The following is a 123468-nucleotide window of genomic DNA, read 5'->3' on the forward strand; positions in this document are numbered from 1 at the left end:
CAGCGATCAGTTGAAGATAATGCATTTAGTTTTACTTGTATTTAAGAGCAGTTGGAGGCCACGGAAGGAGAGTTGTATGGCATTGAAGCTTGTCTGGAGGGTTGTTAACACAGTGTCCAAAGAAGGGCCAGATGTATACAGAATGGTGTCGTCTGCATAGAGGTGGATCAGAAACTCACGATCAGCAAGAGCGACATCATTAATATATACAGAGAAGAGAGTCAGCCCAAGAATTGAACCCTGTGGCACCCCCATAAAGACTGCCAGTGGCCCAGACAACAGGCACTCAGATTCGACACACTGAACTGTGTCGGAGAAGTAGTTGGTGAACCAGGCAAGGCAGTCAATTGAGAAACCAAGGCTGTTGAGTCTGTTGATGAGGATGTGGTGATTGACAGAGTCGAAAGTCTTGGCCAGGTCAATGAATACAACTGCACAGTATTGTTTCTAATCGATGGCGGTTAAGATATCGTTTAGGACCTTGAGCGTGGCTGAGGTACACCCATGACCAGCTCTGAAACCAGATTGCATAGTGGAGAAGGTACGGTGGGATTCGAAATGGTCGGTGATCTGTTTGTTAACTTGACCTTCGAAGACCTTAGAAAGGCAGGGTAGGATAGATATCGGTCTGTAGCAGTTTGGGTTATCCCAGAAACATTATCCCAGAAACCCTAGACCCACTCCAAATTGCATACTGCCCAAACAGATCCACAGGAGATGCAATCTCTATCGCACACCACACTGCCCTTTCCCACCTGGATAAAAGGAACACCTATGTGAGAATGCTGTTCATTGGCTACAGCTCAGCGTTCAACACCATAGTACCCTCAAAGCTCATCACTAAGCTAAGGATCCTGGGACTAAACACCTCCCTCTGCAACTGGATCCTGGACTTCCTGACAGGCCGCCCCCAGGTGGTGAGGGTAGGTAGCAACACATCTGACACGCTGATCCTCAACACTGGAGCTCCCCAGGGGTGCGTGCTCAGTCCCCTCCTGTACTCCCTGTTCACCCAGGACTGCATGGCCAGGCACGACTCCAACACCATCATTAAGTTTGCTGACGACACAACAGTGGTAGGCCTGATCACCGACAACGAAGAGACAGCCTATAGGGAGGAGGTCAGAGACCTGGCCTGGGTGTGCCAGAATAACAACCTATCCCTCACTGTAACAAAGACTAAGGAGATGATTGTGGACTACAGGAAAAGGAGCACCGAGCACGTCCCCATAACCATCGACTCGGCTGTAGTGGAGCAGGTTGAGAGCTTCAAATTCCTTGGTGTCCACATCAACAACAAACTAGATTGGTCCAAACACACCAAGACAGTCGTGAAGAGGGCACGACAATGCCTATTCCCCCTCAGGAAACTAAAGAGGTTTGGCATGGGTCCTGAGATCCTCAAAAGGTTCTACAGCTGCAAGATCGAGAGCATTCTGACTGGTTGCATCACTGCCTGGTACAGCAATTGCTCGGCCTCCGACCGCAAGGCACTTCAGAGGGTAGTGCGTACGGCCCAGTACATCACTGAGGCAAAGCTGCCTGCCATCCAGGACCTCTACACCAGGCGTGTCAGAGGAACGCCCTAAAAATGGTCAAAGACCCCAGCCAACCCAGTCATAGACTGTTCTCTCTACTACCGCATGGCAAGCAGTACCGGAGTGCCAAGTCTAGGACAAAAAGGCTTCTCAACAGTTTTTACCCCGAAGCCATAAGACTCCTGAACAAGTAACCAATGGACTATTTGCATTGTCTGCCCCCCCCCCCAAAAAAAACTCTTTGACGCTGCTGCTACTCTTTGTTTATCTTATATGCATAGTCACTTTAACTATACATTCATGTACATACTACCTCAATTGGCCCAACCAACCAGTGCTCCCGCACATTGACTAACCGGGCTATCTGCATTGTGTCCCACCACCCGCCAACCCCTCTTTTTACGCTTCTGCTACTCTCTGTACATCATATATGCACAGTCACTTTAACGATACCTACATGTACATACTACCCCAATAAACCTGACTAACAGGTGTCTGTATATAGCCTTGCTACTCTTTTTTCAAATGTCTTTCTATTGTTGTTTTATTTCCTCACTTACCTACACACACACACCTTTTTTTTGGCACCATTGGTTAGACCCTGTAAGTAAGCATTTCACTGTAAGGTTTACACCTGTTGTATTCGGCGCACGTGACAAATAAACTTTGATTCGATTTTGATTTGAAAAGGGTCTTGGACAGGGAGGTGACCAAGAACTCAGTGGTCACTGACAGAGATCTAAAGTTCCTCTGTGGAAATGGGAGAACCATCTCTGCAGCACTCCACCAATCAGCACATTATTATAGAGTGGCAAGACGGAAGCCACTCCTCAGTTAAAGGCTCATGACAGCCCGTTGGAGTTTGTCAAAAGGCACCTAAAGACTCTCAGACCATGAGAAACAAGACTCTCTGGTCTGATGAAACCAAGATTGAACTCTTTGGCCTAAATGCCAAGTGTCACGTCTGGAGGAAACCTTGCACTATCCGTACGGTGAAGCATTGTGGTGGCAGCATCATGCTGTGGGGATTGTTGGATCGAGGGATAGATGAACAGTGCAGAGAGATCCTTGATGAAAACCTGCTCCAGAGCGCTTAGGGCCTCAAACTACGGCAAATTTTCATCTTCCCACAGGACAACAACCGTAAGCACACAGCCAAGACAATGCAGGAGTGGCTTCGGGACAAGTCTCTGAATGTCCTTGAGTGTCCCAGCCAGAGCCTGGACTTGAACCCGATCGAACATCTCTAGAGAGACCTGAAAATATCTGTGCAGCGACAATCCCCATCCAACCTAAAAGAGCTTGAGAGGTTCTGCACAGAAGAATGTGAGGAACAAGCTTGACGCGTCAAACCTCAAAAGACTTGAGGCTGTAATTGCTTCCAGAGGTGCTTCAACAAAGTACTGAGTAAAGCGTCTGAACACTTATGTAAATGTGATATCAGTAAAAAAATATATACATTTCAAAACATTTCTAAAAACCTGTTTTTGCTTTGTCATTATGGGGTATTGTGTGTAGATTGGTGAGGGGGGAAAAAACAATTAAATCCATTTTAGAATAAGGCTGTAATGTAACAAAATGTGGAGAAAGTCAAGGGGTCTGAATATTTTCCAAATGCAATGTAACTTGTGATCTCACAGTATATGCTACAGCCTGTATTCAGAGCCATATTTCTAATATGTCTCTGCATATATTGTCAATTTTTAACAGGTTAAAGAAATTGGCCTAACATGGCAAGCTCATTGAGGGTCTTGGTGAGTTAGAGAAAGATAATATACAGTGCCTTGCGAAAGTATTCGGCCCCCTTGAACTTTGCGACCCTTTGCCACATTTCAGGCTTCAAACATAAAGATATGAAACTGTATTTTTTTGTGAAGAATCAACAACAAGTGGGACACAATCATGAAGTGGAACGACATTTATTGGATATTTCAAACTTTTTTAACAAATCAAAAACTGAAAAATTGGGCGTACAAAATTATTCAGCCCCCTTAAGTTAATACTTTGTATTAACCCTGACATTTTCCGACAAGATAGAACTGCCAAAGGGGGCGGAGTTGCAATCTACTGCAGAGATAGCCTGCAGCGTTCTGTCTTACTATCCAGGTCTGTGCCCATACAATTTGAGCTTCTGCTTTTAAAAATCCACCTTTCCAGAAACAAGTCTCTCACTGTTGCCGCGTGCTATAGACCACCTTCTGCCCCCAGCTGTGCCCTTGACACCATATGTGAATTGATTTTCCCCCGTCTAACTTCAGAGCTCGTGCTGTTAGGTGACCTAACTGGGACATGCTTAACACCCCGGCCATTCTACAATCTAAGCTTGATGCCCTCAACCTCACACAAATTATCAATGAACCTACCAGGTTCAACCCCAAATCTGTGAACACGGGCACCCTCATAGATATCAGCCTAACACACCTGCCCTCCAAATACACCTCTGCTGTCTTCAATCAGGATCTCAGCAATCACTGCCTCATTGCCTGCGTCCTTAATGGGTCTGCGGTAAAACAACCACCGCTCATCACTGTAAAACACTTCAGCGAGCAGGCCTTTCTAATCGCCCTGGCCAGGGGTTCCTGGAAGGATATTGACCTCATTCCATCAGTAGAGTATGCCTGGTTATTCTTTAAAAGTGCTTTCCTCGCCATCTTAAATAAGCATTCCCCATTCAAAAAACGTAGAACCAGGAACAGATATAGCCCTTGGTTAACTCCAGACCTGACTGCCCTTGACCAGCACAAAAACATCCTGCGGCGTACTACATTAGCATCGAATAGCCCCCTGTTAAGGGATTTTTTTATCTATAATGACTAATTATGTATACATTTCAAACAGGATGTACTAATCAGAATACTATTATGCTACTGTACATGTATGAATTTTCTCTCTTGATCCCAGTATTGAATATAATGTAGTGAATGTAGTCAAGAGTTTAGAACAATGATGGTCTGTTCCTTGGTACAAATGAATGAACCATATCTCCAGACTGTCTAGAATGCTTATCTACACTGACTGACCTTGGCTCTAGGCGAGGAGGGAAGGCTTGAGAGCTATAGGGCCTTTCTACCAGTGTCAAGAAGAGACGGAACATTTAGAAAACGCTGACGTCATTTTCAGTTTATAACCTGTGGTAAAATGTGTATTTACTCAGTACTCTCTTGAATAAAGGCTGTTACTTGACTTTTAAGATCGGGCTTATTCTTATGAATTGACAGAGTGTTTAATTTTAATTGGGAATTAAAACAGAGGAATTAAATTCCTTCAACACCCCCGTGGCATGAAACTTTTCAGGGAAGTTAGGAACCAATATACACAGGCAATTAGGAAAGCAAAGGCTAGCTTTTTCAAACGTACATTTGCTGCCTTTAGCACAAACTCCAAAAAGTTCTGGGACACTGTATATTCCACGGAGAATAATAGCACCTCCTCCCAGCTGCCCACTGCACTGAGGCTAGGAAACACTCACCGCCAATATATCCACGATAATTGAGAATATCAATAGGCATTTTTCTATGGCAGGCCATGCTTTCCACTTGGCTACCCCTACCCCGGTCAACAGCCCTGCACCCCCCACATCAATGTGCAGAAGCCTCCCCCATTTCTCCCAAATCCAGATAGCTGATGTTCTGAAAGAGCTGCAAAATCTGGACTCCTACAAAATCAGCTGGGATAGACAATCTGGACCCTCTCTTTCTAAAATTATCTGCCGAAATTATTGCAACCCCTATTACTAGCCTGTTCAACCTCTTTCATGTCGTCTGAGATTCCCAAAGATTGGAAATCTGCCGCGGTCATCCCCCTCTTCAAAGGGGGAGACACTCTAGACCCAAACTGCTACAGACCTATATCTATCCTACCCTTCTAAGGTCTTCGAAAGCCAAGTTAACAAACAGATCACTGAACATTTCGAATCCCACCGTACCGTCTCCGCTATGCAATCTGGTTTCCAAGTTGGTCATGGGTGTACCTCAGCCACGTTCAAGGTCCTAAATGATATCATAAACACCATCAATAAAAGACAATACTGTGCAGCTGTATTCCTCGACCTGGCCAAGGCATTCGACTCTGTCAATCACCACATCCTTATCGGGCAGACTCATCAGCCTTGGTTTCTCAAATGACTGCCTCGCCTGGATCACCAACTACTTCTCAGACAGAGTTCAGTGTGTCAAATCGAAGGGCCTGTTGTCTTGACCTCTGGCAGTCTCTATGGGGGTGCCATAGGATTCAATTCTTGGGCCGACTCTCTTCTCTGAATACATCAATGATGTCGCTCTTGCTGCTGGTGATTCACTGATCCACCTCTATGCAGACGACAACCATTCTGTATACTCTTGGCCCTTCTTTGGACACTGTGTTAACTAACCTCCAGACGAGCTTCAATGCCATACAACTCTCCTTCTGTGGCCACCAACTGCTCTTAAATGCATGTAAAACTAAACGCATGCTCTTCAACCGATCGCTGCCCACACATGCCCCCATCAGTACTCTGGACGGTTCTGACTTAGAATATGTGGACAACCACAAATACCTATGTGTCTGGTTAGACTATAAACTCACTGGTCACCCCCAAAGCCAATTCCTCAATTGGCCGCCTTTCCTTACAGTTCTCTGCTGCCAATGACTGGAACAAACTGCAAAAATCACTGAAGCTGAAGACTCATATCTCCCTCACTAACTTTAAGCACCAGCTATCAGAGCAGCTCACAGATCACTGCAAATAGCATATGTAAATAGCCCATCCAACTACCTCATCCCCATACTGTTATTTATATGATTTATTTTGCTCCTTTGCGCCCCAGTATCTCTACTTGCACACTCATCTTCTGCACATCTATCACTCCAGTGTTTAATTGCTTTATTGTAATTATTTCATCATTATGGCCTATTTATTGCCTTACCTCCCTTATCCTTCCTCATTTGCACACACTGTATAGACTTTTTCTATTGTATTATTGACTGTATGTTTGTTTATTCCATGTGTAACTGTGTTGTTGTGTCACACTGCTATGCTTTATCTTGGCCAGGTCGCAGTTGTAAATGACAACTTGTTCTCAACTAGCCTACCTGGTTAAATAAAGGTGAAATAAAAAATATAAAATAACGTAGCAAGTTAGGATAATTAGGTTAAGTTTAGGAAAAGATTTAGGGTTAGCTAAAATGCAAAAACATTTTCGAATAGTTCGATAATTAGGAACCCTTCAAGCCATGAAAGTGGGACAGCCTCTGTCGCGGGGGATGATAACGTCGGTGAATAAAAATCCTAAATCCCTTTCACTTTCGAAATCAACTGTTTTTTACGTCTGACTGCATTTCGTCATATATACGTAGAACATAACGTCACCTTTACACATGGTCAGCTCAAATTGTCGTGAATTCTCATATGATTTTTAAAATCGTATGAATTTTTATGAATATATCACGATTTCACACTATTAATTTGTTTGTAATTATTTGTTTATTTATTTAAAAGAACAATGCAATTCAGCGTTTAGCTGCCAATGTTGTACATCATGACAAGAAACTAAACCTTACTTTATTGGCTTTAGGCCCCGAAATAAAAACTGTCTAACGCTGCATTATAATCTACAATACTTGCTATTCTCTAAGATTTTAGCCTGTCACATTTCAGTAAGATTGTAATCTGATTGAGACAACCCCATGATCAAAGAAATGTTCTGTTCTGCTTGAAGTGATGTCGACAGGCCAGCAGGGGGCAATCTTCCCCCTTAGGTGCTGTTGTGAGGACAACGGTTAGAGTGGATGGAAGCTTAAACTTCATGTATGTGGACATACGCTACAGTAGTTAGAGCTAGACAAGAGAAGATATGGATGCTTAGAATTCCTAAATTGCTGTATCAATCACTTGAAAGCCATTCTCAACTACGTGCGTTAAAATTCAAGTTGAATACATTGGGAGATAAAATCAAATCAAATTGTATTTGTCACATACAGTGAACAGCATGTATAAAAGGTGCAGTGAAATGCTTGCTAGGCTAGCTCACTCAACATTATTATTACATGCCTGTTGCATGTATAAGCAATATGTAATGATATACTCATCTGTTGGCTAGGTCATCTCTCTTCAATCACCTTGTTAAATAGTACAAAACTGTATGCTTTTGGTCAAATAGGGCAGATACACACCTGGTTTCAGTTCGGTTTGCTTTCCGGGCAGCACACGTAACCCAATACAATGTGATTGGTCAGGCTTTTCTGGAACCTCGTCCCCCATCCACTTCTCTTTGGACTCATTGACATGAAGGATTTAGCCAATTGCCCTGACATTGGCAGATGTTTTTATACATTGAAGTGCATCCTCCATTTTGACTTAAAAAGGAACCTGTTTGGATAAGTGTGACTCATGTCACAATGTCCTACATCCGTCTATTATGAATCATTCCAATAACTTTTTATTCATGTGTGATTAATTCAGCTCATCTCATCTTCTTAAATTAAAAAAAGATATACATACACTGTCCTCACCATATGAATTTGGACGTATTGGGTGGATAAATGGGTCCCCCAGAGGTGCCAGTCCTACATTGCAGATACATCCTCCTCCTCCAGTCCGGTGTTGCTCCTTAGCTAGTCCAAGTATGTGTTCTCTGTCCTTCCCGTTTCTACTGACACTGTGCTGTGGTTGCAAGATGATTAGTTCACTAAAGCTGTTGTTTTTAGTTAGGCTATGGAATACATTTCATCTCCCTGTATTTCATGTACCCTAACCATCCACCAGAAAGAAGCACTATTTATCATGTGTGAATCCCACTAAAGTATAAAGCTTTAAATCAAAACATCACTTTGGACCTTGGTTAAATAAGAAGTAGTGACACAACAAACATAATGGAATATGGTAAAACATTTATTTCAAGAAAATAACATAATACTATTATTATTGTTATTACTATTATTGTAACTATTGTTACATTTTTTGCATATTTCTTTGTTCCCTCACAGTAATCAACATGCAAAATAGATAGAATACAGAATGAAATAAGTTAAAATGAACAATAGTGACCCTGGCCCGTGACCCCACTCTCAGAAGTTGTGATATATTTTCTTCTCCTGGTCTAATAGCCACTACCTATTTTTATACATTGGGACGAACATCAGCATAGTTTTTAATGACCCCTGAGAAGCGAATTACTTTGACCTCTTTGGTTTTGGCCTTGAAGTCCTGCCACAGGTACTCTGGAGACAACACCTTGCTTGGCTTGTTGTAGAGCAGGTACCTGTTGAGGTGGCTCTCCTCCTGCCAGGCAGCCTCAATGGAATTCCCCGCATCCTCCTCAAACCGGGTCTGACATACCTTTGTTAGTGTGTACACATCCTCCACGAACCCTCCGATCATAGCCCCGCCATAGTAGTAGTCTCCCTCATCCATGGGGATGTAGGCCGTCGAGGCTGGACGCCGTTCGTACGGGAAGCGGTCACGGGTCTGCTCGTAGTAGCCTGGGTGTATCACAGCAACCAGCCTTCCAAGAGACTCGGGCCCCCAGCGAGCGTGGAACTTGCTGTCTACGTCCAGACAGAAGATGTAGTCGGCTTCCCTTCTGATCTGACGTTCGATGGTGGTCTGGATGATCTCCATCCTCCGGGCTGATATCTCCTGCCAGCGGTTTGAACCCGGGACCTGGATCACACTCAAATGTCTCCCCCGAGTCAGGTTCACTGAAGGAACATCGTGGGGACGATCAGTGAAAACATAGTAGCGCATGTTGAAGCCGACCATAAAGTGCTTCTCTGCTGTGTCCAGAAAATCTTGGAGAAATCTGACGTATCTGTCAGTATTTAAAGGCATACATAACACAAGGATTAATAAGTGCCTTGCTCAAGGACACAACGGCAGTAGGTCACACCTGAGATTATGATACCAGCAACCATCTGTAACTGATAGGGCGGCAGGTAGCCTACTGGTTAAGAGCTTTGGGCTAGTAACCGAAAGGTCACTGGTTCGAGTCGCTGAGACATGCCAAGGTGGAAACATCTGTGGTTCTGCCCTTGAGCATGTCAATTAACTCCCAACAACAACTTCTCCCTGTGCGCCGATGATGTCATTAAGGCAGCATCTCCGATTCAGAGGGGTTGGGTTAAATGCGGGAGACACACTTGAATGCATTCAGTTGTGTAACTGACTTGGTATCCCCTTAACTGCATCATTCTCATAATACATTATACCACTTTCTGACCCGTATACAGTCTAGCAGATAATACAGTACAAGAAGTAGTACAATTATTCACTTGTTCCAAGGCATCATGAAATTTTATTACATCAGGGACTTATGTCCTTATAGTTGCAGTGTTGCAAAAGTATTGATAGTTCAATTCCCCTTTTGAATATTTGGCAAAAGTTGTACTCACTTTCCAATGGCAAACACTGTGGTTGCTATTGTGAGGTTCATGGGCTTGTAGATATTGTCGACAAGCACAGGGTCAAAGGTGCCTTCCCAGACGATGGGTGCCAACCATGGGGTCACTGACACCACATCAGTACGTCTAGAGGAACAGAACAGGGTCCTGCCTGACTGTGTTGTACTGACCAGAGCCATCTTATGATCTCAATACTTCACTATAGTACTGGCATTTAAACATGGTGTGGTATTTTAGGCTACACCTCCCCACACTGATGTGTCAGACACTTACAGTATAGTTTTTCAGCTTATATGTCTTTAACATAAGAATAAAATGCTACTTACCCCACCAAGACACTGGGCTGCTTGTACAATAGCCTGGGAGAACAAAATGTCAATAATTACTTAATTGTAATGAAGAGATGGGCTGATATTGGTAGTATTAGATAGACCGAAATGTAATAGTTGTACTACTACAGAAAATAGACATTGATAGAACTACTTCCCTAACCATCGTGTTATAAACTCAACACATACAGCATCCCATCACCAATTCATGCAGTGAATAAAACATGACACTGATGTACAATGCTATGACATAGAATTACCACTATTCTGATTGTAAGTGCTTTTTGGAAGATGTTTGTAGGATGGATGTGATAGCATGACACCATACTGCTATGGTGAAAGATGGTAGGGTAAAATGCAGATGTATACTTTTCAGGAGAGACCATGTTCCGTACTCTGCTCCTGAACAAGAGTCGACTCAGGCTGTAGGAAAAGAAAAACATAGTAGGAAGAAAAACACAATAAAGATAAAAAAAACTAGAAAGGGTACTTTTACATGAAAAAATAAGTGTGTGACTTGCTTCAATTGCCCAGAAATATTTTTATATTAGTGGAAGGAGTTAATAAGTTTAAATTGTTAGAGGCTAGTGCAGTAGGGAATGTATTACAAATAGTAGTGGGATAGTTGCAATTAGTGTAGGGGGTTCCAAAACCTTCTAGGTCCATGACCCCACGTGAAAAGAATTATGTAATTAACTGCCATTGTTTGGGGGGGGATGGGGGGGGGGGGGGGGGGTCAGTCAATTGAAAAACATTCTAGCATTATTTCTGATTGTCTACTCAACTCGCCATCACATACTTTTAATGTGGGGCTATGACACTCAATTGCAAACTAGTCTGGCCATAATGTCTCTTATCTCACCACCATTAATGAGACGAGTCACCACCACTAATGAGGCATGGCGCGTCGGAGCTTCTCAAAAACATGGGGCGTGGTCGACAGTTCGTAACCTCATCAATGCTGTCACATCCAGGAGTACTGTCAAACAGATTGGGAAGTAGGTCCAAAAGTGCTCTTCCAAGCGTTGGAGATGAGCCATCATCACTCGTGTGGGACACTTACTGGTGCTGTTTTCTGTTAGGAATATGCACAATTGAGTCATGCTCTGATCCCATATGTCCACAGGCGTGCGCGCAGTGGATGTGGTTTGATGTAAGTTACCTGCTGCAGTACACTATGCATACAAAAGTATTTGGAAACCCCTTCCAATTAGTGTATTTTGCTATTTCAGCCACACCCATTGCTGGCAGGTGCATAAAATCCAGTACAAAGCCATGCAATCTCCATAGACGAACATTGGCAGTAGAATGGCCTTACTAAAGAGCTCAGTCACTTGCAACATGGCACCGTCATAGGATGCCACCTTTCCAACAAGTCAGTTGGTAAAAGTCCTGCGCTGCTAGAGCTGCCCCGGTCAACTGAAAGTGCTGTTATTGTGAAGTGGAAAAGTCTAGGAGCAACAATGGCTCAGCTGCGAAGTGGTAGGGCACACAAGCTCACAGAATGGGACTGTCAAGTGCTGAAGCGTGTCTGTCCTCGGTTGCAGCACTCACTATTGAGTTCCAAGCTGCCTCGAAGCAACGTCAGCACAAGACCTGTTCATCTGGAGCTTCATGAAATGGGCTTGGGATGAATTGGAATGCCGACTGTGAGCCAGGCCCAATCGCCCAACACCAGTGCCCGACCTCCCTAATGCTCTTGTGGCTGAATGGAAGCAAGTCCCCACAGCTTTGTTGCAGCAACTAGTGGATGTTATAGCAGCAAATGGGGGACGAACTCCATTTTAATGCCCATGATATTGAAATTATCATGGGAATGTTGATAATTGTTGAAATGTTTGATGAGCATGTGTTTAGTGAGTTCTCCAGATCAAAGGCAGTGGGGATGACCAGGGATGTTCTCTTGATAAGTGCATGAATTTGACCATTTTCCTGTCCTGTTAAGCCTAAAACATGAAACTTGTGTGTGTGTCAAGGAAAATGTATGGAGTAACAAGTACATTATTTTCTTAAGTAAAAGTAGAAGTAAAATAGTAAAGTACAGACACCCCAAAACACGAGTTAGGTAGTACTTTAAAGTATTTTTACTTTTGTCTGAGTTTGGTGACAAAACAGACCATATGACGACTTTTCGCACAGAGATGTTTTTGGTCCACGGCGGATCTGTGAAAACTATGTGATTATTTTGGAGACAGCTTTTTATCAGTGAATGTAATCTATTAATTTACTGGTATAGTATTTCTAATGAGCAGTCAATGCAGCCAGTGCAGCCAATATAAAACAGCGGATTGTTGTGATCTGGCTGTCAATGAACAGCAGGCAGCAGCTAGAAGGTACTTGGGCAATATTTCAAAATATCATGACGGTAAAAATCTGTTTGAATTGGTAAGTGCCACCGGAAGGTTGGTGGATTATAATTTCCTCCTCATATTATAGGCCTAAAATCTGTGTATCCACTATTTTCATTGGCCTATGCTATTGGTTGCATTTCAGATATGAGTTGTTTGTTTTATTGATCTCAAATATATAATTGTCATAGTAGCTTGTCATTTTGGTCATTTGTGTGATATAAAAAAAATATTTTCATGTCTCCAAGTCATGTAGAATTGCAGGAAATTATTTTTTAGAAAAGGCCCTTCCTTTCCCCCTTCAGCACACAAACCCATGAGCCCTTCAGGACTGAGCCCCTAATGTTACGAAACTCTGAACGCCCTGGCAGCCATATCATATCAGCCTGAATTGTTAGGATTTTCTTGTGATCACAACAAAACTGCTGGAATATGGCACAGTTTACCTCAATTTTATGGATTATCTTGTGACAGAACAAAACTACAAAAATCCTTACATTTTATATGTACCATCCTACCATTAAAATGACCAAGTACCACAATATGTTGGGGGAATTTCTCAGTTTCTCTCAACTTACCTGGTGCTCTTCTGGTCCTCATCAATTGGGATCTCTCTGTTGGAAACAATGAAACCATAATATAAATGTTCCCTTAAAGTCAAGCCTCAAACCACACCCTGTTAGTAAGAATCAGAACACTGTGACTTTCATTTTACACTGTTGCGACATTAGGCGGTAATAGATTAACAGAACTAGATCTTACCTGTTGAGTCTTTCAGAGAAGAAGTTGAAGTAGACATACCTTTGGAGAGGCAGAAGAGAATCAGTTCAAGTCTGTCATGAAAAAATGTATTTTTAACACTAACAAAATGGTTTTGCCGGCGCAGCCTTTCTTCGACATCAGTTGTTACTTTTATTTTAAATATAACTCATACTCTTACGCCAGTACACGACAAAAGGACACAATTAGCTTCACAAGATGGCAATCCTACGCATTTTCGTGGAGTTACAAAATACTGGGAAGCACACACTTGCGTTTCTTATTGTATTGAGTAAGGTGTAAATTAGGCTTTACACTATCCTTATATTACCTTGGATGTGGTGTTGCCAAAGCCACATTCATGCTGCATGTCTGTGCAGCTATTAACATACCGTGAATACCATAGTAACCTCAAACTCAAATCTGGACCTCGAAGGCAGTTCCACTGCATTTTTTTCATTCTTCCCCTCTAATCAGGGACTAATTTAGACCTGTGACACCAGGTGTGTGTAATTAATTATAAGGTAGAACAGAAAACCAGCATGCTCCGGACCTCGTAAGGTAAGAGTTGAGTACCCCTGCTATCTAGTAGTATATAAAAGTAGGCAAGATATTTAAAGTATACAGGAGCTTTTCAGTTAAACCATATTGCACATAATGTTGCACACTTGAAAAATGCAACGGTTCACAAGTGTGCAGACATTTTTAAAGGGTTACATTTTTTTTGCTTTTAACAAAAATGCTGTACTGATATTAATTGCATGTGGCTTCAGAGAGCCATTGTCTTTATTCAATGCCCATCAGAGAGGGGTATGTGGTATAGAAGATCTCAATATACCTAGTTAATATATTGAATAGTTTGATTAAATCTTGAGAAGTTCAATGACTGTTTAGTTAGTGCTTCCCTCAACCATGCAACAAAACCTGTTGGTTAAATCATTGTGTAAACTTTGTTTTCCTTTTTGACCAGGCTGAAAAGAAAGCCTCAGTCATTCAGTTTGCATTGACTATTGTGGAGGAACGGGAATTCAATATGTTGCCACTAACTAAGAACCTGTTTGTGATGTGTTAGGCAGGGCTCCCCATGCTCTTGTTTCCATAGCGTAGTATGCCCTTTAGACACTGCTGCGAGTAGCAGCAGATTACGGGGGGGGGGGGGTTGTTAATGTAATAGTCCAGGTGGGTGTTTGATTAACTGTTCAGCAGTCTTATGGCTTGGGGGTAGAAGCTGTTAAGGAGCCTTTTGAACCTAGAATTGGCACTCCAGGACCACTTGCCATGCAGTAGCAGAGAGAACAGTCTATGACTTGGGAGACTGGAGTCTTTGACACATTTTTTTGGCCTTCCTCTGAAACCGCCTAGTATATAGGTCCTGTATGGCAGGAAGCTTGGCTCCATTGACGTACTGGGCCGTACGCACTACCCTCTGTAGCGCCTTATGGTCAGATGCCGAGCAGTTGCCATACCAGGCGGTGATGCAACTGGTCAGGATGCTCTCGATGGTGCAGCTGTAGAACTTTTGAGGATCTTGAGACCCATGCCAAATCTTTTCAATCTCCTGAGAGGCAAAAGGTGTTGATGTGCCCTCTTCACAACTGTCGTTGGGGATGTGGACACCAAGGAACTTGAAACTCTCGACCCGCTCCACTCCAGCCCCGTCAATGTTAATGGAGGCCTGTTTAGCCCTCCTTTTCCTATAGTCCACGATCAGCTCCTTTGTTTTGCTAACACTGAGGGAGAGGTTGTTGTCCTGGCACCACACTACCAGGTCTCTGACCTCCTCCCTATATGCTGTCTCATCGTTGTCTGTGATTAGGCCTACCACTTTTGGGTCGTCAGCAAACTTAATGATGGGGTTGGAGTTGTGCTTGGCCACACAGTTGTGGGTGAACAGGAAGTACAGGAGGGGACTAAGCACGCACCCCTGAGGAGCTCCAGTGCTGAGGATCAGCGTAGCAGATGCGTTGTTGCCTACCATTACCACCTGGGGGAGGCCCTTCAGGAAGTCCAGGATCCAGTTGCAGAGGGAGGTGTTTAGTCCCAGGGTCCTTAGCTTTGTGATGAGCTTTGTGGGCACTATGGTTTTAAACACTGAGCTGTAGTCAATGAACAGCATTCTCACATAGGTATTCCTTTTGTCAAGGTGGGAAAGGGCAGTGTGGATTGAGATTGTGTCATCTGTGGCTCTGTTGGGGCGATATGAAAAATGGAGTGGGTCTAGGGTTTCCAGCATAATGATGTTGATGTGAGCTTTGACCAGCCTTTCAGACCACTTCATGGCTACTGACGTGAGTGCTACGGGGTGATAATCATTTAGGCAGGTTACCTTTGCTTTCTTGGGCATAGGGACTATGTTGGTCTGTTTGAAAAATGTAGGTATTACAGACTCGGTCAGGGAAAGGTAAAACATGTCAGTGAAGAGTGAAGACATTTGCCAGTTTTTCCGCGCATGCTTTGAGTACACATCCTGCTAATCCGTCTGGCCCTGCGGCCTTGTGAATGTTGACCTCTTTGAAGGTCTTGCTCACATCGGCTACGGAGAGCGTAATCACATAGTTGTCCGGAACAGCTGCTGCTCTGATGCATGCTTCAGTGTTTCTTGCCTCGAAGCAAGCATAACAGGCATTTATCTCATCTGGGAGGCTCACGTCACTGGGCAGCTCGTGGCTGGGTTTCACTTTGTAGCACACAAGTCTGCAAGCCCTGCCACATCCGACGCGCATCAGAGCCGGTGTAGTAGCATTCAATCTTAGTCCTGTATTGATGCTTTTCCTGTTTGATAGTTCGTCTGAGGGCATAGCGGGATTTCTTATAAGCATCCTGATTAGTGTCCCGCTCCTTGAAAATGGCAGCTCTAGCCCCAGCTCGGTGTGGATATTGCCTGTAATCCATCAAAAACAATGTAAAAAATGCATTTTAACATGGAAATGGCTCCTCTATCATTCAGCCTACAGTAGCAGCCAATGTGTTGTGTTCAATGTGTTGTGTTCAATGGCCATAAGACATTTGGGGAAAAAATGCAGGGCTTGACATTAACCTGTTAAGTTTCAATAAGGATGCAAGGTTAACTCAATCTGTGTAGCTTAATAAATGTTATATAGGGATGCACAATTTCAACATGTGATACCATGAAACTAAACCTATGACATTTCACATCCGCCTCCCGGGCATTAGCTAGGTGACCTGTTCAAAGTCAACGGCTTCTGTGAAAACACAGGATTGCTGATAAACGCTTTATCTGCCATCCCAAGTAAAACTAATTTGAAAATTCGAATATATATTTTATAGAGAAGAGATATGGCATGTTTCTGGAAGATGCACCATGTTGACAACGTGTCAGAGCGGCGCAGATTACTGATCGATTTGAGATGGACGTTCCTCCCTGTCATGGGCCATAGCCGAGGGCACCGCGGGCGGGTGTTTTCACCACCCATATGGCTGTCTTTTTAAGGTCTAAATACTATTTACTTTTTGACAGTAAACTGTAGTATATTCTGAACATTAACAATGTAAGTTACTTGAACATTAAATATTTGTTATATTGAACATAAACATTTAGGGTCCGTTCAACTTAAATTATCAACCTTCATTACACAGTAGCCTAGTGGTTCGATCATTGGACTAGTAACCGAAAGGTTGCAAGTTCAAATCCCCGAGCTGACAAGGTACAAAATCTGTCGTTCTGCCCCTGAACAGGCAGTTAACCCACTCTTCCTAGGCTGTCATTGAAAATAAGAATTTGTTCTTAACTGACTTGTCTAGTAAAATAACGGTAAAATAAATAAATAAAATGGCTTAATGTTTAGCATTGTTTTATGAATTTGGCAATTTTACATTTGAACCCACCTTAGCAGGCATTGTTGAGCACGTGTTCATTCCACTGAGCTGTAAGCCTCTGTCAGTGGTGCACATGATCTTGTTGGTGGTGGGAATGGATTGTATTATTGAACGTCAACTTGTTTGAGGTTTTGATACATGTTCATCCTGATCAATTACACCTCATAGCACAACAAACTGCTTAATACTATTTTTGAAATATGCATTGTCGGAACTAGAAGCACAAGCATTTCGCTACACTCGCATTAACATCTGCTAACCATGTGTATGTGACAAATAAAATTTGATTTGATTTGAAATATATTTTCTTTCTTCAAAAAAGGAATACAACATTGGGGAAAAATACACTGTATATGCAAATGTATGTGGACACCCACTCATTTAAAGGGATTCGTCAATTTCAGCCACACCCGTTGCTGACAGGCGCATAAAATTGAGCACACACCACCATGCAATCTCCATAGACAAACATTCAGTGTAGAATGGATTTACTGAAGAGATCAGGGACTTTCAATGTGGCACCGTCATAGGCAGTCCGACTAACGAATATCGGTTTGGCACATGCCAGGAGAACGCTACCTTCTACCTACCTCATTACCTTAACCTTGTTCTGAATACCTCCAAAACAAAGGCCATGTGGTTTGGTAAGAATAATGCCCCTCTCCCCACAGGTGTGATTACTGCCTCTGTGGGTTTGGAGCTTGAGGTAGTCACCTCATACAAGTACTTGGGAGTATGGCTAGATGGTACACTGTCCTTCTCTCAGCACATATCAAAGTTGCAGGCTAAAGTTAAATCTAGACTTGGTTTCCCCTATTGTAATCACTCCTCTATCACCCCAGCTGCCAAACAAACCCTGATTCAGATGACCATCCTACTCATGCTAGATTACGGAGATGTAATTTATAGATCGGTAGGTAAAGTCATCTCTGGTTGATGATTATTTATAAAACCCTCTTAGGCTTCACTCCCTCCTATCTGATATATCTGCTGCAGCCCTCATCCTCCACATATAACACCTGTTCTGCCAGTCACATTCTGTTAAAGGTCCCCAAAGCGCACATATCCCTGGGTCGCTCCTCTTTTCAGTTCGAGACAGCTAGCGACTGGAACTAGCTGCAACAAACACTCAAACTGAGGATAGTTTTATCTCAATCTCTTCATTTAAAGACTCAATCATGGACACTCTTACTGACAGTTGTGGCTGCTTTGCGTGATGTATTGTTGTCTCTACCTTCTTGTCCGTTGTGCTGTTGTCTGTGCCTAATAATGTTTGTACCCTGTTTTGTGCTGTTAGAATGTTGTTTTGTGACCATGTTGTTGTCATGGTGTGTTGCTATCATGCTGTGTTGTTGTCTTTAGGTCTCTCTTAATGTAGTGTTGTGGTGTCTCTCTTGTCGTGATGTGTATTTTGTCCTATATTTTAATTTAATTGTATTTTTAATCCAAGCCCCCGTCTTCACAGGAGACCTTTTGCCTTATGGTAGTCCGTCATTGTAAACAAGAATGTGTTCTTAACTGGCTTGCCTAGTTAAATAAAGGTAAAAGCATTCTGATTGGTTGAGACGCGTTCTAAGCAATGTTCCCTATTTTGTCACTGAGCTAATTTCAGGTCTGCTGAGCGCAAACTTTAAACGTTGTTTAAATTATGTGCAACTTCCTGTTCTCGTTTACTGTGAACTCTGAGGCTGTACACGCATTAAGTTACAGTTTTAACAGTGGCCAAGAAGTCTAATGTGGCTATTTGATCATAATGTAGAACTACCAGAGTGGCCTACCATCAAAAACAATGGAGAAAATGCATTTTAACATGGAAATGGCTCCTCTATCATTCAGCCTACAGTAGCAGCCAATGTGTTGTGTTCAATGTGTTGTGTTCAATGTGTTGTGTTCAATAGCCATGCCTACATTCCATAAGACTTTTGGGGAAAAAATGCAGGGCTTGACATTAACCTGTTTATCCACTTGACCTTCAGACAAGTGCACATGTTTTTGTGTTGTTTGATGCAAGTCACCAATTTACAAAATAAAATGCATTATTGCCATACCATTATTACAGAGAATCAGAGAAATGATGCTCCCCTCTGCCTATTGGCTACTTAGCTTATTCAAGCCTGTCCCAATATACAACATTGCCCCTTGAAAACAAAAAGAAGCTCTTTACCTGACTCGCTTTTAAAATATGTCTAGAAATGTACATGTTTTGTGGTCTTCTAGGAGGCAATCACTCCCTTATTGCTGACTACATCTAGGTTGCTAGATCAAATCCCCGAGGTGACAAGGTAAAAGTCTGTCGTTGTGCCCCTGAACAAGGCAGTTAACCCACTGTTCCTAGGCCGTCATTGTACATTAGAATTTGTTCTTAACTGACTAGTTAAAATTATTTCCCCTTGCTTCTAGCCTAACATTTGGTTTTCAACAACAGGGGTTTGTATGTGACAGGTTAAAGGAAATAGTCATAGCCTGTTATACATTAAAAAGTATTAGTAAGTTCATAGTATGTGAGGATCTTAAAACATCTAAGGTTAAAAAGATGCATTCAGTATCAGTTGATAAAGATTGATAACATTCATATAATTGTGTTAAAGTTCAAATCTGTCAAAGGGTACGAATTGTGAGAGTAATGTGTAAATGTTATATTGATTACTTGATTTTGTAGTGCCTAAAAGTGTTAATCTGTGATCTACGAAATGCTCTTAATCTATGAGCCGGAGATCGATTGCTCTGGTCTCCACCCATATTCCTGGGGAAAATCGCGGTCTTTTTCTCATTCAACTAAACGTTAAATTGAGAATACAACACCGTATCACTCTCGTGATTATTTCTCCCCTGTTTTCAGGTACTTTATTGATGATAAAAATAGTAATTAAAATGTTATAACTCACTAACATGTCAAGAGTGTTTAAGGTGTGTCTTAGTAACGTTTTGAGGAAGTTAGAGTTAAGTTTGAAGAGAGTAATATTAGCCCTGCTCGGTTGAAGTGAAGAATAGCATCGTACTGAGAGTAGCTGCCATTTTATGTCGATTGTGAATGAACATGTACGTTGTTAATAAGATATTTTGCTGTGTTATTTGTATAATGGTTTTTCTGTTGTTTTGTAATGTGTTACTTTTGTGAAATTGATTCAACTAAACGTTAAATTGAGAATACAACACCGTATCACTCGTGATTATTTCTCCCCTGTTTTCAGGGGCGTAACATGTACACTCTAAAAAGAAAAGGTTCCTGGAGGATCCTTTAGGGTTTCTTCTAATTGGAACTATGGAGGAACCCCTATAAGTTCTTCAAATAACCCACATAAATTTTTCCCCAAAGAACCCTGTGGGGTCCATTTTTGAACCCCGTCCCCCTTATTAATATAATTATCTCAAATTCATATTGAAATATTTCAGCTGGGCAGTTAGATTCCTGCAAGAACCCCCCAAGAACTAAAGCGGTTCCTCGATGAACCCCAACTCCTATGGGGTTCATGGAATAAACTTTTGGGGTAATTTTTCAGTGCCAAAAACCCTAATGTACTTTTTTTGAGGATCTTATTGAACCCCTAATTTTTGTGCAAATGTTGCTGTTTCTCAACTTTTGCAACAGTTTCAATATTGATAGTTGATCTCCACTGTCCTATTGTGAATTAACGTGTCAGGACGAGACGGACATCTTTACTTAGCCAGTCGAAATTATGAATCAGCATAATTTTATTAATATATTATACAAAGAAATGTCAATAGAAAACAGGTAAAATTAAATGAAACACAGCTACTTTGCTGTTGTGGTTGCACGGTTTGACGTGACTGTGTTAGCTGTAGTTTGCTAGCTAGCAAAAATGGGATTACAGCGCTTCGAGCCAGGATGGCAATATAACTTTTAGAACAAAAAACTGGGTCGCATAGATATAGAACAAAAAAGCTTCACGATTGGGTCGCATTTCTGGCAACCTAACCGATAGAATGAACTCACAACCAGCTTGGGACAAGACCCATATTTTTTTCTGAGGAATGAAGTAGTAGCTTATGAATACATTTTCCAAAATAAAGCTTTTTTATTTAATTGGTAACCAGTTTTAGAAAAACAACTGTACACTCAAGGTTTTGCTAAATTACTTTTTCAGCACGGCTGTGCTGATCTACCGCAGCACAGCCATGCTAAATAAAGTAGTTTAGCACACCCTCTCGTGTACAATTGTTTTATTATACCATGACATTGTTGAATACTTGTTTCTGATTGGCTTGAAGGGCATTCTAGAGCATGCATTATTTCCTTATAACGCACAGTATATCAGCACGGTAGAATTCAATGGCTATATGTCATTCTTACATGTTCTATGTTTGAGCTGCTTTTGAAAGCAAAATTTGAATTACTATTATTGGCTTTGTCAAATTTGATGTTCATAATAGCAAGCTAGGACTGATGGTTTGGTTAGCTAAACTAGCAAGTCTGTTTGGTTACCAAGGCAAATCCTGTAGCTATCTAGTAAACTTGATAGCTTCTTCAGTGGATGTTGAACACATTTCTAGCGCCAAATTTGGGCTCTCTGCGTTTTCTGGGAAATGATGCAACTCCTTGGAAGGTTAGTTCCACTCCACTAACTCCTTCATAGAACACACCATCCACGGAGTTAATTAATATTCCGTAGAACGCATAGCCCCTCGTTGATTATCCCTTACATAAACCATAATTTCAGTTTTCAAGAGGTATGTTATACATTTACACCTGATTAAATCTAATTTCTTAAATCCATCCAACCCTTAACAGATTAGAACATAGTCACATTCAAGAAATGTATCTAAAAAAAACAACATATCAGAGCTCTTAGATTTTCATGTTAGTTTCTATCTCAAAAGCTCCTGATTTAATACCAGACAAAGGAATAAACTGGAAGTAATGTCAAAATGGTTTACATACCCCAGAAGCAAGATCGTTCCAACAATGAGAAGCAGAACATATGGCTTGACATTTGAACTAAAACGCATTGTTCATCCAATAGTGTCGCCAAAATATTTAGTTGATCCTATTAATACTGGTCTCAAGTAAGATAGAGTTATCTACTATCACCAGTACTGTAAATCAACCCTGGATTTAGGGTCGAGTAAAATAGGTTTGATATCGGTTTAAACTAGTGTGACAGGAAAAATGTGTATGTATGTATTTTGTGTAGCCTATAATAACAGAGGTTCCTTCCTGGGCCTCTTCCTGTTTCTTTCTCTTTGACTGATTAACAAACCACCCCCCAAGGGGCTAATTTGACCCTCCAATAGCCAGTTTGAGTCAGCTACACTACAGGCTTCAGAGCGAATTGGTAAAGATGCAGTAAAGAGGTAAATGGAACTGAACAAAGGAAATGCCATGGATACATGGCATACAAGATCCTGAATCTCATTGCCCCCCAGCAAAATTGGCTTATATTTAGGCTATTGCTTACATGTGTTTTTCACAATATGTTGAGGTAAAAATCGAAGTATAATGATGGTATGGATGTCAACCCCAATAAATGTTCATTTCATCGTCAGCAATCAACTGCATTACAGTTAAAAACAACTTAGACTTCCACCACCATTTCTCTATGCTAGTTATGCTACCAGTTTATATTAACAGGAGTTAGCATTTGGCAGCCACTTCTTCTGAACCTGAAAAGGGACTACTTCTAAATGTTATGCAGCGAAAACAGCCAAATATATCCAAATCGGACCAATCATGACGGATTTTACGAATATTCAATTTGTTAGATCAGATTTGTTGAATGTGCACCAATCCGGAATCCTTCTTCTATCTCCCACAATCTACCTTCCATTGCCCTCTTTACCGCATCTATTCCATAAGACACCAAGTTATTTTGGAGTTAGCACAATTTCAAACAAGAATTGAGAAGCGTGCCGATTTATCAGCCACCTGCATTTGTTTGTCTGATTTTGAGACTTGACACATGTAACATTTGCAATACCTCGACAATGTAATGTTTAACTGTTACTGAGGTTTATACAGTGCCTTGCAAAAGTATTCGGCCCCCTTGAACTTTGCGACCTTTTGCCACATTTCAGGCTTCAAACATAAAGATATAAAACTGTATTTTTTTTGTGAAGAATCAACAACAAGTGGGACACAATCATGAAGTGGAACGACATTTATTGGATATTTCAAACTTTTTTAACAAATCAAAAACTGAAAAATTGGGCGTGCAAAATTATTCAGCCCCTTTACTTTCAGTGCAGCAAACTCTCTCCAGAAGTTCAGTGAGGATCTCTGAATGATCCAATGTTGACCTAAATGACTAATGATGATAAATACAATCCACCTGTGTGTAATCAAGTCTCCGTATAAATGCACCTGCACTGTAATAGTCTCAGAGGTCCGTTAAAAGCGCAGAGAGCATCATGAAGAACAAGGAACACACCAGGCAGGTCCGAGATACTGTTGTGAAGAAGTTTAATGCCGGATTTGGATACAAAAAGATTTCCCAAGATTAACATCCCAAGGAGCACTGTGCAAGCGATAATATTGAAATGGAAGGAGTATCAGACCACTGCAAATCTACCAAGACCTGGCCGTCCCTCTAAACTTTCAGCTCATACAAGGAGAAGACTGATCAGAGATGCAGCCAAGAGGCCCATGATCACTCTGGATGAACTGCAGAGATCTACAGCTGAGATGGGAGACTCTGTCCATAGGACAACAATCAGTCGTATATTGCACAAATCTGGCCTTTATGGAAGAGTGGCAAGAAGAAAGCCATTTCTTAAAGATATCCATAAAAGTGTCACAAGCCACCTGGGAGACACACCAAACATGTGGAAGAAGGTGCTCTGGTCAGATGAAACCAAAATTGAACTTTTTGGCAACAATGCAAAACGTTGTCGTAAAAGCAACACAGCTCATCACCCTGAACACACCATCCCCACTGTCAAACATGGTGGTGGCAGCATCATGGTTTGGGCCTGCTTTTCTTCAGCAGGGACAGAGAAGATGGTTCAAATTGATGGGAAGGTCGATGGAGCCAAATACAAGACCATTCTGGAAGAAAACCTGATGGAGTCTGCAAAAGACCTGAATTCACACAGACTGTGGATTGCAGGGAGGGGTTCATGACATCAGTGTAAACTCAGAAACACGGAGGGATGAATAAACCGGTGGCCTATTATTCCTCCCGTCTCGATGAGGTGGCGCAAGCAATACCCCTGTGTTTACAGTCAGTGGTGGCTGCAGCACGGGCTGTGGAGGACTCAGCCTCTGTAGTACTTTACCATGATTTGACATTGATGGAACCACATGACGTCTCAATCTTATTATTAGAACACAAGATGGCGTACATGTCACCGGCTAGACATTTGTCTTGTATGATAATTTAGTTAAATATGCCAAATCTAACAATTGTTGCGATGTACTACCTTGAACCTCTCCACTCTAATCTCTATAGCCACCGATGGGTGTCCCCGTGACTGTGTAGCGGAGACGGAGAAAGTAGTTCTCCCTAGACCAGATCTGACTGATTTGCCTTTGCCAGATGCTGAAATAACTATGTTTGTTGATGGGTCTTCCAGGAAAAAAAACAGATGGCTCAAATGCCACTGGTTCTGCGGTAGTGCCTCTCACTGAGGTGTTGGAAGCTGAAGCTTTACCAAAGAATTACTCTGCTCAACAAGCTGAAATTGTTGCCCTTACCAGGGCTTGTGAGTTGGGGAAGGGTAAATGCATTACGATACATACTGATCGCGCTTATGCTTTTAACACAGTCCATGTATTTGCAGCTCAGTTGAGAAACAGGGGCACGGTTACCACAGCGGATAAACCCATTACCCATGCGCAGCTAATCTTGAATTTACTAGGGGCAGTTTTATTACCAAAAAAAGTAGCAATTTGGAAATGCGAAGCACATACTAAAGGCATGGACAGCGTCAGCATTGGTAATAGACGGGCAGATGAGGAAGCTAAGAGAGCGGGTGGAAAACCACACTCACACACATACTCACACTTAAGCTGCTCTAGAAAATAATATACATGAACAAGGTAGCTGGGTACATCAACAACATTATAGGAAAGTGAAAAACAAGGTGCAACTTAAGTCATGAGCTATCCGTTCAAAAGGTACTGTATGTCATGAGAAACTGGATTGTATTTTCAGTATAACAGTCATGGGGCTATGGGTACTAAGCACAACTAAATAAGACATTTAGCACTATTCCTAATGCAAAGTGGAGTGTGACCCTGGTTATCCATAAATAAAATACATGTAAAAAAAATTGTGCTTTGCTTAATATGAGGAATTTGTAATTATTATACTCTTACTTTCAATACTTAAGTATATTTACGTTTGATACTTAATTATATTTATTTTTTACTCAAGTGCTATTTTACTGGCAGACTTTCACTTTTACTTGAGTAACATTCTATTAAGGTATTTATACTTTTACTCAAATATTATAATTGTGTAATTGTTCCACCACTGATTAGTCATGACATAGATGGCTTTGAAAATGCTCTCTAATGGAGTAAATGAGTCGTTTCAACTTTTCTCCACCAGATGTCCCCATGGTCAAGTCAAACATTTGCTGTGAACATTACGGTTGAGGTTAATTCAGTTGTCAATTCAGGAAGTAAATCAAAATTACACTAATACATTGGCAAATATTTATTGAAAATAATTTAAAAAAAAATTGGAATTCATTTCATTGGTAGCTTCCTCTTTAATTTGCACCCCTGTGTTTACTGCCTCCTGAAAATAACCTCTGAACTTGTGTGTGTGTGTGTGTGTGTGTGTGCGTGCGTGTGTGTGTGCAGGTGGTGATTTTAAGAAGCAGACTGACAGGGGGAGTGTGAAGATGTGCCACCACAACAGTACCAAGGAGACCACCTTGAGTTCAGCCATGCTGTCTCTACTACCACCAAGGTTAAATAAAAACAGCACATCAATCCGTGCCTAATCACCCGTTGCCATGCAGAAGGACATTGGAGGAGAAGCGTGTCTGTGTGCGACTATTTGCGTGTGTGCGTGCATGTTGTTTTTAATGATGAGCGTGGAGACGAGGCGCTGGGGTCACCTTGTCATTTGGAGAGTCCCGGGAGGACGCTGCTGTCATTTTAACAAGTGTCGTTCCTCCCGTCCCCCCAACAACATAAACATATTTTGTCCTGTGATTAGAGAGAAGAGTAGAAACAATGTGAGGAAGGTAAAAAAAATTAGGCTAGGAGTTATGGGAGGACACAGGATACATCAGAGGACATCAGAGCATCTAGGATGGCAAGAAATGGGTTTGCATTTAAAATGTCCTCTAATTTACAGTGACACATACTGTGTGTGTTATGACTGTGTGTCATGCTGCAGTGTCTGGATTCACAAGCCAACGAAACAGAATTATACTCACTTGTTATTTGACAAGCCAATAAATATGACTGACATGCATGTTAAACTAATATGTTGAGCTTGTTCATTCATATAACAGCCAGCCCTTAGGGGTGTTCACTAGACTAGAGAATTCCCATGTCATCTACTACTACTGGCACAGAGGATGCCACTCCATTGGTTTTAGTGATTCAGCAGACACTCTCAACCAGAGTGACTTGCAGGAGCCTTAGTTTTAAGTACCTTGCTCAAGGGCACATCAACAGATTGTTCACCTATTCGGCTCTGGTATTCAAACCAGCAACCTTTCAGTTACTGGCCCAACCGTCTGAACCACTAGGCTACCTGCTGCCCTCTAACAGAGGCTTTGGCTTTACCCTCACATATATCTATCTCTGTCTGTTAACGATGGCACACAGATTCATAAAAAGCCATCCCTGCTTTAATGGCCTGATCACAGAATGGTGAAGTCTGGTGAAATTGTGTCTGCTCTATCTTAGTGGCGGTAAATCACCCATTGAGCCTTACTGAGACAGCTTAATGGACGGACATGAATGGATGGGCCTGTCTTTGGGCCAAGTACTGTATATCTCTGGCATGGAAATCAACTGTATTCTGGGCCTGACATTGTGTGGAGACTGAACCTGTACATTGTGCTGTGATGGCAATGGATCTTTTACAATGTAATGTGTTAATATAGACCTGTCTGTAACACAGACCTATGATAAACCAAGGGCTATTGTAAATGAAGGGACATACATTTTTACATTTGAATAATTTAACCAGTGCTCTTATCCAGAGTAACTTACCATCAGTGCATTCAACTAAGGTAGGTAAAACACCCACATTTCACAGTCATCTGCTAGACATCTGCTATTAAATACATTTTAGCATGGCTAAGGCAGAACTGATGGGCAGCATCCATACTGTTCCTGCTGCATCTGAGAGAGATAAGAGAGACCAACACTGTATTGATCCATGTTAGCATTCTGGGGAAATGATCTGTAATGTTTACAGATGACCTGAAGCCTGAAGGGACTGACAAACTGAATAAACCGTGCAATAAATAAGAACCTAATATGTATAAATATTGAACCACTACACATCGATAAAACATTTATTACACATCTTCCATTGCATTCTGTGTGCAGATTTGAACAAAGCTCTCAGGCAGCAGCTCCCTTGTCAGGGGCACAGATTAGATAAGTATAAGCTAATTCATCATACTAATGGCATGGTTAGAGGAGCGAACTGTGGAGATGCATCATCTTTGTAGCTCTGGACAGACTCGATACTTGATACATTGGGGGTGGCAGGGTAGCCTAGTGGTTAGAGCTTTGGGCTAGTGACTGAAAGGTTGTAAGTTCGAATCCCTGAGCTGACAAGGTACAAATCTGTTGTTCTGCCCCCGAACAAGGCAGTTAACCCAAATCTGTCGTTGAAAATAAGAATTTGTTCTTAACTGACTCGCCTAGTTAAATAAAGGTGAAATAGATTATATACTTGACCCCTGAATCCAATGTTAAAATAAACACTCTGACTTGATACCTCTGAAACACTGCTAACAAGAAGGGAATCGGTAGGCAGAGGCATTTTCAGAGATATCCTTGGTCAGACAGGACGTGGCAGCATTAAGACTGACAGGGGATAAACATATGTCACGTAGTTTCAGAGCTATTCAATGAATTCCTACTCAGTCTGATAGTCTTGAACAACCTCCACATGAATCCATTTGGCTTAAAGTCAAACCGTCATCAATGCCTCTTTGATGAGTTTGAATGTTTAATATACAGTTAGCCCAATTCTAAAATAGTGTGGATATGATATTTTTCCTCACCACCTTAATAGTAACTGATGATATTTCAACTCCACAAGCCATTATCCAATATTCTGTACACTAAGGAAAGAGACTTGTTGTGACAGTCTGATTAGGAGAGACTTGCACATTTTCTGCTGCTTGTCAGCAGACCTGGTTTCAAATAGTATTTGACATGTTTTGCTCTAGTCTGCCTGGAGTGCCAGATGGGATTATATGGGCTATTCTACCGCTCAATTAAGCCAGACAAGCTCAGATAAAGTATTTGCAATGATTTGAAATAGTGTTTGAACCCAGATCTGTTTGCCAGGCAAGGGGATGTATTGTATCTGTATGCTGACCTGCGTCTGACCGGGAAGCCATTTATCTGAGGATTGGGAGAGAGGAGGAAGGGGGTGTAATGGTTTAGGCTCTCCTTGTTAGAATGGCCTGCAGATAAACTACTAGAGCGACAGCTGTTCCTGTTTCTTCATGGCTCCACACAAACACGCGCGCACACACACACAGCTAATTAGGACCTTCCTGCGTGACCCATCCCCTGTCACTGCCAAAAACTTCCTGTCATGTCTAATCAGTGCAGGAAATGCTTCTGATGACAACTTGTGTGAAATATATCTAATCACAAAGACCAATTATTTGATGGTGTGTCTCTAACTTTGTTGTTAGCAATGTCTACAGGATACACACAGTATACACAAGCTGTGTTGAAAAAAACCCCCACAAAGCTTCCCCTTGAAATACAGTGCCTTGCGAAAGTATTCGCCCCCCTTGAACTTTGCGACCTTTTGCCACATTTCAGGCTTCAAACATAAAGATATAAAACTGTATTTTTTTGTGAAGAATCAACAACAAGTGGGACACAATCATGAAGTGGAACGACATTTATTGGATATTTCCAAGTTTTTTAACAAATCAAAAACTGAAAAATTGGGCGTGCAAAATTATTCAGCCCCCTTAAATTAATACTTTGTAGCGCCACCTTTTGCTGCGATTACAGCTGTAAGTCGCTTGGGGTATGTCTCTATCAGTTTTGCACATCGAGAGACTGACATTTTTTTCCATTCCTCCTTGCAAAACAGCTCGAGCTCAGTGAGATTGGATGGAGAGCATTTGTGAACAGCAGTTTTCAGTTCTTTCCACAGATTCTTGATTGGATTCAGGTCTGGACTTTGACTTGGTCATTCTAACACCTGGATATGTTTATTTTTGAACCATTCCATTGTAGATTTTGCTTTATGTTTTGGATCATTGTCTTGTTGGAAGACAAATCTCCGTCCCAGTCTCAGGTCTTTTGCAGACTCCATCAGGTTTTCTTCCAGAATGGTCCTGTATTTGGCTCCATCCATCTTCCCATCAATTTTAACCATCTTCCCTGTCCCTGCTGAAGAAAAGCAGGCCCAAACCATGATGCTGCCACCACCATGTTTGACAGTGGGGATGGTGTGTTCAGGGTGATGAGCTGTGTTGCTTTTACGCCAAACATAACATTTTGCATTGTTGCCAAAAAGTTCAATTTTGGTTTCATCTGACCAGAGCACCTTCTTCCACATGTTTGGTGTGTCTCCCAGGTGGCTTGTGGCAAACTTTAAACAACACTTTTTATGGATATCTTTAAGAAATGTCTTTCTTCTTGCCACTCTTCCATAAAGGCCAGATTTGTGCAATATACGACTGATTGTTGTCCTATGGACAGAGTCTCCCACCTCAGCTGTAGATCTCTGCAGTTCATCCAGAGTGATCATGGGCCTCTTGGCTGCATCTCTGATCAGTCTTCTCCTTGTATGAGCTGAAAGTTTAGAGGGACGGCCAGGTCTTGGTAGATTTGCAGTGGTCTGATACTCCTTCCATTTCAATATTATCGCTTGCACAGTGCTCCTTGGGATGTTTAAAGCTTGGGAAATCTTTTGTATCCAAATCCGTCTTTAAACTTCTTCACAACAGTATCTCGGACCTGCCTGGTGTGTTCCTTGTTCTTCATGATGCTCTCTGCGCTTTTAACAGACCTCTGAGACTATCACAGTGCAGGTGCATTTATACGGAGACTTGATTACACACAGGTGGATTATATTTATCATCATTAGTCATTTAGGTCAACATTGGATCATTCAGAGATCCTCACTGAACTTCTGGAGAGAGTTTGCTGCACTGAAAGTAAAGGGGCTGAATAATTTTGCACGCCCAATTTTTCAGTTTTTGATTTGTTAAAAAAGTTTGAAATATCCAATAAATGTCGTTCCACTTCATGATTGTGTCCCACTTGTTGTTGATTCTTCACAAAAAAATTGAGTTTGATCTCTTTATGTTTGAAGCCTGAAATGTGGCAAAAGGTCGCAAAGTTCAAGGGGGCCGAATACTTTTGCAAGGCACTGTAAGTGATTTCCTTGCCGACCATGTGTTCAGACATGAAATGTGCAATGTTGTTTAGTATGTATCATATTTCATACTGATTTGTGTGTTAACAGCAAGCATTGTGTGTGTGTGTGTGGGGGGGGGGGGATGTGTAGTGTACTGTATGTACTTCATATCTGAATTCCTCTAGATAGTGTATCACTGGGTGGGAGAAAGAGGGGAACAGAGAGAAGCGGCCTGTCTTTTCAATGATGTCGTCATTACATTATCAACGAGGAAGAATCCTGATTCCTTCGAATGTTAATCAAAGCTTTGGCTCTTGTGTAGTTAACTATGTCGGTGGCCCAAATGGCTCCCTATACCCTATATAGTCCCCATAGGGTTTTAGTCAAAAGTATTGCACTATGTAGGGAATAGGGTGTCATTTGTTTGGGATGTAGCCTAGTTCTTCTCTGTATACAGTATGGAGTGGTTGTCTGTCTGTGAGTGCTCAGACTCTGTCCATCTCTCCTCTGCCTGGCTGGGACCGTGGGAAACAGACAGTCTATGGTGGAAAGATAGATCTGTTGGTTCTGCTATGTGACCGCCATGGTGTGAAACCTCTACTGTGGGAGAAACCGTGTGGCATTTATTGAGCGGAAAGTGCATCTTTGTGCTTTCTCAAGACTTCCTGTACATGCAAACAGTTTTAGCTTGTTACTACTAAGTGTGATTCAATATTAAGAGGTCTTATCATGTGATACACTTACTATGAACCACATATACTTCCTACCATCATCAACACATCTCCTGATATTCATCCCATGATCGTGTCAATATAACACCAATGACTTGACACCAATGACTTGACACCAATGACTGTCAAGAGGAATTCAGTATCATATTACCAAATTCTGCATCCAAATCTTAGGAAGGCCTGGGTTTGAATACAGTATATTCCAACCATAGAATTAGGAATTAGTATGACTGGAATGTGTTCTATACTGTAAACTAAGATGCATGACGTGCCAATATATCCTCCAAACACCAGCTTCAAGGGTATTAAGAAGATATTCAAATTGTAATTGACATATTTTCATTAAAAACGTTATTTTGATGAATTTATTCATACTATTTCATCCTTCCAGAAGATATAGTCCCCACACAAATCTAGGGTTGCTACCCAAGCCGACTGGTCATTTGTTCTATCGGTTCGGTTGCTAGACACAGTTGTTCAGTCTTTTTGTGCTGTATCTATGGACACGACCCTGTCGTTCGTTCTATATGTTCCATTGCCATACTGGCGGGCAACGTTCTTATCCCTTGCTTGCTAGTGTTTATAATAGCAATAAGCTACCTCAGGGTTTATCATATATGGGCAATATACCACAGCTAAGGGCTGTATCCAGGCACTCTGCGTTGCGTCATGCTAAGAAAAGCCCTTAGCCATAGTATATTGGCCTTATTGCTTAAACATATCTACGGATCTCAGGGGGTTTCACATAAATTCACCTGCTCTATGACTGTCATGTTCCGTCTATTCAAACTCAATGTGACAAGATCTGACCATCTAGGATTCCCTGCCAGGTTTGTGTTTGGAGTGTATTCAGTGCAAGTTGTCCATGTGTTACCCTGACTGTATGAAGTCTGACAGAGTAAGTGTGATATCTCCACCTGTCCAAACAAGATGTTGCTTTGATCACGCAGGCAATCCTTCCTTAAGAAATCGTACAAGTGCATCCTCGAAAAGATAAGGCGTGTAAGTAAGCAAACATTGTTGGAACATAACAAGCAGTGATTTGGTTGTGAGGTACATGTGATTGCCTGTTGTAAGCGTTGAAACATGAAAATAACATGAGGCTACAGTTTGTATACTGCATTTTTGTGGACATTAGGTCGAGACATTGTCCTCTACTTAGAGACAGTCATAATGGTTATAACCTGATGATGTTGCATCATTGGAATACCTATTTGTAATTGGATCAATCAATTACAGAATTTGAATTGAACTGACACCAAAGAGCAGTGATCCTCACCCTTTTCATTATGTACTTCAAAGTTCAAACCATTTCAAGTTCCAAAGAAGAATTGTCACTGACTCAGGACTGATGTATGGGGAATTCTCCGGCAACCACAACCCTTCCCTCAGTCTGCAGTAGTGAAAGGCTAAGAGCTTACAACTGCCAAGTTGCAAATGCTGGTACTGTATAATGTACGGAATAAGATCTTTGTTGCCCTTTTGGGAAAATTCCCCATTGATTATCAACATGACACCCTGGCTCTGTCCCAAAAAGCACCCTATTTGCTATGCACTACTTTTGTGCATTATGTATGGAATAGGGTGCCATTTGGGACATACCACAATGCGCAATGTGGCACTGTCTACACTTCCTGTTTCCTGTCCGTCCCCTATTAGGGCCCCTGGGTGGGATGGAGAGTGTGGGAGGAACTGATAAGAGTGCCCGGATGTAATAGGAACAATCACTGCAGTACAGGACAGAGGACAGAGTTTCATTGCATAGGCCTACTACAGTACTTGCATAAGAAGGGTTTGGTTGGGATTTTATTTTAAGAAACTCCTCCCTCAAATCATGATTTTGTTTGAGTCTGGTGCCACTGATATGTTACTTAGAAGGGAAGTGAGTTGGTAGAGTTAGTCAGAGAGGAAGAAATCGTTTTTTTTATGATCACAGGGATGAACATTGTTTGGAAGTTTAATCTTGATTAGCGCTTACTTCTTCTTCTTCTTCATTGGGGTTATATAACCGACTTCTTCTTCTTCATTGGGGTTTTATAACCTTGTGCATACGAGTATTTCGTACACTACCGCCAACTACTGGGCTTGGGTGTGATGATACTATGGAGGTGTTCTAGACTCTGCACTCAAGTCTACATGAATGGAGGAAGGACTATTTTGCTAAATGAATTACAGTTTTTTTCTAGACAGCTTTTGAGTAAGTTGGAGAGGGTGAAGCTTATTCCCCAGGGATGTGATCGTTCTTCTAAGCATTTGCCTTTGATGTTCATAGGTTTGACAGTGAAGGAGGATTTGATCTGTAGTTTCTGCTGCAGGACTTTTGAGAGAGTGATTGAGGCCATTGTGTCCTATTTGTAGATGGGTGATTATGGTTTCTGATCGTCTTGAGAGTCCTTTGTGGTTATTGCTGATTGAAACCAGTCCGTGGATGTTGTATTTATATTCCTTCCTGTTCCCCCTTCTGTCCATTCTTTTTGCCATTTGTCTGTTATTTTGATTCTGATGAGTGACTTCATTTCCTGATTTTAACTTTGGAACTATGATGTTGGTGTCGTCATGTAGGGCTCCTTCATCTGCCATCTCGTTCCCAGGCACCCCCACGTGAGCTGGGACCCAAGGCAAGTTGACTGTTATGGCTTGGTGTAGAATTTGTTTCTGGGTGAACTGTATATCTGGGATAGAGTTTCTGAGATGTGTCTTGTCACCGGGTCCTTGGAGCCGTCTGTGTAAATGTGTGTTTGCGACCTGGTATTGTGACCTTACATGCCCTGCTGTCAGCAGTCCTACCACCCCTTTATCCTCTCCTTCCAGAATCATCTCCAGTAGGCTAAAGGGTACTTATCGGTGTGTAAAAAACAAACAAGACATTTGTGGTGTCTGGTTTGCTTAATATAAGGAATTTGATGTATAGCATTTACTTTTTAATTTTACTCAAGTTAGTATTTTTTTTACGCCACTGTACTTACAGTAAGTACATTTTAAACCAGATACTTTTAGAATTTTACTCAAGTAGTATTTTGCTGGGTGACTTTCACTTTTAATGTGGGAAACATTTGACAATTGCACTGGTTTAACACCTGCCAAACATAGAGCCCAGAATCAGTTTGGTGAAAAGGTGACATTCAATATCGGGCAGAAAGATGATTCATTCATCCTGATTTTTTTAGGTTGTTACGCACTCATAACCATTTCACAAATGCTACTCTGAAGTAAGAGGTGCGTTCAAGTCAAATCAACGTTTTTTTTTTCAGCCAGCAATAACTGTCACAGCAGCTGCTGCCTGGTGTGCCTGCTCAGAAGAAGGCTTGCTCAGAACAAGGCTGTGGGAAACTTCTACAATGGTTGAGAGATAGAAGGGATAGAGAGGAGAAGAAGTGAGGGATAATGTGAATTATTGAAGGAAAAAAACAAGAGGAAGGACAACGATAACCTGGCTTTGTGATTCTGAAACTAATTCTGAACCCGTAACTCAGTCAGACATCATCATCAAAAGCATTCCTATGGGAAACCTCACAGAGAGAGAGAGATGTGCCTTGGGGGCATACACTGTCTACTACAAGCATTATTATGTGGAAATTACATGGCATTCTTCTAAGAAAGATCAACATAATTAAGTCATATGGGAGTATTCCTTAATGACATCACAGAACTCTGCTCATACACTTTTCAACTACTATAGACAGTGAGAACAGTGTGTGTTGTTATAACAGTTGTTCAGCGTTATTCAAAGGTTATCATACACTCCGTGTATCCAACTGCAAATGAACTGTATTGCAGAAGAGCAAGGTTAAGGTTAAAGCACATGTTTACTTTTTTATTTTGCAATTTGTCTACCATCCATGATTATTCCAATCACCACTTTCTCCTTGGGGGACTATAGACACATTTACATATCATATTCTAAACTCCCACACTACTTGGAGATACACTGTCTAGACTAGAGAATAGGCCACTCTATGCTGTCTGGCAAGGATTCTCACAATGCATAATTGCAATTGCTCTATTGGTAGTCTGGAGCTGTCCAACCTGTACCGTAACACAGTATATGTAAACGTGAGACACTCCAATTAATATGATACATTACGTTTCGTAGGGTGTGTATTCATTTGTGGATGTCCATCCTCCATTATGTATGATATGTTACGATGTTGCAATTCGTACAATATGTTACGTTACGAATTTGCTAAATGTATGATGTGTTGTGAATGATGTGTTATGTCTTATGTAACCATACCAAACGTAACATATTATAATTATTTGAGTGTCCGGATTTAAATTGACTTTGTAATGTCTAGTGTATGAGACCAGGCTGAGCTGTCGTGCAGACAAGGTGCCTGCGCGCGCTCAATTTAATCTCGGTACAACCTCCCAATGATTTCATTTATGATGACCGCACTACACCCCGGAAGAATGACTAATGAGTGCACTGTACAGTGAGCACGTTTGAGGTTCAATCGGCCGTATGTGGTTGTATGTATTTGACGACAGAAGGGAAAGGGAACGGAGCGGAGAGAGGGAGGTAGGGTAGAGTTCGTTGAGGGCTGCTCAGTGCGCACGGTTATTTGACTTGAGAGAAAGATTCGAAAGTCATAAAAAAAAAATACAACATAGTCTGCATTTGAACAACGGATGTTCGAGAAGAAAATATAATAAGGAATTCCACATGGCAATCTTTCAACTACTCCGGTTTTCTACGAATACCTACTATCTCCTGTTGCTTGTCCTGTTGTGCACAGTACATATTCTTCAGGGGTTCAACCTGGATGTGCGGTTCCCTGTTGTCAAGGAAGGAAAGACCCCGGGAAGTCTCTTTGGGTTCTCGGTGGCACTTCACAAACAGATGGTGGGAGAGAAAAGATACCTGTAAGTGTTGTCAAATGTTAGATTTGATCAATCTTGCTATTCTAGAATGTGCACAGGCAAGATAAAGGGAAATAATATGGCTTTGCATCTGTGGATGTCAAACTACCTTTCAGTACTGTAACGGAAAACTGTAAATTATAGATGATTTTGGGTATTATCAACAGTAAAAGCAGCACACTGTAAATTATGGTGCATTGTGGGAAAATAATTGCTTTATTTTGAATGGTACTGTAATTCCAGCCCACAGAAAACAGTACCATACATTATGCTGTGTAAACACTTTACCTAGCAGCCACCCTGCTTGCACATATTCCTTGTGATTACAGTAAAATACTGTGATTACGGTAGAATTTACATTTTTTACAGTATAATACAGTCAATTTTATGCCATTGTACTGTGTTGTTACACAGTACTTTATTTGATACTATATTTATATTCCAGTAGGTGTACTGTAATATGAAACACATACATGTACTTGCCACTGAGCTGCCTGTAAGTTACTGTCCAATTCCTGGCTGTCGCTTCTCCGTGATTTAAGTTCAGCAACAAACACTTCAATCTGTCTAGCTCTGGAAAACTCTTAAAATGCAGGCTAAATGTCACATTAGGATCGCAAATGTCTACTGGAGTTTTACCAGGCTACAAACATTTTGAGGTTTGTACATTCATGCAATTTATAACATAACCATGGTACCATCATAAACACATTTGCACACACAGGCCTAAGCATGCACATGCAACATGAACAGTAAAAACATGGTGCTGGGGATATAGTTTATCCCCACATGCAAGGTGTGGATAAGGTTCATTCTGTTCAGTAAATGATTAATCTCCATGTCTCAACTACACAATAATCATGACTCAGGGTCTGACAGAGTAGGCTAGGCTCAACCAGCTCATGGAGGTGGGTGACCATTCATGATGGTACTTGTCTTGAGCAAGGAACAACAAATGTTTGCCAGTATTGGTCAGGCTTGGTGATAGTGTAGCTGGGGGCCATGCAAACTGATAGAAGTACACAGAGAACAAACATTTGTAACTAAGATATCTTTTTTGATGTTTTATTGAGGGTATTTGATATACATCTCCTTTGGGTGCCACCTGTCTTAAATGCCCTGGATCAGCGTGACAGACGTGTGATGCCTACCCTTACCACCTGGGGGCGGACCGTCAGGAATTCCAGGATCCAGTTGCAGAAGGAGGCGTTTAGTCCCAGGGTCCTTAGCTTAGTGATGAGCTTCGTGGGCCATATGATGTTGAATGCTGAGCTGTAGTCAATGAACAGCATTCTCACATAGGTGTTCCTTTTGTCCACGTGGGAAAGGGCAGTGTGGAGTGCGATTGAGATTGTGTCATCTGTGGATCTGTTGGGGCGGTATGCGAATTGTAGTGGGTCTAAGGTATCCGGGAGGATGCTGTGGATGTGAGCCATTACCAGGCTTTCAAAGCACAGCATGGCTTCCAACGTGAGTGCTACAGGGCGGTAATCATTTAGGCAGGTTACCTTCGCTTCCTTGGGCATGGGGACTATGGTGGTCTGCTTGAAACATGTAGGTATTGCAGACACGGTCAGGGAGAGGTTGAAAATATCAGTGAAGACACTTCTTTCTGCACATGCTTTGAGATCACATCATGGTAATCCGTCTGGCCCTGCAGATTTGGCTACCGAGAGCGTTATCACAAAGTCATCCAGAACAGCTGATGCTCTCGTGCATGCTTCAGTGTTGCTTGCCTCGATGCAAGCCTAAAATGTGTTTAGCTGGTAGGCTTGCATCACTGGGCACCTCGCGTCTGGGTTTCCCTTTGCAGTCCGTAATAGTTTTCAAGCCATGCCCCATCCAACAAGCGTCAAAGCCGGTAAGTAGGATTCAATCTTAATCCTGTATTGACGCTTTGCTTGTTTGATGGTTGGCATAACAGGATTTCTTATAAGAGTCCAGATTAGTGTCCTGCTCATTGAAGCGGCAGCTCTAGCTTTTAGCTCGATGAGGATGTTGCCAGTAATCTATAACTTCTGGTTGGGATATGTACGTACGTACATACGGTCACTGTGGGGACAACGTTGTCAATACACTTATTGATGTGTGAATCAGGAGGATAGAATTATGGTCAGATTTGCCAAATGGAGGGTGGGGGAGAGCTTTGTATGCATGTCTGTGTGTGGAGTAAAGGTGGTCTAGAGTTTTTTTTCCTCTGGTTGCACATGTGACATGCTGGTAAAAATTTGGTAAAACTGATTTAAGTTTGCCTGCATTAAAGTCCCCGGCCACTAGGAGCGCCGCTTCTGGATGAGCATTTTCTTGTTTGCTTATGGCCTTATAGAGATAGTTGAGTGTGGTCTTAGTGCCAGCATCGGTGGTGGTAAATAGACAGCTACAAATAATTTAGATGAGAACTCTCTTGGTAGATAGTGTGGTCTACAGCTTATCATAAGATACTCTACCTCAGGCGAGCAATACCTTGAGACTTCTTTAATATTAGGTATCGCGACACCAGCCATTATTGACAAAAAGACACACACCCACCCCTCATTTTACCAACCTTACCAGATTTTTCTCTGTTCTGCCGATGCATGGAAAATCCCGCCAGCTCAATATTATTTGTGTTGTCCTTCAGCCATGACTCAGTAAAACACAAGATATGACAGTTTTTATTGTCCCGTTGGTAGGATAATCGTAATCGTAGGTCATCAATTATATTTTCCAATGATTGCAAGTAGAACGGATGACAGTGGGAGTGTACTCGCTTGCCTCCGGATTCTCAGAAGGCAGCCCGATCTGCGCCCTCTAATCCTCCATCTTTTCTTCACCCAAATTACGGGGATTTGGGCTTGTTCCCAAGAAAGCAGTATATCCTTCTCGTCGGACTCGTTAAAGGAGAAAGCTTCTTCCAGTCCGTGGTAAGTAATCGCTGTTCTGATGTCCAGAAGTTATTTTCAGTCATAAGAGACGGTAGCAGCAACATTATGTACAAAATTTGTTTAAAAAATAAAAATGACAAAGAAAAAAACTAACAAAATAGCACAGTTGGTTAGGAGCATGTAAAACGTCAGCCATCCGCTTCGGTGCCATCTTATCAAAGAGGTTTTCAGCCAAATATAATGGAGTGGCACCACAAGACTCTGTTAGCCTGCTGAGCTAAAGCCTGGACGTCTTCAGGCCTCAGCCACAGGCAAGGTCACGAATCACGTGATTCGTGACCTATTCCACCGGACCATCTCCGTTACACACATAGTGGGCTATGCCCTATCCTGGTCATGGGCAGCTACTCCCCAAGTGTGTCACCTCATCATCCAATAGTCCAGTATTGAATTGTATTTCTTCCTTCCGACCCATTAACCAGCTCTCCCAGTCCTTCCAGCTCTGATTTAGCTGGGCATTGAATTGGAGAGTCCCTCCAGAGCTGGAGAGCAGCTCTCTTAAGGACCTAGGTGGAAGATGACAAAGGTTAAGAGAACGGAATTGTAATATCCCATAACTGTTTGCGAAAATGAATTTGTTTGTTTTCTAAGGCTGCCACATGGAATTATTACATTGTCTTAACCTTGTCATCTTCAACCTAGTTAAGGACGAGTAATTATAGGCTTCCTGGGAGTTTGTCCCCCGTCCTCCACAAGCCACCAATCACCTTTAATGGCCCACAAAGTTCCGCTGAGACCTGAGAGTGGACAAGGCGATGTGTCATGTATTTTTTATATCAATTTCTTTGCTGTTTCTGTGGAATCAATGGGCTGGTACAAACCGGATGCCCTTGTAGTGACATCACTACATGTTAAACGTACCTTGATTTATTTGACCAGTGTTTGAGTGGCCAGAGTGTGGTCAAGGAGAGAGTTGAAGTGAGAGTGCCACACCTGTGCACGCAGACACACACACACACATACACACACACTCTCTCTCTCTTTTACTCACTTGCATACTTACTTTATTTCACACATTTAGAAAACCCTACACAGACTTGCCCACAACATGAGCCTACTGAGTCACACAAATAAGCACATTTACTTAAAATGCAGACACTGTTACTGTTCAAATGCATATCCAAATTGCTCCCAGCACTCAGACAATTGCCTCTTGTATAATTCCCCTGGAAAGATGCCTGGTCTTGGCTTTAGCAATCCTCCACTTTGTCCTCTGGCTGGTTGCAGTAGTAGTGGCAGGAGGAGATGCTTAGCTAAGGCTGTTCTGCTGTAGGCCTGGTGGTTGGCTCATAATGCCAGCCCCTCCCTCCCTCAGGGCGGATGGCATGCCACGGATTACACAATAGGGGCATGTCATGCAACAGGCCTGCAGGTATTACATACAGGCTGTTTTCTTTTTATTACAATGGGATCTCATGCTGGGCATAACACAATCCTGTTTTGATTGAAAGGCCCGACATCAGCGCTGTAGGGAAAATGTGGTGAGTCCCAAGATTGAACATCTCTAGCTCTGTGTAGTACGTCCAATATGAGGTCAAACATAATGGGAAAGGGCAGGTAGTTTTACCTAACATCATCCGCAGGATTTTGTTGTGCGCTTGAATCGAGGTAGAATCACATGTAGGACTCTATCTTTTATTGTGTCTATCTGTATGTGTGTTTTATGTGTGTAATGTCTTGTTACGATGACTTAACTAAACTGTAAAGCAGTGCACAACTACGTAACCACTCTGTATAGTATACTGTAGGCCTGTGTATGTGAACACTACCCACACAATCCTGACCATTTGACTTAGAATCTCCCATTTGACACAGACACAAAGCATGTCCCAAAATGTGGGCAAACTATTTAATTATAGGCCGCACGCACGTATCTTCCTCAAAATTACTCATAAAAGGTGGATAGTTGTGGATAGTTTTCAGTCAAGTAGGAGCTTTGTTAAAGGGACATTTTCAAAATGTTTCAACTTCATGTTCATCATCTCCAGCACCACCCCAACATCAACATATGTGGAAATGCCACGTTTCTATGTTTTGTAGTAAAAAAAAGAGAGAGGACGATTTGTGTTTCCAATGACTTCATCAACCAGTTAGTAGACAATTAGTTGGCAATGCTTTACTCATAATTGGTTAAAATCACGATGCACACAGAGGATGTCATTGGAAACACTTATATTCCCCCCCCCCCCCACAAACATAGGAACCAGCCATTTTCACACATGTTGTAGCTGGAGATTATAAATATGAAGTTGAAAAATTGTGAAGTAAGTCAACCCACTATTTGTTTGATGTGTTTCTTCAGTTGTGGGTTGTCTTCAGCAAAGCCTCAGTGGGTGATGAGACTGTGCCAAGTTAAGTCATTTGGAAAAACATCTCAGCCATATTAACATGAATTATGGTGTCGGGCTGAACCAGTAAACACAATGCACGGGCCGGGCCGTATACAATTCATTATGATTTCGTAGAATATGATGTTAGCTCATGACCCTAACACGCACCCCCCTCAAAATGTTGCATTTATGCCGGTATTCATCTTAGGTTGAACTTGTCAGTGATTTATTTTATTGCTCTCATTCTGTCATTTTAGTTGTTACCTCTGACTCTCAGAGTATTTCACGAGTTCATAGCAGCAACATCCTTATTGTTAACCAGATGTGATGAGCTGTTTTTGTAGTTTAGGTCTTGTCCCCAACGAAACCACTAAAGGACACCAATAAGAAGACTTGCTTGGGGCAAGAAACTCAAGCAATGGACATTAGACCGGTGGAAATTTGTCCTTTTGGTCTGAGTCCAAAATCACACATTCTTGTGTAGTTGCCCACGCCATCTGTGGAAGACACCGGAAGGTGGTTTCATACACGACGTAACAAAATGACCGTAGTCGAGTACCCCTTTAAAGAGAAGTGTCTTATGATATTGAGACGAGATATGGGGAACGGAAAATGTGCAGCTCTTCATGTGATAGGCCATCTAAGGGCAAGAGTCTGTCCTGGTCAGGTCATGTTGTCAGGAAGATGACCCTAGCCTTAATGGTGTCCTCCCTGTATTGTGTGACTGTGGCTGGGGGTTATGATGGTATTATGTGGCCTGGATGGATGGGTCTGTCTGAAGGCTTCCTGGTTGCTGGTCCGGGAAGGAGGAAGAGTCTTGACTGGGTTCCTGTTGTATGGTCCCCTAGGAAAAGGCTGTTCAGTGTCTGCAGAAAAGACATGAGAACACATGGCCTGGGGGGGCCGGGCTATTATTGTTTGGGCCAGGAGGTTTTTCCTGACCATATGACCTCACCGAGAAAAACTACTGTCCAGTTTCCTGGTCTGGAAAACCAGTTTCCTGGTCGGTTTCCTGGTCTGGTTGCTTTGTGTAACCCCGGCCAAAACACAGATCTGAGTTCGACTTTTGGCAACACAATGGTTCTGAGGCAGCATTTGCGGGTTATTTCTTCGTAGAGCTGCTGTTGCATAGCCCTATGGTTTTGGTGTGGGTGATTTGGGGAGTTTGGGTGGGGTTCAGAGGGTTTTGTTGGGGATGTGCAGGGTATGTCCTCAGAGACAAGGCACAACACAGCCTGGAGAAGCTTGTATAAAGCACAGAAATCTGGATCTTACTGCAGTAGATGGGAATGAAATCGTGAGTGCACTGAGAAGCAAGGCTTGCTTTCAATTTGACCGGTCTAGCAAAGCCGGGGTCTGCCAAGTACTTCTTAATAGAGAGAACTGAGGCAATACATTGGTAACCCAATTATTTATCTTACAAAGGTCACTTACTGTACAGGGAAATTACAGTTATACCCCTACACTTCATCGTTTGTATATATTTGTGTTCAAATGTGTGTGTGTGTGTGTGTGTCCTGTCCGTGTTATCAATTGTCATATGATCTGTAGGCCCAAGTGACTGAAGAAGTGTTATACTTCATGCACAAACTATTTCCCAAATCTCTCTTTGAGTACCCTCAGCCGCTCCATGTATTTGATGTATTCCAGACCACCTAGCACACCTGATTCAACTGATGAAAGGCTTGGTGATTAGTTGTGGATTAGATCAGGTGTGCTAGTAATGGATTTCATCAAATAAGTGGAATGGCTGGGAGTACTCAGCGAGATTTCCTCATTAGGCGATCTGTCAGACAGCTCCAGGAGCTAGTTGGTTCTCTGAATCAATAGGCTGATCGATAGTGTCGTCCCCCAACACAGGCTCCGACTGGAATGCAGCTCTAATTAGAGAAGATCAGTTCTGACGACTGACAAGCCGGTCTCAGATCCGTGTTGGATTCAAGTCAAGTGACACACAACAAGTCTTGTCTTACAAGAGGGTTACAGTATTAGCGGTTTCTCCAATATTATTTACTCAGTCACCAGGTAATGGACTTACTCTCTTACGCCAGGATACTGGTATGTCCCCTTCCCTCTTTCTTCCAATATCATAGTGATTCAATTGGATATCCAACAAAAATCTGAGAGATTTGCAGAAATTGCTCCACCATTTCCCGGTTGCTAAAATTAGAATAGTTAGCCTATTTTCAGTTTATTTGACAGAACAAGCAAGTATAGTGTAGAGAATAAAAAACAAACAGCTGTGAAATATATTTTCCATAACCCAAAATACAGTATGTTCAGCTGTTTGAAGCTGGTGTTCAAAACTGAAAGTAAAATATGCAAAAATAAACTTAAGAACGGGAAGCATAGAAATAGCGCACCTAGTCTAAGAAGCGGTAGAGCTGTTCTTTCTTTTAATGAGAATGACAGACCTATAGCACACATTTCTACGTGAATTTGGTCGGTTGCCCAAAAAGTGACATATTGCAGCTTTAAAGACTGGCTAAGAGAGAAGTAAGACACCATAGAGCTGGTTCTTCCCTTCAAGGAAAGCTGCTGGTGTCTGGCCCCTTTTTATGGCGGGTTAAGCTGACCTGAAGTACTGTAGGAATTCGAGCAGTCAAATCAACCCTCAGATGAATGTGTCGAGGCATTAATAATGTGTTTAGAATACCTCATGATGCAACAGGGAACCATCAGAGCAAAGGGTAATACTGTGCTTGGCTCAGATCCAGCTGCTTCAACATCTCTATCCCTGTAAAGAGATGATGAACTTAAATGGTTCAAACCATTCAATAGAAAGAGGCTACAGCAGCTATTGCGTCAGCTTTTGTAATTTATTCATACTATTTAATCCTTCCACAGGATATAGTGCTGACACAAATCTAGGGTTGCTATCCAAGCCGGCTGGTCGTTCGTTATATCGGTTCGGTTGCTAGAGACGCAACCCAGTTGTTCAGTCTTTTTGTTCTGTATCTATGGATGTGACCCAGTCTTTCATTCTAAATGTTCCATTGCCATACTGGCTGGCAACGTTCGTATCCCTTGCTTGCTAGCTAGCCAATTACGGCTAACTTACAGTCACGTCAAACAGCTGCCAGACTAACAACAAAGTAGCAGCATTTGCATTTAAGTGTTTTCTGTTGACATTTATTTCGATACATCCATAACAATGAGCTAATGAAGTGTGATTTCTCCTGGCATAGAAAATGTGCTCTCTCATCAGGACACTGTTGTTCAGAGGAGATAGCCAACAACACAGCTAACACAATCACTTCAAACTGAAGCTGGAAAGACTGCGAAATAGCTTCGGTTCTATTGACCTTTTTTCAATTTACATTTCTTTGTATATATCCATAAAAATTATGCGAGCTGACTCATGATTTCTACTGGCTGAGAAACACTGCCTGCCTCTGTCTCTCGTCCCGACTCATGACATGTTCATTACTATGGGACAGACAGACAATGTCTAAAAGAAATGTGAAATAATGTCTAGATGCTTTTCATAGTGGAGATCAAGTTTATAAATTGCTTGGCTGGGCTGATGAGACAGTGGATTGCGCAGTCAGGTGGAACAGAGTAAATAGACATTTTAACATCATAGATTTAGCCGGTGGTAACTTGTGGAATAGACACCGGCTGGAATGCGGTTTTAACCAATCAGCATTCAGGATTACACCTACCCGTTGTATAACATAGCATATACCGTAAGTGCACCATTTGTCTTAGCGCTTCGTGTCTTGAAGTTCAACTCCCTTGTACTGATACTGAACTGTACATAAGCCTGCTTCATCTGTACTTCAGTCGTGATAAAGCTTTATAATTCAGTGACCATTGAGACCCTCATCTGAACTGGACAAGAGTTGACATGCAGGTCAATGGAGGGTCTTTGAGAACCTTAAACACATTATGGCAGCTGAGCCTCTCTCTCTCTCTCTCTCTCTCTCTCTCCTCGCCTTTATTCCACCTAATTGAATGAGCTTTTAATGGAAATCCATACGTAAACCCCCACGCCATATCAATTAACTGCACCGTCTGACCCAGATGAAAAGTACATGTGTTGTGGTCCATCCCTCCAATAATCTGCTGTAAAATTGGCAGAGTGAATTTGGCTGACGGAATACGGTCTGTTGTAATTCAGGACTGGGAAGTAGCTTATACATCCTGTGCGTAGGCTGGTAGACTGCTGTGTTTTTGGTTTAACAATGTCACTGCTCTCCCACAAGTCTATCGCCAATGGACTACTGAATGTCAAATATTCTTGCCTGTATACATTTGTGTTAGGACCAGTTGGACTCAAATTACAGATTTCTCAAGTCAGTGTAACCCACAAATCTCTAATATTTCTTTAAGGACATGTTTTATACATATAGGATTATAAGAATTATCATCACTAGATTCAAAGACATAAAAAAATGAACGCATAGACCAATACCAATTTAAAAAAAAACTTTTGCCATCTAAAATGATGTCCAGGTTAAAGTTGTGGTGGTTTAAGTCAGGGACATACCATTATGCTTATGTCACCAGTGCTGTCATGTCAGGAAGTGCAGAGGAGGAAATCCCTTGGGTCCTTGACCCCAGGGGATGTGAATGGGAGTGATTTACTCACAGAATGAAAGGGTTCCCTGTAGCCTGATTACGATTGGGTGATTGAAATACTTGTCCTTCAACGACTTCCTTTTCAATGGTTGATATTACTAATGCTAGCGTCAGCAGACCTGTTCTCCGTTTCACTTAATTGGTTGGTCTCAATGTGGAGCGATTTGACAACTCTTTTGTTCATGCTTATCTATACATTTGAGACAAAACCAAATCCATACTTGCATGCTGTTGAATCCTACCCATATGTGTCTTGTGTTTTAAGGTACCAGATCATTTCTCTAAAGTATAACATAGTAATTACAGCAACGAACATTTAAAACGGCTGACAGTGTTGACATCAATTAACGGGCTAATGATCCCAAGTGGTGTGGTACTACACTTGAACCTGCTTTGGTCAGGCTGAGTCGGGTTGAGGTGGGCTGTTTGTAACATCGCTGTGTCAGGTGCTAATGAGAGGCAGATGCATGTTAAAGGGACAGTTCACCTGTTTTTAAAATTCACATTTATTATTTCCAGCACCATACCAGTGTCTACCTTCCAATATGGGGTTAAAAAGTGAAGTGCCCGTTTAATGCTCTGTGGGGGAACTGGAGAGATTCGAAACATCACTCCAACAGGAAGCACCTGTCAAGTTAGGCTTCCGGTCCAAACTGCACCCTGGTCAAAAGTAGTGCACTATATATAGGGAATAGGGTACCATTTGGGAGGTATAATAGTAACTCAAGAGGATGGACAGGGCTCCGGCTCTGAGTGTTATAGGAAGCAGACCTTTCGTGGTCGGTTTTGTTGTATCAACCAGAACAGACAGAAAGGTGACATAACTCATTGAAATGTCTGACCTTGTTTGACTGTCTGCTGTGGGAGTAAAGATTCTTCACGTTCTCCCTGTTTCAAAGGCTCCTTTTTCATGGCCTCGGTGGTCGCGTTCACTGTATCAACCGCAACAGAGAGAACAGGAGATAGTAAGTCATACAGTTGGCTGATGTTGCTTGACTAGTAGGCAATATGTCCACTGTCCGGGTAAATATCCCAGGTTGCCTTTACAAAAAGGGATTTCTAACCTCATGGGTCTTTTAAAAATAATGGTTAAATAAAAAGATTCTTGACATTCTCCCTTTACAGAGAGGCTCCCGAGTCCTCCAGTTTGTCGGTTCCTAAATTTAAAGGGAAATTGGATCTGGCGAGTCCTCCCGAGCTTTCTTTCCAACATGACATAACTGAACGTGAGAGACACACCGTCCCTTATTACGAACCCCAGGTGGGGAGTTCAAAGGTTGTATTTGGCATGCCACGTTTTATTCCAGACTTCCACAGCAGTCAAAACGTTAACACACTCCCTTCCACTTCCACCACTGTCGGTGTCGCGGACATAAAAAGGTTCCGGTGGAGGAGTAATGTGACCCCCGGAAACTTTTTAAGTCAATGAAAGCTTTATACCCACACTCTCAGCCCTCTTGTCCTGCAGACAAATCACCCATTTCCTTCATAGTAACCCATTCTTTCCGGTCTTGGCTGTACTCTGTAACAGACCTGGGTACTATTTGAAATCATTTAAAATACTTTAGCTGTACTTGATTGAGCTTTGCCATGGAAACAATAGAAAAGTCCCTAAATTGCAAACCCCTTCCATATACCTCTCCAGGAAGACTTACGTAAAAGCACTCTTAAGTAATCAATAGATTTCAAATAGTATTTGAACCCAGTTCTGGACTGTAATAGGGTATCCTGTCCTGTCCCACAGCACCATGACGATGACTTCCCCATATGGTGGTTGAAAGAATTTAAAACGTTGTTTTTTTTAGCTCATGTTACTTTGGTGGACTGCTAATCAGATACCGGGATGTGGTTTTTGTAGTGGTCTCATTGTGCTCCTACATCACACCTGTTCTGTACTTCTGTGCTCGCTGTTATTGTCTACTCATTATTAGGCCTATTCATTGTATTCGCGTATGGTGTGATGATCGTTTCATTGATTCATCCGTTCAAACGTAGCCTACAGTATGTTAAGATTTAAATCATTATTTATTTCTGAGCATCGGACAATTCATCGTGTCCTGTCTTGGCGTGAAGTCTAGTCTTGACAGTCTACTCCAGTGTTTCTCTGTTTCTCTGGACAATAGCCAAGTCCAGGGTCGGGTTAGCTGACACTTTGATGTGATAAATTCCAGACTGTCAACACAAGGGGCAGAGTTAGCGGGGTTACTTCCATGAACACTGCTGTACCTGCTGTTGATTTGACAGCTCTGTGAGAGACCTGAGCTACTTCACACCATGTGATTTAGTCACCATGTGGCTTGTTGATTTTGTGCACTCAAGATACCTAGCTATGACATTTGAAATCTACCGTCATCTGAGGAGAGACTGATTTCATAATTGTTTTAATACTATGAATTACAGGATAATACAATGATAACACAACAAGTATGTTTTATTATTTAGTCTCCCCCCCCCCCCCCCAAATTCTGTCTCCTTCCGTGCCTTGGGGTAAAACAGCCAACTAGTGATTCATCATGTTTACAGGTTCATCAGACACCACCTATAGATCTGACAGACTAAACATGCTTATTTTAAAAGTCGCTTAAAACAACAAGGTAAGGGGTCAGCTCATTAATGGTCTTTATCGGTAGATAGTATTTAAAATGACCTTAGGGCTAAAACATCCTTGGCATCTACATTTCCAGGGATTTCTCTTTGTGTGTGAGTGTGTGCATCACGACAGACAGACAGACAGACAGAGGCATATAGTCAGGTTAATGGTTCTGACCGGGAGTAGTATTTGTTTTCAAGAGAGTCGATTCCGACACCAGGTAATTCCACATAATGAATGAGATATACACTTCTGGCTTGTGTTTCACTCTGGACTCCAGCCGCGTCTGCTGTCCGACTTGATTTAGTCTGTCTATTAGTTAACACACGGGTTCTGAAGACGGCTGGTTAGGCCTCTGCTTCCCGTGGCTGCTCGATACTGTAACCTAATCACGCGTCTTGTCTCTTTTTCCTCCATGTTTTGTTTTTTGTACCCGTGCATGCAAAGTCGCTGAATAAACAGACAAAGGAGGATTGCATGAAATGTGAATGATTACTGTTTTAAATGTTTTAATAAACGGAGACTTAGAAAGTATACTTCTTTCTTATTTATTTTTTTGTGCGTGTGAAAAATGTACTGTTGTTTCTTTGTATGAATCAAGTAAGTTTTCATTTTTTTGGGGGGGGGGGGGGGGGGGCACGGATTCTCTCTCTGTATTGCCTCAAAATATCAACATGTCCGTCTTCAAAGCATACCCTGTTCATCCAACATCATTTGGACGAGGCTTGATTTGCTTGATGGCAAACGGGCAGAAGACCTCGTCTTGTCCTTGAAGGCTGTGCGACACCCTGTGTTGCTGGAAACACTGCTGTGTGCTTCCTGTGTACGTGAGGTCTGCGAAAGCTACAGCATCATCTCTCTGAAGTTCGGACTGATGTCATTTTCACTGCCACTTAACTTTCCATTCCCCCCCCCCCCCCCCCCGTGATGTGATGGGTGTGTGGTATCTCTGTTCTGTTTGCGGAGACCAAACTGGACATGACATGTCATCGTGTTTTCCGTTGGGGCGTATGCTACTTCAATGTTTGCGACTGCAGCACTCTGTGTTCCTTTTGGTATATCCCTAATAAAAATTCAATGTGCATTTTTGATTACTTTCTAATACGTACATTTACATTCTTTTAGAATCTCTGTGAGGGTCAAGAGGTCAAGATATAATTCTTTATTCATGTGGGAAGCCATGTAAACCAGTTGCTGTTTTAGATGTTTTTTTCTCCTTCTGTGAAACAGATTGATCTTGATCTCGTGTCTTCAATCGTGTTGCTCTGTGCAGGAAACACTGAATACACTGGAATGCCTAAAGAAGCCAATCCTGTTGATTGTGCTGAATGTCTTTAGATGTGGCCCTACACGTTGACAGAAAGGTGCTATGTTTAGTCTCATGTGGATGCATTCGTGCCAGGGGACAATATGGTGATCAGCCGTCCGTGTTGTCTCTCTCTACGGGCAGTTTCACTTCCTTCTCTCTGTCAGGCCTAGCTGTCGCCGACGACCGTGCAGCAGGTTCCCGGAGCTTATCGCCATGGCGATCTTATATTGCATTGTGTATTCAGGCCACCCTCATGTTGCCAGTTGTTTAGCTACACTTTCAAAGCCAGGCCTCAGTTTTCTCCCTCACAGGAAATATATATAACCCATGCCTTTTTCCCCAAAAGCCATGTTTGAAAAGACAAGGCCACATAAGTTAGCGAATGCTAGTGCTAACATTTTGTTGACAACTATTAGTTATCGGACTACTCTGTGAGAGAGGTGACACAACAGCCATGTTGATGATACAGTACATTACCATCCATCAATTTTGGACATTCACTATTTCACAGCAAACTGACCAAGCGTTAAATCGTCAAGTCCATTCTAAATACTTCATCCACCTGGCTATAGTCCTGGTATTCACCACAGAGTAAAACAAGTTCCAGTATGTCCTAGGAGGTCATCGGTCACATCCTGTCTCAGGTGTCGTGGTCTGTTGTACTGTGTGTGCCAGGGCACTGGGCCAGTATGGGAGAGGAAATGATTCAGTCTACCAGCCAGCTACATCGGTCCTTTTTGCAATGCTTCCTCTGTTCTCTCTATTACTTATTAAACCACTAGTTCTCTTGATTTCCAAGAAGTGGGTTGCTCAATTTTAGGAGCAGCTTTGGAAAGGTGTGGTGGAATTTTCAGTGGACTACTCACCAAGATGGCCTGCCAAGCCACTAAGAGGTCTAACCCATAAGAGGTCTAACCCCTGTCTCAGTCCTTTGGATTTAGGGGTTTTGTGAGAGGATTATTCAAAATTGAGATTCCAGTGTAAAATCACTTATTGGGAAGATGGCAGAAGTTCTTCATCACCCTGTGACCTTTACAGGTAGACTTTGCTTCCAGTCACACAACATTGAGAGTTCATTGAAGTGAGTCTTGCGCTACAAAGTGAAGTGCATTCAGCCCCAGCAGAGACTTATGCCTTAAGAAACACCACCCCTAAAAAAAGCTAACTTCTTATTACCGGGCATGCCTTTTCACGATATCTCGTGTTCATGTAGATATCTTAGTCATTTATTTACTCTACTTTGCCAACTCTTCCCCACTGAGTATTGTCATTGGTGACCTTTGTACAGTATGGGATGGTTAGGACTAGGAGGTGTGTGTGTGTGTGTGTGCACAGTGGGTCTACAGTACGTGTGTTTACACATAGCCTGACTATGAACTGTGCCATATCTTCCCCTTTATCCCTGACTTCCCACCTCATCGCTGAAGGATTTGGCTTGAGATTCAGAGATAAAGTGAATAAGTGATTGTGACGTGTCTTAGCACGAGTTCCCATGCAGCCGATGCAACTCAATCGGAGACCTTTATGCTTCTCTCGTTTCAGTCGCCCACAGCATTGCCTGCGGTAGCACAAGTGAATCGCTGTTTCTATTGCACGAATGAGTGTGTTTGCTTAAGGGGTTTGGTAATGTGTCTTTTGTTAACTGCTCATGACAATGGCATCGTTAAAACGGTTAGGCTGTGCGAATGAAAGGACTTGAGCACCTTTGGCTTTCAGTCTTTTCAAACAAGACTCGTGTTGTTGTTTTTACCCAACCCACAAAGGCTCAATCATTCCCATGATAACAGCCACTGACTTGAGTAGGTTTAAATCCGGTGTACTCAAATAGTAGAATGTTGATAAGAGTTCTACTTAAACAATTGTAAATTGTTTTGAACCAGAGAATTCAGATTAACCCCTATACTGTGTATCACAGGGCATTTGCTCAGAGCTCATCAGCAAAGGTGAGAAACATAAATCAAATACTTGGAAGTGAAGACAAACATCCCAAACACGGATGATATCCTAACAATCCAAGCAAGCAAAGCAGCCTGTCCAAGCGTGTAATATCATATAGCAGGGAAGAAGGCAGGCTTGCCTGCCTATGTAATTGCGTACAAGGTATGTTCAGTGGGCAATTGGGCATAACCCTTTTACGGGAAGAAACACATGATTTCACATGTGAAACCATTTGGTTTTGGAACACTTCACATATGATGATATGTCACATAACCTTTCACATGTGGATTTAAACCCATACCCTGCAAACAAGAAGGTGCTGGGATGTCCCAAAGTAGCCACAGTGTTTTCCACTTACATATGGCTACATTATGTATGTTTATTTATACAGTAATTATTACTCAACATGTCCTCACCTGGGATTTGAACTCTCAACTTCTTGCTTCACAGCATTCTGATCTTCCTGCTGTGCCACTATTTCTGTGTCAGTGACTGATTGCTCCTGTATTCATACACTTTGGACTTTGTATAATACACCCAAGAAAAGCTATTATATTTATCATAGTGATTCAGGAGTAATGCGCCCCTAGACAACTATACAGAATACCCTTGAAATGCTAAGATAAGTGAATGAAATCAATGATGAGAGAATACTAAGATTAACTGATAACTAAAATAACAGTGCAGATGACACTCTTTCTCCAAGTGCAAAGATATGTTATAAGTAATGAATGTGTACTAGCAGCAGAAAGATCACTGTAATCCAGAGGTTGTGAGTTCAAATCCCACATGAGGTCATATTGAAAGGTCAGTACTAGGTGATCATGTAAAAATGCAATCATATTGACACTGATTAAAGATTTGTACATCCTTTTTTATAACACATTTAACTCAACAGCGTATCACCTACCTTAAAACACCGATACCATTTCATAACTTCCCTTACACAAAAAAAGGGACATTTCACATGCGAAATAACTGTTTTCACATATTGAGCTGAAATGTTCAACAAGAGACACGTGAGTTCAGCTGTTCGCATGTGAAACTATATGTTCACATGTATTCAATATACATTGAGAGAAAAACACATTCCTAATATTGAGTTTGACCTCCTTTTGCCCTTAGAACTGCCTCAATTTGTTGGGGCATGGACTCTACAAGGTGTCGAAAGCGTTCCACAGGGTTGCTGGCCCAAGTTGACTCCAATGCTTCCTACAGTTGTGTCAAGTTGGCTGGATGTCCTTTGGGTGGTGGACCATTCTTGATACACATGGGAAACTGTTGAAACTGTGAAAAACCCAGCAGTGTTGCAGTTCTTGACACAATCCTGGCACATACTACCATACCCTGTTTAAAGGCACTTAAATCTTTTGTCTTGCCAATTCACCCTCGGAAGGACACACATACACAATCCATGTCTCAACTGTCCCCATGGCTTAAAAATCCTTCTTTAACCTGTCTCCTCCCCTTCATCTACACTGATACACGTGGATTTAACAAGTGCCATCAATAAAGGATCATTGCTTTCAGCTGGATTCACCTTCTGTTCCTAATGTTTAATGCACTCAGTGTAGAGTTCACATGTTAAATGTTAACACCACCTTTTCATCTGTGAGGAGAATAACAGGTTTTCACCATACATGTGAATTGTAGATTCACATGTGGAATTAGCATTCACACACAAAAAACTTTCACAGGTGAAAATCAAACTTGCACTTTCATTTCGTAAAAAATGTTCACGAGAAAATCTAACTCTCACATGTGGAATTGCATTTTGATGTGAAAAACGTTCAAATGTTGTCACAAGTAGATTCACGGTATCACATGTTGAAATGTTGCATCCCAGTGATGTCACATTTGTTTAAAATGAGATCATGTTTTCACATGTTGCTCAAATGTTTTCACATGTTGCTTTTACATGTTGCCACGTCATCACATTAACTTCACATAAGATGACATGAGAAATTCATGTTGTTTTTTTCCATAGAGAAGACACATAAGGGCTTGATTAGCTCTAATATCATGTGCTCTTTTCAGGGCTGGGTTCAAATAGTATTTGAAATCCTTTCAAATACTTTATCTGTGCTCGATTGTGCTTGCCTGGCTCAATAAACCAATAGATTATAAAAATAAATAAAAAACAGCCCATCAGGCACTCAATGCAGGCTCAAGCAAACGCTCAAAGTATTTGAAGGACACTTTCTTCTGTTATGTCTTACAGTACAGTGAGAATGCAGAGCACGCCGGCATGGGCACCATTAGCCTGTGTGCTGGTAGTGTTGCATTCCTTCCTAGTAACCCATGCTACCTGTATGACATACCCCAGCTGCCAGTACTGGAGCTCCTCTTGCTAAAGGAGCGGGAGAGCACTCCCAGGCCAGATGTCAGATGAGTGGAACAATTACCTTGTGTTTGTTACACAAGTAGGCACGTAAGCGCACACGTATGCACATAAAACACACACAAACACACAAACACACACACACACTGATCAGTAGTGATCCTCCTCTACTCTCTGGTATGTGTATATCTGCTCCTTCTCTCCAGTGGGCTAGTGGCATTTGTGATAACATTATCGGTGTAACTAGACAGCCTGATTGGTGGAAGTCAGTAAATGTCCTCCCTATTATCTCTGTCATCGCCTTGGTGACGACTGGCATTTATTCCACTTGACTGATGAGCTCTGAACATTTATGTCTGCCAGGGTCTAGATACTGCAGTCAAAGCTGAAATATCTGTCTCTGTAGCTACAAATGCACCGATCTTCTTAACCCAGAGGAGCTCTCACTTGACACTTTTCCCTTTTCTGGATTCCTTATAGAATCATTGTGTGCCACAGTCGTGTCTTTACTATAATGCATTCTTGTTATGAATGAATATTCTGTGGAATTGCTTGATGTTTCTTTCTCCAATGTCCCATCCACATCCCAAGCGACTTATGAATGAGACGTGTTGGAGAGAAAGAGAGGGAGAGAGAAAGAAAGGAATGATGAATTAAAGGAGAATAGACTGATTGACTCGGGTTGTTTGGATGCTGTCTTGTCCTTGTATGCCACAGCTCACTCACCCTTTACGTGACATGCTCATTTCCTCGTTCCTGGTCGGGCAAACCTGATTTAGTCACATGACACAACCCAACCCGCGTCCTGGGTGAGGGGAGGGGGGGCGACAAAATTAAATTAGACCCCCCAAACTGGATGAGACCGCTCGGAGGGACGGATGGGAGGAGAAAGGTGCCCTTCAGTTCAGAACTCCTCACTGGTCCTCCCTGTCTTCCGTCTGTCATTGTCTGGCTGTCGCCTCTCATTGCTCTCTCCCTCCTCGGCCCTCCTCCCCAGTCTCTCCTCTGTTTACTCGTTCTACCTCTCTCCAGTCTGACTTCTTTGTGTCTGACCTCTCCCCGACTCGTCCTCATCAGTACTCACCTCATTGCAGTGTGTACAGCATATCAACGAGAAAGAGGGCGAGATAGGGGAAAATATACACATCCTGGCTTGGCTGCCTGCCTCTCTATTTCACTTGGGCTGTGTTACATCTGTGTTACATCTATTATCTTTTATTGAAGCAAGGGAGGACAGCTCAAATTCTTTGGTTATTACACCTTTTAATCCAAATACATACATTTGACTCTCTGTCTAAAGGAAACAAGACATGTTGAATTACTACTCTCTGTATGGTGAAATAACTCTGAACAGATTGCCAATTAGGTGGCAGTTATCAATGGATCAGTGGATACGCATTGTTAACGTGGTATCATCAATGGTGTAGTGGATATACTCTAATTTTGCTAACATTTTCCCGAACGACCCGCCCGGCGAAGTAAAGTCGCCCTCTGAGAAACAGTGACATATACTCCGAATGACCTAAAATGATGAATTCCATATTGGTCTTTCACAGTCAGGACAAGCCAAGATGTACTGTGCAAGTAGTCTAATAGTAGGCCTACTATTGAAATCGATAAACGAGGATGTCAACTGAGTCAGAAATTCACAGGTTTCTGATTTTTCCTCATTTCTTTCAGGTTTTTAGCTCTCAAAGTTAAAATTTTTTTTTATTGAAAAAAAAATACATAATAATAATTGGAAGTTCTAAGTCAACACCAATGCTTAAACCACATCAGGAGACCACTTTTGAGTTTGTAGTTTCCCTTTAATTCAAGTGTACAGGCACTTAGCACTGTTATTTGGTTAGCAGTGTTTCTGTAGCGGACACGAGGTGGAGTTTGCTAAACAAATGGCCACAGGATTGATTTGATGCAAATGATCATGATTTCATTCTGCCAGGTAGGCAGAGGCTACTTTTAGCATTTCATTGAGAAGGTTTTTTGGGAAAGCCTTTCCATCTACCAGAAGACAGTTAGGCCTATCATTAGCATCTCTATGTTTCATGTTCCTTCTTCATTTGAAACCTGGATGTTTTACTTCATATTATGAGGTGAGGCATGTCTTACCTTGCTTCAAAGTAGCCAAGCCAAAATATGACCATAGAAATGCAGAGGGGAATATTTTAGAAACCTCGTATGCGCTCTCCTGTTCTATAGGCCTATTTTTCAAATCAACTTTCCTTCATTGTTTAGCAGCCAAAGGCATTATCCTAGTCATAGTAGCAACCCATAATAGTTGTTGTATCTTTAGATCTCTAATGGTGTGCACATTGCTTTGCTTAACATTTGGAGAAATAATAGTTAATCAACATTTTAACCACAATATTCTGTTCTGTTAAATCAGCCTTATTCATTGATACCTCGAGTAAACTACTTGTGGGGATTAATTAAGAAGGGAGGTTACACAATGCCCACTGAAAAAACGGTGTATACGGCGTATACCTGCCACTACACCACTGGGTATCATCTGATCTCCTGCAGACATGCATGTGGTGCCCTGTTGTCAGTGAGTTTAACATACTGTACTATAGATGGCTAATCTTGGGGTTGAAATGTAAACGCAGATTTGTTTTGTCTTGTTTGGATCCACAGACTCCTTGTTGGAGCACCCAAGGAGAAGGCAGAGTCTGGCGTGAAGGCCAATGAAACAGGAGATGTGTATACCTGCCCTGTAAACGTTGCCCAATCAGATTGCACCAGGATGAACCTGATTGGCTCAGGTAGACATTGTGTTTTTGCTGTTGTTGCTCAGAGTTGCTAATTCTGCTTTAAAAAATTTAAGGAAATATTATAGTACATTTGGACTAAGAATAGATACTGATTGTTCCACAAAGGTACTATCCATTTAGAACGCCACAGAGGAAATGTTAATATCAAATCAACTGAAATAAGGGATTTGAAGAGGAACATAAGGAAGTAATTTGTTCTGATTCCTAAAACAAATGCCTAATTGTTGTATTGTTATGAAACCCAAAGCACAGTGATGGTGAGTGGTGTGATATACTGTGACCTTTCAGACCCTGACCTCATTGAGGGTGAGGACAGGGTGGAGGATATGTGGCTGGGGGTAACCGTGGCCAGCCAAAGACAGCCAGGGGGGCGAATTCTGGTGAGTAACTTCTTGTCTGCTTATTAAAGCTTCATTGGTTCAAGAGGCCATCAGTCAATCCTCTGGTGAGCCTCCAGACCAGCAACTCTCCTTTCTGAGTTTACTGAACAGATTAGTGTAAATTACAGCAAAAATGCATTCAATATTGATATGAATGATTATCTCTGGCAACTTACTGTATCATACTACTTGATTAAATGGCCAAGTATTGAATGACCAAGACAAAGAGGATCACCTCTGATTCTCTCTCTCTCTCTCTCTCTCTCTCAGACCTGTGGCCATCGCTTTGTGAAGTTACATGGCGTATTGAAGCTGCGTCAGATGATTGGGAAGTGTTATATCCGTGGTAACGACCTGAACTATAATGAAACAGACATGCACTGGCAGAACCCTGATCAGGTGTGCAGCCACACTAAAGACATCACAGGTGAAGTCATGTGCAACATGGGCATCTCTGCTGCCATCACTGACACAGAGGTCATCGTGGGCGCCCCTGGCAGCTTTGAGTGGCAAGGTAGGCATAGATTTGTTTGAGACGGTAAGGTTAAGTACAGTCATGACCAAAATGATTGTCAACCTTGATAAAGACGAGCAAAAAGAAAACGGTATAAAAATACTTTATCAAGGGTGACAATAATTATGGTCATGACTGTATGTTAGCCTGGTCTGTGTGTGCGGTATGTCAACACATATGGTCATTGTCATGCTAATCGTGTCAGTTTTTGTGGTTGTTTCATATTTTGTTCTAAAATGTCCAGTGTGTTGTTCTGCTTCTATTTCAGGCAATGTTCATGTCTCTTGGATGAATCCAAATGTCATCTATGACACCAAGAGAAGCAGCTTCCCCAACTTTGGTAATCGACGGCACATTTACATAGGTACATTTATTTATCTTGCTTTACCCAGGAAACGTCTATATACAGATTTGAATTGAACGGGTTTTTAAAGTTAACAGTGAACATGATGTGTGCGTTTTCTGTTGTCAGTTAACCTATGTTGTTAGTACGTCAGTATGTAGTAGTTAGAACAGAGTGGCTGCATGGCCAGATTTTCTAGTTGCCTCTTCCCGATAGCTAAACAGCCATAACTTCTGCGCATGTGCAAGATTCTCTACTTTACGAACAATTTCTTAAGATTAACATCAGATCACGTAAGTGAGACATAGTATTTTTTTTTAAGTTAGTAATAGTATGTTGTTTGTTGTTGTTCTTTTCCAGGCTACTCGGTGGCAGAGGGCCGAGGCCTCCTCAGCCAGAGCCAGGACACAGTGGTGACAGGGGCTCCTAAGGATAACAAGGATGACGCCAAAGGCTCGGTCATTCTGACTGTGAAGAAGTCGTCGACGTCAGGGGACGGGGACCAGCTGAAACCCTACCTCACCCTGAGAGGCGAGCAGATGGGCTCATACTTTGGGAACTCCCTAGCCGTGGCAGACCTCAACAATGATGGGTACAATATGGATTATAACTTTGTCTTACTTACTCCTCTTAATCCCCATGGGACATAAGTAACTTGTTTTAAATCATTGATCTATCTTATTTTGGAATTAATTTAACTGCAATATCAATTTTTCCTGAATTGATTTAATTGAAATACTATTGGCTGAACCCTGTCAATGAAACAACACTCTTTGTTTGCACATTTTCGTAGTTGGATGGATCTGATCGTCGGAGCCCCGTTCTATTTTGATCGGAAGAAGGAGCTTGGTGGAGCGGTGTACGTCTATATGAACGAGAACGGCTCCTTCCGGCAGAACTCCAGCATCATACTCCGAGGCCCTAGAGACTCTGCGTTTGGAATGGCTGTGGCTGCCATTGGAGATGTCAACCAAGATGGCTTTCAAGGTAAAACATTTTAATAAACCAACATTTTCTCACACTTATAAAGAACCTAGGATAGAAAGTAATTAAAGGCCCAGTACAGTCAAAAATGGGATTTATATATACTTCCTCTCTGAGGTTGGAATAAAATAGTGACATTTATGATAATGCACTTTTAGTGTAAGAGCTGTTTGGAAAAACTGACTGAAATTTTAGCCTGTTTTGGTGGAATGGAGTTTTGAACTGCCTCGTGACATCAACCGGCTATAAATGTCCTAATAGACCATTATACCACAGCGTTGGTTAGAAGGGCATTCTAGAATGGACATTAAAACCAGATAGCGGGACAGTTGGAAAAGATATCTGGAAAGTTGAAATTATATCGGACACCTTGTACTAATGATGCAATTATACGCCTACATATGCAGACCTTACTTGCTACAAAGTTACAGAAAGCTAAACCAACAACCACACAAACTGAAATTGGATAGATTGTAAATGCAGGCCCAACGAGGAAGAACTTAGTTAGCTAGCTAGCATTGTTTGGATTTTTCAGAGGCATATTGATGAACATGAATTTCTTCAGTCCATATGTTGCAGTCACAAAGCAAGTGGCGCTATGCTGTCAAATCCTTCCACGTTTCTAGTTTGACAAACTGTTTTCAGCAATGGTATTTTTCAATTCAGTTGTCATATTGGCAGATTTGCTAGCAACTAACTATTTAGCTAGCTTCTAGCCTAGTGTTTGATAAGCAATGCGATCTCCTCGTAATGAACTGGCAAAATCGGGCATCATCAGCTCAACGTTATGGATGTATCCAAATGAATGTCAATAGAAAACAGCTTGAACAGAAACAAATGCAGCTATTTCGCTGTTATTCTGGCTACGGAGGTTGTGACTGTGTTAGCCATCGCTAGTTGGCTATAGTAACTAGCAAACAAGGTACAATGACGTTGCCAGCGAGCATGGCTACAACGGAACTAACCAAAATATGAGAAATTATGAATCCTCTTATAAAAATGGAAATATCAACGGGAAATTGTTTATTTCTACCGGTAAATGTGTGCTTTAGTATTGTTTTTTTTTGGCAGCTGTGGTGTAAGCAGGATAAACACCTCCGTTCTGTACATTAACTTGGAAAAATGAACTTCGCTGCGTCATCCACATTTCCAAGGTAAAAGGCACAGAACTTTGGCGTTTATCCCCTTACATAAGAAAGAGAGTTCCAAACCTCACTGCCAATAACAGCTAGTTTTCAGTTTCCCCCTCCCCACTCAGGCCACACCTAGACAGTCCCTAGCAACATGAAAAACAATCACAGTAAGGTACCCAGTAAAGAATTTGATATTGAGATAAAAACGGCTGCATTGGACCTTTAATCTCTCAGAAAATAGAGTACAGTATTTAAGAATAAGCTACATGTATCATTTTACAGCATTGCTGTCCTGAACACTATACAGTAGATCACCATAATGTCTATGACACTGGTATTATAAATCTATCATGTGCCTTTCTGACATGAATCAAGGCTGTTTGAATGGGATTTTGACAACATTTCACTCTCACCAAGTATTGGTTCAGTGCTGATATTAAATGAAATGGATAGAACATTCCTGACCCTCAGTGACGGAACAAGGCTTTTGAAGACCTTTGTTGGAGACACAAGAGTCTATAATTTCTATCTCTTTCTCTCTCTCCCCCTCCCTCTCTTCACAGATTTTGCGGTGGGTGCTCCGTTCCATGGAACAGGCAGGGTGTTCATCTGGACAGGCAGTGCTGAGGGCATCTCTCAGGAGCCCAGTCAGGTATGGAAACACACCCTTAGAAACAGGATCTAGGATCCTCCCTGACTCCTAACCTTAGCCGTAAGGGTATTACATGTAAAACTGACCTCAGATCAGCATCTACGGGTAAATTCATCCTATGGGGCTCGTGGTGAGGAGAGCTGCAGAACTAAACAGATGAGGAGCGATTTCTGTTGCAACATCTGGTTGATGTATTGACCTCCCTCTCCTCAGGTGATTGAGGGGGAGGATATAGCTGGAGGTGGGTTCAAGACGTTTGGCTACTCCATCAACGGGGGGCTGGATGTGGATGAGAACCGCTACCCCGACATGGTGGTCGGCTCACTGGACGACCGCGTAGCCTTACTGAGGTAGCTAATCACAACAAGGATCTGTTGTTGCATTTAGATGTATATTGTGTTTTCGTCCATCTCAGTTCTCATCCTTCGAACCAGACATATTGTTTAATGCACAGCAAATCTATTGTATCAACCATAAATCCCTAATGTATGGTATATGTTCATGTTGTTATCTATTTGATCAGGGCCCGCCCAGTCATTCACCTCATTAAAACTCTTGAAGTGACGCCAGGGATTGTGGACCCTAAAGACTGTGACAACTGGTAAGATTTTGTTTGGTATAATTGTATTTGGACATAATGATCTCTTTTCAATGCTTGAGGATACTCAATGTTTCAGCAATAGTGATTAAACCCATGTTATGACCCTGAATAGGGAATCCCTGACCATTTTAGTATGTTTTTCTGTGTTTGCAGTGTGGAGGTGGAGGTCTGTTTCAACTACAAACTGAGCACTGGGGACAAGGACTTCAGGAAGAACGTCAGTGAGTGTGGTTACAACATTGTTATTAGATGACCACTGCTCTAACACTAACACTGCTATTTTAGTGTTGATCAGTCATTCAAGTGACCTCATGACAAGATTGCCAACATGTATGAATGCCATTTCCGGAGCTAATGGAATTCAATTTAGCCCATTTAATTAAATTTGGTTCAATTGATTTCAATTCAATACAGTTTATTTATCCCCAAGGTACAATTGCAAGCCGAGGATGCATCGCGTTAACATGAACCCTAAAGGGCCATTGTGACTGTTGGTTTCATTTGTGCCTAGCTATTAACTAATTGGTGAAAGTGATTGATTGGCAAGACAGTCCAGCCAATTAGTGCAGGTTGTTCATCAAAAGGGGGAGGGTGTAAATTAGCAAGACGTTGTTGGAGTTCGCCTGGCATTTTCCCGTACCCCATGTGGGCGGAGTTGGCTCCTTTTAGACCATTCTCCACCCACCCGGGACACCGGGCCATGCAAAACAAACTCCACCATTGTTACCCTTGAACCTATGAGCTTGTCAAGAAACACACACATAACATCTCTAAAAATAATTTTTTTATGACATCACTGGCTTTGTCCCCTTTCCTTTGTAACCAAAATCATAAATCAAATGACAGATACCTAATATAATTATCTAAATCAATCTTATGTCTGGCATACTGTATGTACGCAAACACAACTGTTGGTTTCATGTGATTTCAAATGTACACAAAGCCTACTTGCTCTTATTGTTTTTATTCATTGAAGACACTTTTTTATACAAACAATGGGGTTAAAAGCTGCTAAATGAATGAATAAATAATTGTTATGAAATTCCCTGTAGTATGTATTCTAGCATTTTGTCCCGTGTCCTCTCAGCGGTGAAGTACACTGTGGAAGCCGACCTAACACGGCACAACCACCGGGTCCGTTTCCAAGACAATGGCCTGGACAGCTACACTGGTTTCTTATCAATGCCATCTGCCAAATGCAAAACGCTGAGGCTCGGACTAGTGGTAAGGAACTGTCACCGACATAACCTATTGTGACCATGGACTGGCTTTGGTTTTGAATTAATCTCCTCCTCCAGGGTCAAAGCCCTGTATCATTACTGATGATCTGCTTCTTGAGATTTGTTGGATAAATGCTTGAAAATAGCAAAGGGAGTTACCCTAACCATGTCTCGCTGTCTGTCCTGTAGAGTCCCATCCGAGACAAGGTGGAGCCCGTAGTCTTCTCCCTGAACGTATCCCTCCATGAGGGGCATCCCAAAGCCCGGCAGTCCCTGCAGAACCTGGATGCCTTCCCTGTGCTCAGTGAGGGAAAGGCCAGCCATGTCAAAAAGGAGGTTAGACCTAATGTTTACTCAGTTAATGTTTGATACCAAGGTGCGACTACTCATAATACTGTTTTGAATGTTCCCCTTTACACAGAATCTCCACTATACTATTTGTGTGTGTGCCTCTTCAGTTACTGCCCACGCTTTGTACACTGGGGTTTGTTGATAGTGTGTTGATGAAAATAATATTAGTTCCATAGAGAATAATTATACTTGCTTTCAACTTCTCTCTCTCCCTCCCCTCTTTCTCTATCCCACTCCCTCCCTCACTCCCACAGATTCACTTCCAGAAAGCCTGTGGGCCGGACAATACGTGCCAGAGTAACCTGCAGATGAAGGCAGAGTTTGCCAATGAAGAGCAGACACCTTTTCCCAGGTACAGTCATCAGAGGTCAGGGATCAAAGGTCATGACTAGAGTTATAGGAGGGATAGTTCAAAGTGTCATTAGCTATATGATTGGTGGCTTGAGAGGAATGTAACCATAGAGGTTGACTTTGAATAATGTAAGTTGTTTTTAGACTGACCAAGACATCAAATCAAAGAGAAAATGTAATCTTTGTTAACTCTGTTTGTTGTGAATGTCCCTGTACAGCCATGATGGTCACCAGATCCTCCAGTACAGCGCCAGTGTCAAGAAGGTCATGTTGGTCGTGGACGTGAACAACTTCCAGTCGCCAGGGAAACCGGCGGAGGACGCTCACAATGCCATGCTCAACGTCACCATTCCCCCGTCGCTGATCTACTCAGCCTTTCGCTCAAAGGTAAGCCTGCTATGCTGTGCTACTCTGGTGTCTCTCTATTGCGTAATAGGGTGAAATTGCCCCTAGGTGCTGATCTTGAGTCATTTTAGCATATTCTCTACTATTGGTTAACGTTAGGATTGAGGGTAGGGAAGCTGATCCTAGACCTGTGCCTAGGGGAAACTTCACCTCGGAGCCTCTATTATGGTGCGTAACAGAGTTAATTAGCTAGAAGGCTAACAGTTCTATCACTCCCATTGTTTTGCACACAACGATGCTAATGCTAAGCTATGGGTAAGTAAACAACCACATCTTTTTGCTTCTCTGATTGGTGATTTATAGATACGATTACTTGCTAGTTGTCCCAAAAATGACTAGTTCCTCTCTCCTCATGAAATGGTTGCCTATGTTCCACAGAGCAACAGCCCAGCCATCAAGTGTTCAGCAGAGGATATGGTTGTACTGTGTGAGCTGGGGAACCCATTCACCAGCAACCAGGTGGTAGGTTCTAGTTTAAACTAGTACTCTCCACTACTTCGTCTGGGCCACAAGTGAGATAGAAACATGGTACCATATATAGGGTTTTAAATGTGGATTTCTACCACATTCTGTTTTCCAGGATCAGATCCAGATCATCTTTCAGACGTCTGAGATCAGTCTGGACACCAGAGAGATTCGCTCTACGCTGCAGCTTTCCACGTAAATGTCCCTCTCTTCTATGTACACTTCCTACTGTCATTACCTACGTACATCATCCCTCATCACAGCATTGCTTCTGGACTGACCCAGCTACAATCATCTGTAACATTTAATTGCTTCTCAACCTTTGTCCTCTCTCAGATTGAGTAAACAGAGCAATCTACAACCGCTGCCTCTTGTCATGGTGGTGGAGTATACACTGGATGCGTCTTTTGCACTGTAAGTTATTGGTTTTGAGTCATTTTAAGGGCATGTTTTGATTATAGGCATTAGGTAGCACCATACTGTATAGCACAGGGATCTGATTCAGTGTTACTGCCTCTATTCTAGTGCCCAGTACACAGGTCACACTCACTTCAGTGGGGAGATCATGGGAGAATCGGGCATGAAGACTGCCAGCGACGTCGGAAGTCCTGTGGAGTTCACATTCAAGGTTTTTTTTATTTTTTACCTAGAAAACAATCCTTGCTAGCATCTCTGAAGATCCTAAATTCACCTATGATGCCTCTCCTCATAGGTGAATGTTTTTGGAAAGCCACTGGTTAACCTTGGAAACCTGGAGGTGGAGTTTGATTGGCCCTGGGAGGTAGCCAATGGCAAGTGGCTGCTGTACCTGACGGAGATCCAGACCAAAGGGACGTCAGACTCTCACTGTGTGCCTCCTGGAGCCATCGTCAACCCACTCAAACTCATGGTAAACCTGTTGGGAGTATTACCAGGGCTATTTCAGTTGTGTTTTGTTTATTCAGAATCCCAGTAGCTGGTATATTAACGTTAATGTGTCCCAATTTTATGGTTTCAGATGGAAATCTCAACTTCAGGTGCACAGTTGATCATGTTGTTGTCAATATGACACCTAAAAAACAGCTACTTTTAAGTTCCAAAATTATAACACTGAGTTATGAGGTCTGTGCCTTTTTGTCTGTTTTCCTTTTCCTCATAGTTACCAGAGAGCAAAGCCAGGAGGAGAAGGAAGCGAGAGGAGGACTCCACAGAGGAGGTGCACCCTAGAGAACTCCAGGCCTCCCTCAATCTGAAGGGAATTCGCAAAAAGTCCTTTAAACTGGTGAGGCCCGTCCCCACCATCTTATACATAAGCCTATGACCTGAAGCATTGAATTGTCTCCCTGAGCCAATACCTAGGCTTTGGCTTAGTGGGCTAATGCTCTCCTCTGGTGAGCAGGAGACCTGGGTTTGAACCCCGCCAGTCACATTATGCACTCAACTGAAATGTGTATGCCCAAATAGTGTACTGGTGCTAACTCCCTTTCAACTGCTGTTGTCTGTAGGACTGTGTCACGGGCACTGCTCACTGTGTGAAATTCATCTGCCCTCTCCGCAACATGAACAACACTGCGACAATCATTGTCAGGGCCAGAGTGTGGAACAGCACCATGCTGGAGGTAAAGTCACCAAAGGACAGTGGTCTAGTCTTAATGTGAACTTTCTCCTCAGCTTCATTAGAGTGACTGGAATGGGTGTACCAATAAAGTCCTGTTTATGTGTTGTGTTTCCATAGGACTACAGGGAAGCGTGGCGGGTGACAGTGAATGGCAAGGCCACACTGAAACTGGTCACAGACAAACCCACCATCAGGATGAACACTGAGAGCACAGAGGTAATGACGCCATACTAGTCATACTGTAACAAAAGCTAGGCTACATCCATACTCATTTAAAGGTCATTTCCATGAGTATTACTGTATGATGATGATGAGGATAGTTGATACATGATAGAGGAGGAATATACAGAATAATAATTGAGGATACACTTTTACATATAGCCTAAATGCAGACATAGTTAATGTCCTCTGTTTGATATCCCCCTGTGTAGTTCACCCTGAATATAGACCCAGAGCTGGGGGAGGAGGCTACGTACCAGGTCCCCCTGTGGATCATCATCGTGTCTGCTGTCGCTGGCATCCTCCTTCTGGCCTTCATCATCCTCCTTATGTGGAAGGTAACGATCCAGTATATTAGTTATTACAATGGTCTGCCAGTTAGGTCCAATTGAACAAATATCCTGCACTGACATTAGCAGCATTAGGAGAATGGAGATTCAATTTCGCCTCCGACAACAAATCCAAACAAACTGTTAGATGGTACGCGTACCGCGAGACTTCTACTGTCCACTGGTTCAAAAGGTCCACCTTTTTGGATCCACAATGGATCCTGTTTGACTTGTTATTCTGACCGCCTTCCCCTCCTCAGTGTGGCTTCTTCAGGAGGGCCAGCACCAGGGAGATGTACGAGGCCAAGGCCCAGAAAGCTGAGATGAAGACCCAGCCGTCGGAGGTGGAGAGGCTGACTGAGGAGTAGTGAGGCCCCCCTGTGGGCCTCTGGAACAATGCACTGGGTTTCCTCGGTAAAATAATAGTCCTTCCGTCTGTCACTCCTTTCAGCTTCCCAACGGCTTTTTGCAGCTTGCAGTGGCTTTCCTTAACTTCAGTCCTCCTCTCTTGCTGTCAAATTATAAATGATTTAATGGTTTCTCTTAATCGAGAGGTTCTATCCACAGGGGAAACAGCATTTCAGAGGCTGTGACTTGTCTGATTGACTTGTATATGTTTATTTAACTCCTTTTCTAACCCTTTCTCCATTGCTAACTATTTAGTCTCTTCTCCTACCTAACCAGCTTTGCCGAGCTTGAGTCTATTGGTTGTGTGGTGATTTGATCATATATTTCACATATACCCGTGTTGACATTAGAAAGCTGTCAAGTATCTAAACAACAGCGGGACTGAGATTGCATCACAAAATTTGTGTGGCACCAATAGTAGAAATACTTTTCAAAATAACATGATAATACCCAAACGTCTACGCTTTTCAAATGTTCACTTTGTGTCGTCTACCATTGTCCCACAGTGTGGCTTTTTCAAGCGGCCCAACCACTTCAAAATGATGCCAATACACCAGGGAGTGAAGATTGGCAAAGAGGAGCGCTACCAGGTAAATGAGGGATTCCTTATCGAAGAGCCAAATCCCAATAAAAGAAAGAAGCACTGGATCACAAACTGGACTGAAATGCAGCATTACTACTGACTGATACCTTCAACACTACCACTACTCTTATTGAGAAGCTCCATCTCAATATGCATTGGCTGGGCGCATGTCTGGATTTGTGGACATTATTGGGAACAGGACTGATGGTGTTATGACTGCCACATTCCTTATAGTGTACAAGATTGAATGCTCTGGACCGAAATGTTATTTTCAAGAATTGTACTGTTAATGTTAGTTGTTTTGATGTCAACAAGATTATACACTGAGGGTACCAAACATTAAGAACACCTTCCTAATATTAAGTTGCACCCCCCCCCTTCTGCCCTAAGAACAGCCTCAATTTGTTGGGGCATGGACTCTACAACGTGTCGAAAGTGGTGTTCCACATGGATGCTGGACCATGTTGACTCCAATGCTTCCCACAGTTGTGTGAAGTTAGCTGGATGTCCTTCGGGTGGTGGGCCATTCTTGGTACACACGGGAAACTGTTGAGCGTGAAAAACCCAGCAGCGTTGCAGTTGTTGACACAAACCGGTGCGCCTGGCACCTACTACCATACCCTGTTCAAAGGCACTGAAATATTATGTCTTGCCCATTCACACTCTGAATGGCACACATACACAATCCATGTCTCAATTGTCTCAAGGCTTAAAAATCCTTCTTTAACCTATCTCCTCCCCTTCATCTACACTCATTGAAGAGGATTTAACAAGTGACATCAATAAGGGATCATAGCTTAAAATTGTATTCACCTGGTCAGTCTATGTCATGGAAAGAGCAGGTATTCTTAATGTTTTGTATACTCAAATGTGCTTTTTTTGTATGTTGATTGTAAAAGACTAATTTGAAACAGTTTTAGATTTGCTAAAAGCTCTTTATTTTTTATCTTATGATTTGATCTTTCCAAATGGAACAGACTGATATTTGCACGTCCTGTCATTTTGTACTGTGGTTTGAATAGAAATGCTTTCAAAACTATTTTAAAACGATGCTTTTAAACTAGTATGTGATTTGTTTACATTAATTTTCTGATGTATTACACTGTATGAGCCCAAGTTGAGCGATGGATGTAAATGTGCCAACAGAAAGTACAGTATGTTTGATACCAGTGGCCTAATTCTGAGGAATGGATCAGAGATCGACTGATGAAGTGGTTCACACAGTAGTGTTCCAAGGCACTACTGCCACTCCTGAACCAAGAAGAAAGGAACATGGAGAAGTTTCAATCACAGAGAATTGTGAGGTCGGGGTAATTTCAAAACGTTCAATGTACATGTATTGTAAACTACAGGTCTAATGGTTTGGTCGTTGTCTGATTGCTTTGTTTGTGTGTATTCTGCAAAATAATATGATCAGTCTAGAAAATAGAGAGTAGGACTATAATTTCAGAACTCTCTCCTAACTATCAATGGCATACACCAAATTAATTTGGGACTGGGAGCACTGTGCTTGGCTGTTAACTGTATATATGTCTTTGTTAGTATGTGACATAGTGAAAGTAGGCATTCCCACATGAAAAAAATACTATAGCATATATACTATGTTATAAATACTACGTTATTCACTCAAGTGTTTGAGGACTTTACTGTAGTATTCACTGTAGTATTTACAGTTAACTATCATATAAATATTGTAGTAAATAGTATTTACTGTAGTGTTTTGCAGGCATAACTGTAGTATTTACTATTGTGTTTTTTTTTATTCTCTTTTACAAAGAAGCAGAGGCTTTCTCCTTCAAATCAAATCAAATCAAATTTTATTTGTCACATACACATGGTTAGCAGATGTTAATACATTTTCCATAACCTATTGGTATCTGAATGGATAGTAACCTGTAGGTGCAAAATATATGGTCTATATTTGGCATTTAGGTTTCAAATTTTTTCAGTGGCACAAATTGCGATATGGGGGAAGGCAATAGATATTTGAATACTGTAGCATTTACTGTAGTTCAAAAAGTGTAGTGTTTTTGCATACATTACTGTAGTATTTTACAGTATACTACAACATTCTATAGTAAGTTCTACACATGATCAAGGGATACTACCGTGTGTAGTATAGTATACTACAGTTTGCTATAATTATAGTGCAAGTACTGTAGTATTATTTAGTAAGTATGTACTGTAGTAATTTATAGTAAACTGTGATGTTTTTTAATGTGGGTTGCTTAAAAAAAGTGAAGTGTGAGCCTACAAAGCTCCCTAAAGGACAGCTATTAACAGCTGGTACGTGGTGTGGGAATTGGGGGCCAATTGCCTGAGTGCAGTTTCATGCTGTTCTGTTGTCTCTGTAGTTATTTGTATAGCGTCTCTGATGCTTTTTTCTATGTGTATACTCAACCATGATGGTTCTATTCATATAGTTTTTTTCTGGTGTCTACTTCTGTACCTCATTTATATTAAAGTATTTTTACATGCTGTATGTTCTTTCTACACTATCATTTATAACACTACAGGTCCCCTGTACACAAAATCGATGTACATGGGACCTTTATTTTGAAGGCTCAATATACATACATTTCACCGGAAATGATTCCCCAGTCAGAGATTAAATTACCTCTCAATGTAAACAAACGAGTTGTCGTAAAATTATCTGAGAGTTTATGAATGAAAAGAAAACTGACATTGTTTTGGTGTCATCTGTGCTGTGTGGAAAGTGACCGCGCAGAGGTGACCACACACACTTTGGAGGCAGGATCAAGTTAGCTAACAACTTGTAGCCAGCCGGAGTTAGCTAACGGCAGCTCATTTTATTTGTATTTTGTTTAACCTTTATTTAACTAGGCAAGTCAGTTAAGAATAAATGTGTATTTACAATGACGGCCTACCCCGGCCAAACACGGAGGACGCTGGGCCAATTGTGCGCCGCCCATGGGACACCCAATCACGGACGGATGTGATACAGCCTAGGGAACGTCATAACTCTGTTAGGGTGGGTATAATTTGGAACGTTCCAACAGGAAATCTGTTCTAAAAAACTAAAGTACAAAGTTGCCAACAATCAACGCATACAAAGTAGCACGATCAACTCACCACGTAGCTTATTCTCAATGTTTGTCTATGGGCTACCAGAGTGAGGACAGACATTTTCGGAATAAACGTGGTGAGTGAAAGATTGAATGATTATAGCCCTCTCCCTACCCGGTGTCTTATTCGGCCACTATACAACTCTGTATGCGGTGTTTGTTGACAACCTTGTTCTTTACGAAGTTTTTGGAACAGATTCTTGTTGGAACGTTCCACAAATTATACCAACCCATTCTGTTAACATTGTTTTTGTTACATCTGGGCCTATCTCCCTATTGTAAAAATATAAGAATACACTGTACAAAATAATTTATTCACAGAATTGTTAAAGCTACTGTAGCGTAATAGCTACAGCTAAAGTTAACTAGCTAACTAACTAGTGGACCTGGTATGTCGCGCGACAACAGCAACAAGTTCCCTCTGCCGCCTTTTTTTTTTACCAATGTTTAGTGACTAGTTTCAATATACTTTACTTTCGTAACTCACCAAAGTAGTTGTTGCTATATTGCAGGCAAACCTTTCTCTGAATGCCTCAATGACTGTATATGAAGGTATGCATAATAGACGACTGGCTCTGGTCCGTGCGCATGCGTTGGATGTACTCGCAGCTTGCAGTGCATGTGCGTGGACCAGAGTTTGATAACTTACTTGGCTAATCATTTGTAAGACTCTCTGGCCTGAGAACTATGACCACACGTTGGGTTCATACTAACCACTGGGAGAAACACATTTCAGATCTTTCCTGAAGTTGAAACTGTGCTCTGAGGAAGAGGTCCACAAGTGGTTGAAAGACTTTCAGAGAACATCAGATTTGACTTGGAGAAAAAGGGCAACTTCAGCCAGAAGTACCACTTCAGCCAGAAGTACCAACAACACATGTTGTGGTGCAATAATGTACTTCATCCCGAAGAGGTTGATTCATTCGCAACGAAGAGAATCAAGGTTAGTAATATAAGTGCAACACAATTTACCCACACTATCATAAGACAAGTCAAAACAAAGTTATTAAGTAGGCCTAATAGTTACGAAGTTCCTGTTTTCAGAAAGTAGCTTGGAATTCTCTTATTTTAATCCCATTCATTGTACGTCTGCAGATCTCCATATGAAAGGAGGTTGCCTCTTTCATGGGCGTTTACGGAATGGCGACAACCACAGTCTGACAAGTGTTGAGGTGCTGATGAGGAGAAATGTGTCAGCGGACACCATTGAGAAATTGACAAAGCTGTTTGAAATAGGCCACTCTCTTTCATCAGCTCTAAACATGATCAAATAGGAGTTGCAAGTGGAGTATGGAGACAACCATGTGCATGCCTCTGGACCCCTCCATTGCTTGACACACTTGATCTGCTGATTCATACAGTGTATTTAAATGTTATCACCAGAAATCATTTGCTTTAGGTGTGTTCCTCATTTGTCCATTAGATTATACCACAAGCTTTTCAAAGAAGCATGGGTTGCATCGTATGTAGAGAACAAGATTGATGATTCTCACGAGAATCTGGATAACTGCAATGAAGAAGAATGTTCACCAGAATGTTATGTTTTCGGTATGTTCCTCCATAACTGAATAAATCCACAATTACGCAACATTATCCCTGACAGGCAATATAGACGACTAACAATCTGGTTGTCTGATGGTTGTAATTCTCTCCTCCTACAATAGACTGTGGCAACGTGTCTGAGGACACTGTTGTAATCGAGGGTGCTCCCGTTTCTGATGTAAACGGCTCAGGTAAATCTACAATATCACCACAATATATCTGATACCAAGTGAAGCGCTTCAATTTAAGAATGTATACCTATAACTCATTTGGTAATCTGAAGGATGGTTGTAATTCTAATACTATGGTTGTAATGCTCTCCAAGGTACATCTGGAAAACCAGCTGAGGGGGTGACGTAAGAGGAAGACTGGATGGAGATCTTTGAAGACCTCAAAAAGAAGATGAGGGAGGATCTTGTGAGTTTCAGGCCTAAAGTAGCATCCTTTGTTTCCAGCTTCAAGAAGATGAAAACAGACATTGAACTCATAGCCGCTCTATCAAACTTTGGCAAAACCAACCCTGGACCAACAGCAAAGTTTCGCCAGGGACACGCACGCCCCGCAAAGAGCTCCATAGGAGAGTGTGGACATGGCACATGCTGCTGGAAGAGGAAGGCACCCCATTGAATGTCTGTGTGTGGAATAACACATGGACATTGGGAGTACTACACAAAAAAAGCAAGTCAACATCAGTTGCCCCATGTGCCCATCATCCACCTGCTCACCATCTGTGACCTTCAGTGCACTAGTGCTCTGCCCTCAAACACCCCCCATCTGCCTATCACCTTTATGTCAACTCCGCCTTGTACAAAACCAGTGGCTATTTCAATGCATTGTGGCCTCTACAACACTAGAATCAGTGGCTATTTCAGTATTGCATTCTTGCCTTTTGGTTTTACGTTCATTCAATGCAAGACGTTTCTGCAATTTCATATGTTTTGGAAATTGATTCCATGTTGATGGACCATCAGACTTTAAAAAGCTGTTCTTCCAACCCAGTTGTAGATCTACAGGCCTATACTATCACTGAACCAAAACAGTAGTTGTCATGACTTTTCAGTCTTAAATATAAAATGCTTATTTATATTTTGTTATTTACATTTATAAATGTCCTTGTTTTTGAAAGAAAAGCCCCATTAAAATAACATCAAATTGATCAGAAATGCAGTGTAGACATTGTTTGTTATAAATGACTATTTTTATTGTTGATATTTTTTTAATAGAATATCTACATAGGCGTACAGGCCCATTATCAGCAACCATCACTCCTGTGTTCCAATGGCATGTTTTAGCTAATCCAAGTTTATCATTTTAAAAGGTTCATTTGATTATTGCGTCTTCCGAAACATGACCCGCCAGACCGCACTTCTTAACACCCACCCGCCAGCCACACCAATGTATCGGAGGAAACACTGTTCAACTCACTGTTCAACTACCGGGTCAGCCTGCAAGCACCAGGCCTGCCACAAGGAATCGCTAGAGTGCAATGAGCTTAGTAAAGCCCCCCCCTCCCCCGGCCAAACCCTCCCCTAATCCGATCACGGCCGGGTTGTGATACAGCCTGGGATCAAACCCGGGTCTGTAGTGACGCCTCTAGCACGGCAATGCAGTGCCTTAGACTGCGGTGCAACTCGGGAGGGCTTATATATATTATATATATATGTATGTGTGTGTATGGTATGTGGACATTAGGACTTGGTTAGTAAATGTAAAAATGTAGCATTACAGTAAATGTGTACAGAAAATAAGTTGGCACACCTTGATGTCCTCTACATTAGACAAGATAGATAAACAAGCTCTTATTTAATGTGAAGAAATTATAAAACTTTTTGAAAACACCCCAAGCTATTCCTGAGATACTTCCTTAGTAAAACCTATTTTAATTTCAAACTCACAAAAAATGTAATTACACAACTTCGTTTTACCATAAAATGTGGTAATTGTGATTGGCAGCCAATTTGAAGAACCGGTAAGAGAAAGTTAGCAAATTCACACGCCGAAACATGTGATATCATTGAAAAGCACTGAAACGCTCAAATGTGCAACAGGACTGAACAATGTTTTTTTTTAAAGTATGACGTCAATGATACGGACCAAGAAATAATGTTCATTGGTGTGGACAAAAATGAGTTGCTGGGTCTCAGTAAATGAGACATATCGTGGGGAACTTTTATTTTGAAGTTGTGTTACACATGGGCTTTTAAACACGGCTCGTGCAATCCAGTATCCTTGGAAGGTCCCTACCTTAAAACACAGATATAACAAACATATTTGCTATCTTTGCTAAAACTCTAACCTTAAACCCAAATCCTTACCTCATTTTCAAATTTAATGGTGTTGGGACGTCCCAACCAGCCTAAAATAGTACCTTCCTTACCCAAGTTGCCATGGTGACGACGTGTGTTTGAGGAAGGGCACACGGACTTGCAGCAAGAGCATCAGGCTACAGCACAAACAACAACGTCCAGATATTAAGATTGGTCATCAAAATAATACTAGCTAGCTAACCTAAAGCTCAGGTAAGTTCACCACCGCGCTATCAATGAAAGAAAATGTAGTCTATAAAGGTTTCTATCTGGCAACATAGTTGGAGTTGATTCTCCAAGCAGTTCTGAGACGTATAGCCAGCCTGAAGACACGACGTCGAATTAGATAGAATTCTACGTCGGGCATTAACGTGTTTGGATCAGAAACATTTCCTTTCAAGACCTCTTCATGCCAGAATGTTAAATAAAATGGTATTTAACTGTGTGCTTGGTCCTTTTGAAGGTAGGGATGTAAGACATTCACAGGAATGTGTAATAACTTTTCAAAGCACTGGAAAATTTGTGCATTCAGGTTTCTATCACCTGAAGCATGTGCACAATATGAAAATACATGCATTCATACTTGCCAAGCTCGTGCATGTGTTTAACCACTAAGAAATCACTGGTTGATTCAACCATTGTTTCCACTCCATTTAAATAAAATGACATTCAACCAATGTGAAGTAGATGGTGAATTGACTTGATGTCTGTGCCCAGTGGGTGCAAGGTCCTATTCATGCTTCCGGGGATAGAAATCTGAAGTCACTACTGCATTGAAAAGTTGATTTAATCATTCTTTCCTGTGGATATTGTCTCACATTCCTACCTGCAAAAAGACCGCACGGACAACCAGTAAAGTAAGTTCAAATATAATTGTAGTCAACATTCTGACTTGTAGAGCTTGTGATAGGACATTTTTCAAACAAAGATATGACATTAATCTCAGACTGAACCAGAGGTACAGTATCACAATCTGATTGTCAGGCAATTCTGAGTACATTGTCTGTCACAGAACTAAAAAGAGATTCCATTGGTTCACTTGTCATGTCTTGTCTCACAGGATGGATGACTCTCATGAGGTTTTAAACTTCTCAGCGCTGGAGCGGGAGTTGCAGTCTGCTGTAGAAGCAGACAAGAAATATCAAAGAGAAAATGATGCAAAGTTCCGTGCTCTACACCAGAAGGTCGGAACGTATGAGGAGTTTAGGTGAGATGGCTAGGTTGATTCTCTTTTCAATATAAAATCCTACACACGGTTGTTTCACAAATGAATAGACAACATATGTACTATGTTTTTTTCATCATAAATGATGTCCCATTAGAATTGAAATGTTGTCTTGAAACAATGAAGTCCAGACAGCAGACAGTTTTATGGTTTGTTTTGACCATCAATCCTCTCAGGGACATAGTCCTGGCATCCAACCTGAAACCACTGGACAGGAAGGATAAAGCTGGAGCTCCTCGCAAACAGCCATGGAATGCTCTCGCCTCCACTGACAAAGGGCAGAACCAGACTAGCTGTGATGAAATAGGCCTAAAGGTTAGACTTCTACCACCACACACCAACACAAACATCTCTCCATTCTAATATCACCACCTTGTGGACTGGCTGCACCACTATGTCATTTTATTATATTTGAAATGTAATTTAAGGCCAAGCACCACACCATAATAGTTTTTTTTTTTTTCTCTAGATTGCTGTTAAAAATCCTGGGGAAAACCCTGGATATGGAGTCCTAGTTTTATATTAGACAGGATATATTCATAGTATAGTATTCATAGTATTCATAGTATAGGGCAGGCATGCAAAGCATATTAATGCTATCTGATTAACAAACAATCTCATTAAATTAGTAATTGACACACAATGTCTCCTATATGTTATTTTAAGCCTCAGTTGTCCGAGTTCCTGCCCAGGACAGCATCAGAGTTCAGCCGGGACTGGCGCAGGTTCGGCAGTGAAAACCCAGAGGATAAATACAGCCTCCTGCTCTCCCTAGGTGGAGAGGGCCTTCGGAACATCTTCAGGGCTGAGGTGGGGTTCGGACTACTGGGGGAATTTCTTGTGTTCCTTTCCAGTGGTCTCCAGCCTGGGGATGAGGCCATGGTGATAGGGATCCTGGAGGGGCTGTCCAAGACCCCCAGGTTTGGCCTCAATGTGTGCCTCCTGAGCCAGGCTGAGAGAGAGGCATGTGGAGATCTGTTTCAGAACCTGAGGAAAGCATCAGCAGCGGGGAATAGCAGTGTCAAAGGATCCAAAGGGGATGTCATTGTCCATGGAAGTAATGTGGAAGAGATTAAAGAGACACAAGATGCTGAGCCAGAGACTCTGTTTCCAGGACAGACCAGCGAGGATGCCGGAAGAAGCAGTGATACTGAAACTTTAAATGGTATAATGCAGTTGTATGGGGTTCAAACGGTCTCTCCTCCTCAGTAAGAAACATTACACAAACCCATATTGGACTTATTGTTTTCAGAAATAACAATGACTGTTACTATACATTGTAGAGTTTTATGTGGTTGCAAAAACTTTAGTATCGTTTGTTTGTTCTTTATTCTGAAATGTATAATATGTAAAAGTTATATGAAGGACAATGTTCACTACCATGCAATGCAGTGTCAAAGTGAAATGACAATAACTGCCATGGTAACCAGAGAATCTCTTTGTGGATCTCTGAACATTCTAGAATACGTAATGGCCCTTTCATAGCATATCTAGATAGACTAAGAATAACTTGAAGAGGACAACGATGGGGCTAGGGACATGATGATCCCTTTAAAACACATATCCCTGTTGCTACTCCTCCAGACCCTCTCTTTCTCCCTACTGTCTACCTATGAGGCCCCTGAAGACAAGGAGGACATTTTTGCCAGTAGGGCCTGTCCTGCCTTCCTTGTGTTTGACAATGCTGCCTATTTGGTTGACATGACCGTAGAGCTGCCCTGTCACTGTAAGCCTGAGGAGGCCCACTCTGTGGTATGGTACTACCAGAAAAAGCTGGGCAGCCCGGACACCAGGGCCCTCACTGACTTCCAGGGCACCTCTGTGGTGGACTCATCCAAAGTGGGCCGGGGAGGGGACCTCCGGAGTAGGTTCTCCATCCGCCTCTTCAGCTTGCTCATCTTTAGGGCCCAGGAGGAAGACTCGGGCCACTACCTCTGTGGGACGACCAAGGGGGACTTCTTCTATGGTTATGACGTGGACGTCCAAGAGGCTCACAGGGTGTCCTTTCCCTGGAGTCGTGCCCAGAGACGGGGGAGAGCAGCAGCAGTGGCGGTGAGGGCAGCTTTGAGATCCAACGAGGATCTTCCACTCTACCAAGTGTTCACCAGCTTCTGGCCGTGGTCCGTGTGCGACCGCTGTGGCGTGCGGGGTGAGCAGACCCGCGTAGGACTCTGCTACGTGAAGAGCGACTACCTCCACGTGCGCTACAGGTGGACATCTCAGACAGTGGCCTCTTGCGGCTCCTCCGCTGTACCCCAACGGTTTGGCCTCACCCAGACCAACCACCAGGGGGCAGAGCTGGGGGTGCGGAGCTGCCAGGTCCCCTGCCCCCCCAAGTCCATCGCCCAGCCAGAACACCAGGCCCTGCTGGAGTTCCTGGGCTACAACGAGCCAGCAGCTCATGGGGTCCCTGTCTACTACCACAACCACCCAGTGGACACCCCACTCATCCTCTCCTGCCCTGGAGCCAAACCTCAGCATGCGGTAGCCTGGGACCAAGGCTCTAGGCCTCTGTATCGCTCCCAGTACATGGAGGGTCTGAACGGGACCTTCCGTCTGTTCATAGACACAGGCCACCACCTGCACTTCAGCCCAGCAACACAGGACGACAGAGGGTCCTACTACTGCTGGATCCAGGGGAAGAGGGCTGCTGAGATCAGGCTGGGGGTTTACTACCGTCTGGGCCGCAAGCGTCTGCTCTCTGACCCTGAGTCGCTCTATGCCCTGAGGATTATTCTCCTCTGCTACGGAGGGATGACTGGGGTATTTGTTTTGATAGTGCTGTTGAAGTATACTTGGCGCACAGTAAGACCAAAAGTAGCCAAATACTAGAAATCTGCTTGCCACTTGATGAGATTTCTTTTTTAGTTATTTTGAACAAATCATTTTGTGAAATGTATGATTGTCTTTACGTCCAATTTGTCTAAATCTTAGCTAAAGAAATAAAGTGTGTTAATAAAGTGTGCTCATGATGTAGGAATGTGTGTCAAAAAAACGTATGTAATTGCCTACCCTATTGGATTTTTGCCTAATGGCCAATAGGTGGCACTAGTGCTGCATGCATTAGCCTGGAAGTCAATGTGGACACTATGACGCCGACAGACAGCTCGAAGCCTTTTACTTTTTCATTTAAGACATGTTTTACCGTAGGCTAAACTGACATGCATACCTTTAAAAAAAGATTGATTGCCATTACTCACTGGTTTTAAGGAGGTAATTTAGGGATCAATTCCATACATTAGGCCTATTTATTATGCGCAGTGATATTCCGCGGCAGGTTCACATAGATACAACATCAAAGGCTTTTTGCGTTGCGTTGCACACACCATCAGCAGCTACGCCTTGCAAAATGTCAAGGCGTTGCAGAAAGAGGAAGATCAAGTGAGCTACACGGCACACACAGCCAAGTGGTAAGTAAAAACAGCTTCTCTTTTTTGGTAACGCAAGTCGGGAGATTCTCCAGCCCTACTTTTGGTACTGCTTCTGCAAAGTGATGATGTCTCTGAGTGGTGGACTTATAAAGTGAATTTTTCAGCTAACAAGTTCCCACAAGGGTCTCGCGGAGAGGTTGAAGTCGCCACGGGGTTCCAAGGAAGAGAGTTTCGCGAAAAGGGTCGTCATGAAGGACCAAAGCTGTACTGATGAAATTACACAAATCTTCCAAGAGGCTGCGCCGGCGAGACAAGCCCTGTTGGACAACTACAACAACCTGATGAACGTGGCCGAATACTGCGAGAATAACTACCTGCAGGTGAGATGGAAGTTTAGTGCAGACATCCATTTAGGACACAACCTAAGTTATACCGTAGCTAGTATGATTCTGGGTTTGGCCGATGCTAGGAGAACGCTACCTGCCCCAATGCATAGTGCCAACTGTCCCTTTGAAGAACAATTTTTTTGTTCCAAGTAGAACCCTCTGTGGAAAGGGTTCTATCTGGAACCAAGATGGGTTCTTCAAAGGGTTCTGCTATGGGGTAAGTCGAATAATCATTTTAGGTTTGCGATGGAACCTTTTTTTCAAAGAGTGTACGCTCTTAGATGTAAAGGTGCCTGGAATAACCTTTTGGGTCACCACACAGGCAGAACCTTTCCTGTTTAAAAAGTTTCCTTGAGGAACCCCTCTGAAAAAGGTCTTAGAGGAACCCCTGTGTAAAGATTCAAATCGGAACCTTTTTTTGATGGGAGGCATTCCACCTTTTTACAACTAAATACATTGTAGGTGTGGCAGCCTATCAGATTGGAGTCGTGGCTTTCTGGTTGTTATTTTTGGTCACATGTTAGCGTAAATGTCATTTCTGTTCATAATGTTACGTTTTGTAAACTGCAAATTAAAATGTCCCTTGAATATTTATGCATATTACACATATTGTAATATAATATATTAACTTTGCTGAGTTCATACAGTAATAAAGTGGTAACTACCCCAACTTGGGGATTTACATAGGCTCATACCTCTGTTAGTCTCATTGAAGCTATACAACTGCCAGTGTTCAACCTTAACATGTGATAACAATACAATAGAACAGATGAACAGGAATGACATTTACTCTAACATGCTGACTAGACCCGGCACACTCGCGCATGTTGATTTTGTCCATCGACAAAAAATGTGATCAGGACACGCAGGTTGAAATATCAAAATGAACTCTGAACCAACTATGTTAATTTGGGGATAGGTTGAAACACATGAGACATTCATGGTCATTTAGCTAGCTAGCTTGTTGCTAGATAATTTGTCCTGGGATATAAACATTGGGTTGTTATTTTACTTGAAATGCACAAGGTCTTTTTTTCTGGATCTTAGTAAAATTTTGACCCATTTTGATTCACACAAAATCATGTTCTGGCTACCAGACGCTTGTTGACAAGAGCGAGCATTTTGGATTAAATTATTGAACAACATGTATGTGTATGTTTATTTTGCAATGCTCACGCATGCAACTTGGCTGGTGTGGTCAGCATGTAACGGGTGGCCCCCAAAATACACTGCACAAAAAAATAAAGGGAACACTAAAATAACACATCCTAGATCTGAATGAATGAAATATTCTTATTAAATACTTTTTTCTTTACGTAGTTGAATGTACTGACAACAAAATCACACAAAATGTATCAATGGAAATTACATTTATCAATGGATTTGGAGTCACACTCAAAATTAAAGTGGAAAACCACACTACAGGCTGATCCAACTTTGATGTAATGTCCTTAAAACAAGTCAAAATGAGGCTCAGTAGTGTGTGTGGACCTCCACGTGCCTGTATGACCTCCCTACAACGCCTGGGCATGCTCCTGATGAGGTGGCGGATGGTCTCCTGAGGGCTCTCCTTCCAGACCTGGACTAAAGCATCCGCCAACTCCTGGACAGTCTGTGGTGCAACGTGGCGTTGGTGGATGGAGCTAGCATCAATGCCTTCCTCTTGCAGGAACTGCTGACACACTCCAGCAACATGAGGTCTAGCATTGTCTTGCATTAGGAGGAACCCAGGGCCAACCGCACCAGCATATGGTCTCACAAGGGGTCTGAGGATCTCATCTCGGTACCTAATGGCAGTCAGGCTACCTCTGGCGAGCACATGGAGGGCTATGCGGCCCCCCAAATAAAAATGCCACCCCACACCATGACTGACCCACCGCCAAACCGGTCATGCTGGAGGATGTTGCAGGCAGCAGAACGTTCTCCACGGCGTTTCAAGACTCTGTCACGTCTGTCACATGTGCTCAGTGTGAACCTGCTTTCATCTGTGAAGAGCACAGGGCGCCAGTGGCGAATTTGCCAATCTTGGTGTTCTCTGGCAAATGCCAAACGTCCCTCACGGTGTTGGGCTGTAAGCACAACCCCCACCTGTGGACGTCGGGCCCTCATACCACCCTCATGGAGTCTGTTTCTGACCGTTTGAGCAGACACATGCACATTTGTGGCCTGCTGGAGGTCATTTTGCAGGGCTCTGGCAGTACTCCTCCTGCTCCTCCTTGCACAAAGGCGGAGGTAGCAGTCCTGCTGCTGGGTTGTTGCCCTCCTACGGCCTCCTCCACGTCTCCTGATGTACTGGCCTGTCTCCTGGTAGCGCCTCCATGCTCTGGACACTACGCTGACAGACACAGCAAACCTTCTTGCCACAGCTCGCATTGATGTTCCATCCTGGATGAGCTGCACTACCTGAGCCACTTGTGTGGGTTGTAGACTCCGTCTTATGCTACCACTAGAGTGAAAGCACCGCCAGCATTCAAAAGTGACCAAAACATCAGCCAGGAAGCATAGGAACTGAGAAGTGGTCTGGTCACCACCTGCAGAACCACTCCTTTATTGGGGGTGTCTTGCTAATTGCCTATAATTTCCACCTGTTCTCTATTCCATTTGCACAACAGCATGTGAAATTTATTGTTAATCAGTGTTGCTTCCTAATTGGACAGTTTGATTTCACAGAAGTGTGATTGACTTGGAGTTACATTGTGTTGTTTAAGTGTTCCCTTTCTTTTTTTGAGCAGTGTATATATTTCCACTCAAGGGTTCCTCCATAAATGCCATGCTACGCTACCATTCAAGGTTCCTCCAAGAACCCATCAAGTAACCGAATGTGCAAATATGAACCATTGACTAGAATCTCCAGGGTTCCTGGAATCACCACTAATTCTAAGAGTGTAGCCTAGCACGTGGCCAAAGTGGTTCCTAATTCAGCTTCTTAAGTTACTCTTTACATATTGACCAATGGAGATCATTTTTGGGGCCATCAAGCCAAAACTTGGCAGTGAAATCATTTAAATTGTGATGGTGAGTAAAAATCAACATTGATTTCACCTAATTTTAACATTCTGTCATAAACAGCACATGTTCAACTTTGTGGAAAACATTTTTCACAATCTCAATAGATAAAGAAAATTACTATAGTATGGGCCTCTCTTCAGCGTAGTTAAATAATGGGGGAAAAAATGCTGTGCTTGATTTAAATGAAAACTGTACAACGGTCCACAATATATCAAAGCGTAGGTCTGTGTCTTGTGCTTCCAATTAGTGTTTATACTATTACTTTACTACTATACAGCTCTACAGTGGAGTTTTAGCAGTGTTATGGTGCGTTCATAACCAAGTGGGAAATGGGAATTTACCACATCTGGGAAAAATCCACTTGAACGGCCCTCCAACTGGTAATTATTAGTTAAATCAGCCATGAATCCCTTTGTGACAAGGGGAATGGAAGCTTATTGTGTGCAACACGGATGGACAATTGAATGTAAGATTCACTACAAACTTTAAATTGTCTAGTCATGTCTAGTCTGTCTATTTATGGCTAACAGGGTTGAAAACACAGACTTAAATGAATCACTAATCACATTATTATTTATTTAATCTTCAGAAATAACTTTGTCAAAGCAACGCAAAAACTAGGGCTTTACAATCATGGTGAAAACCTGGGAGTATGTTCTGGGATTAGCGGGTTAAAATCTTCCTAGAAGTCACAGAGGGTGGATGGAGGGACATTTTGGCACTTAGCATTTCTCCTTTGCCAAGATAATCCATCCACCGGACAGGTGTGGCATATCAAGAAGCTGATTAAACAGCTTGATCATTACACAAGTGCACCTTGTGCTTGGGACAATAAAATGCCACTCTAAAATGTGCAGTTTTGTCACACAACACAATGCTAGTTTTGAGGGAACGTGCAATTGGCATGCTGACTACAGAAATCTTCACCAGAGCTGTTGTCAGAGAATGCAATGTTCATTTCTCTACCATAAGCCGCCTTCAACATCATTTTAGAGAATTTGGTAGTACGTCCAACCGGTCTCACAACTACAGACCACGTGTATGGCGTCGTATGAGTAAGCGGTTTGCTGATGTGAACTTTGTGAACAGAGTGCCCCATGGTGGGAGTGGGGTTATGGTATGGTCAGGGATAAGATACGGACAAAAATCACAATTGCATTTTATCGATGGCAATTTGAATGCACAGAGATACCGTGACGAGATCCTGTGGCCCATTGACGTGCCATTCATCTGCCGCCATCACCTCATGTTTCAGCATGATAATACACAGCCCCATGTCGGAAGGATCTGCACATAATTCCTGGAAGCTGAAAATGTTCCAGTTCTGCCCTGGCCTATATTCTCACCAGACATGTCACACATTGAGCATGTCTGGGATGCTCTGGATCGACATGCATGACAGCTTGTTCCAGTTCCGGACAATATCCAGCAACTTCGCACGGCCATTGAAGAGGAGTGGGACAACATTCCACAGGCCACAATCCACAGCCTGATCAACTCTATGCGAGGATGTGTCGGGCTGCATGAGGCAAATGGTGGTCCCACCAGACACTGAATGGTGTTCTGACCCGCGCCCCTACTTAAAAAAAAGGTATCTGTGACCAACAGATGCATATCTGTAGCAGATGCATATCTGTAGCAGATGCATATCAGATGCATACCCAGTCATTAAATCCATAGATTAGGGCCTAATGAATTTATTTCAATTGACTGATTTCCTTATAATAACTAACTCAGTAAAATGTTGAAATTGTTGCATGCTGCGTTTATATTTTTGTTCAGTGTACATCAAGAAACATTCCTGTCAAAGAAAGAGGAACAGATTAGTTTACGTAGTCAGAAGTACTCACACTAGTTTAGAAAGCTTACAAAATTGACACAGAGCATTTCTGTGCTTGTATTCTAATCTAGTGTGAACACTGGAAAAGTGATGCTGCTAGATTGTGCATTGTCAAGATGAGCAAGACGAAGTGCACTTCCGGTGACACCCACCTCCTTCAAATATTTCAGTGTACAGAGAGGATTTCGAGATGAAGAGAAACACAACTGAGTGCATCCTAATTGGTTGTGTCTGTGTGTGACGTGTCTCTCCATCGGCATTTGAGTGTGAGAGAGAGATAGTGTTCATCTGAGCACAGAAAGTAACACAGGAAGTCTCTGTGCATCTGCTTGTTAGAAGTGAGCATGCATTATGTGCCCATTTCTATGTGACTGTGAAGGAGTGCACATATAAGGGCAGGCTCTACTTCCCCATGCTGTGCAGCCTATTGTCAACCAAGTTGTTAGGTGATGCTCTAAATACTGAAGTAGCCTGCTGGAACATGTCTGATCGCAACACAGCAAATTGGACAATGTTACCTAAGTGTTGATTTTTCAGTGTAACATTACACGGTTTTATTTCAGGAGTGAAATTAACTCTCAGTGGTGTAAAATAACCCCAGTGTTAATGTTAAGAACCAGTGTTGAGTGTATGTCTGATTCTGTCCGATTTTCTTGGTGTAGAGTAAAACGTTCACATCAAAACCAAACCAACATTATGTGATTTTCCCAGCATGCTCCACTGCAGCTCGATTATTTGGGATTGTTTTTAATACCTGTGTTTTTGAACAGATATTGATTGATTCATCTTATGCTACACAAATATAAATTGCATACATTTTTCTAAACTAATCCAATCACTTAAATAGTTGTTCCAGTTTAAATGGTTTAGGTAGGCTCCTTTATCAATTTTCCTAACCCTGGCAGTCATTCTTAATGCAGATTGCAGGTGAATAAAAATGACAACTGTTGGCTGCCCTAACTCTGGCTGGATTCCAATGGGAATTACATATCACTTTGCAAGCAGCATAATGTGACTTGCAGTCCTGATGTGGCCCGTAAACCAGTAGGTTTGTAACACCACTGTGTTGGGGTAAAACATGGCCATCAAAGTAAGACCTTATGATATACTGTAAGTAACATATTGTCATAAACAGTTTAGCAGTAGGGACTGAGAATGAACAAACAATCTTGTCTCTGTCACTAACAAGTACAGTCATGGGTGGTAACTCTATAATTCACTCAAAAGGGCAATGCACAGTCTGAAATTATATTGGGGTCGTGGGCGGCGTGGCTTTGAATTATTTAGTTTTGGCCACCCGTGAGTAGACGTGTTGTATCAATTAAGTGGTCTATGGTTATGTAAAAACTTTTTTTGAAAAATCTATTGTGTTATTGACTGTACGTTTGTTTATTCCATGTGTAACTCTGTGTTGTTGTTTGTGTCGCACTGCTTTGCTTTATCTTGGCCAGGTCACAGTAAATGAGAGCTTGTTCTCAACTGGCCTACCAGGTTAAATAAAGGTGAAATCAAAAACATTTTAAATTAAAGTCTGACAGTTCTGAAGTCTTTGTAAAACCTTATATAAGAGCAGGTGGCATTAACGACTTATAAATAATGTTATAATGTCCAGCATGAAATGACCTTGTCAAGAGATACGGACCTTTTAGTGTGATGGTTAAAAATGCTATATGAGGTGTTATTGCATAACACCATTGGTGTAAACAATATACACTTCCTGGTGTTAGAAATGCTTTGTGAGGTGTTATTGCACGACACTGAAAGTGTTAATTCCCCATCACTGACAAAGTGTAACAGCGTCAGCACTAAGCTCATTGTTAATTTAACGCACAAATGTGTGGACCTATAACGACACTTGCCCAGTGTTAAATGTAACACTGTCAGAGTTGATTTAACACTGGAGAAATTGCTGTATATGTTCACCATGAAATGAAATAGAATTGTGAAGGCAGCGATCGGGCTGTTTCTTCCAGGCTAGTAAATAGGTGCTTTCACTGGGCATCTAAAAAAGGGGGTATTGTGTTCAGCACTGAGCTGTGTGTTGCGATATTATCGAAGAATTAGAACAGGAAGGTATTCTCACTACGTGAGGAGGAAGTGAGAGGTCTGATTTCACTGCTCCTCTCAGACACTTCAACAGCGTCATATGACTCATAACTCTTGAAAAATGTCATCCCACATTGTCAATTTCAAAATGAGATGCTACTATTATCATGATTTGTTATGATCCCCAAGTGATCAAATAAAATAAAATTGTATTAGTCACATGTGCTGAATACAACATGTGTAGACCTTACTGTGAAATGCATACGTACAAGCCCCTAACTAACAATGCAGTTAAAACAAATTACAAATAAGAAAAATAAATAAAAGGAACAAGTAATTAAAGAGCAGCAGTAATTAACAATAGCGAGACTATATACAGGGGGTACCGGTACAGAGTCAATGTGCGGGGAAACCGGTTAGTCGAGGTAATATCTACATGTAGGTAGAGTTATGAAAGTGACTATGCATAGATGATAACAGAGAGTAGCAGTGGCGTAAAATGGGAGATGGGGGTGGGGTGGGCACTTCAAATTGTCTGGGTAGCCATCTGATTAGATGTTCAGGAGTCTTATGGTTTGGGGGTAGAAACTGTTTAGAAGCCTCTTGGACCTAGACTTGTAGCTCCGATACCACTTGCCGTGCGGTAGCAGAGAGAACAGTCTCTCGATCTTAGTCCTGTATTGACGCTTTTCCTGTTTGATGGTTGGTCGGAGGGCATAGCGGGATTTCTTGTAAACTTCCGGGTTAGAGTTGCGCTCCTTGAAAGCAGCAGCTCTATCCTTTAGCTCAGTGCGAATGTTGCCTGTAATCCATGGCTTCTGGTTGGGCTATGTACGTACGGTCACTGTGGGGATGACTTCATCGATGCTCTTATTGATGAAGCCAATGACTGATGTGGTGTATTCCTCAATGCCATCGGAAGAATCCCAAAACATTTTCCAGTCTGTGTCAGCAAAACAGTCCTCTAGCTTAGCATCTGCTTCATCTGACCACTTTTTAATTGACTGAGTCACTGGTGCTTCCTGCTTTTGAATCAGGAGGATAGAATTATGGTCAGATTTGCCAAATGGAGGGTGAGGGAGAGCTTTGTATGCGTATCTGTGTGTGGAGTAAAGGTGGTCTAGAGTTGTTTTCCCTCTGGTTGCATATCTAACATGCTGATAGAAATGAGGTAAAACTCATTTAAGTTTCCCTGCATTAAAGTCACCGGCCACTAGGAGCGTCGCCTCTGGTTGAGCATTTTCCTGTTTGCTTATGGCAGAATACAGCTCATTGAGTGCGGTCTTAGTGCCAGCATCGGCCTGTGGTGGTCTGTAGACAGCTACGAAAAATACAGATGAAAACTCTCTAGGTAGATAGTGTGGTCTACAGCTTATCATGAGATACTCGACCTCAGGCGAACAAAACCGTGAGACTTCCTTAGATATCGTGCACCAGCTGTTGTTTACAAATATACATAGTCCACCCCCCTTGTCTTACCAGACGCCACTGTTCTTTCCCACCGATACAGCATATATCCATCTAGCTTTATATTGATTATGTCATCGTTCAGCCACGACTCCGTGAAGTATAAGATATTACAGTTTTTAATGTCTCGTTGGTAGTAATCTTCCTCGTCGATATTATTTTCCAATGATTACATGTTAGCTCATAGAACGGAAGGCGTTGGGGGTGTATTCGATCGCCTACGAATTCTCAGAAGACAGCTCGACATCTGTCCTCTTTTACTCTGCCTTCTCTTCCAAAAAATGAGGGGGATTTGGGCCTGTTCCCGGCAAAGCAGTATGACGTTCTCGTCGGGCTCGTTAAAGGAAGAAAAAAAAGCTTCTGCCAGTTCGTGGTGAGTAACAGCTGTTCGGATGTCCAGAAGTTATTTTCGGCCATAAGAGACGGTAGCAGCAACATTATGTACAGAATAAGTTAAAGAATAAGTTACAAACAACAACAACAAAAAAAGGAGGAGCGCGTAAAATGCCAGCCATCTTTTCCGGCGCCATGATACACACATCGGCTAATCATAATCGTACTCTATTGTTTGGCATTTGTGCCATGAGCATCATTTTTTCATGACTGTCAGTCTCTCCATGTCTCTCTCTCTCTCTCTGTATTTCTCTCCCTTTCTCTCTCTCTCCCCCTCCCGTTAGGCAGGTGCAGATGCGGCCAAGGCCCTGGAGGAGACTAAGAACTTCACCACCCAGTCTCTGGCCAGTGTGGCCTACCAGATCAGCAACCTCGCCTCCAACGTCCTCAAGCTGCTGGATGCACAGAACTCCCAGCTCAGACACATGGAGTCCTCTGTCAACCTCATCGGACAGGTAGCATGTCTCAACTTATGTATTAGGCTCCGATTCAGTTTCAGGAAGAGAATACAAGCATGTGTATATTAGCAGCAGTGGTGGTTGGTGCCGAGGAGGGAGGACGATTATTTTTTCATGAGCATGGCCTTTCTATTACAGCGTATTGGATGACTGCCATTCATATTCCATTTACCCAGCTCAAAGTAACATCGCTAGGTTTAGGTTACTACAGGATACTCAAATTGTCTCTATACCCATCATGAGGTTGCTACAACCTAGCCTATGAATGAAAGTTTACAACGTAGGTGCACAGGTCGAGAGAAATTTGAAAGGTGACATACATTAACACATTCAATACCGCCTTGTACACTCTTGCCTCCATCTAGCTGATCTAGGGTGTAATCATTAGTCCAACAGTTGCAAACGAGAGTTTCTATTGGACAAATTCAGGTATGTTTATACCCATTTCGTTCCATTTGCCTCTGTTTAAGAAACGTTTTTGGCGGAAATAATACACCCCTGGTCACATGCAAACACTGTTCACTTACATAGCAGCCACATACAAACAGCATTATCACTTTGATCATTGTATAGTCCTTCTCACATCTATGCCCTCTCCTCCTCTCACCTTTTCCCTTAGCTTGTGGACTTCAGTGCTTAACACATCAGCGGTCTGGGACCAGGCAAGGAAACCTTTCCAAGCAAAACCTTCTTAACATAACCGTTCACCGCCACACACAGCCTACATCGTTGTCACCATATTGTCATATTCAACATAGCTACTAGAACTAACGCGTTAGTAAACCTGTGACAATCATGCAGTACAGTGTACAGTCATCAGCAAGCAGTTTAGCAGTTACACTGGCAAGCCCCGGTGGCAATAAATTAGTAAAACCAAAAGCTTACCTTGACTTTGGAAGAGTTCCAGTGTTTGATAGCCATAGCCAGCTAACTAACATAGCATCCCTCTTTGTTTGAGCCGGGTGTTTGAGTAGGCTAAACGAACTAGCTGCATTTGCTATCTAAGTAAGAGCTGATAGGTTGGAGGACGTACTTCAGAAGTTGTCATAATTGCTGTGTAAGCCTATGGAAGGTGTGAGAACCACGAGCCTCCTAGGTTTTGTGTTGAAGTCAATGTACCTAGAGGAGAATGGAAACTAGCTGTCCTCTGGCTACATCATGGTGCTAACCTACAGATTGCTGTTGAGGCTACTGTAGACCTTCATTGTAAAACAGTGTGTTTTAATCAATTATTTGGTGACGTGAATATATTTAGCATAGTTTTATCTAAAAAGGATAACTTTTTTAGTGTTTCACTATTTATATTTTTCTGTAATTCACTGAGGAGGATGGTCCTCCCCTTCCTCCTCTGAGGAGCCTCCACTGGTTAGCAGAAATGCACAGTTAACCTTAAAAAGTTCAAAGTTAAAAAGGCAAGTTTGCATTTTAGCAAACCTGCCCCCCCCCCCCCTCCCCCCACCTCCCCTCTCTTACACCAGCCCAACTGTCCCCCGCTGCCCCCCCTACCCCTCTCTGTAGCCCCACTGTCCCCAAAGCTGGCACAGACCCCAGGCATTCCTGCATGCTCCGTGCCCAGCATTATCATACGGAACCAGGTCGCCTGAGGCGGGGGTTGGGGATGGAGGGGCGAGTGGGTTAAGGGGCTACAGTGTGACCTTTGACCTTCAACGCAGAGCATCATAGGGGCTGGGATGGAATGTTCCTGCTAACCTCTGATTGATGTCCTCCATTGTCTGCTAGCACCCATGAAGGGTCCCTAACAACTGTATACTAAATGATAGGGCTCACTTGAACTTCCTCTATTTGGGGAAGGAAAGAAAGTTTGACAATATTACCACGTTCATGAATGAGCTTTGTTGAGCTAATGATGTTGTCAGAGAAAGGGTACCATGCTATTCCATCCTGTATGGATTATTATGTATTTTGGAAAAAGTTTTACCAGAGGGGAGGAATTAAGAATGGCACATGTTTATCTGTAGTTAAAAAAAAATAATAAAAAAATGAAGTGTTATTGGTTCATACCCTGATGGCAACATCCTCTGCCTCCTGTCTTGTAGACAGTGGACATGCACAGAGAGAAGGTGGCCCGGAGAGAGATAGGGGCTTTCACCACAGCCAAGAGGGTTCCCCGCAGTCACAAAATAATCCCCCCGGCAACAGGCAAGGAGCCCAAACCCAAGTACACCCGTAGTCCCATCACCTACTCGGACCTGGACACACAGGGACATGGCATGAAGGTGAGACTGAGTTCTCGAGTTCAAGTGCAGTTACTCACAACACATGTTTTACCTCACATTCCCACGCCATTGAAAAAAGGTCAATGGTTCAAATAATTTTCCCTGCAAGTGTCTTACTATACAGCTACACTACTGTACACTACTGTACGTTGCAATCAGTGTTCAGTAGTAGTGTTGGAAATGACTGAGGTGCAAATGTAATTACGTATTACAAAGTTAGTGAAAACGACTTTTCAAAACCAGGATACCACGGCGGGAGACAAAGGCTCCGTAGCTTTCCTTAGCCCTCTCGACGAGCCTTTCTGATGCAGCTAGGCAGCAGCAGCCGTTATTTTCTACCCGCCGTGCCTCTAGTCTACACCACATCCACTTAGAGAGGAGCAGCTTGTTGCGTAATGCCGACCTCGATTAGCACACACACACACAAGCATGCACGGATGCAACGCACTCACGCACGCACACACACAGATTAAGCAGCCAGCAGGCCACTGTGCACCGTGGGAAAATGGCTAGACGCACTAATTAGTTTTGCCAAGACTAAGCCCCTTCATTGATGCTCCAACACAATTCACTCATCTACAACACACACACACACACATTAACTACCCCTTCTTTTTCACTCTGCTCTCCCTTTCTCTCCCTTTCTCTCACCACTTCCCTGCAGGATTCTGGTAAGCTGCTGGGGAAACCAGGGTCAACACGCAAACATGGCGGCACCATCAGGTATGATGCTGACACCGCTGGCTCCATTTGACTGCTCTGCTCTCACACTGTCAGTCTAACTGTAGCTGTTTCACTTCCTGTAACTAGTCATTCAGACAGGAAGCCTACTTTCCGCACGTCCTCTATGCTCAGTGGCCCACAAAAACACTTTTATTCAAGACCAGAAACATCAGCAAAAGAAATCCTTAAAATAATTTGTGTGTGCTGTGGGTAGGGTTGGGAAAGGAGGTTAAACAGTATTCATGGCTAACCACACCTCCTGTCCAATCATGTTTGTTGTGTTCATTCAGTAGGGGATTGAATGCCATTCAGCCAGAGGGAGATTTACTGTTGGCAGGAGAAAGAGCACAGAGATTTCACAATGTGATTATGCCAAAAACAAACCAGGAAGTATAGAAATCAAATATGCGGGTATCATTTGCACTGAGTAGTATATTTAAACTGTTGAGTGAGAGAAGATGACATCTCTCAGTCAATGTGACGCTTACGGCTGTGTGTGTGTTTTCAGTAGGAGCACTTCCAGAGCAAACCCAGAGCCTGTCCAGTGTCCCGTAGCCCCCTCTCTGTCTCGAGGGGCGTCCCTCACCTCTCTCCATGATCGCTCCATTGGGTAAAAAAACACTTCCTGGAAACAGTTTTACTGTACACACATAAGCTTCGACACTTACTACTAAACAGTCCATTCCTTACGAGTACTCAGACACCTCAGTTAAGTGAGGTGCTTCTGGATTTGTATATTTTGTGTGTAGACTAGCCTGTAGAATATTTCCACCCAGACCATGGAAATATACCCCGAGTTTAATTTGACTTTGCCCTCCCCCTCCTGTAACAGATCCAGCTTCGGCAAGGCCGTGCCTCCCCCCGTGGTCCCCAGCTGGCCCACGTCACCTGACTCTGACATCATCACCACCCTGCTGGAGGAGGCCACGCCCACACCACCGCCCCTGTCTCTGATGGAGGATGGTGACGCCGCCATGGCCACTCCGGCCTCTCCTCCTCCTCCCAAGGCGCCGCCTGCCTCCTCTCTGGATGTCCCTCCTCCCCCTCCACTGCCCCCCGCAACCAGCACCCCTAAACCTGCCCATACCAGCCTTGCCTACATCCCCCCTCCCCCTGCCCCACCTCCACTGGAGACTGGTAAGTGTCTTTATCATGAATTTCGTAAAACATGACTATACTTTTTGTAACCAGTGTACATACTATTAGTAATTGATTGTAAACGTATTGTATGAGTAACTAAAGTACATTAACATGTCATAAAATGAAAATCACACTCAATATCAAACATCTAGGTGGAAAATATTGCTTGTTTTTGTGTTGCCCACACTGTGAGACAGCTCACGCACACTGCACAGCACAGTGTAGCAGAGGAAATGAGAACACGTAGTGTGCATAGAGACACCTAGGGACATGCACATGCGGACACATCTAGAGGCAGAAAACCAGGAACAAACAACCTTGTGCCTGCACTGTGATACGAAATAAATACTTTTATGGCCTAGTTGCATGACTGTGTTACTGACTTCACACGGTATGAAACGCTGAATATCAACTTAAATCAGATGAAGGAAGCAGATACTCTTCCATAAATATACTTTTTTCTTAGTGGCTGAAGAGAACGGCTTCCCGCCTCCTATGCCACCACCATCTGACGAGCCTCTCCCTCCACCAACCAGTGAGGACCTGGAGCTCCCTGGCCCTCCCCGTCCACCGAGTGATGAGGTGGATGAAGGTAAAAGGAGCGGGTTGGTTTGGTGGACCACCCAGCCATAATTGTGTCACACTGTACTTTTAATGGTCTTTCAACAAGTGGTTTTGAAAGGACTCTAGAATGAGACCTCACACAATGTTTAGTTTAGCTGTCTGTCTGAGGTTTGTTTATCTATCTGTCTGTCTTTCTATGTAGAGCATGCTCGCTGATGCTGATCTTTGGTGTTTTCTTGTCCTTATCTCTGTTATTAGACTCTTCCATGTCTTCCTCTCTCTCTCTCTCTCTCTCTCTCTCTCTCTCTCTCTCTCTCTCTCTCGCTCTCTCTCTTTGTCTGTCTGCTTGATCTTGACCTTTGACCTGTGACCTGTCTCTCTCCGGCTCAGCTCTGCAGCCCAGACGGTCTTGTTTACGTCGTCACCCCCCCAGCTCGCGCTCCATGTCCCCCAGGGTCCGCAAAGGCCCTAGCTCTCGCTCGCTCTACACTCGCTCACTCTTCCTGCCAACCATCCAATCACGTAAGGCTACTTTGGCAACCTACCCCATCCCAGGTCCTACCCCCAGCTGTAGTCCAATTTGGCCTCATGACTTAGTATTAATATACCAATCATTAGTTCATGAGGAGCTGAACATGGCTAATGCGAAACTGGTTTAATATTACACCACCATTGTTTAGGTTTATGATGCATGATGAAAGTTCAAGCCTTGCTTAAGCAATTGTGTTAGCTTCATATTAGTGCTAGCATTAGCATTTGGACCATCGGTGTAAAAAATTATTTGTTCTTAACTGACTTGCCTAGTGAAATAACGGTCCAATAAAACATTGATTCAAATACATGTGGAGTCCCCGCTAAAGACCCCTTTTGGTTGATCTGATGTCATCTTTCTCCGTCACCCATTCCTACCTCTCCCTCTGTGACCTCACCGGTCAGTCATGATCCCCCCTCCCCCTTCATACCCCCCCCCCCCCCACACCCCTCCCATGTCGCTGAGCCCCTTGTCCAGCCTGCCCGCCCGCCTGGATCACCTGGGTAAGTGGGGACTGTGTGCGGCCGCAGTACACCCTCCAGGCCATGGAGAGGGGGGCGTGAGAGGGTGACTTCTGTCCAAACTGGTGCTGCTTCTGCTTCTGCTGCTATTGCTGTTGAGTCTACTGTGTTGGAAGGTAAAGCCATGGACAGATTCTGTCCTCTAAAAGTCCGTCAGACACTGGGTTGGTAACGTCTTTGTTTTTTCCTTGATAGCTATGATGTCTTGTGTTTTTCAATATGATAGATAACACCTTATGTGTAGAAAAGAGTTTCAAATAAGCTAGGTACTGGAAATTGATTTAAAGAGTCCTCGGAACAAGTTATGCAGTATAGCTATAGTTTTGATACACTTTGGAACGTATGCTGAATTACTTGTATGGCAAGTGGTGCAGCCTATCATCAGTTTGGGTTTACAGTTGAAGACGGAAGTTAACATACACTTAGGTTGGAGTCATTAAAACTTGTTTTTCAACCACTCTTTGGCGAGTCAGTTAGGACATCTACTTTGTGCATGACACAAGTCATTTTTCCCGACAATTGTTTACAGACAGATTATTTCACTTATTATTCACTGTATCACAATTCCAGTGGGTCAGAAGTTTACATACACTAAGTTGACTGTGCCTTTAAACAGCTTGGAAAATTCAAGAAAATTATGTCATGGCTTTAGAAGCTTTTGATAGGCTAATTGACAGCATTTGAGTCAATTGGAGGTGTACCTGTGGATGTATTTCAAGGCCTACCTTCAAAATCAGTGCCTCTTTGCTTGACATCATGGGAAAATGAAAATAAATCAGCCAAGACCTCAGTTAAAGAAAACAGTAGACCTCCACAAGTCTGGTTCATCCTTGCTAGCAATTTCCAAACTCCTGAAAGTATCATGTTCATCTGTACAAACAATAGTACGCAAGTATAAACACCATGGGACCACGCAGCCGTCATACCGCTCACGAAGGAGGCGTGTTCTGTCTCCTAGAGATGAACATACTTTGGTGCGAAAAGTGTACATCAATCCCAGAACAACAGCAAAGGACCTTGTGAATATGCTGGAGGAAACGGGTACAAAAGTACCTATATCCACAGTAAAACGAGTCCTATATCGGCATAACCTGAAAGGCCGCTCAGCAAGGAAGAAGCCACTGCTCCAAAACCGCCATAAAAAAGCCAGCCTACGGTTTGCAACTGCACATGGGGACAAATATCGTACTTTTTGGAGAAATGTCCTCTGGTCTGATGAAACAAAAATAGAAATGTTTGGCCATAATGACCATTGTTATTTTTGGAGGAATAAGGGGGAGGCGGAACACCATCCCAACCGTGAAGCACGGGGGTGGCAGCATGATGTTGTGGGGGTGCTTTGCTGCAGGAGGGACTGGTGCATTTCACAAAATAGATGGCATCATGAAGAAGAAAATGTATCTGGATATATTGAAGCAACATCTCAAGACATTAGTCAGGAAGTTAAAGCTTGGTCGCAAATGGGTCTTCTAAATGGACGTTGACCCCAAGCATACTTCCAAAGTTGTGGCAAAATGGCTTAACGACAACAAAGTCAAGGTATTGGATTGGCCATCACAAAGCCCTGACCTCAAACCCATAGAAAATTTGTGGGCAGACCTGAAAAGGTGTGTGCGAACAAGGAGGCCTACAAACCTGACTCAGTTACACCAGCTTTGTCAGGGGGAATGGGCCAAAATTCACCCAACTTATTGTGGAAACTTGTGGAAGGCTACAAGAAACGTTTGACCCAAGTTAAACAATTTAAAAGCAATGCTACCAAATACTAATTGTGTATGTCTGTGTATGTAAACTTCTGACCCACTGGGAATGTGATGAAAGAAATAAAAGCTGAAATAAATAATTCTCTCTACTATTATTCTGCCATTTCACATTCTTAAAATAAAGTGGTGATCCTAACTGACCTAAGACAGGGAATTTTTACTAGGATTAAATGTCAGGAATTGCAAAAAAAACAGAGTTTAAATGTATTTGGCTAAGGTGTATGTAAACTTCCTACTTTAACTGTATATGACTTTTGTCCAATCTTGTAGATCTGGTGATCCCAGCCCCTCCTCCACCTTTTACCGACAGCGTGGTGGGCTTTGATGACGACATGTCACCCCTACCCCCCCCTGCGGATTATGATACGACTGGCCCTGCAGACTTTTTGGAGAAAGGTATGATAGTGCTCCATGCGTATTCACCAATTGATAAATTACTAAATGACGTCATGGCCTGAATTGCATGCATACTTTTACAGTACTTATTCAATGTCTGACCAAATCATACCATAACATTTGGTCTATATTTTTGTTTTGTCTTGGTTGTCTCATTGCAATTCACTTTTCTTCCCAGTGGTGGCGCTGTACAGCTACAACTCAGGGAAGCCTGGAGACCTGGTGTTCCTGCAGGGAGAAGTCATCTACCTGATCAAGAGGAATGAAGATGGCTGGTGTGAGGGACTGCTCAACGGAGTAGAGGGATTCTTCCCTGGGAACTACGTAGATTCCTCCTCCAGCTAAGATATTAGACCACTTAAAGGTAGACTCAGCGATATGACGTAAACGCAGAAAGTAAACAGCATAGTGGGTCAATTTCCTCTACAACTAAGAGTGTTGACGCCCGAGGCTCAACTTTGTCCTCTGTTTTGGTCTTGTGGCTACCATGTTGTACAAGTGTGAAGCGAACCCGTGCACATGTGCAGATTCTGTGTGTGACTGTGTGAGAGCGGAGTCGTGCATCTCGCTTATCACAATATCTGTGGTGCTGCTCGTGGCAATGTCATTTCGCTTATTCTACCTGTAATATGAAAAGGGAAAGTAGGCTCTGTCCACAAACAACCCCTAACCCTATACCCTAAGTCTACCTAGGCACTTTATGTTGACCAGGAAGAATTGGACAGGTATAATCATACCTATTCACATCATTGGTAAAGAAAAATCAATAACTATTGTAGCTTCACCTGTCCCTTTGATAGGCCAGATGGAATTTAAACCACCAGAGTTTAGGGCTAGTGGTTGTTTCTTGATGGGGACATAGCCAACTATTAGCTTTGTAGAAAGACCTCTACTGACCTCTACAGGTCATAGTAATGTGAACGGAATATAAAGCAATATTTATACAGGGAATGATAACAGGATTCTGAAATATAGCCACTTTATAGCGCGAGGGGCTAGCTATATATTACCAAGAGGGTCACTAGGTAGGACGACTTAGTATCTGCTATCTTTCAACCAAGACTAGATACAAGATTCAAAGTCAGCTTGCTTATTAACCATGAAGGTAGTGAATACTTGGTAAAGAGGGAAAATGCTTTGCAAGTTATATAATAGCTCTATGTCCTGTTAAGTATTGTTTTACAAGTACTGTAGTACCAGTATGTGAACTAGATTGGCCTCGCTGTTGTGCTCACTAGGACAAGCCCGGAACGCTGCAAAATGATATGGTAAAGTTGCATCAGTTTTTTTTGTCAATGGAACCAGGCACTGTTTTGCTGCTGCAGTTTTTGGCTCTGCAGGATGATATTGGTCTCTTAATTAGAATTGCACTAATATATTTTGTAATATTCAAACTAAGATGAAGTAATATATGGATTATTGAGAAAATTCATACCCCCCAAAAAATATTTGTCTGAATTCTATCACGTGGTGAAAATATTTTACTGTAGTGATGTCATGATATTGAACAATCTGAAAGTGCTTTTCAACTTGTTCATGTTTTCAGTTAGTTTCATTTTGATATTTAGTACGTCCTTTTAGATTGAACAATGTTTTATTGACATGTCTTTCAATAAATACTTTTCCAAATGAACTTTTCCGATTGTAACTCCTTTTACAATTATAAAACCTTAACCCACTTCAGATAAAGTTAATCTCTTCCAATATTCTCATGCTAGTCTAGAAACCAACTATAGAAAAAAAGATGACTACGGTATGTGCTACGAAGAGCATTAAGAGGAGTAACAAACTAAGTCCATGTCATTTTGTTGTCTAAAACTGTCTTATTCTAATGCTAAGACAGCATGATACAGTAACTTTACCATTGTGTTTGGCCTCATCATGGCCATGGCAGCTCAGGTGCTGTGCCTTTAAACAGCAAAGGGTTGCCATAAACCTGTAACCTTAACCCTCAGTCCCATAGCACACCTTTTGCCAGATAAGAGACATATTAACACAGTACACATACACTCAGGTCTTCTATATTCACACACACACACACACACACGTGCACACACACACACACACAGTACAAAGAAGGTTCAGGTCCTTATTGATTTCCGTTTGAAGTCCCAGGTTTACTGAAGTGGCTGCTGTCTTTAAGGTAAGATAAAGTTCATTTGGATTCATATATTTGCTGTGCGTTAACATTCAGTATAATATGACTATAGGTCAACAGAACGTTGTTGGTATGAATGTATGATTTGGCTCCCGAGTGGTGCAGTGATCCAAGGCACTGCATCTCAGTGCTAGAGGCGTCACTACAGACCCTGGTTCGATTCCAGGCTGTATCACAACCGGCCGTGATTGGGAGTCCCATAGGACGGCGCACAATTGGCTCAGCGTCGTTAGGGTTTAGCCGGGGTAGGCTGTCATTGTCAATCAGAATTTGTTCTTAACTGACTTGCCTAGTTAAATAAATAAACAATCTACTCTGACAGATGGAATCGATTATTATTGGTGTTGACTCTGTGTTGTACACATTGACTATGCGGTTAGGTATGCTATTCTTTGGCAGCTAGTTCTTTCACTCCACTTCCACATATGGTTTTATCTACTTGGGATTTTATCCATCTGTGGACATAATAACATGGTATATTATCACCTGTGAGTGCCTCTCGATCAAGCCATAGTAGAAGGTTGATACTAACTCTACCTTGATTCTGACCAATTCAAATTGAGGGTGACAGAAGTTTATATTCCATTTTCGCTGCAATGCTCTTTGAACTTACAGGGTAGCCTAGTGGTTAGAGAGTTGGACTAGTAACCAAAAGGTTGCAAGTTCAAATCCCTGAGCTGACAAGGTACAAATCTGTCGTTCTGCCCCTGAACAGGCAGTTAACCCACTGTTCCTAGGCTGTCATTGAAAATAAGAATTTGTTCTTAACTGACTTGCCTAGTTAAATAAAGGTAAAATAAAAAATTATATTGCAGCTAGTCTCTCGTAGCTGAGATTTGGTTCTGGGTGTTGGGATTACATTGCGACAAAACACAGCTCTGGTTATTTTCTATCTGAGTGTGGCAAAGGTACTATTTCATGTTTGAGTCATGTTTCATGTTTATGACATTTGTGGAAAAACACGATTTCAATATGTGAAATCACTTCATGTGATGATATCACACATGAAGTTTCACGTCTCGAGAGTTTCAAGTTCCTTGGTGTCCACATCACCAACAAACTATCATGGTCCAAACACACGGAGAGAGTCGTGAAGAGGGAACAACAACGCATTTTCCTCCTAAGGAGACTGAAAAGATTATGCATGGGCCCCCAGATCCTGAAAAGGTTATACAGCTGCACCATCGAGAGCATCCTGACCGGTTGCATCACCGCCCTGTATAGCAACCTCTCGGCATCCGACCACAAGGCACTGTAGAAGGTTGTGTGTACGGCCCAGTATGTCCCCCCCAGCCCCCTTGTTTTTACACTGCTGCTATTCAATGTTTATTATCTATGCATAGTCACTTTACCCTACCTACATGTACAAATGATCTCGACTAACCTGTACCCTCACACATTGACTCGGTACCGGTACCCCCTGTATATAGCCTCGTTATTGTTATTTTATTGTTACTTTTTATTTTATTTTTACTTTAGTTTATTTAGTAAATATTTTCTTAACTCTATTTCTTGAACTGCATTGTTTTTAAATTTTTTTGTATTTGTTTATTATAAACCCATCCACTACCCCTCCCCATCTTCTGATGACAAATATATATATATATATATATGGGGAGGGGTAGTGGATGGGTTGATAACAACAACAACAACAACAAAATATTTTCTGCTCCATATACATACATTTACATACACAGTTGATATACACGGTACTCTTATATAAAGCAGTCACATAATAATGCATTACCAAACATAAGCTCTTTAATCCCACCTCTCAGCCACTCTCAGCCCATCCCACCTATCACCACCTATCACTCTCAGCCCATCCCACCTATCACCATAGACCACCCTCGTTTGGTTTCCATGTGCCATGTATTTTTCAATTGTGCTGTGATGTTTTTCCATCATTTTTGTAACTGTCTAATCGTATAGTATCCAAAGATTGTGAGCTGAAGATGAAACCCTTTCGTATGGGTATTATTAGATTATTTGTTGACTAACTATGGCTTTCCAAATCGCCCGACACTGCTATTTGTAAGGTTAATTTTAAGTGCATGTTATGATTTTTTTAACCATTCCTGAACCTGTAACCAGAAACAAGCTAAGTACCAGAATAAATTATCTATTGATTCTGTTGGTGGAAAGAAATGTATATAATCATTTCAATTGAAAAACTCTAAGTGTTGAATCAAGTGATCTTTTTTTTGTACCAGTTCATAAACCATGTGCCATGGAATCGATACATCGAAAATCTCTTCCCATTTATTTTACGACGCAGCTGTCAACATTTTTGTCCTCAAATGAAACTGGTATATTTTTCTATTTATGCCAATTCCTTTCAGCCAATTTGCATCTTTAATATATCAAATCAAATCAAATTTATTTATATAGCCCTTCGTACATCAGCTGATATCTCAAAGTGCTGTACAGAAACCCAGCCTAAAACCTCAAACAGCAAGCAATGCAGGTGTAGAAGCACGGTGGCTAGGAAAAACTCCCTAGAAAGGCCAATACCTAGGAAGAAACCTAGAGAGGAACCAGGCTATGTGGGGTGGCCAGTCCTCTTCTGGCTGTGCCGGGTGGAGATTATAACAGAACATGGCCAAGATGTTCAAATGTTCATAAATGACCAGCATGGTCGAATAATAATAAGGCAGAACAGTTGAAACTGGAGCAGCAGCACAGTCAGGTGGAAGTTGAAACTGGAGCAGCAGCATGGCCAGGTGGACTGGGGACAGCAAGGAGTCATCATGTCAGGTAGTCCTGGGGCATGGTCCTAGGGCTCAGGTCAGTTGAAACTGGAACAGCAGCATGGCCAGGTGGACTGGGGACAGCAAGGAGTCATCATCTCAGGTAGTCCTGGGGCATGGTCCTAGGGCTCAGGTCCTCCGAGAGAGAGAAAGAAAGAGAGAAGGAGAGAATTAGAGAACGCACACTTAGATTCACACAGGACACCGAATAGGACAGGAGAAGTACTCCAGATATAACAAACTGACCCCAGCCCCCCGACACATAAACTACTGCAGCATAAATGCTGGAGGCTGAGACAGGAGGGGTCAGGAGACACTGTGGCCCCATCCGAGGACACCCCCGGACAGGGCCAAACAGGAAGGATATAACCCCACCCACTTTGCCAAAGCACAGCCCCCACACCACTAGAGGGATATCTTCAACCACCAACTTACCATCCTGAGACAAGGCTGAGTATAGCCCACAAAGATCTCCGCCACGGCACAACCCAAGGGGGGGGGGGGGGGCGCCAACCCAGACAGGATGACCACAACAGTGAATCAACCCACTCAGGTGACGCACCCCCTCCAGGGACGGCATGAGAGAGCCCCAGCAAGCCAGTGACTCAGCCCCTGTAATAGGGTTAGAGGCAGAGAATCCCGGTGGAAAGAGGGGAACAGGCCAGGCAGAGACAGCAAGGGCGGTTCGTTGCTCCAGAGCCTTTCCGTTCACCTTCCCACTCCTGGGCCAGACTACACTCAATCATATGACCCACTGAAGAGATGAGTCTTCAGTAAAGACTTAAAGGTTGAGACCGAGTTTGCGTCTCTGACATGGGTAGGCAGACAGTTCCATAAAAATGGAGCTCTATAGGAGAAAGCCCTGCCTCCAGCTGTTTGCTTAGAAATTCTAGGGACAATTAGGAGGCCTGCGTCTTGTGACCGTAGCGTACGTGTAGGTATGTACGGCAGGACCAAATCAGAGAGATAGGTAGGAGCAAGCCCATGTAATGCTTAATATATGGCAGGCAAATAAGTTCCCTACCTTCTCCATTTTCCACTTGCCTCCTCCATTTTTGTGGTAATGCTGCTATTAGTTGGTTGTAAATATGGATTGAGCAGATATTCCCATATATTTTCGTTAGCTACATACAGTGGGGAGAACAAGTATTTTATAGACTGCCGATTTTGCAGGTTTTCCTACTTACAAAGCATGTAGAGGTCTGTAATTTTTATCATAGGTACACTTCAACTGTGAGAGACGGAATCTAAAACAAAAATCCAGAAAATCACATTGTATGATTTTTAAGTAATTAATTTGCATTTTATTGCAATGTATTTGATACATCAGAAAAGCATAACTTAATATATGGTACAGAAACCTTTGTTTGCAATTACAGAGATCATACGTTTCCTGTAGTTCTTGACCAGGTTTGCACACACTGCAGCAGGAATTTCTCCAGATCCTTCAGGTTTCGGGGCTGTCGCTGGGCAATACGGACTTTCAGCTCCCTCCAGTCGTCCTGTCCCCTTTGCAGAAAAGCATCCCCAAAGAATGATGTTTCCACCTCCATGCTTCACGGTTGGGATGGTGTTCTTGGGGTTGTACTCATCCGTCTTCTTCCTCCAAACACGGCGAGTCGAGTTTAGACCAAAAAGCTCTATTTTTGTCTCATCAGACCACATGACCTTCTCCCATTCCTCCAGATGGTCATTGGCAAACTTCAGATGGGCCTGGACATGCGCGGGCTTGAGCAGGGTTTCAATCCGTGACAGCATAGTGTGTTACTAATGGTTTTCTTTGAGACTGTGGTCCCAGCTCTCTTCAGTTCATTGACCAGGTCCTGCAATGTAGTTCTGGGCTGATCCCTCACCTTCCTAATGATCATTAATGCCTCACATTAGGTGAGGTGAGATCTTGGTGAGATCTTGCATGAAGCCCCAGACCGAGGGTGATTGACCGTCATCTTGAGCTTCTTCCGTTTTCTAATAATTGCGCCAACAGTTGTTGCCTTTTCACCAAGCTGCTTGCCTATTGTCCTGTAGCCCATCCCAGCTTTGTGCAGGTCTACAATTTTATCCCTGATGTCCTTACACAGCTCTCTGGTCTTGGCCATTGTGGAGAGGTTGGAGTCTGTTTGATTGCGTGTGTGTGGACAGGTGTCTTTTATACAGGTAACGAGTTCAAACAGGTGCAGTTAATAGGTAATGAGTGGAGAACAGGTGGGCTTCTTAAAGAAAAACTAACAAGTCTTTGAGAGCCGGAATTCTTACTGGTTGGTAGGTGATCAAATACTTATGTGATGCAATAAAATGCAAATGAATTACTTTAAAATCATACAATGTGATTTTCTGGATTTTTGTTTTAGATTCCATCTCTCTTGAAGTGTACCTATGATAAAAATTACAGACCTCTACATGTTTTGTAAATAGGAAAATCTGCAAAATCAGCAGTGTATCAAATACTTGTTCTCCCCACTGTATGTGACATAACTCCTCTGTTTCTATTCATAATATAATTAAAAAATATAATACACATTTTTAACATTGTTTCCATAAAGAAGTTTGAGTTTAACCATAACATTTGTTGTAATATTTGTTCTTTCTTTTCTGGAGGATAAAATTGAAATTGTAACCACCTTTGTATGGCTTGTTTAAGAAAGGGCAATACTTGAAATAAAATTGTCATGCCCTGATCTGTTTCATCGGTCCTTGTGCTCGTCTTCCGACCTCCAGGTGTCGCCCATCTTCCCCATTATCCCCTGGGTACTTATACCTGTGTTTTCGGTCTGTCTGTGCCAGTTAGTTTTGTTCATCAAACCTACCAGTGTTTTCCCCCCTGCTCCTGTCTTGCCTATTGTTCCTGTTTTCTCGGTTTTGACCTTTTCTGCCCACCCTGACCCTGCCTGACAGCCTGTACCTTTGCCCCACTACTCTGGATTATCGACCACTGCCTGCCTTGAACTGACGTTTGCCTGCCCCTGTTGCTGTAATAAACATTGTTACTTCGACACAGTCTGCATTTGGGTCTTACCTGAAACGTGATAAAAATGTCATTTTCAAATAGACGAAAATTAGAAGTTGCAATCTGTATAAATGCAAAAAGGCAATTTTGAACAAAGGATGAGCCTTTCTTAATAATCTACTGGAGAACCATTTTGGGACGAAGTATAATTTATGTATAAGTGACGCTTTTATTGAGAGGTTTAATGCTTTAATATTTAATCATTTTAGCCCCCCAAATTCATAGTCATTACATACAGTTAAAGTCGGAAGTTTACATACACTTAGGTTGGAGTCATTAAAACCAGTTTTTCACCACTCCACAAATGACTTGTTCACAAACTATAGTTTTGGCAAGTCGGTTAGGACATCTACTGTGTGCACGACACAAGTAATCTTTCCAACAATTGTTTACAAACAGATTATTTCAATTATCATTCACTGTATCACAATTCCAGTGGGTCAGAAGTTTACATACACTAAGTTGACAGTGCCTTTAAACAGCTTGGAAAATTCCAGAAAATTATGTCATGTCTTTAGAAGCTTCTGATAGGCTAATTGACATAATTTGGGTCAATTGGAGGTGTACCTGTGGATGTATTTCAAGGCCTACCTTCAAAATCAGTGCCTCTTTGCTTGACGTCATGGGAAAATCAAAAGAAATCTGCCAAGACCTCAGAATTTTTTTTGTAAACCTCCACAAGCCTGGTTCATCCTTGGGAGCAATTTCCAAATGCCTGAAGGTACCTTGTTCATCTGTACAAACAATAGGACACAAGTATAAACACCATGGGACCACGCAGCTGTCATATCGCTCAGGAAGGAGACACATTCTGTCTCCTAGAGATTAAGGGAATTTTGAGCGAAAAGCGCAAATCGAATTCACCCAACTTATTGTGGGAAGCTTGTGGAAGGCTACCCAAAACATTTGACCTAAGTTAAACAATTGAAAGGCAATGCAGGCAATGCTACCAAATACTAATTGAGTGTATGTAAACTTCTGACCTACTGGGAATGTGATGAAAGAAATAAAAGCTGAAATAAATCATTTTCTCTAGTATTATTCTGACATTTCACATTCTTAAAATAAAGTGGTGATCCTAACTGACACCAGACAGGGATTTTTTTACTGGGATTAAATGTCAGGAATTGCTAAAAACTGAGTTTAAATGTATTTGGCTAAGGTGTATGTAAACTTCCGACTTCAACTGTAAGTGGGCATGTTTAAATGTGTCTGGCTTATCATTCCAAATACAATTAAATATATTTTGCCCATATGATTCAAAAATCGAGTCATCTAGAGTAGGCAGGGCCATTAGTAAGTAAGTAAACTGTGATAGGACCAAAGAGTTAATCAATGTGATTTTTTCAATAGATATACATGTATTTACCTCTCCATGGTTGCAGAATCGTATCTATTTTTGCTAACTTTCTATTGAAATTAATTCTGGCAAGTTCAATTTATATTTTTTGAGATGTGAATACCAAGTATGTCTACTTCACCATCCGCCCATTTTATTGGTAGACTACAAAGTAGTGTAAACACAGTTTTTTAACGATCCAATACGTAATATGGCACTCATGTCATAATTAGGTTTTAGTCCAGAGAGGCTAGAAAAGTGATCAAGATCTTCAATGAGACTGCAGGGATCCAGATTGTGGACTTAAGAAAAAACTTGAGTCATCAGCATACATTGACACATTTGTTTTTATCCCCTGGATTTCTAACCCCTTGATATTCTTATTGGATCTCATTTTAATAGCTAGCATTTCAATTGCCATAGTAAATATGTATGGAGACAATGAACAGCCTTGTTTTACTCCTCTTAAAAGCTCCATACTTTCTGAGAAGTAACAATTGTTTTCTATTTTACATCTGGGGTTGCAGTACATAATGTTAACATTATTATTAGGAAATACATCCTTACAATTAATACCATTCAGTGGAAATGGAGAAAACATACAGTGCCTTGCGAAAGTATTCGGCCCCCTTGAACTTTGCGACCTTTTGCCACATTTCAGGCTTCAAACATAAAGATATAAAACTGTATTTTTTTGTGAAGAATCAGCAACAAGTGGGACACAATCATGAAGTGGAACGACATTTATTGGATATTTCAAACTTTTTTAACAAATCAAAAACTGAAAAATTATTCAGCCCCTTTACTTTCAGTGCAGCAAACTCTCTCCAGAAGTTCAGTGAGGATCTCTGAATGATCCAATGTTGACCTAAAGGACTAATGATGATAAATATAATCCACCTGTGTGTAATCAAGTCTCCGTATAAATGCACCTGCACTGTGATAGTCTCAGAGGTCCGTTAAAAGCGCAGAGAGCATCATGAAGAACAAGAAACACACCAGGCAGGTCCGAGATACTGTTGTGAAGAAGTTTAAAGCCGGATTTGGATACAAAAAGATTTCCCAAGCTTTAAACATCCCAAGGAGCACTGTGCAAGCGATAATATTGAAATGGAAGGAGTATCAGACCACTGCAAATCTACCAAGACCTGGCCGTCCCTCTAAACTTTCAGCTCATACAAGGAGAAGACTGATCAGAGATGCAGCCAAGAGGCCCATGATCACTCTGGATGAACTGCAGAGATCTACAGCTGAGGTGGGAGACTCTGTCCATAGGACAACAATCAGTCGTATATTGCACAAATCTGGCCTTTATGGAAGAGTGGCAAGAAGAAAGCCATGTCTTAAAGATATCCATAAAAAGTGTTGTTTAAAGTTTGCCACAAGCCACCTGGGAGACACACCAAACATGTGGAAGAAGGTGCTCTGGTCAGATGAAACCAAAATGGAACTTTTTGGCAACAATGCAAAACGTTATGTTTGGCGTAAAAGCAACACAGCACATCACCCTGAACACACCATCCCCACTGTCAAACATGGTGGTGGCAACATCATGGTTTGGGCCTGCTTTTCTTCAGCAGGGACAGGGAAGATGGTTAAAATTGATGGGAAGATGGATGGAGCCAAATACAGGACCATTCTGGAAGAAAACCTGATGGAGTCTGCAAAAGACCTGAGACTGGGACGGAGATTTGTCTTCCAACAAGACAATGATCCAAAACATAAAGCAAAATCTACAATGGAATGGTTCAAAAATAAACATATCCAGGTGTTAGAATGGCCAAGTCAAAGTCCAGACCTGAATCCAATCGAGAATCTGTGGAAAGAACTGAAAACTGCTGTTCACAAATGCTCTCCATCCAACCTCACTGAGCTCGAGCTGTTTTGCAAGGAGGAATGGGAAAAAAAAATCAGTCTCTCGATGTGCAAAACTGATAGAGACATACCCCAAGCGACTTACAGCTGTAATCGCATAAATATCCAATAAATGTCGTTCCACTTCATGATTGTGTCCCACTTGTTGTTGATTCTTCACAAAAAAATACAGTTTTATATCTTTATGTTTGAAGCCTGAAATGTGGCAAAAGGTCGCAAAGTTCAAGGGGGCCGAATACTTTCGCAAGGCACTGTATGCGTAAAATATTTTGCTTCCTCTTTCAAAATATCAATTGGAATCATGGATGACATCAGTTGTAACAAGTTTCTCTCAATTCTTTTTGGTAGCATTTCTATGTTGAAGATTCAATAAAAATATTGTGAATTTTTCACTATTTTGCTTTATTTTTGTAATATATTACACTTGATCATTCTTGAATAAGTACCTCCATTTCTTTTTGTTTTTCCTCTAACCTATTTTGTTTCTGTCACGATGTCACGCCCTGGCCTTAGTTATCTTTGTTTTCTTTATTATTTTGGTTAGGCCAGGGTGTGACATGGGTGATTTATGTGTTTCGTCTTGTCTAGGGTTTTTTGTAGATCTATTGGGTTGTGTTCTTTTAGGTGTCTAGGTAAGTCTATGGTTGCCTGGATTGGTTCTCAATCAGAGACAGGTGTTTATCGTTGTCTCTGATTGGGAGCCATATTTAGGCAGCCATATTCTTTGGGCATTTTGTGGGTGATTGTTTCCTGTGTCAGTGTTTGTGCCACATGGGACTGTTTTCACGGTTCTTGGTTTGTAGTTGTTCATGTTTAGTGTCTCTTATTAGAGAACCATGAACTATAACCACGCTGCGTTTTGGTCCGCCTCTCCTTCCCAGGAAGAAAGCCGTGACACACGACCGTTGTATAAATAATTGGATCAAGGCGCAGCGTGAGTAGAGTTCTACATTTTAATGATAGTGAAAACTTCCAAAACAACAAATATAACGATCGTGAAATACGTAGCGCACATAGGCACTCACACAAAACAATATCCCACCTAGCAGGTGGGAAAAAGGACACACTAAGTATGATCTCCAAGAGGTAATGATAATCAGCTGCCTCTAATTGGGAACCATACACACACACACACACACACCAACATAGAAATATAATACCTAGAAACCCCCCTAGTCACGTGACAGTTCTCTATAGTCCAGTTTCCATTACCGTCTACCTGCGCTGTTACTTCTTTTTCCTTTATTAGTCTAATCTCTTTTGACCCAAACTGCTTTTGTTTTAATGATGAGTATTTTTTAATTTTTAATTTTACCTTAATTTAACTAGGCAAGTCCGTTAGTAACAACTTCTTATTTACAATCAGGGCCTAGGAACAGTGGGTTAACTGCCTTGTTCAGGGGCAGAACAACAGATTTTCTTTTACCTTGTCAGCTCTGGGATTTGATCTTGCAAACTATCGGTTACTAGTCCAATGCTCTAACCACTAGCCTACCTGCCGGAATTCAATACAATGAGTATTGTATTGAATGGCCTCTAAAAGTACATTTAAAACTGTCCCATACAATAAGGGGATCCTCTGTACCTATGTTGTGAAAAAAAAGTACATTATAAATAATTTTGTCTTAGTTAAGAACATTCAATAGGCTTTGATTACATTTACAATATCCCCGTCCACGTGGAAATTTTGTAAGAGATATTAGAGGCCAATTAGATGGTGATCCAATCGCTTTCGGTCTCCAATTAATACTTAAAAAAAAAACTTTTGATGCCATCAAGAATGAGACTAGGAAGTAATCAAGACGGCTAGCTTGATTAAGCCTCCCCCATGTATATCTCACTAGGTCAGGGTTTTTCAGCCTCTATATATTCTAATAATGTATCCATGATCTTCGGGATCTTCTTAAGTGCTTGAAGGGTGATAGTTTTGTTGTGTGATTTCCTTTACGATCCATTGATGTACTTAAAACCGTATTATAGTCTCACACCATAATAGATAATAGATTAATATGTTGCTTGTGAGCTCAATAGATTATTATATATATTTTTGAAGAAGTATAGCTCGTCATCATTTGGCCCATATAGATTAATTATCCAGATCTGTTTTTGGTCCAATAGCATATTTAAAAGAATCCATCTTCCTTGTGGATCTGTTTGCACAGTTTGCACATTCTGATCAAAATGTGAATTAATTAGTATAATCACCCCTTTTGAGTTACTTTGCCCATGACAAAAATATTTCTCCCTCCCAGTCCTTTTTCTACTGAACATAATCTATATTTGTAGAATGAGTTTCCTGTAAACAATAGATACATTTTTACCTGCAAAGAGAAATAATATATTTTTATTTATTATCTGCTAAGTCATTACAATTACAACTGGCTATACTTATTTCCCCACTTACCATAATGATACCCACGTTTCAATTATACATATCACAACCAATGTTTGTAAACTTACCATTGAAAAACACCATGATTTAATTTCAAGTTTCAAGTTCATCATATCCATTCTGCATTGCCATAAGTCTAACTTTAAGTCCACTTAGTCCACGGTTCCATACAGCATGAATAAAGAATGTCCATCATGGGAAATGTTTTTGTTGTTGTTTCCACCTGTCATCTTGAGATTACGTTTCATGAACAACTTGACCTTTTCCTCCGTTGACTGATAGTTTTTGTTTTCATCCTCCTTTATTCCTATTATAACTATATTATTCTTCATACTTCTGCACTTTGAATTATTACAGACTATGTTCTACATTGTAGAGTAATAGTGAAGACATCACAACTATGAAATAACATGTATGGAATCATGCAGTAACCAAAAGAGTGTTAAACAAATCAAAATGAATTTATATTTATAATTCTTCAAAGTAGCCACCCTTTGTCTTGATGACAGCTTTGCACACTCTTGGCATTCTCTCAACCAGATTCATGAGGTAGTTGTGTTTGTCCTTGCAGGTTTCTACTGAGGTGCAGGTGTTAACTTCACAAGATGCCGATACAAGACACGTTTCTCATTTTAGAGTAAGAGTCCCCTTCCTGTTCACCTTCATATCCGTCAAGGACACACACGCACAAACACACTCTGAAATAGACTTTGCCTGTCACTTGTCACGAACTCCTACAGCGATGAGAAATTCCCCAATCAATTACCTTCTCTTCCCTTAGAATCTTCATCCCGTTGATCACATTTGGCATCAGTATCGTCTGCTGCATAGCCTTCTGTAAGTCCTTACACCGGGCCCGCGAGGTGCATCTGGACCGGGAGGAGAGACGAGACAGGCCCTCCATCTATGTCATTCCCTTCCCCGCAGTATCTTATGACAACGAAGACATCCACAGGCCTCCTCGCTACAGCAACTCAGAGTTCTACAGCCCACCTCCTGCCTACAATGAGGTAATAGTCCATCCTAAACATGAGGTAAAAATTGTACCGCACAGTAGGGTTTACAACAATACAATGGATTTTTGTTCACACTTTTTGGGGATAACACTGTATTGTAAATGTGTTTTAATCTCTATTCATCCACTTTTGATCAAATTATGTCCAGGTGGAGATGAAGCCAGACTTTATCCACCCAGAGCTTCCTCCAGCCTATTCTGAGCTCTCCAACACACCTGTTTTCCCCATGCAATCTTACTCAGTGCCTCCTGAACCCCACTCCCAACCATAGGACCGTACCACCTTAGGAATCCTGTGAGGGGGAGGCCTGAGGCCACAGACTAAGGGATAAATAACACAGAAAATGGCACATATTGTATGTGGAGTGGGGATCCTGAAGCTGGATATGTATACCACAGAGACTTGGTCCTTGGGAATGTGGAATGGGGACGTGAGGTGGAAAGTTTGGAGACCATAAGGAAAAGCAAGTGTTTGGACGTCTATGAAAGTGTGTACTTTAAAGCAAAAGATCAAATGGGGTTGCGCAGTAGCTATAGCTACCAATCTGTCCAAACCAGTGTGTAAATATTAAATCTTTCACATTTTATTTTTCAAAGTGTTACTCAGAATAGTTTAATTTATGTATCAGTCATGGACCTTGTTGTGTAATATGGTAAATTATTTTAACTATTTTGACATTGGGAATAAAGTCTGTTCTCTTATCAATGATCTGATCTGTCGTATATTAGCCATTTATGATGCTGTAACACATTGTCCATGCTCTTTGACCCAATAGGTTACATAACAGCCCTACCCAGGAAGCTGTTCTGTGAAACACTGGTAAGATATTGAACAGACAAACTGATAAAAATGTACTATGTGATGGACATGACAGGTTGTGGCATAGCTCTCGGTTATAAATATGTTATTTCCTGTTACTCCAGTTGCCCAATTATATATCCTTACATGAATTGGAACAAGTCTTTGGCTGATGATGTGTAGTGTATGAAGTGACAGCAAAATGGTAACCCCTTCATTTAATGCCCCCTTGCCTATTTCTATTTTTTATGGATGCCATTCGCTTCTGCCAAGGCAGCAGCTTCTCTTCCTGGGGTCTAAACATATTAAAGCACTTACATTACATATAAAACAAAACATAAAACATTACATCATATAACATTATTACACCACTACATATCTACAAAACAATGTGCTATACCACCATACAACAATATCACAATGTATGTGTATGCATGTGTCTGTACCTTTCTGTGTCTCTTCACAGTCCCCGTTGTTCCATAAGGTGTATTTTTTTAACCTTTTTTTAGCTGATTCTACTGCTTGCATCAGTTACCTGATGTGGAATAGAGTTCCATGTAGTCATGACTCTAAGTGGCACTGTGCGCCTCCCATAGTCTGTTCTGGACTTGGGGCTGTGAACCTCAGCTTGCTAAATTTCATTATGAGAAGTAGTTGAGATTTAGTGAGTGATTTGTCACAAATACAATGCTTTTAGTTTTGTAAATATTTAGGACTAACTTATTCCTTGCTACCCATTGTGGAAACTAACTGCAACTCTTTTAAGTGTTGCAGTCATTTCAGTTGCTGCAGTAACTGACGTGTATGGTTTTGAGTCATCCGCATACAGTACATAGACACACTGGCTTTACTCAAAGCCAGTGGCATGACGTTAGTCATGAAAAAAGTAAGGGTCCTAAACAGCTACCCTGGGGAATTCCTGATTCTTCCTGGTTTATGTTTGAGAGGCTTCCATTAAAGAACACCCTCTGTGTTCTGTTAGACAAGTAACTCTTTATCCACGTTATAGCAGGGGGTGTAAAGCCATAACGCATACATTTTTTCAGCAGCAGACTACGATCGATAATTTCAAAAGCTACCCTGAAATCTAACAAGACAGCCCCCACAATCATCGTATCATCAATTTCTCTCAGCCAATCATCAGTAGTGCTGTGCTTGTTGAGTGCCCTTCCCTGTAAGCATGCTGAAAGTCTGTTGTCAATCTGTTGACTGTGAAATAGCATTGTATCTGGTCAAACTACTTTTTCCAGAAGTTTACTAAGGGTTGATAACAGGCTGATTGGTTGGCTGTTTGAGCCAGTAAAGGGGATTGATTATTATTGGGTAGCGGAATGACTTTAGCTTCTCTCCAGGCCTGAGTGCACACACTTTCTAGTAGGCTTAAATTGAAGATGTGGCAATATCGTCCGGCCATTATCCTCAGTAATTTTCCATCCAGATTATCAGCACCCGGTGGCTTGTCATTGTTGATAGACAACAATAATTTTTTCTCCTCTTCCACAAAGACTTTACGGAATTCAAAAGTACAATTCTTGTCTTTCATAATTTGGCCAGATATACTTGACTGTGTAGTGTCAGTGTTTGTTGCTGGCATATCATATATAAGTTTGCTTATCTTGCAAATGAAAAAGTTATTACAGTAGTTGGCAATATCAGTGGGTTTTGTGATGAATGAGCCATCTGATTCAATGAATGATGAAGCTGAGTTTGCCTTTTTCCCCAAGTTTTCATTTAAGGTGCTCTATACTAGCATTCTTTATAATTTCTTTTTGTTTGTTTCATATAGTTTATTTTAATTTTTATTTAGTTTAGTCAGATGATTTCTTAATTTGCAGTATGTTTGCCAGTCAGTTGGGCTGCCAGACTTATTTGGCATGCATTTAGCCTCATCCCTCTCAACCATACAATTTTTAAATTCCTCGTCAATCCAAGGGGATTTAATCATTTTTACAGTCATTTTCTTAATGGGTGCAGGCTTATTAGTAACTGGAATAAACAATTTTACAAATGTGTCAAGTGCAGCATCTGGTTGCTCCTCATTACAGACCAGCAAATATTATTTACATCAACATTTGAATCACTACAAAACATATTGTATGACCTCTTACACACTATATTAGACCCAGCCTTTGGAATGTTGCTTTTCCTAGATATGGCTGCTATATTGTGATCACTACATCCTAGCGATTTGGATACTGCTTTAAATTAAACTTCTGCAGCATTAGTAAAGATGTGATCTATACATGTTGATGATTTAATTCCTGTGCTGTTTGTAAATACATTGGTAGTTTGACTGAGACCCTGAACCAGGTTGCAGGCACTGGTTACAGTTAGAATTTTATTATTGAGTGGGCAGCTTGATGAGTGCCAGTCAATATTTAAATCACCCAGAAAATATACTGTTATCACATTATCAAGCATTTCACACATATCCAGATACTTACTGTTAGCACTTGGTGGTCTATAGCAGCTTACCACAAGAGTGGGCTTAAGGTGAGGTGGATGAACCTGTAGCCATATTACTTCAACAGTATTTCACATGAGATCATCTCTAAGCTTTACAGGAATGTGGTTCTGAATACAGACTGCAACACCACCCCCATTGGTTTTTCTGTTGACGTTATATATTGCTACCACTGTATCATCAAAGGTATAATATAAGTGAGTTTCAGAGCTAGTCAGAATGTGAACGTCATCTGTTATAAGCAAGATATTGACTTCATGGACCTTGTTTCTCAGGCTGCATATGTTCATGTGGACAGTTTTTTAGCACTTCTCTGGTCTGCTTGATTAATTTTAATGCTTTTATCACGTTTCAGGTATGACCCAGATGCAGACACAAAAGTTTATTTAGAATTATTTAGAATACAGGGGCAGGCAAACGACAGGTCAAAGGCAGGCAGGGGTCAGAAGTCCAGAGAAGGTGCAAAGGGTCAAGAACAGCAGGCAGTCTCAGGGTCAAGGCAGGCAGTGGTCAATAATCCAGTGAGGTGGGGCAAGGTATAGAATGGCAGTCAGGGTCAGGGCAAGAAGAATGGTCAAAAACAGGAGCAAGAAACAGACAAACAGAACAGGGGAACAAACGCTGGTAGGTTTCACGAACAAAACGAACTGGCAACAGTCAAACAGAGAACACGGGTTTAAATACACAGGGGATAATGGGGAAGATGGGCGACACCTGGAGGGGGGTTGAGACAAGCACAAAGGCAGGTGAAACATATCAGGGTGTGACAGCTTTACTGGGAAGCTTATCAGAAGTAGACTTGCTCATTTGATTTATATTGGGGCTGATAGTGCAGGGTGAGCTGCATACAGCGGTCTTCCTACTAGGGCACACCGCCCCAGTGCTAACAGTATAACTCTGGTTCATAGGCTAATGATTACTGCATACAATAGCTGTAAGATCAACAGTGGTATTCAGGGCAATTAGGGGGACATGCATTACATTACTTACATTGTGTCTGACCACGCCTTGAGGATCATGGACATTTGAGGCAGCATTATGATGACGCATTGTCACAATGGCAGGGATTTACTGAGCTGGTCTTGGATCATTGATAAGTCATTGTTTCAACACAGCCTTGAAATGCGTGGACAGAGTCCAGGAGCCAAGATGATTTGGATGGACTCAGTCTATGACCGTAAACTATGATCAAAATTATGAGGAACTATGATCAAAACAGATATATGGCCCATCTCTGTTATTCATTATCTAAGACTAGACTAGAGGTTGAGCAGTTGTTATTGAGATGCCTCAATGCTACTAACCCAACACTGTTTTGGGTCTCAAAATGTGTGATGCTTTACTTTATGGAACATTCTGAGCAATACTAGCATTTTGCAAAAATGACAGACTGGGTTCGAAACCTGGGTCTCTTGTTTGCTTGTGGACTGTTTTAGCCCTAGGCATTAACTAGGGGAACTAACACATGTCTTCAGGACAGGTCTCAGTGCAAAGTTACTCATCACGTGAGTGTGATTCATCAACTTTTATATAGTAAAAAGTGGATTCGGAAGGTATTCAGACCCCTTGACTTTTTCCACATTTTGTTACATTACAGCCTTATTCTAACATGTATTAAATACAAAAATGTCCTCATCAATCTACAAACAATACCCCATAATGACAAAGTGAAAAACAGTTTAAATTTTTTGGGGGGGCAAATGTATATAAAAAAATACCCTGTTTACTTAAGTATTCAGAAGTTTGAAACCTCGAAATTGAGCTCAGGTGCATCCTGTTTCCATTGATCATCCTTTAGATGTTTCAAAAACTTGATTGGAGTCCACCGTGGTAAATTAAATTGATTGGACATGATTTGGAAAGACAAACACCTGTCTATATAAGGTCCCACAGTTGACAATGCATGTTAGAGCAAAATCCAAGCCATGAGGTCGAAGGAATTGTCCGTAGAGCGCTGAGACAGGATTGTGTCCAGGCACAGATCTGGGGAAGGGTACCAAAACATTTCTGCATGATTGATGGTCCCCAAGAACACAGTGGCCTCCATCATGCTTAAATGGAAGAAGTTTGGAATCACCAAGACTCTTCCTAGAGCTGGCCGCCCGGGCAAACTGAGCAATAGGGGGAGAACGGCCTTGGCCAGGGACGTGACCAATGACGGATGGTCACTCTGACAGAGATCTAGAGTTCCTCTGTGGAGATGGGAGAACCTTCCAGAGGGACAACCATTGCTGCAGCACTCCACCAATCAGGCCTTTATGGTAGTGGCCAGACGGAAGCCACCCCTCAGTAAAAGGCACATGACAGCCTGCTTGGAGTTTGCCAAAAGGCACCTAAAGACTCTGACCATAAGAAACAAGATTCTCTGCTCTGATGAAACCAAGATTGAACTCTTTGGCCTGAATGCCAAGTGTCACATCTGTAGGACGCTTGGTGAAACATGGTGGTGGCAGCATCATGCTGTGGGGATGTTTTTTAGCGGCAGGGACTGGGAGACTACTCAGGATCGAGGGGAAGATGAACGTAGCAAAGTACAGAGTGACCCTTAATGAAAACTTGCTCCAGAGCGCTCAGGACCTCAGACTGGGGTGAAGGTTCACCTTCCAACAGCACAACGACCCTAAGCACATAGCCAAGACAACACAGGAGTTTCTTCGGGACAAGTCTCTGAATGTCCTTGAATGGCCCAGCCAGGGCCCGGACTTGAACCCAATCGAACATCTCTAGGGAGACCTGAAAATAGCTATGCAGCGACACACCCCATCCAACCTGACAGAGCTTGAGATGATCTGCAGAGAAGAATGGGATAAACTCCTCTGATACAGGTGTGTCAAGCTTGTAGCGTCATACCCTAGAAGCCTCGAGGCTATAATTGCTGCTAAAGGTGCTTCAACAAAATGCTGAGTAAAGGGTATGAAAACTTTTTATTTTTAATAACATAAAAATAAAAGTAAAAAAAAATCTGTTTTTGCTTTGTCATTATGGGGTATTGTGTGTAGATTGATGAGGGAAAACAACAATTTAATCAATTTTAGAATAAGGCTGTAACATAACAAAAATGTGGAAAAATGGGTCTGAATACTTTCCGAATGCACTGTAATACTGGTTGTAAAGTGTTTTTAATGGCATGAGAGTTCAAAGTATAGTTCCCAGCACAGTGTTGTACTGAGACGTGAGGTGCAGCTTGAGAGTGACTTATTTTCTCCTATCTGCATTTGAGTCCATAGAACAGAACAAGCTGAAACCTACCCGGTGGCTGGCTACAGTACTAGGCGCAAAAGTTACAGCAGTGTAACAGTGATAGGTATTACAGTTACAGAATGACTTGGTTGTAACAAGTATCATTTGAACATAATCTGGTTGAAACTACCCACATTGGAGAGGACAAATGTAACAGACTTTCAGGGGGAAAAGTGCACCTTAATAAGGTGTGTCTGTACTACCGAAGCACTTCAATTGGAAACAAAGCATAAAACAAAACCAGGTTTCTGCCTGGTGTGATCTGACTAAAGAGTACTAATCATTCACGACTGTGTGGAATCCAGTGATGCCATTTTTTTCTAACATTATTAAACAAGGAGATGGCAAAGTGACCATAACGGGTAACAGGTAATAAAGAAAGACATATTGAATTCAATATAAGACAAAATGGCGCCGTTACGTTAAACTGATTGATAGGGTGAAGAAATGTGACATACCTTACGCAGTAACCTACATTATATTGGTATATATAATGATCTTGACTGTGGTCAGTGCTGTGTCCAAATGGTTTCTCAGGCTTTGTTACGAGCCTTTTCACGAGTCTGCAATTTTGAGATGTTTCTTCAGAGCTAGGAGGTCCATGTAGGAGGTCCGTGCAGAGCCATCCCTTTACAGAACACGTCCTGGTCTGGGGTTCAGAACAAGACAAATGGCTTGCTGAAATGAAAACTACTGATGGTAAGTTTGTACAATGTGTAGAACCGTCTAGCATAGACCAGAAACAGTATTATCTACGGTAGTGCCTTAAAATTACTTTCAGTTCTTGCATTTTATTCCACTGACTAACTCATACAACTGCCACTGTCAAGCATCACCTTGTGCCTTTGTGACAAATGTACTCAAATAAAACTCAAATCCTACAATACTGAACAATTTCTTTGTCACCTGTGAGGTAGAATCCCTTGATGGGCGTGGGGGGCCGGGTTCTGGCCACCGTCTCCCGGCTGTAGCAGTCCATGTTGTGTTCAGCCACATACATCTCCCCACGCGGGGCGCCCAGGTAGTGCATGTTGGTCAGGGGTGTGGAAGCCTCCATCCATATACACCACCTATAGGCACACAAGGTACCCAGTGAGCAAAATTGGTTGAAAGATGTTTTTTTTCAACATCTTTCAACCAAAAATACATCTTTTCAACATCTTGTGCTGGTAGGTACAGAGACAGCCAGCAGGTATGAGACATCATTACAATTGGATGACATTATTGCTTCAAAGAAGTCTTGATTTCAAGCACAATGGGTGTGGTAACGAATTATAATGCCTCTTTGGATTGTCCAAAAAACTCTACTCTACGGTATACATCCTAAAATTGAATATGACAATGTATTTTGACCAGTTATGTTCAAATGAAGCTATATTTTCAAAGTACCTTATCCCTGAGCTGAGGGAGGACAACCAGTGCCCAATCTAGGAGCTCCTTGGCCATGCTCATCTTCAGCTCTTCGTAATCGAACCCTCTCTTGTTTAGCTTGGCATCTTTCCAGTCCTCAAACCACTCAAACTTGGCATTGGTCAACAGAGTCATAAAGGACTTCCCTGTTGGGAGGTGGAGAGAGAGTCTTAGAACACAATCATTTGAACTATAAAAAGTGCTTCTCATCCTTAATATCTCAAACTCTCTGCCCTTTTTTTGTATGAAAATAGACCTTGGGCAGCATTGAAGGATCATCACTGATCATCTAAAAAAAAAATGTTTGTTGATTTACTGTGCTTTACTCTGTCTTTTCAGAGTTTCTGTGGGTGTGACGGGTGCTCTATGAATTCAAATACAGTGTATTATTCTATATAGGAAGCATTTCATTGTTAGTCTGCACCTGTTGTTTACGAAGCATGTCACACATTGAATGTGATTGATTTATTATTGGTGCATGTGTGAGTTGAGACAGCTACCTGGATGGCGGGTTCTGGAGGTGGGGTCTTTGGCAGAGGGGGAATGAATGAACATCATGGGGATGTTCCCCACCACCTCCTCTCGGCTCAGAGAGCTGTAGCGCTCCATCCTACAATAAAAACATTACACGTACGCTGAAATGGGACTACATGTGATTTAAAAATAAAGGCATGTAATACTGTGGTTAGGCCCTCAAAGTATAAGGGACCACAGCAGCGGTTAATTTGTTTTAGTTTTCTCTGCTCGTAGAGGGGTAAGTAATTAACGCCTTTTGCACAAATTTGGTGTATAAACTTTTTATTTTTATTTGATTTGTATATTAATAATTATTTTATTATGACTTATCAGGGGATGCTGCAGCACCCTCAGCACCCCTACTTCCTGTGGCTATGGGTGTCACACTTTTCCCCCATCCCTAGCAAACACAGCTCATTAAAATAATTGTGTTCTAAACTGAAGATCATGATTAGTTGATTATTGGAGTCAGGTGTGTTCGCTGGGGCTGGGGATAAAGTGTGACACCAATCAGGGGTCATAGACCGTGTTTGATCTAAATCTAAATCTAGAATCGGCTTCCTATTTCGCAAAAAGCGTCCTTCACTCATGCCCCCAAACATACCCTCATAAAACTCACTATCCTACCGACTTCGGCGATGTCATTTACAAAATAGCCTCCAACACTCTACTCAGCAAATTGGATGTAGTCTATCACAGTGTCATCCGTTTGTCACCAAAGCTACATATGCAGTTGAAGTCAGAAGTTTACATACACTTAGGTTGAAGTCATTAAAACTCGTTTGTCAACCACTCCACAAATTTTTGTTAACAAGCTATAGTTTTGGCAAGTTGGTTAGGACATCTACTTTATGCATGACACAAGTAATTTTTCCAACAATTGTTTACAGACAGATTATTTCACTTATAATTCACTGTATCACAATTCCAGTGGGTCAGAAGTTTACATACACTACGTTGACTGTGCCTTTAAACAGCTTGGAAAATTCAAGAAAATTATGTCTTGGCTTTAGAAGCTTCTGATAGGCTAAATGACATCATTTGAGTCTATTGGAGGTGTACCTGTGGATGTATTTCAAGGCCTACCTTCAAACTCAGTGCCTCTTTGCTTGACATCATGGGAAAAACAAAAGAAATCAGCCAAGACCTCAGAAGAAAAATTGTAGTCTGGTTCATCCTTGGGAGCAATTTCCAAAAGCCTGAAGGTACCACGTTCAGCTGTACAAACAATAGTATGCAAGTATAAACATCATGGGACCACTCAGCCGTCATACTTATTAGGAAGGAGACGTATTCTGTCTCCTAGAGATGAAAATACTTTGGTGCGAAAAGTGTACATCAATCCCAAAACAACAGCAAAGGACCTTGTGAAGATGCTGGAGGAAACCGGTATAAAAGTATCTATATCCACAGTAAAACAAGTCCTTTATCGGCATAACCTGAAAGGCCGCTCAGCAAGGAAGAAACCAATGCTCCAAAACCACCATTAAAAAAGTCAGACTACGGTTTTCAACTGCACATGAGGACAAAGATCATACTTTTTGGACTGATGAAACAAAAATAGAACTGTTAGGCCATAATGACCATCGTTATGTTTGGTGAAAAAAGGGGGAGGCTTGCAAGCCAAAGAACACTATCCCAACTGTGAAGCATGGGGGTGGCAGCATCATGTTGTGGGTGTGCTTTGCTGCAGGAGGGACTGGTGCACTTCACAAAATAGATAGCATCACGAGGAAAGGAAAATTATGTGGATATATTGAAGCAACATCTCAAGATATCAGTCAGAAAGTTAAAGCTTGGTTGCAAATGGGTCTTCCAAATGCGCAATGACCCCAAGCATACTTCCAAAGTTGTGGCAAAATGGCTTAAGGACAACAAAGTCGAGGTATTGGAGTGGCCATCACAAAGCTCTGACCTCAATCCTATAGAAAATGCAAGGAGGCCTACAAACCTGACTCGTTACACCAGCTCTGTCAGGAGGAATGGGCCAACATTCACCCAACTTATTGTGGGAAGTTTGTGGAAGGCTACCCAAAATGTTTGACCCTGTCACGCTCTGGCCATAGAGAGGCTTTTATTCTCTATTTTGGTTAGACCAGGGTGTGACTAGGGTGGACTTTCTAGTTTCTTTATTTCTATGTTTTCTATTTCTTAGTTTTTTGCAGAGTGTGGTTCCCAATCAGAGGCAGCTGTTTATCATTGTCTCTGATTGGGGATCACATAAGTTGCCATTCTCCTTTTGGTGTTTGTGGGATCTTGTTTTTTGTTAGCTCTGTGAAGCCTGCAGAACGTGACGTTCAATATTCTTTTGTTGTTTTGTTTGGTGTTCTGGGTAAATAAAGAATCATGAACACTTACCACGCTGCACGTTGGTCTCCTTCTAACAACGGACGTTAGAGAAGATCCCACCACAAACGGACCAAGCAGCGTGGTTAGGAGGACTGGACGTGGGAGGAGATCCTGGCCGGAAGGGATCGACCTCCCATGGGAACAGGTGGAAGCAGCGAGGGAGTCATGGCAATGAAGCAAGCACGAGAGGCAGCCCCCAAAAAATGTTTGGTGGGGGGCACACAGGGAGATTGGAGGAGTCAGGTTGTAGACCTGAGCCAACTCCCCGTGCTTACCATGGGGAGAGAATGACTGGTCAAGCACAGTGTTATCCGGTTCTGAGCACCATGCCTCCGGTGCTCAGCCACAGCCCGGTGCGCTTTGTGCAAGCTCCCCGCAGTGGCCGTGCTAAAGTGGGCATTCAGCCAGGACGAGTTATGCCAGCTCTGCGCTCCAGACCTCCGGTGCGCCTCCACGGTCCAGTGTGTCCTCCGCCGGCTCTATGCACTATGCCTCCAGTGCGCTGTCATAGTCCAGTGCGTCCTGTGCCAGCTCTCCACACTCACCGAGCTAGAGTGGGTATCCAGCCAGGATGTATTGTGGCAGCTCCACTCACTAGGCTGCCAGTATGTCTCCTCAGTCCGGTGAGATCTGTTCCGGCTCCACGTTCAAAGCCCCCAGTGATGATCCATGGCACGAAGCCCCCGGTGATGATCCATGGCACGAAGCCTCCGGTGATGATCCATGGCACGAAGCCTCCGGTGATGATCCATGGCACGAAGCCTCCGGTGATGATCCATGGCACGAAGCCTCCAGTGATGATCCACGGCACGAAGCCTCCAGTGATGATCCACGGCACGAAGCCTCCAGCGACGATCCACGGCACGAAGCCTCCAGCGACGATCCACGGCACGAAGCCTCCAGCGACGATCCACTGCACGAAGCCTCCAGCGACGATCCACGGCACGAAGCCTCCAGCGTCGATCAACGGTCCGGAACCTCCAGTGACGGTCCCCGGTCCGGAGCCTCCAGCGACGGTCCCCGGTCTGGAGCCTCCGGCGATGGTCGGTGGTCTGGTTCCTCCAGTGAAGGTCCATGCACCAGGGCCGCCACCAAAGCAAAGGGATCTGCGGGCGGAGGGGGGTCTACGTCCCACACCAGAGCCACTGCCGTGAAGCAATGCCCACCTTCACTCTGACCTAGGATCAGTGTGTCAAACTGGATCTGGCCCTGACTGATCTGGTCCAGGGACACACAAAACATGCTGTCCTTATGGAGCTGGCTCAGGTAGTGGATCTCTGACAGAGGGAGGGGGTTGAGATAGTGAGAGAAAATTTGCTGGATCATTTGTGTATGTATTAGAAGCTTATCCAACCCAATGATCCTCCCTTATGATTGTGTCTAAATTCCGCTCGCCATTACGTTCTGCTTAATCTCTGCAACCCTGAACAAACTCTTGCGTGGCCTCTGACCGTCTGTCACCACTCACCAGAGACTAGTTTTCGCTTTGTAGGTCCTCAAACAAGTTCTTATTTTTCACTGAGATTAACAAACGAGAATAGCCTTACCAGACC

General features: G+C 42.2%; 6 protein-coding genes across 16 annotated transcripts; 5 read left to right on the forward strand and 1 right to left on the reverse strand.

Moving 5' to 3' along the window:
* Window positions 1–8387: 8387 nt before the first annotated feature.
* On the reverse strand, window positions 8388–22394 carry LOC109893226 (globoside alpha-1,3-N-acetylgalactosaminyltransferase 1-like). 8 transcript variants are annotated; one of them, XR_004210377.1, is made up of 8 exons: window positions 13682–13821; window positions 13354–13392; window positions 13170–13205; window positions 11106–11318; window positions 10613–10666; window positions 10241–10273; window positions 9906–10040; window positions 8388–9215 (listed from the first exon to the last, which is right to left on the reverse strand). XR_004210377.1 is itself a non-coding variant. In XM_031827200.1 (8 exons), exons 5-8 carry the CDS (start codon window positions 10627–10629, stop codon window positions 8635–8637), a joined length of 876 nt encoding a protein of 291 aa, XP_031683060.1. In that variant the 5' UTR covers window positions 10630–10666; window positions 11106–11318; window positions 13170–13205; window positions 13354–13392; window positions 13682–13816; the 3' UTR covers window positions 8388–8634. The 8 variants fall into 8 exon arrangements, 7 of the variants coding, with proteins under 7 accessions (XP_031683060.1, XP_031683062.1, XP_020341927.1 ...); XM_031827200.1 differs by having other exon boundaries at window positions 8388–9325; window positions 13682–13816; XM_031827202.1 differs by lacking the exon at window positions 13682–13821 and adding an exon at window positions 13532–13637 and having other exon boundaries at window positions 8388–9325.
* A 13405-nt stretch (window positions 22395–35799) lies between these two features.
* On the forward strand, window positions 35800–70081 carry LOC109893227 (integrin alpha-3). Of its 2 annotated transcripts, XM_020486343.2 has the most exons (26): window positions 35800–36280; window positions 56928–57055; window positions 57353–57444; window positions 57715–57958; window positions 58227–58322; window positions 58662–58893; window positions 59095–59288; window positions 60982–61070; window positions 61284–61420; window positions 61594–61671; window positions 61825–61892; window positions 62759–62895; window positions 63081–63227; window positions 63497–63594; window positions 63812–63980; window positions 64377–64460; window positions 64579–64658; window positions 64800–64877; window positions 64989–65091; window positions 65176–65352; window positions 65602–65724; window positions 65948–66061; window positions 66178–66276; window positions 66492–66617; window positions 66869–67022; window positions 67523–70081. In XM_020486343.2, exons 1-25 carry the CDS (start codon window positions 36081–36083, stop codon window positions 66974–66976), a joined length of 3201 nt encoding a protein of 1066 aa, XP_020341932.1. In that variant the 5' UTR covers window positions 35800–36080; the 3' UTR covers window positions 66977–67022; window positions 67523–70081. The 2 variants fall into 2 exon arrangements, with proteins under 2 accessions (XP_020341932.1, XP_031683063.1); XM_031827203.1 differs by lacking the exon at window positions 35800–36280 and having other exon boundaries at window positions 56941–57055; window positions 57312–57444.
* A 1317-nt stretch (window positions 70082–71398) lies between these two features.
* LOC109891892 (uncharacterized) lies at window positions 71399–73390 on the forward strand (the record flags this gene model as incomplete). Its single annotated transcript, XM_074933819.1, is given in 5 exon segments — window positions 71399–71628; window positions 71673–71695; window positions 71781–72014; window positions 72350–72418; window positions 72586–73390. Coding segments are annotated over 5 exon segments (825 nt in total), but the record flags the coding sequence as incomplete, so codon positions are not given.
* A 1078-nt stretch (window positions 73391–74468) lies between these two features.
* On the forward strand, window positions 74469–78738 carry LOC109893229 (Ig-like V-type domain-containing protein FAM187A). The gene is made up of 4 exons (XM_020486345.2): window positions 74469–74746; window positions 75594–75740; window positions 75935–76073; window positions 76425–78738. Exon 4 carries the CDS (start codon window positions 77298–77300, stop codon window positions 78588–78590), a length of 1293 nt encoding a protein of 430 aa, XP_020341934.2. The 5' UTR covers window positions 74469–74746; window positions 75594–75740; window positions 75935–76073; window positions 76425–77297; the 3' UTR covers window positions 78591–78738.
* On the forward strand, window positions 75595–76970 carry dnaaf19 (dynein axonemal assembly factor 19). The gene is made up of 3 exons (XM_031825963.1): window positions 75595–75740; window positions 75935–76073; window positions 76425–76970. Exons 1-3 carry the CDS (start codon window positions 75595–75597, stop codon window positions 76968–76970), a joined length of 831 nt encoding a protein of 276 aa, XP_031681823.1.
* Window positions 78739–78823: 85 nt separating the features above from the next.
* On the forward strand, window positions 78824–98237 carry LOC109893230 (abl interactor 2). Of its 3 annotated transcripts, XM_020486346.2 has the most exons (10): window positions 78824–79168; window positions 79294–79509; window positions 88555–88725; window positions 90786–90965; window positions 91630–91688; window positions 92197–92298; window positions 92521–92825; window positions 93295–93420; window positions 96479–96604; window positions 96783–98237. In XM_020486346.2, exons 2-10 carry the CDS (start codon window positions 79378–79380, stop codon window positions 96947–96949), a joined length of 1368 nt encoding a protein of 455 aa, XP_020341935.1. In that variant the 5' UTR covers window positions 78824–79168; window positions 79294–79377; the 3' UTR covers window positions 96950–98237. The 3 variants fall into 3 exon arrangements, with proteins under 3 accessions (XP_020341935.1, XP_031683064.1, XP_020341936.1); XM_020486347.2 differs by lacking the exon at window positions 78824–79168 and having other exon boundaries at window positions 79183–79509; window positions 88555–89390; XM_031827204.1 differs by lacking the exons at window positions 96479–96604; window positions 96783–98237 and adding an exon at window positions 93783–94929 and having other exon boundaries at window positions 79151–79509.
* Window positions 98238–123468: the final 25231 nt, after the last annotated feature.

The sequence above is a fragment of the Oncorhynchus kisutch genome, linkage group LG6, assembly GCF_002021735.2.
Source record: "Oncorhynchus kisutch isolate 150728-3 linkage group LG6, Okis_V2, whole genome shotgun sequence".
In the NCBI taxonomy this organism is placed as follows: domain Eukaryota; kingdom Metazoa; phylum Chordata; class Actinopteri; order Salmoniformes; family Salmonidae; genus Oncorhynchus; species Oncorhynchus kisutch.

Excerpts from the sequence above, each read along its gene's own strand:
- LOC109893226 (XM_020486338.2), bottom strand. The coding sequence starts at position 22,155 with ATGCGTTTTAGTTCAAATGTCAAGCCATATGTTCTGCTTCTCATTGTT. Across the intron at positions 13,393-22,087 it reads GGAACGATCTTGCTTCTGGG|GTATGTCTACTTCAACTTCT; the intron begins GTATGTAAACCA and ends GCCTCTCCAAAG. Across the intron at positions 9,326-9,905 it reads ACAGTGTTTGCCATTGGAAA|ATACGTCAGATTTCTCCAAG; the intron begins GTGAGTACAACT and ends AAATACTGACAG.
- LOC109893227 (XM_020486343.2), top strand. The coding sequence starts at position 36,081 with ATGGCAATCTTTCAACTACTCCGGTTTTCTACGAATACCTACTATCTC. Across the intron at positions 61,672-61,824 it reads CCTAAAGACTGTGACAACTG|TGTGGAGGTGGAGGTCTGTT; the intron begins GTAAGATTTTGT and ends CTGTGTTTGCAG. Across the intron at positions 66,618-66,868 it reads TCATCCTCCTTATGTGGAAG|TGTGGCTTCTTCAGGAGGGC; the intron begins GTAACGATCCAG and ends TCCCCTCCTCAG.
- dnaaf19 (XM_031825963.1), top strand. The coding sequence starts at position 75,595 with ATGGATGACTCTCATGAGGTTTTAAACTTCTCAGCGCTGGAGCGGGAG. Across the intron at positions 75,741-75,934 it reads GGAACGTATGAGGAGTTTAG|GGACATAGTCCTGGCATCCA; the intron begins GTGAGATGGCTA and ends CAATCCTCTCAG. Across the intron at positions 76,074-76,424 it reads GTGATGAAATAGGCCTAAAG|CCTCAGTTGTCCGAGTTCCT; the intron begins GTTAGACTTCTA and ends TGTTATTTTAAG.
- LOC109893229 (XM_020486345.2), top strand. The coding sequence starts at position 77,298 with ATGATGATCCCTTTAAAACACATATCCCTGTTGCTACTCCTCCAGACC.
- LOC109893230 (XM_020486346.2), top strand. The coding sequence starts at position 79,378 with ATGAAGGACCAAAGCTGTACTGATGAAATTACACAAATCTTCCAAGAG. Across the intron at positions 91,689-92,196 it reads AAACATGGCGGCACCATCAG|TAGGAGCACTTCCAGAGCAA; the intron begins GTATGATGCTGA and ends GTGTGTTTTCAG. Across the intron at positions 92,299-92,520 it reads CTCCATGATCGCTCCATTGG|ATCCAGCTTCGGCAAGGCCG; the intron begins GTAAAAAAACAC and ends CTCCTGTAACAG.